The sequence below is a fragment of the Camponotus vicinus genome, unplaced genomic scaffold, assembly GCF_025532165.1.
Source record: "Camponotus vicinus isolate PSW18456_S1 unplaced genomic scaffold, iyCamVici1.0 SCAF_2, whole genome shotgun sequence".
NCBI classification, from domain to species: Eukaryota; Metazoa; Arthropoda; class Insecta; order Hymenoptera; family Formicidae; genus Camponotus; species Camponotus vicinus.
Window position 1 is genome coordinate 14,127,929 of NW_028141956.1, and position 144,179 is coordinate 14,272,107.

Genomic DNA, 144,179 nt, shown 5'->3' on the forward strand with positions numbered 1-144,179 from the left:
CTAACTCAATAACATTCACTTAACTATACTTGCTTCGTATCATCAGAGCAAACATACATTATCTTTAAATATGTTTTAAATCTATTAAATTAATAAATCTCACAAATAAAGATATGAATAATTATTACTCATCCCGTTCACGATGTATGAATTATTCCCGAACTGTCATCGAATTCATAACATTCATGTCAACCACCAATCACATATAGAAAAGGGGCAATAATATGTGCGATATACTTTTTGTGTCTACATTTTTTATTAGGGACTTTTTTTATTAGGGACTATTTGCTGACTAGCATTTGTACGATATTATATAGGTATCTTAATACATTATAATTATATTTAACATTTGCTATTGAAACCTATATTGCACGAGTATACTATTTTTTTCTGTTTTCAATATTTATTTCTCCATTTTATGGTGCATGTAACAACTATTTCCACATAAATAATTAGATTAACAATAGATTGAATTTTTTTAAAATCGAAAAATAAATAATAATATTCTCTATATATCTTGCTTTTACCTCTGTTCTATATGATATACGTACATGTTATTCATGCATCAGAGAAATGCAAACATGTGCCATGTAAATCAAATTACGTTTGCTTGATCGTTTTCGACTTCCAATCCAAAATTGCGCCACGGTACAATAATAACAATTGTATATAGTAACAATTCGTTTGTTTAAAAATCTGATCAATCGAACTGAGATCTATGGATTTGCTCAGTATTTGCTCAGTATCTTGAATGTATTTTATTTTATTTTACATATACCATTATATATATATATATATATATATATATATTTATATCTGTTTAAAAAGATATGTTATAAAAAGTTATATGTAATAAGTATATTCTTATATAATAAATTTCACTAATACCTACGAAAGCAATAAGTTTTAACAGCAATTAATATGTAATATATAATATGAACAAATCAGTAACTGCTATAGATAAATAAGATTTTTCCGATTTATTCAGGAAATACTACTATCAATATTTTGATGATTATCTTGTCGGAACTCCACAGCGATGTTGATATTCTCCAATTAATCGCCTCAAGGGTTGATCTGAGCATCGTTTCAGCATTCATTCATAATCATGATGAGAAAACTGATTCAGCCAAAAGACATTCTTGTGATGCTGTGGAAATTGAAAATCTTGTTAAAATTGACAGCGCATTTTTGTCTCATATAGAATCGATATGTGATTCTGATGTAAAAAATGATAATAAAATTCTCCTAAAGCTTTTGTTGAAAGTTATCATATATTTCAGCCATTTATTATGATTTATATGCACTTTTTATATGCACTTATTAATCATTATTTTTTTAACAATTTAATAAAAAGAGATTATCGTTTTTTCAATATATTAATAAAGCAAACTAAAATTATGCTATTAAAAATGTTTGTCTCTCGAAACTTTACTTATAACTTTACTAGCTGTCATAGCTTAAACTTATATAAAATTATTTATTGAAAATAACGCGGTTCATAAAAAATTTATTGTTGTAGTTAAATCCATGTTTAGATTAATTTGTATCTAGATTAATTTTATAAAAATTATTGTCTTAATATTAAGCACCTATTCCACAAATCAAAATTTTTGTGTACATAATAGACAGCTGCAATTAATAATAAATTAATTAATAAAATTTAAAAAATTTTAAAATTAATAAAGTTTTTAAAACTTTGATCGTATGATGATATACATGGATGGTATGCGAACGTATGATTGTATGAAAATATGTGTACAAGTTTTCTTAGAATACCTTTTTAATTGCACAATTTTCATTCAGCATTTTAAATGCTCCAATGCGCCACAGGATTTTCTCCGAGTTCAAAATATTTCATAAAATGATCAATTAATCAATATTAATTTTCGATTCAAGCTTTTTCGAGTTTTCTTCGGGACGAAATTAAATTAATAGACCCGTAGATCGTAGGTAGAGACGATAGTCGAGAAATGACCGCTGTCCTCGATTGAAGAGGAAGCGATGAAATAAAAAATCGAACAGTTACCCGAGACCGAGGCCTAATTTAGTCAGGCCAACGAAGGCGAGTTTTGCTCCGGGGGCCTTTGCAAATTGCCGCCTATACCTGCTTGCTTGTCCTGGTAACATCGATGACGGAAGCATAGTAATTCAATTATAAAGCTGTTTGAAAGCTTCGTCCTATCTCTTCTCTAGATGTACTGATGTTGCTTGCGTTCTATTTTGCGACGAGCAATTATGTATATACATGTATATACATAATTGCACGTCGCAAAACATGTATATACGTGTATATACATAATGTACATATGTGTAGCATGTAAATCGGTTGATATCTCAATATTGTTTGTTAATCTGATATTTTAATTTGCTAGATACCCAATTAACATCGTTAAAAATATTTGCTATTTTGAAGAGGATATTTGTGAAATCTTTGTATAGTGACATGTCAATTGTAATAAATTACAAAAAAACAATATGTTTCTTTCGAATTATATTTTGATTATATTATGTTAAAGTTATATATTAACTCATATTAAGTTGATCAATTCGCAATGTTTGGCATATAAAAATCAATCCAAGAAATCTTGCAAATATTTATTAATAAATAATTAAATCCGATTTGATAATGTCATTATTTGAATAATATTTGAATAATATAATATTTGATTTATAATATAGAGTAGAGAAGGAAATTTACCGCTCGGAATTGTTGAGTGCACGTTCATGCGATATCATGGTTGCTCGAGCGCTTGGCTTTTTAGCGTACTAATCGAATTGTTTGTGCAGCGTATAGTTTGTTATGAAACGTATTTATAATTTTGAACGTCATTGGAGAATTACTAAGTTTCTTTTATAAAATAAAAAGAAATAAAAAAATTGTTTACATTTTATTTCTTTGCTTATTTTAACTATATATAGCATGTCTCTTGTCTTTATATCATACTCTAATATAATGCACAATTTTTTAAATCTCTATTATATTACAAATTTTAATATTTTATAATATACATTATGATTATTATATATATTAATATTTATATATATTAATATATATTAATTTTATAATATATATTATGATTATTATATATATTAATATTAATGTTGATTTTTTACGTATTACAGTTTTAATTCTTAATAATAAAGGATTTACGTGTTCGTATCTTCGAATTACGAATTAAAAGCTAAAAGTAGTTGGTAAATTATATATTTTCTTTAAATTGATTAAATTATTTATTATTTATGCATTCCTGATCTTTTGAAAAGATGTTTACTAAAAATGTTACTAGAAAGTAGAAGGAATCGAGTTGACCTAAAACTGCAGCTCTCAATGCTGTATATGATCATATTTGATTTCTCTGAATAAAATGCATTTGTATCGAGGCAGATATTCTTGTAAAATCTAATTTACATTGAAAGGCATGATATTTATAGAGATATAAGAAAAAAGATTGCTTTATTAATATACGCCATCGCTGATAAGTTAATTTTATAACATATCTGTTGCATGTTTAAAAAATTTTCAGAGTACTGTTTTAAATATTTAATTTAATACATATAATAGAAAGAGTCAATAAGAATTTCTTTTCGTATGCAATAATCTCATCCAGATTTCATTAAAATAAAAGAAATTTTTATTTCGTCATATACTTTTCTACGTTATTTATATTGTAATTACATTTAAAAATAAAAATAAAATATACATTTTACTTAAAAATAAATAAAGATAATAGCAGTCGGTTTAATTAAACGCTAAGCGACTTCGATGTTGATTTTAGCGAGTCATGATTCTCCCGAAAGTCACGTCAAGAATATTGCCGGTGTTGTAAGCGGAGTTAAGTACGGCTGTTGTGAACTACTTCCGTGTATCTTTATTAATGCCTAGAAATGCGACAGAAGGGAGATCGTTCTTTAGATGACCAGGGTGGTTTTTGTGTCTGCACGGGTAAATATTAGCGGAGGATGATGAGAGTATCACCGTTCGTTCTTTCTTCCATTCTCCTTCTTCTTTTCAACGACGCGTCGCACACCCACCTTCTTCGTCGCTCGGGGGGGATTCGTTCATTCCATCATTCTGGAAAGGAGGCTTTTACCTGTCCTCTTCAAACTGACGGATTTCACCGAAAATTTACTCTAATATTGTCTCCATTCAAGTATATACTCATGGCGCCTTCTCTTCCGCATGATAGACATCGTCGATTGAAAACTGCGTACTCGTTATGAGAATCGAATCTAATCTCTGCTGTTTCAATGTAAATTTTTGTCGATAATTGAATACTTATAAGCTCATACACTGACTTATATGCTGCTAATCAATGTATTGTATCATTGTATCAGAGAAAACAAGAAAACTTAAGCCATTTCACAAAGTTTCTATAGGCATCTAATTTTTGGTCTGTAAATTTACGTTTATAAAAATTTCTTCTCCTTATTTGTATATTGATTTTTTGTTATTTTTAGTTAGTTTGTTGATTTTTAAAAGGAGGTTTGTTTATTTTCGCAAAGTATTTTTGTGTGTAGAGATTGCCTTTCTGTTGACAAAAGCTCTGTAACATTAATAACATTAAGGTTGTCTTTACCCACATATACTGTTTTGCTCAATAAAGTGCATGATACATGTCTAGGCCTGTCCCCACGGGTACACCTGTCTCATGAATAGCGTTCAACATCGATGAAGATCGTGCGATTGAGTACTGTAGTCCAAAATTAACTCCGATGTACGGAAAGTACGGAATACAGTGTAGTGACGTCACAAACGACGTAGAACCTGGTTTAGTGTGGTTCCTCATTTCCAGATAGATCGAATAGAAGTACATCCGCACCTTAATGCACATACTAACACATTATTATTCACACAGTCTGCCATTCAAGGACAACTCGGTTTGATCGTAACGTTTCGATAGATAGAATAATTTTCCATAAAGGGATATATGCATCTATTATACATGTAAAAATATTTATTATTAGCATATTTTATACCTCCTTTTAAATACTTTTTCATTCCGTTATATTTTTTCTTAAACATTAATCGCATATTTTAGAAAAGTCCGAGAAAAATTACTTTATAAAATTCTAAATACATATATATATATATATATATATATATATAATATAATTCCGTTATATAGATAAATTCCAAACATCTGCTCAGATAACAAAGGTACAAATTTAGCAGCAGTGTCTTGGCTTGCATTTGATCTCAATTAGTCTTTTGATGTTCATGACATCGCGATATTCCACTCATTACTTCGTGTAATGGGGTTAATTTTGGGGCTAAGGTCTGTCGCACATTCACGTCAAAGCGAAGGAAAGGACACGCTAACAGAAGCTTTGTGTGCAGTGACTGTTGTCAGGTACGATTGCTGCGATTGCACTGGATACGTGAAACGCATTTTCTAAAATCGTCCATCAGCTAGATCGATATACAGTCAAACTAATCCAACGAAATTTTCATGTTTAGAAAATGCATGCTCAGCATATCAATTGCATAATCTCAAGAGAGAGCAATAGTTAATAAAAATTATAATAATAACAATTATTTAAATGTGTAGAATGTTATCACTTTGATTTCATTACTCTAGCAGATTATTATATAAATTTATTTATTATTATTTTTTTGTTTAATGCAAAAATTAATCATGTAATATCATAATGTACAATTACGTTAAAACGTTTCAATAATACGAGTACACAGATAATCATGGATAATGCTGCAATTTAGGCAAATAAATTCGGATTGATCTATTTTAATGATAGTTCCCGGGACTTATCTAATCGCTAGTTCACTCTCGTTGTTCTTCCGTTCTGTATTCACGAAGTTGGTTGGTTGCCGCTCATCTGTAACAGAAGTTTCCCAGCGCAAACTTGCCTTTGACAAACTATGAAGTGTCAACGGATTAGCGAGCAGCCGATATGCCGCATAATTCAAAAGAGAAGACACAGCTGCGAGGAATATAAGTTTGCGCGGCAAGCATGTAAGGCTATTTGCGGTTATTACACCCGCTTTTAATAAAAAAAACTCATATTATATAACTTGATAATGGTTCTATAAGGAAACTTACGCTGTTGCAAATAGTTGCCCGATTCTCACAATTTCGTACTGCCCCCACGAACAATATTCTTACGTAGAAAACTTCATCTACGTCCCGCCTGCAACAAAGTTATTATTAGCAAAACACGTGTACAATCTCAAGTTTAAAAAAAACTCGTCCCAAAGATATAAATATGTTATAAACTTAATCGTGTTTTTTTTGTATGAGATAATATCTTTCGTTTCTTAAAATATCTTTCTATTTATTATTACCTGAGGTCTAAATAAAACAGAAGACATTTCAAAACACGTGCATATAAGATAACGGTATCCGAGACAGAAATGTTTCGTAGCAAATAATTAATGTAATCGATATGTCTTCTTGTTTCGTATATAACCGCAAGCTTTAATCAAACCTTGGGTATCAAATTGGTTTACAAATAGTTTTAATCGCATATGTCATTGATTACTTTTATATGTTACATTTTTCCAGTCGATTATATTTTAGATATTATTTTTAGAAAAGAGAGAAGAGAGAAAATTAAATATAATTGAACCTTACATTATAATACGAAATTAATTTGCGCAATGAAATATTTGAATTGGAACATATTTGGATAATTGAAAATCGGTATTAATAATCCTGAAAAATCGCGGAGATTAATATATAATATAAAGATTACATTTTGAAAATAATATAAATTTAATACAAGAAAGTGAACAACATGATTCGTAGGATTCATCGCATTTTTTTCCTCAATCAGCATATAAATATGTATTCTGCAATGCATTGTGGCGATTAAACTCATCAAAATTACAATAGATTTCAAATCTTTCACTCGCGATCTATCACGCAGATCCATCGCAATCGAGTAGCTCCCTGTTAATCGGGGTACTTTAGCGGCGCCGCGAGTCGCCGATGATTATAATGATAGGAAAGTAGGTGAATTGATAATGATTCCATGAGAAACGATTCATCCCCCTGCACGAAGAGTGCTCCTGCGCACGCGTGCGTCGAGAATGGGGTTGACGACGGTGCACGGCGTCGCGACGCTCACCGGCGCTCACTTGAATCCTCGCCGCGTGTTCGTCGGGCGATTCGCCTTGAAAGATCGCGTCCGAGAACGACGGCGGTAGGAAGTCCGCACCTGGACCGGAAGTAGGCAGAGGCTCGCGGCACGGACACATCGATCGTAAATCGATGCTTCGTGAAATACAATTGTCGTCGCAACGATCAGTCGCAGAAACATTGTCGCACGTGACTTGTCAATACAACAAAAATAACTTTTTTGTCGCGATCGTCCGAATGTGTCTCGCGCGAATACGTAATGCGGCGCACGAATGAGAGCGAAGGAGAGCAGCGCAGTGAAAGCGGACCGACCGGGGTCAGCCGTAGGGATATCGCGCGCGAAAATGTCCCGGTGGATCGTGTGTCCGATGTGATTTAATTCAACAAGGTCAACCCCTCAGATTCTGACATTTCCGTCGGACAACATCGAGTCGATCGCGACTTATCGTCAAGGACTATCGCGAGATCGTTGAACGCAGATTACGGTCTAGGACGATCGAATCGATTGAAGTGTACGCGGCGATCCTGCGACGGAATTACGATATTCAACGAGTATAGATGCGGAATCGCTCGAGGACGATCGAGGGTAAATATCAAGGTTCAGGATTCCTCCTAAACTCCTTGCGAACGTTGAGTGTCGATTGACTCTGTTGAATAATCGATGTACCAATGCCGCGAAACAATCCACGGCGGCCGTCGGTCGTCGCGCTGTCAGGTGACAGTCGTCGCGTGCCGATCGGAGAACTTGGTGCCGACGCGTGCACGGAAGATGGAAGTAAGAACTCGCGTTCGTGCGTCCACGTGGAGTACTAAGGACTGAAGTTTCGGAGTTCCGGTGGCCTACTTCGGCACTGTCCTCCAGACGGAGGGCGCGCGAGGTGAGACTATCACTTGGTTACTTGTTGCCGTGCGTTTCGAGGGTAAATTTGATTGATCGATTATAGAGGAATTTCGTCTGCATATCCATGTCTTATCGTCAAAGAGAAAATATTAACGTCCATTATAGCCTCCTTAATCTTTTTTTCTTTTCCTTTTTCTCTGTATTGAAATATATTATCCTGAAACTTATCATATATCATTTTCACGCGTAAATAGTTACACAACAAAATTAACATCAAATACTTTTAATATAAGTTTAAGATAAAAGAAATGCGAGCAATTCAACCAAGCACATTTAAAATTCTTTCTAATTTTATATATGTATATATATTGCATTTATATATATCTTGAAGAATGAAAAATATAAATCTTAATTTATATTTTGCTTTTGAGGACGATAAATTGAATACAAGCATTTTTTCTTGTTATAAGCATTTTTTTTAGAAAGTGTATTGTGTGGATTGCATCATATATATGAACTTATCATTCAGAATTAATAAATAAATTACTCAAAAGTTTTTATTTTGGTTGGGTACATATTTATGTTATGCAATACTAAAGGAAAAGTAGAAGTTATAAATTATATTTTCAACAATTATTTGAAATGCTTACAATACGAGTTAGCCGTTAGAAATGTATATAATATTTAATCCAGAATTTAATAAATGCCATGTCCAATCATTATTCGCAATTGAGTTTCCAGTTTGTCGCTACTCTATAATTCATCGTGTTGTTCCGTTTCATATTTTGCTCGTACTGCAAGTCACGTTATAAAAAATATAAATTAGCTATCGATGTAATATGACAATCATACTTTAATTGAGTTCATCTTACAAATATGCAACGCAACAAATAAATATATGCGCAGTCGAAAGAATATTTATTTGAAGCACTTTTCTCAAAACACAAATATCTCTTTCTCTTTCATTGAGGATTTTTTCTATTAAAATATTTAAGTAATATATAATCTTACGATAATAAAATAAATATATTATATTATATAAATATAAATATAAATAAATATAATAAATAAATAAGGAATCATAAGATGATTATATCTTTTTAACTCTTTCTTAAAATTAAAAAAGAGCTAGAAAGATATAATAATCTTATAGATCTAGAAAAAATTTAGATTATTCTATTAAAAATGAAAATAATTAATTGCTATATGGTATAAATTGCATATGGTTTATTGTGTGCATCTATATATTTTTTTTTATTTTCTATTTTAATTTAAATTTTTTGTATTATTTGTTACTCCTTACTATTGAATATTCATTATATTTGTCTGATTTGTTATTCCTTACTATTGAATGCTGCATTATATTTGTCTGATCTGTGGTACATTCAATATCAACGGAGGAAGCGAATTATATAGACTAACGCTAAATGTGTGATGAAATTGTGTGACGGTTCGTTTTTAACTATCTGCAAGAATTGCAGTCTCACACGATCTCGCAGCAGCCCTCGATGTAAACGAACTCTAGATCGCTTTATTCTGCTCGGCCAGGCGGCATCGAGGTCGTGAGTGACAGGTCGAGCGAGTTTCGAACGGGAAAAAAGAGAATCTCTGGCAAAATATGGCTGTCGCGATTGTCCTATGAAGAGACATTATCGGATCTTTTTTCCTTTTCTTTTTTTTATTCGATGCAATTGGCCCTGACCTATGATTGACTGATCGATAGAACCAGAAAAATGCGATGATAATCGGCATGTCATTCAATTGTTGTGTCGCCTATTATTATTTATGCGAAGTCATTTCCAGAACAACGAAATCTAATTTGTATGTTTGTCATATTTTAATTTTGCTTTTCACTAACGTTTTATAATCGGCACCAGATAGATTCGTTTTTCGTGATTTCATGGATTTATTGTATAGATAGAAGTGATATTATGACAGTGATTGAGACATTAAATATGACTCTTATTTTTACAAATATATTAATATATGTGTGTAATAGATATGACATGTGTAGATATGACGTTTAATTATATAATTTCATGATATTAGATTCGCAAATAAATATACAAATATAAATATACAAATATGTGTTGCATTAGACGATATTCTTCTTCATCTCTCTCAAGTATTATATTCTTTGCTTTATTTAATCAACAACTATCAATAAACGAAAGGTACATGTATGAGGGTTTATCGAAGAGTGATTGAGTGTGTCGAAGGATTCTTGTTAGCGTGTCCTTTGCTCGCCTTTGGTAGGACGATCGATAAATATCGATTAGCTTGTACTTTGTGGATACATAAACCTACACCTATATTTTCTTGTCACGGCCATTTCGCACGACGAGTGCTCATGATTCGAGAGAGAAGAAAAGCTATTTTTCTGATAATATAATAAGATTATGAATAAAATCAATAACATTGTATTCAGCAGTATCTATAAAAAAAACACAGAGATATTTTTAGAAAAATATATGTATTAAAATATTATTTTATATTCTTTCTATTTTGAACTTAAATTTTTGAACTTAATTTTTTTAAATAAGATGTATTATATTTTAAATAAGATACATATATTATTAAAAATAGATTGAGAGAATATGTTAATGTAACTTTTAAATTGTGACAAATTTTCAATTTTTTTGAAAATTTTTTTTAGATAATAATTTGTTTTATTTTAAAGTTTTTTATTTCTTTTTTGAAAAATGTCATGTCGATTTAATCATTTAATTGGATTTGATTGTACACATAGTGCAAAAATCGGAATACGATTAATCTTTTATTCATGTTGCGTACGTGTCGCGAAATATATTAAGAACAAAAAATTCATATCTCTAGAAACATTTACACACCCTTGCGTATAGATGATTCAATAAAATCCGTTATCAAATTGTTTCATTGACTATTCTGTATTTCAAATATTTCAACGTTTATGATGCTGAAAATTTTTATCCGATATATATGATAGCAATATATGATTTATGGTAATAATATGACTTTGCATGTACAACACGTACAACATGTAGCTAGCAAAATATTAAAACGCTTCTATACTTCTATAATGTATTAATATCTAGATATTTACAATCAAATTAAATTGCGTATTTTATATACAAAAACAACTTTATAATATTTATTGAACGAGTTTTTGTAATAACAAATTTATATAATTAAAGAAGTTAATTGTAATTAGGCTTAATATATTAGGATTAATTGTCTCACTTTAATATTTGGCTCTTTGCCTTAATAAAGAAATATACTTTTATTAAAACTGTCAGGATATGTAATATTGAAAATGTCAATAATTTCTCAAAAGCGATGATTATCCACCAAATTTTCATTAATCGAAATTTATTGCAAAATTAACAAGTAAAACGGATAGAGCAATTTACAAACACCTTATCTATGTTTATTATTAAATACCAGTGCATTTATCACGCCACTTATGTACATACGTACGGTATTCTCATCCTCATCGTGTCATTAAAATATAACGAGCATTGTAGAGGAATCCGAATTCATTTGAAACATTCCTCATACTGTATATCCTCATAGCTTATTCTTGGCAATAATTATACCGGAGATACGTATATACTCGAAGTGATTTGATTTTAAATAAGTATTTCTTACGGACGATATGTTTGTAGAATGATTACCGATGTTGTTAACGTGCTATGTGTGTGAAATATTAAAACATTATTTACATTTCAGTTTAATCGGATCGCGCACTGACAGAGTTATTAATATTATATGTGATGGTTAACTGGCGGTTTAAATATTCATCGATAATCGCACAGTACAAAGTGCTCGCAGTGCCGTGAGGAATACAAGGATGAGTATCTTTGTGCGGAAATATATGAATATAGAGGACAAGCAACCGCGAGCTGTTAATTTCGCGAATTCCGCGTTTAACGTGGCGTATTTCTCGTACGAGATGAGAATGATGAATAAATGCTGTAGCAACTCCAGGCCAGAGATGCCAGATTCTGGCCTTTCGGTAGCATGCGGTAGCATGGAGGGGATAATAGAAAGAGACAAAACATGATTCTCTCTCGCTCTTTTCTCACAGAGAAGAGCGAGAGAGAATCATGTTTTGTCTTTCTATTATCCCCTCCATGCTACCGCATGCTACCAAAAGGCCGGAATCTGGCATCTCTGCTCCAGGCTAGGGATATAAATTAAATAGTAATGAGGTCAGTAGTACATCTTCCTTTGTTGTGTATGTTTAACTTATTGGTGCTAAATATACATAAAAAGCATTTTGTGTCATGAAATAAATATGTAAATCACGAGTATGTTTTGAATTATATTATATAAGATATTATACACATATAAAATTAAAATTTTTTTTACAGTGATTTGATATTTTTTTATAAACATAAACATAATTTTGCATTCTTGTTAAGATGATGATATTAATTAAAATTTTAAAAAATATATAATTTTTATTGCAAAAACTTAGTTATTTAATCTCCAAAAATGGATGCATTAGAAAAAATTGGATTTCAATGTGTAAACTAAATTCCTGATATTAATGTTATTATACAATTAGTTTCTACTTCCTCTTACAAATGTTTAAATATCCTTTTAATTTTTTTACGATATTTTTTACGATAAATTATTTTTTTAACGTTCAATTTTTTATCAATACAAGTGAAATAAAAAGAAGAAGAGATGGAAAAGGAGAAAATGAAAAATATTTCAAATCTATCACTGACTCCGAATATTAAAGTGAGACTCTGAATATACCTTTCTATATTTACTTATATTTTCGCGAGTATTCAATGCTCTCAATTGAATCGAAGTTTTTCTCACTAGGATTAACAATTGGTATAGCTGACGAGCAACGTAAGGGAAAAATCGATGTACACGAGCAAAAATTTTCGTGTCTTGGCCGTAATCCCTGCGATTATTCCAACGTAAAAAAAAAACATTGACGAGAAGCTGAATAAAAGATTGACGGATTTTCGAAATATAATTACGAGCGGCTCTATCGAGCGTATCGCCCGAATTTGTTTCGCGCGGGTACATTTGCCGTGAAAAAAATCGAAGGAAATAATTACGATTACCTCGATACGCGAGGGCACATTTCGCGAACTGGACGATAACGAGCACGAGAGGCGCCGGCGTACACGCCACCCTTCGTGAATCGCGTTTAATCCAATACGGGAAAAGCGCGTCACGAATGGTCTCAGGTATAACAAGCGCAGAGAACGTGTCCTGGAAAGAAAGAATGTTGCGAACGTTGTTTCTTTCTTTCTCTTTCTCACTCCTTTCCTCTCAAAGCCTCGCAAAAAATATCTTATAAAAACGTCTGTAATATTCGTGGAAGATATTCTGTACACGTATCGCCATATTTCGCATATCAAGGGTGAAAACGAAATTTTTGTGATGTTTTAAAGAAATGTCATACACATGTCGTACAGGATATATATATATATATATATATATATATATATATATATATATATAATGTGTTTAGCACGCATAGCTATCTTAACATATAAAATACTTTATCGCTGATGAAAAATCGACATCTTGAATATGTAAACCAGCACAGAAATTACGTTAAGTATTATTTCACTGCGATCATGCACCTTGTGATTCTTGAACGATCTGGAAAATTTATATCTATGATTCAAAGATTTAAAAGAATTATATATACGAAATTTCTCATTCGCAAATGGTTACAAATTATAAATCAACAATCTTGGCTTTAAACTCTGTCGTTTTCTCTCTTTCTCTCTCTCATAAGTATGGTTATGGTACAGATCTGCATACCGTAAGCTATTATATTACACATTGCTATGGTATACACATTTTACTATTAATAACATCGATTTATGGCTAGTTCAATAAAGGAGAATTCATGTAATTAGTATCGCTAACGCATGTTCTTTGACTTCAAAGCAGTGTTGTATCATGGCATACCATGATATTCCTGACATACTGTGGCGATTTATCGAGTTTCCGGAAGCATCAAATTCAATATTTCTATCTCACGTTTTGTTATTGCAAAATTTTTTTCGTTTAAACGCAGATTTATTTCTCTTCGTTTTTTAGCAATAATTTTCAAATAAATTTATAACAATCGAAGTTAAAAGCACCATGTTTCATGCGTATCAAAAGAATGCTCAGCATAAAGTTTCACTGTGGCATATGGTAATTAACCTAATTATATTTATATGACGTTATATACAAAATAATAAAACCCGCGTTATATATAGTTATGGCCAAGTTGTTATAGCAAATATTTTTTTATCACGCAGCGAAAAATGAGAAGCTGGTCAATTAGGGGAATTGTTTCACAGTAACCACGCGAAAACGCGGTTACCTCGCAAACGCTCGTGAATTATTAAAATATACCAACTAGCCACTTGCGTGGGTGTCCAAGACACACGGTAATTGTTCACATAATTAATTTTGTTGTGACTCACACAAGTAGGACATTTTGAATTGTAGAAATATCATGCGGTTGGCCAATTCAAACGCACGCAGACCCGCAAAACGATTTTGGACCGATTAATTGAGGGATTCGCGTTCGCTTCGCATTGTCTATGATGAGAGCTAGAAACGTCGGATTAACGGTCTAACACGCGGTCGACGCATTGTTTCGCTATACTATCGTGTTTACTTGATTTCCATTGGCTATGTAACACTCATAGAAATTCAATACTGGTCGTAATACGAAAACGCATGTAGCGTGAATCTGCGAGTGGCAGCGAAACTGATTTGCAAGTACAACTATGGATTAATACAATGCTTTTATTATAAGATAAATGTCATCACGTTATTCGTTTATTCGATTGGCGCTTCGCATAATCGACACATAGTTCGTCTGAATCAACCATCCTCATTTAGTAGCGATATTAGACGAATATTGCAAGTTCATTTCTTTGTTCTTGTATAAAATCACGTTTAGAAATGAAAAATTTATTATTCTTTTTTCTCAATCTTTTATATAAAGTATGCTTTTATAATATAAATTAAATATTTAATTTGTCATGGTATTATTTAAATGGTGCGTATTGACACAAAGTGCAAGAGATGATTTGCTCGAAATGATAAGCAATCAAGGGAAATTGGAATTATCATTAAAAATTTTTGAACCAAATAAAAATAAAAAAATAAAAATAAAAATTTTCTTTAAAATATTTTTTTTCTTATAAATATTAAGATTAATTGTACGAAGATTTCTAAATATAAATTTTAGATATGTCCGCGAATCTAGTAAATGTTAAAAGAAACAGATCTTACTATGTATTTATTCATTTAACTTGATAAATGTAAAAGGATTGAAAATAATGCAAGCTTTTATAAAAATTCAAGAGCTTTCCTAAAGAAAAGTCAATTGCTTCGCAAAGGAAAAATGGTTCTGAGAATATTTTTCAGTATTGCGTAGTAAAATTTGAAGTTTCATAGATATTGCGCAAAACGGCTATAATCTCTAATAATTAAGTTTTATGTTTAAACGATGAGTTTGGCATGCGGTCCAACACGCCAATTACTGAAATGAACACCCAATTGATTGATCGAAATACGCGGATATATGTGTCGACATTGTTCTCCAACGTCCAACTCAGCAATCTATGTGAGCCGCTCGAAGGGTGTTTGGACTGTGATTTCTATCGAGTTCAAGTGAGTTGAAACCATTTCCTCGTTCGTTGATATCATTTCACGAGTTTCCATCAGAAAAGCAGCTTCTATAGAGAAAATGATTTTCTCTCTCTACATTGTTAATCCATTCGGATATTGAATCTTACGAATTCGTATAATATAGTTTGATTTATTTACATGTATAAAGTATATACATATTTATATGTATAAAGCATTTCTTTTCCATATTTTTATATTTATTAGTAATACCATTTTTCTCATATATAACTTCTTTGAATAATTTCTACTTAATTTAAGTTCTAAGAAGGGGGGGAGGGCGAATTTTCGTAGAATTTTTCTATAATTTTTCAATGTTTAATTTTGCACTATAATTTAATTAAACTGAATCAACTAAGCCCATAGTCATAATTTAAGAAATATTCATTATTTGTTATTAAATTACAATTACTATTTTATTATATTCAATTTATTTTTTGAAGAGCACAAATTATAATTTTGCAAATGTAATAAATATTTTTACATGTCTATTGATTAACGGGAACCTTTTCATTATGATTGCAGTAACCGCATTTTTTGCGATCGGATATATTTGTTGAACGTTCTAAATAGATGAATTATTCACTAAAACGCTGTGTGTTGTTTGATAAATACGCGGATTTCTCTTATTGGAAATCAATCAACTTAATATCGACTTAATATCCACTAAAATTTTTCTTTTGCGACGAGAGAGAGAGAGAGAGAGAGATTTGTTTGTTTATATATAAATAGACCAAATCTCAATCTCAAGCAAATGGGGTTTCATCTCCGCCTCTGGTGGATATTCAATCAACTGACAAGCGACGACAGCTTCCGTCATTGAAACTATATAGAAAGTTCTAGTCTCTTGTAGAGACGAATTATTTCGGAGAACTGAGGAAACCGGCATGCAAAGATGATTCACCATCGGAAATCTACATCGGTCTGGCGTAAATTGTCGATTAGTGAACACCATCTTCCAATAATCGAGAATTAACTTCCTCAACCGCAATGATATTGGCTGTACGCACTCGTGCACGTTATATTGCACGTTGATCGGCGGTTTACCACGTGATACTTGATAGGTGCGTTTAATCGCAAGCTATCATGTATATCGCATGATGTATAATACTTGAGATAAAAATTATATATTATAGAATGTAATAATTAAATTATGTAATAACTAAATTAAATTACTTTTCATCTCTCTTTCTCAATTATATAAATAATTTAGAGTTTCTCTTAGCGAAAATATTGCGCGTTCCGAATATTATTATAAACTTATTTGAAAAATTGAATTAAGAATATAAGATTTTTACTATTTAATAAGAATATAAGATTTTTACTATTTTGTAAAATCTTATATTACATTTGTAAAATTTAATTTCTCAGGATTTCTTATTCATAATTGTTTATTTAAATTTAAAGACTATATTAATTCTTATTCATAATTGCTTATTTAAGTTTAAAGACTGATCGTTCTTTGGAGAAACGGATTAATATTTCTGTTGAAGAAATATTAATTCCGAATTGTGATCAGAGAGAATTTATATAGATAGAAACATTGTAGAGAGGTAGAAACATAGTCAGATTTAAGATAATCTCTATATTTCTCGTTATTGATTTTCGTTATTTAAAAGTATTACCGATAAAAATGTGTACCGAATGATATAATTGTTTTGTACGGTAAATTGCATTTTAAGATTCGATTGTTTCTATGTCGAGGAAATACAATTTCGCGCATGATTTTCCAAGAACTTTTATGAGTTAATCGTGCAACTATAATAAATAAGTTAACTTACTAATCGCTTTATAGCACGAATCTTTGAAATATTATTCTAGTATTAAAGTCGCAATGCACAGTAGTACTTACTATTAGTACTTTTTTTTACAAAGGGAGAATGCACCTAATCGGTGGGATAGTGTTGGGTTCTTCTGGCCATCAAAAGGCAATGACCGGGCCTACCAATTAAAAACTTCTTGCGGTCATCCTCTGACCGTTAAACGCCCGGGCCCTGGGTAAAGGTCCCTGGGTAAAAGTCCCCGTTTGCACATTCACTCATCAACTACTAGTACTTATTAATCACTATCAAATCATGATTCTTATTGTTTTTTTATAGATTATCTAGAATATCACAGAATATAAAAAAAGAATGTACATAAAAAATTTGTTTTCTAGATAAATATTTTGTTATACTAAAAAATTTTTTGTAACTATGTATGTCGCTCAAAATAAAAATTTCGTTGAAATCTTGTCGATGAATATAAAATCATTATAAATATTGTTGTGATCGAATAACTTGTTACTGTTGCAAACTTCTACCAACATAAATTGTTACTTGTTAACGTGAAAAAATAGCCGTTCATTAAGAAATTTAAGAATCTAGATATCAAACACATAAATCTAAATATCACTCACATACACACACACACACACACACACACACACACAAATCTTTGGCATGGAAAGATTAATATGCACATTTATTAAAAAATATTACATAAATGTCTGAAAATATTATAATATTTTTTAATAAATATATATTATAAGATTATATTTTAATATGTATTTCTGGTATGAATCATTAACCAATCATGCGCAACTGGGTCTCGCGCGTTGACTAAAATTGATTAATAAGCTATTTCACGTGAACGTTAACTTTATATTTTTCGACGCCTGATGAATTATTCGCGGAGATACTTCGGATGATGAATCACGCTACATTTTTTGTTTCTGCAACTTGTATACCCAGATACACGAAATAAATAAATGAATGTTAATTGCACTGTATCAATAAGCATGATTGATAGTACTAAGTTTCTGCGTAAATTGTCGGACCAACAGTGTACAAATCAATAGCTTAAATAAGCTCTCCATAAAAAAACCAAAAAAAAAAGAAAAAAGAAATTTAAATATATACATGCTTAAATACATTCTGTAGTTAACATTTGAATAGAAAATTTTACCCATTTCTGGATTATGTGCATATAATTAGAAGATATAGATATGCTTCTACCACAAAATATTCGAATAATCAATGTTTTATTTAGTATCTCGTATTGAGAAATTTATAATTTGTAGAGATAATTTTTAGAGAAATGTAATAATCATTGTTTTAATGAATGAAAGCTTTAGCTTAAGTGGCTTAGAACTAAAGTCATTAATGCCTTAAATTATTCCAAGATAGTAATCTGGGAATCTACATAATACGACAAAATATATACTGCAAAATCAGAATTCTAAAATTAGAGAGAGAAAGGATAATTTTAGATGTTTTAAGGAAGAGGCCGTAGATTTTATGACATCATAAATGAATATATCTCATATAGATAAAAAATGCATTTGAAATATATGCGCATCTTTTTATTGTGAAAATAAATAATAAGTTATTAGAGATAATAAATTAGTAGAATTCTTATATTATCGATTGCTCTCTTAAAAATAAATATAATGAAAATACCATGAAAGTTATTTACATCTAAAAATTGTCCGCTTTAATATTCAAAATGTTTTTAGATTGAAATTTTTCAAACGATATTGCAGAAGAGACTATTTGAGCAAATGTCAGTTGCGTGATGTCCCGTCACGCGCACTTCTTCCTCCTTAATTGAGATGGCTGATAATTTTCTCTCAGATTTGGCACTATGAAACATTCGACGGGAAAATATACGCTACAATCCACTCGTCTCGTTTTCATTATTTTCTGTTTCGTGAGCCACATATTTCCTACGCTTCCTGTTGCGTGCGCAAGTCGTTTTGCCCGACGTTGTGAATCCGGTGGAAAGAAACTACCAGCGAAATCTATGCGGTTGGAAAAAATATAGGTATCTCTGATTCCCATCCGAGTGAAAATAAATGCGCGACTCGAAGGCGATAAGCACAGAGAAACAGGATTGACGTAAAAGTTTCGCGATATTTCTCCCCGCGTAAATCGCAGAAAGTGAGGAGTAGGCGGAAACAAAGCGCTCACGTTGTAAAATGAAAGAAAGGGAAGCTGCCGAGGATTGCATAAATTTGCAGACTGATAAAGCTTAAAGTACCGCGTTATACTCGTCCTCGTCCAAATTTATCCCCATTTCGAGGAGAACAAGCATTAAGCAAGGCAAAAATCCGGAGATGAAAATGATAAAATGTATCAAATATGCTGATTTTCAGTTTTAAGCGTGACATTAATTATACTCATAAGCACTTATTGAAAAAAATATTTTTGGAATAATGCATATTTGAAATTCAGTTACTATTTACTGTTTGCTGTTAGATAAGCACATACATGATTATAATAGTATTAAATCAAATCACAATCTATTTGTATTGCACATTTTATTTATTTAATATTTTATATATTATATAATGTGTTACACACAATTTGTTTAACAAATAAAAGGTTTTTATTTAAAATTAAAATTAAATTAAAATAAAAAATTAGCTCAAATAATAACATTTCATAGCTTTTATTTAATACAGCAAATCATCAATATCTAATAAAAATAACAATTGTTATGTCAATTTATAAATTAATAATATTAGTACGGTATTTATTTAGATATAAATAATAAAAGAGTTACATATTATATTTATATATAATCACTAAACTAGTTAATTTACTCAAGGGCGAGATTAAGTACATTTTCTACGTCTTGATTTAAAATTAGTGAACAAGGAAGTATGATCTGTGCGATTTCCATGTCAGGTACAAATGGCTGACAGTGTCGTCCTCTAAAAAATGTGCTTTGTGCACGCAATCCTTTAATTATTTTAACTATCTAGAATCTAGAGATACTGATTATGTTAAGGTTACATCTAAATTTGGGATATATTTCACTTGTAAATAGGCTTTTGACAGATTGTAATATGTAATTTCAACATAAAATTCTATCTTTTCATTACTTTGTAATAATACAAATTTATACTTTATAATTTACATTAAATGAAAACTGTATGTGTATGTTGCAATTACAGTGTAATAGTATTAATTGAAAAGTTATGAAGCATTTATTTCGAAAGTATACAAGAAATCTGATATTCTTGGATAATAATAGCCGATGCTAATTGGGGTCTCGTTAAGAGGCCGAGATGAATCCTTTTCTTTTGTGCAATTGCATTTAATTTGCAAATCAATTTTGTTTATGGATTATGCTATTTTTCAAAATTACATAAAGGCTTTAACGTTTTTTATTAAAAGATAGTAAGTATTTCTAGAACGTTTTAATTTATCACATCATTGACAGATAACAATATCATCATGTAGCCGTGTTATCGTAAATCGGGAATAAAGAAAATAATGTGCTGAAAGAAGCTTTGTCAATCTGATAAATATTGCGTGTCACTCTACTGAACTTATAAATATGCATTAAGTTGCGCATAATGTATACTTCTTTGAATTGCGTCAGTATATGGAAAATATGTTATCGATCGTATTACAAATGAATGCCACATTTTGTTGAAGAATCGGGAAAGATAGTTATATAATAAATTTTTGTAGCATAACAATGCGGTTTATTATTCGCTTTCAATTATGTAAATAATAGGCTAGCAAAGAAGAAAATTACTACGTATAAAATGTAATTGTAACGTCACAGCTCTTTGACGAAAACTATGTTCGGTTAATTTCACCGACGTATTACGGCGCAACCATATTGAATATTATGCATCCATTTCAAGCGCGTTTGATCTCTAGATTAAAATTAATTCGATAATCGTGCGCAACAGTTTCTCTCATAAATAATGCATATTTGAAGAACATATAAAGAGCATATATGTATCATTATTGTACTACATAAATTTATGTGTGCATTTAGTTAATTAAATATTATGAAGTAAGCTTATAATATATCTCAAATGCAGTTTTCGGTTTAACGCAATAATATAAGTCATACGCTTCCTTTTGTATCGCGTTTTAATATGTATATTAATGTTTATCATATTATGTGCAATAATATAAATTATATGCTTCCTTTTGTATCGCGTTTTAATATGTATATTAATGTTTATCATATTATGACGCGCACATACATCTTTCTAAATATGAATATAAAAAATAGAATATGTATAAGTAAAATTACACCACTTTTCGTTATTATTACCACTAATAATCTACTTATAATTAATTATTGCTGTTAATGAACGATTCGAATTGCGCGGTTGGAGAACGTGTTGGTATGAATGGGTCAGGTTAACCAATGTGCTAAAAAATAATAAAAAATGGCTCTCTCTGTATCTTAAGGTAATATAAGGGCTCTCTCTGTACATTAAAGTAATAAAGCATTATTACGAAGAAAGGTACCATTTTTTTTACACGTAAAGAAACTAAAGGCCTTTGAAGCCCGTTAGTAATAGCTGTGACAAGAGCGGCTAAAACAATTGCATAAAAGCAAAATTAGGTACATATATCTTCAAATAAATACAAATTATAGAAATCGTTATATTCTTATTCTTTTCTTTTGATTTCAATAATTCAATTATCATATTACTTTATATCAATTTTTCAAGGAAATATGTTTGTTTAGAAATGATGCCTTTTATTGTTACATTTTAAATAAAACAAGCAAGTTCTTTGGCGACTCACTCATTGGGATCAAAAATTTTCATCTAATTTTCATCTCCTAGATTTCTATGAGAAAAGATTCGCAAATTTATAAAAAAACATCACAAACATAGTAATATTAATGTTTGCTACTTAGAAAACGTTTTGATAGCATTAAGTTATTGGTCCAGTGCGACACATTGCAGTGTAGTACTATTGACGTTGAAGTACTATTAATCGAGTACGAGGCATGACTGGTAAAAATTAAATTTCTTATGTGAGGTCTTAATATGTAGCACGAAGTATATTTTAGAATGAGACTTTAGTAGTAGTTATCGGATCATATCTATACATAACGATATCTGTATGTACTGCAATTTTAGTTGTATTTTATTATATCCACAATTGTGAAGAAAACAATATATTTCATATTGTAATTTACTATAAAAAACTCACAATTAATTTTATTAAACAAGTTTATGTTATATATACAGCATATAACTTGAAATAAAAAAATAAATAAATACATATAAAATACTCGGTATATAAATTATAAGCATAAAATTCTCTTTTAAATTAAATACAAGCAATTAAATGAAAAATAACGCTTTCTATCCATAATATTTACATATTACTAGTATTATACATATACTTATGTTTCCATAATGACCATATTTTCTAGGACATAATCACAAATATAAGAACCCGTCCGTCGTGCTACACGCGAAGGGAGATTTTTACGTTTCATTTGCTTGACCTTGACAGTTCTATCGCAGCCATTTGTAGATATTTATTATCGACAGTAGAGCTTGGATTAATCTTAATACCAATAAGTCTTAAGCTTGTGATATAATGATAACGATTTCAATCTTTTTATTATCATAGAAAATTCCATTACTTGCATGTGTGTGAGAGAGAGACAAAATTTATGTTTCTATAAATTAATAAATTCTATAAATTAATAAGAAAATTTATAGAATTACGAATGTTCACATTTCTTTATTAAAATGCAAATTTTAATGTCTAAAGTATTAAAACACAAAATAATAGTCTTTAAATCAAATTTTTGCCATTAGAAATATATGCTTTGTGTAGAAATTCATTGCCTGAATATATTCAAAAAAAAAAAAAAATGCAATGTTCCCAATCTCTAACGGCATTTGAAATATATTCTATGTTTTTATCATAGCTCGTGTTTCTAGGATGTCCGAGAGATGACTGGGTATTGAGGAGGAGAGGGCGCAGTGACTTTGAAGTTGCTGCCACCTCGGTTTGATGGGAATGGAGATGAACGGCACCGAAAGCAGCCTGAATGGCACTGAGGTCAACCGCACTTCTGCGCCAATCTTCACCATTGGCACGGATTTTATCACACAATGGTAAGCGCAGGTATCTTTTATTCAAAATGGATAGATTAGCATTCGGATAGAATGGAATACGAGACTGCGAATGAATGTGACTTTTCGTACCGTTAGTGGTCTCTTGGGTTTTGCAAATTTTAGTATATAGACTATTGTTTTATTATATAGTTTTTATTGTCTACGCATATAAAAACTGTCACGCAATTAATGTGAATACAATATACATGCATCGATTATTTTACCTATGTTATTATAACTCTGACAGTTTATTATAACTTTGACATATTATTACAACTTTGGATCTCGAATTAAAAGTTTCTATGGAATTGCTAATTTTTAGGTAGTATAATTACATTTATTTATCTCTTGGGAGAGATTGTAAACTGCAAATAAAAGTTGCGTTCTAGAATCGCATGACGCATATCTGCAAGAAAAAAAAGATAAAGATTCAAAATTAATATGAAAATTTATAAAATTAATTATATAGATATATATTTTTTATATAAAAATATTATATTTAAGTTAGTTTTAAGAGTGACGATTTTTTATATTTTGTTGCACTATTTTTTTTCATGGTTACAATATATTGCTTTTAAATTCTTCCCGCTGACATACACACTATGTAACGCTATTCGTTCTATCAAGTCCCAACAGCTTTAAAAGATTTGTTTATGTGCTAGAGAACTTGGAATAGACATCGATGACGCAAAGTCATATTAATAAAATGACATAATTGATATTAATGGATAATATTAATTAGCTTATTGCGTAATATCATATAATTTATATACAAAATATTCTCTTCACGCAATTAATTAGTCACATATGATTAATTTCTTAATCAAAATTTTACACATATTTTTTTTAATCAAACACATTATTTACTAAATGTTTTTATTTGGCGTGTGTGTAAACTACATTTAAGGAAATTTATGAAAATTAATCTTTATGCCAAATTTAATTTTGACAACATATTTACTTGTAGTATGTGCAAACACTTTGCAAGTGAATTTTATTTATGATATAAAATGTAATTGTACGATTATATTTATAGCTTGCAACAATTAAATTATAAGCCAAATAAATTACATTTATTTTTTTTTTACTGAGAATGTAGCTTTTTTATTTTATATCTGTAGCATACGTATTGCTCATTCATCACTCTAATCAAAACTCGCAAAATAGCGTTTTATATACAAGGTCGTTTGATTAATCTTGCGAGAATGTACTTGCAATCTGCGATGGGAGGAGAGTGAGGTTGTCGCTTAAACGCGTTTAGATAAGCGATTTGTCATTTGGCAGAATGACCCTCTTGAATTCCAAGCAACCTCGCCAAGTTGTCGTTACCACTGGGGACTGCTCATTATCGAGAGGTAATAACATCACGCGGCGCGTCTTATACAATCAACGTTCTCCGTTTGTGTTCCCTACTTCACTGAGAATATCAAGGCTAAAGGAAATGAACTTTCATCGGGGACAAAATTGAAGTAAAAAAAATTCCCTCGGGAAACTGTTCTCTCTTCAAGACAAGACTTTTTCTCAACCTTTTTCTTTCACCTTAATCCAGCCGAATGGCAAAATGTACGATTGCTGCGAATTCCCTTTGGGAATTGTTATAATTATTTTTCCACACGATTTATACGATAATTCAAATTTGTTTAGCATTTGTAACATAATCAATTAGTTTCAATCAATTTAAAATAAAGTTAAAGATTTTCCTTAATATATACCATAATATAGAATATTTTTAAATATATTGCAAATAATTATCTATTTCTAATTCAAAATTATAATGCGAACTTACGCATTAAATACCACGAGAAAACATCATGTAAGTCTACAATTAGATTTTTTATTTGATAAATCTATGTTTCCTATGAAAGATTATAAGAGAACTATGATAGACTTGTTACTGAATATACTTCGTTGGAAATTATTCAAATACTATATCTACTGTTATTACATAACTGCTGATTTGCTTGCATTTTTGAATATGTTTAATGCATAATGCATAATGATATTCAAGAGAAACAACATTGTATATAGTCATTTGCATATATCATAATCGACATTTTACGCAAAAAGATTTACATGATCGAACTTTCGTTACGTTGGTAATTATATTGTTTGCACATATTTTGAAATAATCTATAGTCACTGCGTACATAAGTCATAGCAGAGATTTATATGAAATGCCGACATATATAAAATTCATGCAAATCAATTTGGACTAAATCGCATCCTTGACCTAGCAGGATCATGATAATCTGACAATACGACGTGAAACATATGCTTTAGTTGGTTGATGGACTAGCTCAGTCAAATATGTTAAGCCTGGGCATATAAATACTGGTCGTTATTTAATAACAAAAGAAAAAGCCGATGTCGTGCAATGACGCGGAATCACGCGAGCGACGTCGAACGAGCTGTCGGAGTGCACGCGATTGAGGTGAAAATTTCGAATATTGCGTGAGTCAACAACGCGACGAAAGTCGTCCACTGGAACACATCGATGTATGTCACAACGTACGTAAAATTTTCATATTTGTTGAAAGGCTATATTATGCTTAAGAAAAAGAAACGTGATGGATAAAATGAAATTAATATATGCACAACACATAATGCGCATAGACCTTGTAAAAAATTGATAAAAAACAATTTATTTCAATGATTGAATAATATTTATAATTTTGCAATAAATATATTTTGTGTGTGTATAGCGTCCTGTATACAGATATTAGTATATGTCGGTATGAATTATATTTTTATGTTATTAAGATATTTTACGCGCTATGCCCATATTAGTTCGTTTTGTCAACTATGTAATATAATCCGAAAAAAAGAATATATATATATATATATATATATATATATATATATATATATACAGGGTGTCCCAGGTATCTTCCGTCCAAAAAAAAAAGGCAGATTCTCTGGCCAATTTAAAAACGATTTTTCCTCAGCGAAAATGTCCCGGCACTAATAGTTTTCGAGTTATAAACGATTGAAATTAAAGGGTTTTTCGCAAACTAAGGCTTATGGGAATAAAATATTAATAAAGTCACATTCTTTAGTTAATTTTAGGTAGAGTTTACTTTAATAGAATTAATTTAAGGCTTAGTTAGAAAGATACATGATGACAAAAATTGGGAATATGCAAAAAATAATGATCTCCCTCGACATTTTCGCTGAGGAAAAATCGTTTTTAAATTGGCCAGAGAATCTGCCTTTTTTTTTGGACGGAAGATACCTGGGACACCCTGTATATATATAATTATGTACGTAAATATACATAATATGTTTATGTATATTTATATACACATATATGCAGAGAAAAAAGAAAATGATGAATATATGTTATGAAGTTATGTGACACGATAGGTTACATTTCCCGGATATATTGATTTCCATCGTAATCGTTTGAAGTGACAGACTGATATTTTGTATCGTTTATAACACAAAGTCTAATACAATCAAGAACAATTCTCCTGTATTGATATATGTACATTTATTAATATATTTTTACGATAAAATTTAACTATGATTGAGCGTCGACATAAAATATATATTTTATTTTAAAATGATAAAATAATAATATAAAATAATCAATGTTTTTTCTATGATTTTCTTTTTCTCTTTTGAAGATTTTTTTAAAGGTTTTTTTAAAGGTTTTACTGCATGAATAATAAAAGATTACTAAATTTAAAAAATAATTAGATAATTAGATAGTAAATAATTAAATTATATATAAAAATAAAAAAAATATATAGACCTTGATTTAAAATAAGTATTATTTTAAACAAACGATATAATTATAGTACAATATTTTGTTGATATGATCAGTGCCACGATGAAAATACGTTAAATATGTATTTAAATTAGTAATAATATTAGTATTTGAGAGAAAATAATCCAAAAGAGTCTGCAAACAATCTGTAGAAAAAATTTGGCGAAAATATAAAGAGAGCAAAGTCGCTTTTGAAAAACATAATAGATAAAATGCAGTTTCTACATTTGATATTCACATCTTTAGCTCGACGACGTTACATGTTAAAATGGGAGCAGAGCCATTAAATGGATCGACTGTTGCATCCAATACGAAGCGGCTACTATTGTTTCGTGTAACTACGAACGACACTCTATAAAAGCGCGAATGGTAGCGTTACCGTCTAGCTAGGTGATGCGTGCGATTAGCACAGCGCTATTATAATGCGCCGATCAATTGTCATATTATTTTCTGCTTGCTAAGGAATTCTCGTTATATTCTGGTTGTGTCGTTTATCATACATCTATTTTTATTTTGTAATTCTACATTTTATATACTCTGGAATCTATGGAAAAGCGATATTAAAGAATACGATATATAAATATATTTGCAACATTACTAAAAAAAAAGTTCTCTGAACTTTATTTTACAAAAATTGTTTTCTTATTCTTTCTTTTTCCATCTTTCTCTTATATAAAATCTTCTCGGTGCATTAAATCTTGGCTAAAAAGAAGTTTTCTTTTCGCTACTACTTGTTGGCACTTTTGGATTAAGATATACGAGTTTGAGTTTAACTCTGTAGTTGTATAATAATAAGATAAAAATGTTTAGTTTGATTGACTTAACAATATAAATCGCAAAATTGCGTGCATTGCTTTAATTGTTTTATATGGTCGTTCTCTCACATATTTCCACTTCCCGAGTTACGCCAACATGCAACGAAATTATCTCTGTCGTTCTCCGGTTTTGTGTACCAGAACCGACGCACGATTGTAGCGCATATATGCAGAGAAAAAATAAAATAGACCGAGCAACGGGAACGACACTGGGGTACATTGTGATGACACACGGTGAATATTGATTCGCGAATTTTCATTGCTCTGTTGAGAGAAAAGTGCATTCTCCACATGCTGCAGCGATGCATTTGACTTTTATATCGCATATATTCTTACTTTCCCTAGAGAATATGAATGTACAACATCCAAAATCATAGGATATATTTAATTTATCTATGAACTCTTTTACGGTTATGTAGGCGATGACAGTTTCCGGAAAATGCACAAGAGATAGCAATTTTTGCGCATAATGCTCGACGTTTCAGCGGACTGTGAAATGATGTTATTCGTTCTCAATTTTTTTAAACGATGTATAAATATTTTTCACTCAAGAGACTCGAGAGAAAATTGTTTATTTTTATCGCGAATACATTGAAAGCTCGCGATTCATAAACACTCTGTACCATAATATCATGCACGATATTAGATATGTACAATATATGGTACATATCTGCGGAATGTAATGGGAAATCGATAGCATGTCCGACCTGTGTGAAAAACTGTGTATGTGTGTTCAAAGGTAACCTTTTATAATATTTTTAGAGATAGGGATATATACACTCGCCAATATATTTAGTCGAGTCTGTTGAGCAAACAATCGATGAAGGACAGAGATTGTATCTTAATATGAAGAAAACGATTAATCATGCATATAAATTGCATGCATAATTTTTACTAAAATGACTTGCAAATTTTTATATGACGCATTAGGAGTGTATATAAATGAAATCAGTATCTTTATAGTATTCCATATTAGAATATTAAAAAGATGAAGTATTCAAAAAGATATCATCTTAAGTCTGACGTATGTATATTAAGAGATTCATTATTTTATAACTATTACATTTTAGTAAAACGGTAATCTAGTATCTAAAACAGTTTTACGTTATAAGATTGTGAGTCTCTTTTCAAGTTTCGTAGCAAATGAACAAATTTTACACAAACTGTTGATATTTTTTACAATCGACTTAATTTAACTTTTTTATGAATATGAAAAAACTAGGTAAAAAATATATATAAATAATCTTAATTATTTTTTAAATATTTGAATTCTATTAAAACAAAAAATATTTTCCGAAAAAGCATTTTATTGTTATTGTTAATATATAAAAGATTAAATAAATTTGTCGGACAAAGAATGTGTTATATTGTCTCGTATCATTTCTCATTAATTTAATTAACTAGCATTCCATTCTTGTTTTCATATTTTCATATTTTCATATCGCTCAAATATAGTTTCACATTTTTTCACAAAATTAAATCTAAACAAAATTAAATCTAAGCTTTATTTACTATGCCTACAATTAATTACTATAGAATAATTTATAATTTCATATTTTGTATAAGTTTCTGTGACGAATATTACATATATACAATAGAAATATGCGTATATATATTCAAAATTAAGTACACTTAATTTTTAATGCATGCTTTTAATACACGTTTTTAATACATGTTTTTAAACTTAATAAGGCAGAGATCATTAGCAAGGGCACAGCAAAAAATCAATCGTATTTAATTACAATAACTGTGTAAAACAATAGAAGTATTCGTGTTTTAAGTTTTGGTATTTCCGATTAGATTTCAAGTGTCAGTTAAAGAAACCTCTCTTTTATCGATATGAAGTTTAAATATAACTTGAACTATACGTATAATATGAACACGATAAATATTTTGTGATCATTTTGCACACAGAACTAATTCTGTCTCCCATCAACCTTATCAATCACATTGAAGAGCTGAAAATGTCGAATGCACGTTCAGCGGCCTGATGTCACTTGATTTTTTCATGTATTTCACAAGCTGATCATTTCTCCTCTCATCATGTTCTGAAAATGTACATCGCGTCAACAATGATGTATTAACTCACCTATAAGTTGTCACATTTCTGCAGATCTCATCGAAATAGAAAGCATAATTCTTTCTTGTATAATAAATCGCATTAAAAAATCAGATAACTCGTTATTTAAAGATTTTATCTAAAAGGAAAAATTCTGTTAGTTATTAGAAATTTTAAAATATTAGAATGCATAATAAAAAATCAAAGATTAATAATGTGAAGCAATTTCAAAGTAGTCATTAGATGATTTTTTTATATTATTCCTATGTTTTCAAATAATATATCCCTTTGTTATTTTTATACTAAAAATAAATTTAATATAAAGTGCAATATGTGTAAAATTGCCGTCAATATTCTTTATATGTATAATCTTTATTTTGACTATGTGTATTCTATCTATATACAATTATTTTGATTATGTGTATTCTATCTATATACTTATTTTGACTATGTGTATTCTATCTATATACAATATAGAATAAACTATCTAATGAGATATTTTATCGTATGAGATTTTTTTTGGACAATTTCGCAGAAATTTTTTGCTTCTAATATAAATATCTTATGAATATCTGATAATGTATAATTTTTTTTATATTTGTTATTTTAATGAACTTTACATAAAATTCTAAAATTAAAAGAAATATTGCAGATATGCCAACTTAAGATATAGAACAATTTGTGTATACAATGATGTCAAAGACAATTTAAAAATTCTGATAACACGTCCTAACGATGACGTACAGTATGTATCGAATGCTCCTGCAATTTCCAACTGAAAGGACGAGACTAGGTTGGGTGACGTGTAATTGGTGGAAATTGATACATATTCCCTTGTTCGTCGCGTTGGACCCCTGGGCGTGTAGTTTCGCGACACAGAACACTTTATCTTGACAATGTCACCATAATATCTCTTGTCAGAATAATTATTTCAATTGTACTTTGTATTGCAATAAAACATAAAGAGTGAATCTAAAAGATTTATTTTTTTATGTTCACGAGCATTTTTTAAATTTTTTATGCGAAAGAGAAAGAGAAATATCTATAGAATATAAATGTTTTCAAAGAGACAAACAATAAAAGTAGGATATACAATCAACATTGGTAATTCATGTGTCTCATAATCTTCCATTAAATAATATGCAGTATTATTTGACTTATAATTAAAATAATTATGCAATAATTATATTGCATATATACATAACATTTTAATTAAAAAAATATTTTTACAGATGTATTTATGATTCTTATGTCAGAAAAGAATTGTGATATACTGGAAATATTTTTCATATATTCTAGTATATTCTCTAGTATACTTCTTTATACATATTCTCTATACTTCTTTATACAGGGTGTCCCGAAACTAACGCTTGATATTTTAAAGGTAGATTCTCTGGCCAATTTAAAAACGATTTTTCCTCAGCGAAAATGTCGAGGGAAATCATTATTTTTTGCATATTCCCAATTTTTGTCATCATGTATCTTTCTAACTAAGCCTTAAATTAAAATTCTATTAAAGTAAACTCTACCTAAAATTAACTAAAGAATGTGATTTTATTAATATTTTATTCCCATAAGCCTTAATTTGCGAAAAACCCTTCATTTTCAATCGTTTATAACTCGAAAATTATTAGTGCCGCGACATTTTCGCTCAGGAAAAATCGTTTTTAAATTGGCCAGAGAATCTGCCTTTAAAATATCAAGCATTAGTTTCAGGACACCCTGTATAAGTCTGATTTTTTATTTTAGTCTATTCCCACATATATGTGTTGACATTTTCATATCATGTCATATTATGTCGCAATCAAAGTACAAAAACGCGATTAATATATCTGTGCAATGATTATATCCAGATTTATGAGATGGCTCTAAATATATCTCTCAGTCAGTCTAGATATCGTTTTCAAAAACTGGTCCAAGGTTATGTCTACTTAAGTCCACGGCCTTCTTTTATTAATCCAACGTTCGTTCTCTCACAATTTTAGACCGCCGTCATCTATATTTTACAGATCCCGGTAGTTCATAATACTAGCCCATTAAAGTTCTTATGAGAATCCTATTATGTAGATAATAGCGTCCTTTGTTTATCTAGCCGGTATAAGGCGATACTTATCGAGAAAGCAGCCGATTATAAACTACCAGCATTTCCGAAGATAAACTGCCCCTTTGAAAATCAGCAATATATCTTATATGTTTTTCATACAACTATTATTAAAAATAAAATGGAATTCATGCAAGTCAAAAAATCAGAGCATCAAAATTAATGCTATTATAAATAGTATATGCGATATAAATAGCGCATTACGATGGAAAATTGTTGGAAAATTTTGTCTATTCACAATCTGTAGCATAGATTCGTCATTGCTGCGATGAAGTTGCATAAGTATGATATTTTTACCATGTCGTCATCGATATAACCGCCGTAGGGATTGCGATTTGCTTTCGAGCACTGTTGGGTCGGGTTATCCGGTGGTTTCAGTGTCACGCCGAGGGCGATCGCATACGTCAGCGAGAGTTATTAAATAGGTTCGTTCAATTCCCCCCGGGCGACCGAGATTCCTCCCTTCTCAGTCTGCTACATTACCGCAGCAACGCTATCATCCCCGGCGCGCCGTAACATATTCTGTTGATATTTATGGAGTCGCGTTTGCCCTCCGCCCTAAAGTGTAAATCCGATTTGATCACTACCCTGTATTAAGCTCCCGCAAACCCTTGACGATAATCACGTAGAACACGAGGTATAAAGCGTTTCTTATTTGCATTATTATGAGGGCGGAGAAATGTCGCATATGACACATTACAAGCAAATGTTCAGATAAAGAAATAAGACTTATTAAGGGCTTTTACTAAGAAAGTTTCTTAGTTTCTTTTTTTTTAAAAATAATAAAAAATTTATTCTATGTAAAATCTCGATATAAGTATTTAATTAGATTTTGATTTTTTATACTATCCCGTAATAAATTGTATCAAGTCTAAACATTTTACAAAGTTTATTACAAACTTTTGTAGAAAATACTTTTGCAAAGTTAAAAAATATCTGGCAACTCGTAAAGATTTGTTCCTCTTACCGCTGTAAAGTGTAATTTCACAAAAGCTGTGCTCAAGTTCTGCTACTTTAATCTTACGAACTTACATGCTATATCTTCTGTTACAGTCGGAAAATAGTAAACAAAAATAAAACAGAGATACAAAAAAAATTCATATGTTGAAAATTCATGAGAAAGAAATATAACATTACCTTTGTTTTTACAAAGAAAATTATAAATCACGTATAAAATATTTTCTAAAAATTGTTAATACAATAAGTACACACACACACACACACACACACACACACACACACACACACACACACACACACACACACACACACATATATATATATATATATGTCAAATAGATTAATTTAATAACATAATATGTACATAGAATTGTAGAATTAATTTAATTACATAAATATATCTAATTAATTCGACTAATTAAAAATATTTTATAACAATCTAAATATTAGAGTGTAATATAACACTTGTTCTATAAATTTAACTCACAATGTACATATATATATATATTTACATTGTGAGTTAAATTTATAGAACAAGTATTATATATATATATGTACAGGGTGTTTCGTCAACATACAGCTCAATACGACGGGTTGCCTGCTCATAGGAGCGCAAGTCCGATAATGCAGGGATAGGTAATACAGATCACTCGCGTACATTTTCGACGAAGTATACTAGCTGTCACTATTCTGTACAATTTAATTTTTTCTTCTAACAGCTTATTACGCGTTGATAGCGTGAGAGCTAGTATACTTCGTCGAAAATGTACGCGAGTGATCTATATTCCCTGCATTACCGGACTTGCGCTCCTATGAGCAGGCAACCCGTCGTATTGAGCTGTATGTTGACGAAACACCCTGTACACAATACATATACAATAGGATGCTGTTATGTAATAAAAATAATAGAAAATACGATCTATGCATTGTTTATCTACATAAAAAGTGTTAAAGAATAAAGAACTTTATCTTTTTATGATTTATTTTATGAATTTTTATTTTTATTTTTATAATTATACTTCCATCTTCTCATACTTTTTATATCTTATTTAATATTATCTGACATATGTAATATAAATAGCAATTCGAAAAATATCTATTATTAGAAGAGTATTATACAAAGATTGTAGTTTCTAACATAAAAGAGAGAATTGTTTTTCGAAGAAAAAAAGACTAAAAATAAAAAGTAGAATCCTTTTTAAATGCATTTTATGATTTCTTTTACATCAGACTCTTGATTCACGCTAACATCTGTTTGCTTTCTTCGAAAATCGATTTTGAGTTGCTTCGGCTTTGAACAGGATATACAGAGGGATTTGAAGGAAACCATGTCACTTGAAGATGCCCCGTTGAGAAGAAACGATACTAGCTGTCCTGATATCAGCCTGCAGCTATGGGTTACGTATTTCGTATCTGGCAAGGAAAGTGGCAGCCTTTTGAGATTCCATCCAATAACTGGGCTAGAAAATAAAAGTAAGGTTTTCCCGAAGAGAATTGCGAATGTACTACAAGAAAAAGATACAAGCGTGACATTACAAATCGGAATGCTTTTGTCGATCTTAAGAGTAAATTGTCAGTAATCAATTAAAAATCTTAAATCTCGTATTAGTAAAAACAAGCAATAATATTGTTAACTAAAACAAAACGTAACTTTCAAAAAATTATTAATTATAAAACATTACACATAATATTTTTATGCAATATATAAACATAAATGTATCCCTTTTTATCGCGCAGAGAGATTCTTTAATCAATTTGAAGTTCATAACTAAGGTTAATAAAAATCTCTTCAAATCGTTATCTTGCTTTTAGTAATTTTGTAAATTGACTATATGTATATAATATTTTGTTGCAATAAAGTTTCATTTAAAATAGCTGAATATATATAATTTTCGTATGTATTTTTTCTTGAATCTCAAATTACTTAACATAAGGAGTCTGTCATCATTTGTACATTTTTATATTTACTTTGACTTGACAAGCGACTAGTTTAGCATCTTTCATTGAATCGAGCTTCTTGTTTGCTGGTATTTACACTGTATTTACAACGAATGATGTCGAACAGGTACTTGTTGCCGTCATCCCGTATTCCTGCTTCGCCATATTCTTCCTCGCAATTTTTCCCCGTTTACAACGCGGTCCAACTTTTTATTCACTCCTCTCTTTCAGCCGTCCTCTCAGCCTTTCTCTCTCCAGCGGCCCTTCCATCCGTCCGTATGATCATGCCATTCCACGGCGATGATCCTCTGCTCACCAGGGCTTATATAGCTTCCACCCCTTTTGCCACCCTCTCTTGGCACATATACACCGACGAAATGCGCTCGCGCACACCTTAAAAGGGACGTGCACACAACACATTCTGCTACTGAACGTTATTGCGCCACGGTGTTAACGAATGTCCACGCGATTCGATACACCGATTCCGTGTCCATTCGACTGGCAAGATATTGGCGTGTAGCTGGCACCTATGGGCTGACAAGTCGCGTTCAACGAATGTAGCAAGGATAATGGATTATATGAATAAAAAGACAGAAAAATGCTCTTATGCTTTATAAATATGATATTTTTTAAAATATTTGCTTATATTCGAAAGTGCTTTTGAAATTTGTATGTATGTATTATAGTTCTATGAAATATGAAATATACAATTCTTGTAGTGTTTATAATATAAAACAAGCAGAAACAATAAGAGTTGTATATTTTATATTTCATCAAAGTTTTTGGAATTTTGGAAAAACTTCCGAATTAAAATCCATGAAAAATGTTCTACCGTAAATATTGAAATTTGTGAAGATTCTTTAATTCTTTTAATATGAAACAATCGAATCTTTATCGGCGATACAGATTTTATATTTGTTGTTTGTATTTTTTTCTTTTTATAAAATTTGAAAATCTACAATAAATTTTAAATAAATTTAAAAATTTACATGTTTATTTCTTAAGGATTATTGGCAGTACGTTATATGTATGAATAGGAAATTTTTAAAACAATATCAGATACATACTATTGTCTGTTTGACGTATAATAGATATTTTTAGCATTAATAAAGCGGAGCTTTATGCGTGAAGCTTCAGAAAAGATATTTTTCTGACGAGCTGGTTTCTCCCCGTATATCTTATGATACACTTGCATGTATCTCATCTTGATGCTCAACATAACGCCCTTTGCTTTTTTCTTACTGCTTCATTTCTCTCTCTCTCTCTCTCTCTCTCTCTTCTGTAATAAAATGACTTTTTAAAATGTTGACTTCGTTGTTGTACTTCGTGTTTACATAAAGGATAGGAAGTAGCTGCTGTAGTTTATAACATTTTATAACAGATCTTGTGGAAAGGGTGCGAATATCGCAAATATTGAATTACAAATTTTTTTCATTATATTATAAAATTTAAACTGGAAATTAGTCAATAATCTCATTTCATAAAATAGGTAAATACTTTTTTAAATTGTTAAATAATTAAAGAAACGTTTTTACAAAATAAGGAACTTAATTGTATATCTGTGTATTACTTTGTGATATGTAAAAATAACAATTTATTTTTAAATAAAAGTTATATATAAAGCAAATATTATATAGATTTTTGAATATATAATTAAAATTATTAATTATTAATAGAATACTAATTTTTGAGAATTAATTAAACAAGTGAAATTAATGTTTTTAACAAGTCTGTTGTTATATATATATATATATATATATATATATATATATATATATATATATATATATATATATATATATAATGACTAACGAAAAATATTTATTATGATATTCTGTAGTAAACTTTTATTTTCATGTAAAGATTTCACTTCCTGTTATTTTAATATCGCTAGTTTCTCGATTTTTTTCATTCAAATGAAACAGCTGAATTTTCAGATAATTACAGGTGGTCGGTTTTTTTTACGGACGGTTTCACAATAGCTTCGTAAAATAGAAGTACAGCAATAACGAGGACAAGTATTTACGAATGATTTCATGGTAGCTCTACACAAGGAGGATACTCACGAATAACGAGGACAAGTATTTATTCTGGGGTATATTGAAACAAAGGATCTCATACCACATTCTTTATTCTCGCAGTTTTTTTAGATACTTGCTCTGGGGACTTGCTGTCGCAATAACGTTAACATAGGATTCATCAATTTGTAAAATTTGCTCGAAATGGAGTTAACGTACAATGGGAAAAGAGAGTTAGTCTCTTTTAAATTTTAATATGCATGGAAATAAAAATATTCAGGCTTAGATAGAATTAAAAAATTGCACAATGTATAGACAAAATTAGTAAAGCACAAATATTTAATTAATGACAGATATTTAATTTCCATAAATGATGAAAAAATAATTTTAATTTATCTGTTATATTCCAATTTTGAAAAATATGAATTCATATATAATTAAATTTTATAAACTTGCAATTTTCGTATTATTATTCTATGCTAATTTAATAGAAATCAATTATACATACATAAGTGTATATATACATATATATATATATATATATATATATATGTATAAATTAGAAAATATTTACACATTTGTAAATAAATAATAATAATGATTTTATAATTCTATTATATTATATGATTCTACAACTCTATTATAATGTACAGCTACGAATATGTGCATTATTCCGATTGTCATAGATTATTCACAAAGAAGAATATTGCTCGTGCATTATAATATCTTTTAATTATCTTTTATAATTATATAATATTTGTTGAGGTTTTGAATAAGAGAATCTCTTTGACATGGAAGAAAGCACGATAATCACAGATCATATACTTAAACGATTTTATTTTTTTCGAGGACTTCAGTTCACAATCAGTCGAACTCCAAACGCAATAATCTATAACTTGTTTTCTACACTGAAACGACTTGCTAAGCTAGCGTTGGAGTTTTTATTCAATAATATGACATGGGGTTTGCAAGTATCCGGAACTACATTGGCAGCTCATGCATGGAGTGTTTGTATTATTTTACTTTCAGATATCAGATTGAATCTCTATTTTTATACGAGAAATATATACTTATGAATATTATATTATATATCAGATTGTGATGAAAGTTATATTATTAGATTTATAACTTAGAGCTGCAAAATAGAATTTTATTTCGTATCAATATTAAATGGTAAATATTAATTGGTTTTGTTTTATGTACTAAAATCGTATTGATTAAATGTTTATATGTTTGCTATATGCTCTTTTGTGATGTTTTATTTTTTTATATATCTCATATGTTTAAATCGAAAAATCTGTAATATCGCACTATATGTCATATATATATATACAATATAGAACATACATATTAAAATATAAATACACATAAAATATACATATTAAGAATTCACGAAGCAATTAATTACATTAAAATATTAAATAAAATTGTCGAGAGAAAAACAATGATAAAATTATAAATATGAAATTATGTAAAGTCTAAAATCATATAAAAGATGGTTATTCTTTAATAAGCAATTGAAACAGTTTTAACGAATAGATAAGTTTTTACATTTTTTTACATTTCTTTGATCTGCTAAAAGAATAAACAAAAGAATAAATTTGATAACTAGAATAACAAAATAAGTAAAAAGAATGATATAAAATTAAATGTATCCTAAAAATAAGAAAACAAAAATATATAAGCTTATATATTGTTTGTCAATAAAAAAATAATTTTCTTTCAATATTTTTTCAAGATCTTTAATTTATTAAAAAAAATGCATGTGAATGATTAAAGGATAGCGTACGCTTTAAAGTAGTAAAATATCGACAAGAAGTTTGATAGCTCTCAAATCAAATTTTTGTTATAAATTATAAAGAAGGAAATCGTCATGCGCAATTTCAGACTATGTGAGGTTTTGATCGACTGCTTGAATGATTTAAAAACGGGCTCACCCTCTTTAAGCGTACCCTGTCGCTTTTTGCCTACCGGCGATGAGACTGGTGCGGGGGTTGAATGTGGTTCCATTCATGCTTATTTCAAGCTCATTGTGAGCCTGGTGTATTCAGCCTTTGACTCGCTTCTCGTGTTACTGCTGCAGCGACGCTCCGGAGAGTATAGGACCGTATATGTCGCTCTGTGTAGAGAATCAGGAAATACCGGTGTCACATTTTCTTCGATGGTAACAACAAACATGCAGCCACGACGAAGGAATAGGAACATTGTGATTCATCGAACTATCGAACTTCTCTTTATGTGTAAAACGTATGAATTTACACGTGTGAATAGAAATAGCTATATCGAGCTTAAATGGAATTATTCTCCATACTTTCCTCTTGATCTGTATAATTACGTAAATGCGGTGATTCTTTATTTGGACGTATATCGTTAGCCTAGATTTAGTCCTGCTGTTACAATGAATTATGTAGAAAAATTTAAAAGTTACTATATCTTATGCGAGCGTTATCTGTTTCTATAAAAGCTGCGATATTTGATTTTATTAATGACAATAACTGATGAAACAATTTTTCTGTTGTAATGGATTTTTCGTTCATTTTCTATGTCGGTACTCATACATCCGATATTCTATTTTTCTCGTTTCACAACTAATGATAAAAATTCTTCATTGTTTATATTCTTAGGAAACTGAAGAGACAACGGGAGCGTCTATGTCGGTACGTGTACAACCAGATTTTGACAGCAGAATGTACCCAGTTAAATAGAACATGGCCTGACCCGGATGACCCGCGCTGGAACAGCGGTGAATACGCGGAACTTCTACCCGACTGGTTCCCGACAAACGCAACGAATGCCTCGGCATTTGGAAATGCAACGACTTCGTCGACGTTGGGTAATGTAATTGAGATTAAGTTACATCATGCGACTTGCGCAGGATGTATCCTCATAAGCTATGTAGAAAGGATTCACAGCAAAGATTTTCTTTTACGAAAGTACGACCTTTTTTCCATGTTAAAATTTTTATGCAAATGCGCCCATTAATATCATTTTGTCATAGACATATCATATTAATATCACGCATTGATTAACAATTTACATGTTGCTCTCTGATAAAGCTTTACATCTGTTAAACAGAATCTCTGACGCCCGTTTTGCCACCATTCACGCTCTGGCAAACAGTTCTGATTGCTATCTGTCTGGCAATATGCATACTGCTAACTATTGGCGGCAATATCCTCGTTCTTCTGGCATTCATCGTAGATAGAGCTATCAGGCAACCGAGTAATTATTTCATCGCATCACTAGCTGCCACTGATATGCTTATCGGTAAGTTTTGCGGTACTTCCGTATTTCATTTTCCACTCCCCTTAGTAAACGTTGCGTCGTTTTATAAAAACGATATCGTATCTGAGTTTGAATGTATCCTGAGATATCTAAATTACATGTTATATCAAGCTGTATCAAGAGCGAATATTGTAAATGTCTTGAAAAAAGAAAATAATAAAGATATATGCATTATTTTTACATATGCATAGATATGCGCATATATTTTTTTGGAATATCAATAATTAATTTTTTGAAAAGATGGTTTCCAAAGATTGTGTGAAACTTAATATTATTAATAAATCCGTATGAGATCCATATAAGATCCAGTATAATTTCTCTTACATCTAATATGATTTTCACGGAAGTTATGTTGTAGCATCGCTTATTATGAAAAATAATTAATGTTGTTGAAAATATGCATTTTTATGTCAAAATTTTTTCTGATTTCGTTCTGATTTGCGATACTAAATGTAATTGCTATTTACATGCAGATGGGCTCGCTACGTTCCAATTTAAATTCTTTGAAATTTAATGCGATGCTCTAGCAACGCGATCATTTGATAGAATTTCTAATGCAAATCCGTCAATTATGCGCGAACGCCCATATATTCATCATGCTGAGAATCATAGAGATGTAATTTCGTTATCGTGAGACCTCTGTTCGGTTGTACAATATACGTAATCAGATACACGCAGCAACAGGAACTAACTATATAGGTAACGACGTAATTGTTGTACAGGCACCGTGTCGATGCCATTCTACACAGTCTACGTGCTGATGGGATATTGGAATTTGGGACCTCTTCTCTGCGATCTATGGCTGTCAGTGGATTATACGGTATGTTTGGTGTCTCAGTACACCGTTCTGCTAATCACGATCGATCGATTCTGCTCGGTAAAGATAGCTGCGCAATACCGTGGCTGGCGGACGAAGCAGCGCGTGATTTGGATGGTAACCATCACCTGGATCATACCGGCGTTACTATTTTTCATTAGCATTTTCGGCTGGGAGCATTTTATCGGTTACAGAGATTTAAACCCGGGCCAATGCGCCGTACAGTTCCTTAAGGATCCGGTGTTCAACACCGCACTAATAATCGGATATTATTGGACAACATTAATCGTCCTGTTCATTCTTTATGGCGGCATATACAAGACCGCTTATGACATGCAGAAGAAGAGCGAGGCTAAGCAGCGCAAGATGCAATCAATGGTCGCGTTGAGCGCCGGTGCAATGTCCGGTATGGCCGGTCGTGCCGCTGGTATAGGTATTTCCAAGACTCAGAGCACCTTGTTGAGCCAAGACAAGCCGAAGATTGGTGTCACATCAGTGGGTGATGGTGCTGTTGGTACGGATGCGACGGTTACGCAGAAAACGGTCACGAAGACTACCGACGCCGTCGGATGTGCACCAGATGCTGCAAATAAAAATATCACTGCGAACATCGCAGTGACGGAAACCGAGAAATCCGATCGCTCCAGCAGCCCCGTATTTGATTCTGACGAGGAGAGCACCGCAGGCACTGCTCAGCAGCTCAACACTATCAAAAAACGATCCTCGTTGGCAGGTTTGGTAGCCCAATCCGGCGCTCTTCAGGTTTTCGCCGCTAACGGACGCTTAAACGGTATTATGCCGGTCAAGGTTGAGCTAAGTGTGCCAACGGCGAGGAGATTGTTGCCGACGAGTCCTACACGTGACGTGGCGACACAGAAAGCTCAAACACTGCCCAAGATACAGGAGCTCAATCTCCTGGATACCGACAATCCCGCTGAGCCCGACAAATCCAGCAGTTGTACGCTGACGCCTGAGCAATCCTTAAAATCGAACGATGCCGACGGCAATCAACAATCGATTCCCTCAGTCGAGGCGACGCCGCCCGCTCAACTTAAACGTGCGTCGATCAATAGCGTTCAGCAAAACATCATACCGCCGCCTACGCAGTTTCAGAGCAGCCCGCCCGTGTCGGATAGCCCGACGACGTCCTCGTCAACCGACAGACCCAAGTCGTTGATCGTAAGATCCCACGGTCAAGGTACATATGATATCCTCACCGGTCTTGACGGTGGTGATTTGCGATACATGGATGAGAGTTCTATCATTCTGCCCAGTCCTTCTTACGAGAGTCCACCGTCTTCCTTCTCTTGCAGTTTGGCAAATCCGCTGTCGACGGCACCTCCGTCGCCCATTCTGGGTAGTGCTATGATAGCCGGTGCGAGCACTAATTTATTGCAAACCGCTCTTATCAGAGCGACAGCGCAACAAGCTGGTACCGGTCAACTAATACAGATTGTGCAAAGTAAACAGCATCATCAACCAACGATGTCGAATGCATCGAGTCAAACGCATCCGCCGCGCGTGTTCATCACACATCAAACCAATGTCGCGTCGCAGACGTCGCCCACCGTCAGCAAAGTACACACGGAGGTCTCTGTCAATGCCGACAAAACGAAGCGTCAACCTGTTACAACAGTAATCACAACCGCCGTGACTGTGCCGTTAGATTTGTCCAATAGTCCGACGGATCGATTCTCGAATCAGCCTACTAAAGCGAGTAGTAATCCACCACAAAACTCGTCATCCAGCAGTATAATGCCAACGGCCTCGGCTACAAACAGTCAGGAAACGAAGACCCAATCTAAGAAGAAAGAAACCACGGACACGGAGCAAAGCGGCTCCAGACGGGACTTTGTCAAGTCTATCGGAAAACGATTGAAGGCTAAAACGCAGAAGAAGGATCTCACGATAGGTCGACAGAAATCACGAACGGAGAATAGGGCACGCAAAGCTTTTCGTACGATATCCTTTATCTTGGGCGCGTTTGTTGCTTGCTGGACTCCTTATCACATATTAGCACTGGTAGAGGGATTCTGCGCAAATCCGCCGTGCACGAACGAACATCTCTTCATGTTTTCATACTTTCTGTGCTATGCCAATAGTCCCATGAATCCATTTTGCTATGCCTTGGCGAATCAGCAGTTTAAGAAAACTTTCACCAGGATACTGAGAGGTGATCTGCATATGACATAAGGCAGCGCGAATCGTTCGAGGATATTCTCGGATCTTCGATAATGTAACTAATAATTGTAGGCAACACGAACTCTTTTTGCACAGAAGATGGCCTTCCATACTTGATACCGAATTATATTCACATGTCTGTAAAACTGTGTTGAACTCCGGACAATAATAAAATGAGAATAATATATTAAGACTCGCCGGGAAATCAGATTACCCGCCTTTTGTACATAATGTATCGTTAACACACACGAGCTGATCGAAAATCATACTCTTATGTATTGTATATATGCTGTACACATGTGTGAATATATTTGTTACTGTGTATAATATATAGTGTGCTGAGAATGTACGTAGATGTCATGTACACGTAGTATTAAGCAAACATATATATTGTATTATGATAAACATGTTGCTAAATCGAATGCATTCCTAATACTTGCGATTCAAACGGAATAACGATCCGTTATGCTAATATCGCAAGAACTTGCGAAATTTAACGCTACGTAGGACGCACGTTACGTAATTAAAATAATATAATAATGGAGTTAATAATAAGTTCTAAATACAGTCGAACGAAAATATCGTTCATCACGAAAGACGAAAAGTGATGATATTAAGTAAATAAAACATTACCCGACTAAATATTGTAAAACAACCCGCCGTTTTGAATGGAGAACCAGTAATTGCGCAGTAATCGTTTTTACGTTATGTTATATATATGTATATGTATATATATTAATTTTCATCTCAAATATTTCACGTATTATTTAGCATGTTGCATTTTTTTTACGAATGAATCAGCTCGAGGTAGCTTGTCTCGTAGAAATACCGAGTAATTGAAGATTTTCTTATGGCTCTCGATCATAGATCGGAATATACACTGCCTTGAGATGGCCTAATACGCAGGCCTTTTCTCTTCGAATTTTGTGACATTTGGTATTCTTCATACAAACGAGCTTCCATCGATGTCTGATTAATGTTTTGTGGCATTATGTTTGTATCTGTTATGATGACGTAGAAAAAATGTCTTAATGGATATTTAAAATTGATTATTTAATTAACATGTTGATTAATTATTTCTGTCGGAACAATTAACGTTCTTTATTACTTTATTATAAATCATTTGTATAATTAATTATTAATATTATATACATTCAATATTATATACATTCAATATTATTACATTCAAATTAAAAAATTAAAAACTTTATTGTGCAGATTTATTGTGAATAATTAAATAGAAATTACTAGCAGACTGCGATTATAGCTTGCAGCATGATTTTCGTTTCAATATTGTTTATGTTTAAAAAAACAATATTTAATTTTTATTCCAAGCGCATATGTATTTTTATGATTACTGCAAATTGTTAAAAGAAATTGATAAATTGTAGCAATTAATTCATATCAATGTACCTTATCATATTTTAATAATATTCGCATAAACATTACTTTTCTACATTATCTTTGAATATCAACGCGAATGAATCAAATACATACAAAATTTTAGAAAATCAAAATTATAACTTTTGTTAATTAGTAGAAATGAGATGTATAAAAAATGTATATGATATATATTAAAATAGTTGCAATATAATGCTTATACAAATAGTATAAAAACTAAGTTGATAAATTTTACATATTGTATCAGATTTTTTTTACAAAATTAATTGAAAAAATAAGTGGCTAAAGTTAATTTGCATATTTTTACATTTACATTACACTAGAATCATATACTTTTATAAAAAAGTTTAATTATTAATAAATTATTAATTCGGCAAATATATTATTAATTCCTATTTCATCATCTTTATTATTAATTTATTAGTTTAATAGCAAAGTGCAGTTAATGATCTATGTGCAATATTTAATACAAAATTAAAATTACTGACTATCAATCAAACTCTAATGTCGAAAATTTTTAAACGAATAAATAACATATTTTCTTTATCTAATTTTTCATCTTCATATTCTATTTTCATCTTCATATTCTAATTTTTCATCTTCATATCAATGTATATTTTGAAAAAGGACAATATATTATTATAAATTAGATATATCACCGACATATCTTAAAAATAGCTTTCAATTAATCGTTGTTTAAATAAAAGTCTGACAAAGTTAGACTTTTATTTATTGTCAATCTTAATAATTTAACCTTAGAATTATAAACTCTCTTGTTACATATGCTATAAAATTGCAAATAGAGAAGGTATTTAATGAGGGTATCATGTTGACTTTGAGCTCACGTTGATCCTCGTGAGAGATGCACTGTTTTTCTGTATTTCTACGTCTCATAGATTTAACGTATCCAATAAACCAATATTATATTTTTAGTTGTTGATCGACTAGAAATAATCACAGATAGTTTTTTTACTATATTGTAAACCCTATTGTATATAGTTTTCTATCTTTATATAATTTGATATATATACGTATATGCAATATTATTTCGCTTGTAATTATCATTAATATTTCTGCTGCAGTATCTTATCGCTAAAAGCGCGTCATGTTCTTCCATAAAAAGTACGAAGTGTCCCAAAATAATGAGATTTTATATTTACATTATACGAATATGATCTGACACTTTGGAACTGCAGGGACATTTTGGCACTTTGGATATCTTCCGAAATTCACTGCCAATAGTAAGAGTTATTGTTTTCTCATTACGCTATACCTATCAGCTATAAATGTACATGATATGTATTGAAGTCGATTTAACATAAAACCATGACAGATCTATAATCAAAATGTCTTATTTATCTGCAAATACATAATAGGACATCTCAATCTAATTTGATGCTCCCGACATATAAATTGTTCATTCGCGTAAGATACATTTTGCATAAATTAATGATATGTTTATATTATGCTTTTCTAGAATTAAAAAGTTTTTTAATACGCTTCTTGCTACACGCACCTTTAATTTTTGCAACAATAGCATGATGATACGTGCAAACAACAAGATAATAATTTCTCGTAAAAAAAACCCATTATGATAATAATTAATATGGAAAATTTCGCGGCATCTATTATATTTGCTATTTTAGAGCGCAATTGTTGGGCGCTACTATGATTAGTAATAGAAGATAGTATAAATAATTATTATGCATGCGTATGTAAATATATATATGTGTGTGTGTGTGTGTGTGTGTGTGTGTGTGTGTGGGTGGGTGTGTGTGTGTGTGTGTGTGTGTAATTTATCAATAAAAGATCAATTTGTATCGAAATATTTCTCTGAAAGAGTCAGATTTTTCGATATGATCAATGCAATGATGTAAATGATATTTCGCTGTTCAAAGGCTTAAGTCCAAAGATCAGCTTAACTGGTTGAGAAGGAAGCGATGCGTCGTAGATATATAAACATTTCTGTATGATATGTAGTCTACATTTAAATAAATGATGAACGTGTGGACACAAACGTAGGGTGCGCTTATATTATGTACAGAGATAACAGACTTTGTAGAAAAATAAAAAATCAAGTTAAAAGTGAGCGCTATTGTGTGTAGCATGTATACATATATACGTAACATGATGATGAATAGACAGTAAAGGCTGTAGCATTAAAAAGAGGAGGAAAACCGGTAGACGGTGCAATATCTAGCGAAGAAATATAATTAGCTCTAGGCATTAGCACGATTAAAAAAGAAGCGCAAATAATAAAAATAACCGTATAAAGCCTATGAAACCGCATAAAAAGCGTAATATTGTCTAGATATTGCAGAGAAAATATATATTTGTGCATTATATTTCACAGCCAAGCTTTTGTTGTAGATTGTTCGTTGTAGATCCGTGAAACGGATGATCATCAAAATTGTGTGCGATTAATCGGAAAATATATGATTAATGTATATTTTATGCTCGATCAATTTCAATTTAATTCCATCGTAGAAAATTTAAATAGTAAATTCTTCATCTGTAAACAATTTATTTATACTGGGAATAAGTCTTATTAATTTTCATAGCTGTTTCATTTGCCTAGATTATATCGAAATGTGCCTCAGATTTCTCTTGCGCGTTTTATAAAAATAATTTTACTAAAATTAAAAAAAACATATGTGGATACCAAAATATTGATAGAGAATTAATACAATTAAATAATAGATTGAATATTTGTGGAACATTTGTTTTTAGTATATCACAATTATAATATCTTGTAATATACATGATAATATAAGTACAAAATTAATTTGATATAATTATATAGTATTTTATTTCATAAACTATTTTTCAATTAAAAAAACAGCGCAAGATCAAATTAAAAATATGCTTACTACAAATTATAGACAATACATCTTGCTTGCCTTGATTTTAAGAATCCTTTAAATGCTAATATATATATATATATATATATATATATATATATATATTTTAATTAATAATATTTTAATAATATTTAGTTCTCGTTTATTCTTTATTATTCTTGTTATCCTTTTCATTTCTTATGCATAAATATGTATGTATAGTTTATAAACAATATAATGTATGTTGTGCTAATCACGTAAAAATGCTTTATAATCTACTTTTAGAATAATGCGGTATATGTAGGTTTTTTCTGATTGTGAAATGTGATCGATATTTAGAGATTTAGCTGTCACGCATAATATCTATACTGCAAATTGGCAATTTTAATTAAAGTATATGTAAAAATTGAGATCGAATGAAGTCGTGACATAGATGTTATCGAATAGTAATCGATTTTTATTTGTATTAGATTTATGTGCAAGCCATGCACAAAAATGCAAATAAATATAATGATGCTCTGAAGTATAAATGATAATTATTGAATCTGTAAGTAAAAATGACTACGTAATAAAATGAGACTATGCGATGTAATTCTGAACCTTTTTCCTTGCATCAATTTGTTTTTTTGGAAAAATAACTATATATTAATAAATAATATAAACATAATCTAATAATATTTATCACTCAATTGATAATGACAATATAATAGTAGTTCAAAATGTGTATAAAACTGAGATATTAATAATATAATAATAAAGTTTATTTCATAAATACTTAATATAATATCATTGCATATGTTATATCATGTGCAGTAACATATTATCAGTGTGTTCAAGTTTTATCTATAGTTTAATTTTAATTAAAAATTTGAAGCGATAAAGATAATAATTGTTTATGTATGATAAGAATCTAAAATAAGTGTAAACAAGAATGGTAAAAGTGGTGACATCTGTCTGGAACTGAATCAACTTACTTAAATATTTATTTATCTGATTTTTAATAATTTAATATGTTAAAAAAAATGTTGGTTAAAAACTATTAATAAAATAAATACATATATTATTGTAATTATGGCACAAATATTTATCGAAACAGAATGCAAGGCTTTATTCGCAGTTCAATACCACTATGTGGTATCCCATTCTTTTTGATGATTGGTATATACATAGAACTGATTGGATGTCAAATTCGGATGTTAGTGCAAAGTTCGTGAAAAGGATTTCTATTGACAAGCAGGTGAGTGCAGTTCTAAATAAAACCATAGTGTTATAAATCAATAAAAATTTTCTATATCTATACGTATGTTTTATATTTCTGTAAGAAAAATTTTAATTTAAGAAGAATGAAATATACATGTATGTAAGAGTTTTTATCCTTAAGATGATTATATCTGACTCAAATACCGCTGAGATTATTGTAGCAATTCTAAATTTATAAAAACTTGTTATATTAAAAGCATGATTTGTTCAACAGATGATAACCTGTTTATAATATAGTTAAAACCTGTCAATAATATAGTTAAAATATTAAGGTATATGTATTAAGATATACAAATATTTACATCCATCTCATGCATTATCATGTTTAAATTATTACAATTACAATATATAATAAATTTGCTAAACAATTTTTTTTTTAATTTTCAATAATTTAGAATGTTCGATCGGTAACAATAATAGAACAAGCTTACACTAAATGTTGGAAAAGAATATTTAGATTTATAAGCTATTGTTTGTAAATCAATACATGTTTTGCTAAATGTTAAATTCTAATCAATAATTTTAAGGCATTAGGAAGGAAGTTTTCTAATACAATATAAAATCATTAATTAAAATTAAAATTAATTAATTTATTAATTAATTCTCTAATCAATTTTATATTATTTTATCTTTTTAAAGTTATTATATATTGTATATATTATATGATTTATAGAAATTTAGTACAATTGCAGAAATAATATCAGATGTGATATTATAAAGAATTTTGAAAACTTTATAATAATGATGTAGTAAAGACAATAATGATATATATTATTTTATTATCATCGTTTAACACAGGTTTAATTACTTAGCACGTATCATACTAAATTTTATTATATTAATAACGAAATTATTCATATCCCATTATTAATTATATGCATTTTTAATGGATTGTTTTAAATGTGCAACATTAATTTCCTTCACACTATTACAACTTAGTTTCCTGTTTGTAACTATGACATTTGTACGGGAAAATTCGTAACTAAAATCAATGATAAATAATTTAGTTACATACTAGTTTAATTATACCTAGTGCAGAACATACTACGTGTATTGAAATGAATAGAAACCGGAAACCACAAGATGTGTAAAATGGCATTCACGAAAAGGATCGAATTTAGGTAAAATTCCATATAGAGACATCGCAAATTGTTCAACGCAATAATTTGATATATGTATTAGCAACCATGAAAATTGTTGAAATATTAATAATAATTTGAAATCTATTATAAATAATTTTCTTATTGTTTTGTAAAATTATCTAAAAAATCTCAGCATTAAAAAATTATTATTTAAGATAATTTTTATTTAGAGAATTTTTTAAATAAATAATAAACTTGTTAATTTCTATTTTCCATTTATTAAGATTAAAATAATTATATATTATAATTATAAAATATATAAAATATTTATATAAAAAATGATAAATAAATAATATTTGCTATTGATTATGCAAATTCCCAAACTAACTAGATTTGCTTATATCACTACTTGTTTAAATTATAAGAAAGAATTTTAAAACATTCTTTGTATGTGTAAAAATTGATTATAGTAAGTAGATTTAAATTTACATTCTCTCTGAGACAAATGTTAGATTAAAATTGTATTTAATCTAACTTTATTTCCTATAAACTTTACTTAAACAAAATTCTTGTTTCAACTTTATTTAAATATACTTTACTTCTATAGATAATTTTACTTGGCTAAAACCATAATGTATACAATAAAATTTTATCTTCTTGATATAGCAAAGCTTCAAATATATCATAAAATTAAATAAAAAATATGCTATATAAATCATACAACTTTATACACAGTTTTTTAAAGTAATTTTTAAACTTTTGCATTAAAAATTAATTGTGTGTCATATTTATCACAATTTATTCGAAAATTTCTTTGTGACAACATTAACAAACAACTTATCTTTGTTTCGAATCATGCCTATATTCATCTAGAATTTATATTTATTTCTACTTCGTTTTCGTCATATTTATAAAATAGAATGTACAATATATATGAATGGTCTAAACATTTTATAAAAATAAATGTAATGGAATGTTTTATGTTTTACATTCACTGTAATAGTATTCTGTCGCGAGTGATTAATTTCCAAAATAAGTTTTTTTACCGCTTATAACATGTTTCTCTTTGCATATCAAAGATCCATGCAAAATATTTCGGGAGTTGTGAACTCAATTTCAAACGAGAAACGTCAATAACACAGGCGACTTTCAACAAACATTCTCCAAAGGGAGAAAACTGAATGCTTGGCGCGAATAGTAATATATTATACATAGGATGACATATAGAACCTACATATGATGTTCTAACTACTGAAAGTGTGTATTAAATGTTTTTCTAATGGCATTTAAAAATCTATGTACTTGATAAAAAAGCTATGCACTTGATAAAAAATAGATAATAAATAAATAAATAAATCTAATTCTATAAAAAAACCTTTATTAAATATTATATATATATGGCACAGAAAGGTGATTAAAACTGTAAAGATAATGCATAAACACATAAATAAATCTCTTAAAAGCTTATATAATTAACAAATAAATATCAAATATTTTGTCATTTTATTCTAATATAAATGTTATGGAAAATATGAAAAAGAATATGATTGTATTGGACTCTAGAATCTCTCTCGCAGAAATCTCTAAAATAATTTTGTCAGCAGAATTTCGATCTCTGAAATTTATATTCATTTAAATTAATAAATTATTCGTAAATAAATTACGAATGAGATTTGCTTGAAGTATAGTCCAAAAATATGATTTTATCTATATTTTATGTATATAAAATAGCACAAGAAATTACATTTTAAAAATTAAAAATCTATAATTGGAGATTATAAATTATAATTTTATTATTAAACATAGATGCAAATAAAAATATTTTTGCATTCTCTTTGCATACTTACATATTTAATCACATACGTATTTAATTAAAAATATTTATAATATATAAGTAACAATCTCTAGATTTTATAGATCAAAGATTACTCGTGTTCTTATAAAGTGACATTATTTATACATATAGATGGTTTAATATTTAAGTGTGTTGATATATGTATTGTGTGGATATAGTATGTAACGTCAGAATAAGTAAAATTTTTATTGAATAAGTTTTAGACACACAATTTTTTTCATTTTTTCAAATCCCACGTTCATTCACATCTAAGTAATGAGATTTGAGTTGTGCTTATAAGTTTATAACTGACAAGCTTCTAAGAGATTCTCTTCTTCTGTAACTTATGTATATTATAAATTTTCTGAAAAAATGATCATATCTTCTTCACGTGCGTGACACATGTGTTGAAGGAGGTTTTCGTGTGTGTAGGAGATGTTATTTTGGGTTCATAAAGTAATGTATCTGTCAATTTATATATATATATAAAATTAATCAGGATATTCTTTTTTTCTTTTTTCCTCTTCTCTTAAAGAAAATTATTAAATGTGATAGATAGTTCACCTAACTTTTTAAAACAGTACAAATTGAAAGATATATAAAATAGAATTATTTTTTTTTAATATATATAGTTTTAGAAGAAAAGAAAAAAAACTATTCTGATTAATGATTAAAACGTTAATGCATAATTTCAATCGTTATCGATCGATGTTTGTGATGTTTCCCAAGTGAGAGCGACTTATTGAATTTATTTATCTTTCTGCTAAAATATGAAAGCTAAATATGATTTTATTTATCTTTCTGTTTTAACCTGAAAAATTGATAGCATGTCTCCATTTATCACCAATATTCTTAGAAATATTGATTATTTTTCTAGATTTGAATAAGTAGTCAATGTCTGCTGCTTTCGCGCGAATTTGTTTTTTCAAGATATCTATGAAAGTTTTTCGAAGATTTTTATATTTTCTGTGGTAAGATATTTGAAGTCAGTTGTACGTGTGCAGAATACGTTTTCATTCTTTCATTTGAGTTGGAACGTCCAGATATACACTTTGTGAACTGACAAGAAGTGTATCCCTTTTTTTATTCATCTAAAGCTGCAAACTTTCAGTTTTATACAGATGCTATAAACTTGACTTACACTTGCTTTTAATTATCTATGATTATAGATAACTGGAATGAGTTTTAAAAAATATCATTTCCATTTTTCTTCACAAATCTTAATTACGAATTACGAACGTATTTTTTAAAAAAGATTATGTATTATAAGCTATTATGTAATAGCTTATCTTAAACAAGTCATAAAAAATATATAATAAAATATTTAAAAATATAATTTGGATTAAGTTAATTAAAAATATAATTTAGATTAAATTATTATCTTAAATTAAATTAATTAAAACGTATATGATTAAATATATTCAATGTGTTTATAAATTTAATATTATTAAAAACATTAATAAAGTTCATTTTCTTATTTGTAAAGCATTTCTAATAATTTTCAAATTAAAAAACATTTATTATAAATAGTGCGTAATAATGCGTTATTGTAGTTGCAACTAGTATGCAATAAGTTATTATTACTTTACAATAATGATTTTTATTACTTTATGCGTGACAGATAACGAAGTTAAATTTGAACATGATCGTAGAGTTGACTTGCATCACGCAGTTAGACGCGGGTTCTGTTTATTTTGTTATAACAAGCGTGGGTATATAACTCTATAACTCGATCGTTTTCGAAGAAATACGGTTGCGATTACTATCATATTTATTCATCCGGATAAGTAAAGTGACATTTTCCACAATAAATTGTCAGCGCGGAGATCGTTCGGATATCAAACAGATGCGGGAGATAAAGTTCTACCAACGTCACGACACAGTTCTGCAAAAACATCATGAAAAGTCTTACGTTATATACGTAAAAAGTAGCAAAAGAAAAGTTTTTCGACGAAATTACATAACTTACTGTGTAACAATTTTTTTCGCACACAAAGCATTTTTTTTCAGCTTATGCGTTAACAGTTATTATCGTCATCCAAACCGAAAAATATATTCCTCCCTTTATGCTTCACGACCTCGCTATGAAAAGCTTTGTTGGCAAGGCAAATATTCGTGTACTTTCTAAAAGTAGCTTCTGAATGATGTTTAACACGCATAGATGTTCAACGCAAATTTTTTTAAGAGTGGATATATATTACGTATAATGTTACTAGAATAAATATATATATATATATATATATATGTATATATAATGTATATTATTACTCTTTATGTTTGCATGTGATCATAATGTTTAAATTTATGAATGTTTGCTTTTGAAATAATTGTTAATAAGTATTCGATGTAATATATACAGGGTGTCCCAGACCACCCGTATACCCCTTTTAAAATGTGTGTGTGTATGTTATACATATATAATTATATATAATTATAGATAAATAAAAGGTAGAAAAATGAATTAAATGAATTAATTAATTATTCTATTAATAGATTATATAGTATATAATCTTATAAATATAATTCTGTAAAATATAAAATGTAATATATTGTAGAACATTTTTATATTAAAAATAATATCAGTTTTAATATTTTTATCTTACTATACTTAAACTGCGAATAATTTTTTAAAATATAAAATATAAGATTATATTTTTTATAACAAAATAATATGAAGTAAATTAAAAAAATAATTTGAGTAACAATAAAACGTAGTAGCTTTTAGTAACAATTCGAAATAAGGGTCTACTAAAGCTTACAGAAAATCCTAGATCTCTTGCATTTTTGCATGCAAAACATCTGTTGAGTCTGAAAAATGTCTCACTGCACGGTGGCGTGAATCTCTCAGCTTTTATCCTGAGGAACAGCTATCATAAATCGACGTGCTGATATCTAGCTCAAATCGACGCAGACACTCGTGTATTTTCCCATCAGCTGACACTTGTGCCCAAGTGGAAAGTCTCGCCCGGGTAGGGTAGGTGATAAAGGAAAGGGATGCGAGAGTGCGCATGGTGCGCACGCATCTCTGAATGAACATGCTTTGGAGGCGTTCAGTTTCGCCGACGAGGTTCTTCGATACGATACCGTTACCGATTGTCTCTCTCGTTCTCTTCAGTTTGATCTATCAGAAGAGTGATGTAGATCGTGACATACACACACATGCACGCAAATGTTTCTCTAATAATAATGTGTAGTGATAATTAACAGCTTAATTAATAATTCGCGAGCCAATAAATGACGGGGATCGATCAACAATCAATATTTGACAAACATGCGGAAATGTGCCATCAAAATCTCGGAGGCAACATGATAAACTTTGTTTATTGTCTTCAATAACAATGACTTTGAAATGATTATGTCGTCAACAATTTACGGCTTTCATCGACCAATTACGAAGAGAGAAAAATACACCAGTTAATAATACTGCGCTAAAATATATAATAAATGCAAAACACAATTTTAACGGGATGAGAAAAAAATCTTACGAAAAAATTGTAGTTCGTAGCTATATAATGCTTGTTTTGTAAAAAGTGTTTCAAAGTTTAATTGGTGTAATATTTATTTAAAGTCTTAACAATAAATGTCAAATATTTATAATATAGAATTAAAAAAACTATATATGAATAACACAATATATAATTAATTTGATATAATTAAATCGGTGAAATTAAAAAAGTGAAAAAAGTGTAAGATTTTTATTTGAATAAAAAGATTCTTAAAAAACACAATATAATTTAACAATATAGTATACTCTACATTAATTTACACAATGATAAAATTTATGTGAAGCTGAAACAAATCATTGAGTTTCGATTTATATAAAATGGATTTTCAGTTGGCTTTATGAACTAGTTATCCGAAGTTTCTGTAGGATAAAGTGATAAAATACGATTATTGCAAACAGCATTTATTCTGAAAAGACAATCTCATTATTATATTTCTAAATGGAGATAATAAGTTTAAAAGAATATTTGATAAAAAGTAAAACATAAATTAAAGAAACACCAATAAGAAATGTATGCTTGGTAAACTTCACAAATTTTATATATTGGAAAACCATTAATGTCGGTCGCATTGATTAAACAACGAATAGTGTGAGATTATATTTCGATCAAGTGCCGTAAATTCGTATTTAGCCGTGTAAAGCCGTGCACGTTTCTCTGATAAGGGTGAGCCACTTTAAACCACAATAATGATGGTCAAACGTACATCAATTCATTACACATAACGGGAGAAATTGATAACAATTGATAAAATTAATTCGATGTGCTATTCAAAGGAAACTTCAATATAGAGTGATATTGTAAAGTTTTCCGGGATACACTCTAAATATTGAAAACAATCCTTACAAATATGAATAACGTGACTTTGCAACGTGTATTGTACAATTGTAGTGCGTGGATTTTGGAGCTTAATATTACCTTACTTTTAAAAGGAAATCGTAGCGAATTTCGTCACTATGTCGAGGAAGCATTGAATAAATCAACTCGACCTAATATCCTTCGAGAGGCGCTCTCGGATTGTATTTTCGTCAATCAGGAACGGCCATTTGATTTACCATGGTGGCAGAAGCTCTTCTGGTCGCTGATATTCGCAGTGATACTGCTGATCGCAACTGGTGGCAATATCATCGTTATGTGGATCGTACTTGGTAAGAAAATACAAATTGTGCAAACATAGTGCAACATACCCACACAGCAATCTATATCTCAGACGTAAATCAGATATCATTTCGTCAATAAATTTTTGTTGTATTTGAGATATCTTGATATCTGATATATCTTGAATATCTTCAGAATATCTGATATCTTAATTATCAAAATATTCTAATAATATTTTTACGAAAATATAATCTTTTCTATCTGATTTGTTGCAAGATCAGATATCATATCTCAGATGAAAAAATCATACATTTTTGCAGTCTGGAAGATATCTTATAGATATCCCAGTCATATCTGAGTAGCATTATTTAAATCAGATATTCTGATATTTAGATATCTCTTAGATCTCTCTATGATATATTTTGCTGTGTGGGTATATATGAGAAGTTTCCGTCTCGTTAATATTTATAAGCTTTGCGTTTCTATAATTATAACTTATTTCAAAATAAAACTCAAATTTATCACAAATAGGGATTGTATATATTTTGTTTTCGTAATTAATAATTTAATTCATATTCGTAATAAATCAGTTTTCAAAGACAGAAAGCAAATTAAATAAAGCAAATTAAATAAAACTAAGTACATTAAGATTTTTATTTAAGATTGATTACATCTGAGAGTTAGACAGTTTCGATCTTGTTATAAATTTTTAATAGATAATATTATGCCATGATCCTAATTTGATAACTTAAATTTTCTATATGATGGATGCATGATCGAAAAGTTCTCGTTTCATCTTGTTTAAATATTAGATATTGATAAGGATTTTAATAAACTGAGTGTTACATATGTTTTAAGAATATTACGATATTATTATATGTAAAAATACAATGTAATTAGTAATTTATCAGTAATTTTAAGGAAATTATGATATTAGCAAGAATATATGTTTATCACTTACATGCTATCATTGAGAAAACATTAAATATATTGAAAATATATTTAATTAAATTAAAAATATTAATAAATGATTTAATTAAAATAATAAAAAGTATAATTGCATTTTTTATTATTTGAATTAATCAATTTTGAAAATATGAATGTAAATTAGATCAGTATATTAAAAATTTGTTCATCGCATTTAATAAAAGCTTTTACTTCGGAATCCAACATAATTTGTAAAATACATATCTCATATCTCAAAATATATCGTATTATAATATAAATAAAGAATGCTTCAAATCAAGAGAGAAGATCTTTATTTCAATGCAAGTACAAATTATTTGAATTTTATGTTTATATCATATATATATATATATATATATATATATATATATATATATATATATATATATATATAAAATAAAGCTTGGTAAAACTTTAGTACTGCATATATTATGAAATATTGAATATTATTAATTTTAGTTACAAAAAATGTTCCTTTGTGAATGTATTTTCTTTTTTTTATTTTCTTTCTTTCTTTTTTTTATATTATTCCCATTCCTCTTTCAATTTCTAAATACAGATTGATTACATCTGAGAGTTGGACAGTTTCGATCTTGTTACAAATCATTATATAGTAGATCTACTTACTACACTTTCCTCCTCCTCCTCCTTCTCCTCCTTCTCCTCCTCCTCTCTCTCTCTCTCTCTCTCTCTCTCTCTCTCTAACTCTAATCTGATAATTTAAATATTCTAAATGATAGATGCATGATCAAAAAGTTCGTTTTATCTTGTTTAAATATTAAATAACAATAAAGATTTTTAATAGAAACTAAGATACATATGTTGTAAGAGTATATTTTTACGATATTTTTATATAATGTATATATTATGATACACATTATATAAAAGATGAAATTTTTACAATACATACAATACTAAAGTTTATAATTTTTTAAAAATTAAAGTTTCTATAACCAAGCTTCATTTTTTACACATTATATAAATATACAATTCAAATAATTTATGCAACTTGTATTGAAAAAAACATCAGTATTCTTGAGTTATATTATAATACGATATTTTGAGACATGAGATATGCATTTTACAAATTATGTTGAAATCCAATAAAAGCTTTTTCCATATTGAAAAAATTAAAAATGAATCTACATTAATATCTATGCTCAGAATGATCGTATATTATCTTTTTTAAATGATATTACTCATCTTTGTCGTAGTCAAGAGATGGTTAATCAAGAGATAAATTAAATTCAATTGAATTCTTAGGCTGAGCACATGTTTGTAGTTTAAGTGTATATTAAAGAGAAGTTGCTATTCTATTGATAAAAAAATAAAAACACATGCGTGTTGAGAAATATAAATGTTGTAATAACAGAAATTTATTTTCTTTCAATATAAATTATTTTGTTAAGTATATAAGAGGAAGATTTACAATTATACGCTGTCATACAAATATATAAATTTATATTTTATAATTAATATTGCGTTTGTCTAATGTTACATAAACATTGTTATTTTTTATTTTTAATTAACAGATATATATATTTTTAAATTCATGTTTTTGCAATGATATTAATGAAAATATATATTACTTAAAAATATATTAATAAAGTAAATTTATCTCATTTTTTATTTTTGATAGTATTAAAAATATTAAAAATCACATATTTATCAATGTTTGTAGGTAATAAATTATTATGCGTGTACACATAGATACACACGCGCGCGTTGTACATATATATAACACATAAATATATGATATCTGGCTATATATGTATAAAATGTCAATATATGTCTCTACCATATTATACATATATGCTATGAAAGAAGAAAATGACTGAATATATTCATTATATACGGTTATAGCATTCAAACAAACATATATGTTTATGTGAAATAATTTATTCGAAAAATAACCGCTTGAATTATTTCTTATAATTATTATTACCATTTTCTTTATAACATTGTATTATGAATACTACATAGAAAATGTGAAATGTTTAGTCACACATGTACAATTAAATATTTTATTTTTCTCATTTATTCTATGTTGAGAACTGTTTTTCTTCGATACATGAAATAAACATACGATAAGAATAAATAGGATAAAAAATAGAGTAAATTATCGTATGATAAAACATGTGTCAATTTTTACGTTCAATAAAATATACTCTATTCACATAAAGAAAGTCCTTTTATGGCTATAACATTACTTTATATAAGTTTTATATAAGATTGTGCGCGAAGTTTTTTCTACCAAATATTCCACCAAGTACGATGCCAAAATGTTATAAACAATCCAATTGGTATCAATATCAATGTTATATTATACATTTTATGATAAATAAAAATTATTGAATTATTTCTTTCTTTCGAAAATACATATATACATACATATCTATACACATATGTATACAGTAATATGTTTATTACAATGATTGATAAATTGATAAAATTAATTTTTCGATAGAAATACTAAATAATAAGTATTGCTTTTAATAAGAAAGTAAGGATAAGTAATAAAATAAAGATATATTTAAATTATTTTGTAAGAAATCGATATTTCAAAATTTTTTTACTCGCGATTAGTAGTTTTTATAATAAATTGAAAAAATTATAGATACTTATAATAAAATTATATATATATTTATTATTAATTAATGATGTTTATTATTAATTATTACTATTTTTTTACTTTTTCATTACATGTATATGCGTTTGTTTTGATATGACCATGCGACAAGCGTTTTTAATCAAAAGCAATTCGTTCCAGTTGTCCGAATCGATAACAAGATCTGATATCTTATGCAATCCACGTTTCGCATTTATATTCTTTATGTAGAAACTAATCATATGAATAAATATCTTAATGAATACCTATATTGAAATCTGTCAGTTAGTTTGATCTCGACTTATTTTGATTACTCGTAATTTTACAATCACATAATTTTTAAAAATATCAAATATTTCAATAAGTTGATATATTGACTAATAAAATATTGACATTTATAATGGAAATAAAATCAGTAAAGATAAATATTTTAGTTTAATGTTGATAATTAATAGGAATAATATTTTAAATATAAATTTATATTTTTTAAGTGTTTAAATATGTATGAGATTCAACTTTACATTAACATATCACTGCACGCTATTTACTACAATATATCGTATATATAAACTTTAAATTAGATTTAATTACATTATTTATATAAGAACGGTACTTAAATTTCCCTCTTATAAGTACAGTTTTTATATAAATAAAATGATACGCAATTTATTGAGTTTATTTTTTTCAGTTTATTCATTTTATTTTTATCCTCTATAAAAGCGGGGATAGTTGTAAAATCCTATATAAAGTATCCTACAAATAAATCGCGTTTTAATGATATGTTCTTTTTTAAATTTTTGTTATTTATATTGTACAATGTAAATCAATAATTAAATTAAATTGCATTATTTTGTGATACATTGGATAAACTTATGTATTATAATTATATATTAAATTTTCTAGCACGTACTAATTATAGTAGTCTCCGTATAATTAAAATTCACTTTCTGTTGCTTTGAAATTGGATGACGCAAAGAGGGAATTGCATTATATAAACGTTTGTGAGCATTTATCATTTACACGTATATCGTACATCTGTTTAGCATTTGAATAAACGAAAGCATTATACTCCTTTTGATTGAACATACTTGTTTTTTTGTTTGTTCTATTTTCGCAATCTTTAGAAGCTGTACCGAATCTATATAAAAATCTTATATATAAAGATCTTTCGCATTTATAAAGTACGTGCAGCGTTTCAATACAATTGTAATTATAATAATAAAAATATATGTATTATAAAGTCTTGAATATACATGAGAATATATATATATATATGTATCATTATGCAATGTTACATAAATATTGTTTGTGCAAAATTTATCATCGTAAAACTTTATCTTAAAGTATTGTAATGCTTGTAGTTAAAGCAATAATGTACTAAAGCATAAGTATTGTAGAACGCGCTTACATTTATTTATTCTTTTCTTTTTTGTTCTCTCCCTTTATTCTTTTTTTAAATTTTATCCACATATAAATAATAAAAATAAATACTGCTAGATATAATACGTGCGTACATGTGTATATGTGTGTAAAATATCCCAATTATCAGATGTTATTTTAATAGTAAATTCTCTAGGGATTTGAAGCCAATTTTTCTTTAGCAAAAATGTCAAATAGAAACATTTTTTGAAAGTTTGCAAACTTTTCTGTCAGATATCCTTGCAACTTGTAAGTTTTAAATTAAAATCTTATTATAGTAAACTATATATGAAATTAAGAAGAAGAGAGAATAGTTTTTCAATTTCTTAATGCCTGTCAGGACAATGATACCCCTCTTTTGAAGAGCGCGCGCAGTGGCTCTAGGGAATTACATGCAAGTGCGCATTAGCGCCAGGGAGCGCACGTTTTTGTTAGAATAGAGTTGGCAACAGTGTGTGTGCAATACCTTCTTCGTTTTCTTAAAATATATATCTTGTATCGCTCAAAGGAAAATAAAAGAATTTTCAATATTTCCTGCACAAGTACTTTAACCATAAGGCACGTCATAATCACATCAACAATGCCTAATTTCTTAAAGTTTAATTTGCGGATAATTTCCTTTTTTTATGTTTGTAAAAAAAGTAATTACACAGGACCACAAAATAAAATCGATGGAAGGTTCCATGGACCAGACCTAGTGCATAATATGTTTTTGGGGTCGCTGAAACCGAATCTGCAACCTATTTTTCTCTATCACGTCAGCATTTTTCCTAACCTCAAAAAATAGCTAAAAATGGTAAAATCCAACCTTATCAACCATGAAACCTCATTTAACCTTATAACTTTATACCCTTGTAACCCTTTAACTGTAAAAACGATAACTAATAACCCTAAATCTCATAACCTAAAAGTCCATAACCTCAAAACCCTAATTCTCAAACCCCAATAACCCAATAAACGCATGAAACAGCAGATATGTGAGATTCCAACCTAAATCTTGGATAATATTAACCTTAAAACCCCACAACCCTTTAACCCCTTAAAACCTCATAACCCTATAACCTCACAATGCAGCATCAAAAGGACTTACAGATAAAACTTTAATCTTCGATCTAAAAGATGTTAGTTTATGGAGTTTGAACTCTGTAACATTCAGAATCAAAATCTTACGTATAAATTTTTCCGAAGTTGCGTTTCAGGCTCGTAGGGTTATGGGGTTATAGGGTTGTGGGGTTTTAAGGTTAATATTATCCAAGATTTAGGTTGGAATCTCACATGTCTGCTGTTTCATGCGTTTATTGGGTTATTGGGGTTTGAGAATTAGGGTTTTGAGGTTATGGACTTTTAGGTTATGAGATTTAGGGTTATTAGTTATCGTTTTTACAGTTAAAGGGTTACAAGGGTATAAAGTTATAAGGTTAAATGAGGTTTCATGGTTGATAAGGTTGGATTTTACCATTTTTAGCTATTTTTTGAGGTTAGGAAAAATGCTGACGTGATAGAGAAAAATAGGTTGCAGATTCGGTTTCAGCAACCCCAAAAACATATTATGCACTAGGTCTGGTCCATGGAACCTTCCATCGATTTTATTTTGTGGTCCTGTGTTATCTAAAAAATTTATTAAGAAAACGTTTATTTTATATATATTTCAATTTATTAAATATATAATTATTAATTAATAAATTAAATAGTAAAAGTAAAAATCATAAAAATAATATTATTAAAAAAATTATAATATAGGAATAGATATGACACCGCAGTATTTCTTAATTAATAATATTTACTATTATTTCTGAATGATTTTGTGATAGTTTGATTATTTTTGTTCATATATAAACAATAAATTTTAATTTCATTATCTGTTCAATACTACCAAATTTTGATAATATTCATATATATTTGTAGTTCAGAAAAATATATAATTTATTCTAAACATATTATACAATATTCTAAGAATCATATTGAAAAAGCTTTGTATAGAAAGAGAGAGAGACTAAAAAAATATAATACTTTTTTTTTAAATTATCAGTTAAACTTTCTTTGAGCCAAGTATTCCTCTAATAAAATTTATAAAGTTTGATCGATGTTGATTAGCGGAATGTTGCATAGAACGATTTTTTCTCGCCATGTAATGAAAACGAATATAAAAATTATAGTTTATCTGTCTTGTAGTAATCTTATGTTTATAGCACATGAAACATCTGAGCATAAATCTTTATATGACATCACATCATCATAAAAAAAATCTCAAATGTTTTATCTTTCAAAACTTTAATAAATATTGTATATTGCAACAATATAGGCTCGTCTTTTGTTTAAATATTTGAATCATTTTATCATTTCGATTAGTTAACATGTTATATTAATAAAGTATGTAACTTTATATAACAGCTATTACATAATCTTATATTGCTAAAATAAGAATATACAGTAAAATTAAAAAATATATATATATATATATATATAAAATATTAATATTGATAAGAGAATAAAGAGAAATCGTTCCTATACATGTGATATTTTCTTTTTTGCTCATAATAGTGCTTAACTTCGTATCAGATAACGAATTAGAGTCGAAGTAGAATTTTGTGATAACAAACCGCAGAAAATTTAAAACTTCTTGACGTATGTGATTACAATATTATGTATTATGAAATTAACATAAGAAATTTAAATTTTAAATTTTAAATTTGATCTCTCAAGTTGCAATTCTCTATTGTAAAGCATTAACAATTTACACGTTACGCATCGTATGACAAAAACAGGAAAATAAGCCGTATTAGAATATACGACACAATGATATTGTATAAAAGTAATTTTTTGTACAAAAGTAATATACTTTCAAACGCGGAACAAGAAAAACAATATTTATGAACGAAAGTTTTGTCACACTAAAGAAATTGCGATGTTTTGCGTTGGTTTTCGAGTGATAGCTTCTTGATTTCTTAGCAGATTTTTGTGAAAAACTTTTGTCGTGCATCATCTGCAAATGCGGTCAAGAAATTTCTATCGATCAGAAGTAAGAAAACTTCTAGTAGATTAAAGATACGGACATAAAATTTCGTGGAAATCTGGCTTTATTACGAGTGATCGTATTTTTTCCCTAGAGACGTTGATCCTAGATTGTGTTCATGCCGAAAGGTAGGATTTATAATGACAAGATTGTGCTTTGTCCTGACAAATAATGACCAGAAGGGTTGCCATGAGAGAGGAGAAGCTTTATACGCCATGACATTTTACCTTCTAAAAAATATTTTCTGTTGCAAATCAATTTTACTTACATCTTTCGTTAAACTTATCATTTATAAAGCTTTTACTCATTTATAAAGCTGTTACATTATGCAAGCTTTTATTAATATTGTACGATATTGCAATGTGTGCTTATTATTCGAAATTGAAAGCGTTCAGTATCAGTTAATAAGTTTTGTTGATAGAAATAATTTCTTCATCTATTTTTCTTAAATTTAGAACATATCAATACAATTTTAATATGTATCATACAATTTTAATTGTATTTAATTGTTTTTTTTATTATTTTATTGATCATTTATATTAAATCGGTTATTTTTTATTTGTAACAATTTTTTCTCTCTAATCAGAATATTAAAGCACAATTAAAAAGTTATCAAATAATTTATAAAATTCTATACATAACGAATGATTATTTAATAGAAAGAAAGAATAATTCAATTAATTTTAAAGCCGCTTTAGACGATCTATAAATCACAATAAAATTTGCAAGACAGAATTCCATTTATAAATTTTAATTTTTCATATAATGCAGGAAACATTTAAACACGTAAAATACATACAAATCAAAATATATATATATTAGAAGACATGTATATGTATTAAAATGTGTGTGTGTGTGTGTGTGTGTGTGTGTGTGTGTGATGTATAAAATTATAAGTAAAATTCTATCTTAAATTTTATCACGAATTTATAAAGCGTCTAAAGAAGCCTATCGTTGTGCTTTTATTATAATGGAATCATATATTTTAAGCTTCTAATAAATATTTTCTCAACACTAAATAATTCTCAAACTAAATTTATTTGTATAATTGCAAGCAACACGTGAAATATTTTTCTCTTTATATGAATTAAATATATATATAATATATGAATTTAATATATTTTCCAATTATACGTTATGAAATTTTTGAGATATTCTAGGGAGGTTAGACTGAAATTCATTTTGATATTAATTTCCGCAACGAAACTCTTGTGATTTATAAGTAAAGGCCTTTATTAAAGACACGAGGAAAATAAAACCGGATACTTTTATTATCGTAAGTAGTACTCTTAGCACGTTTTTGAAAATAATATATTGCTAATAATTCTTTGAACTGTATGTATTTTATCTTTCTCGAGTAGTGCAAATAGTCATGTACAGATCTTGTCTTTGATAGAATTTCAGAATAGGGTCATATTACTTATAGAATTTCAAATTGGATGTGATATTACAGCAGCAATCCTTCTTGATTTAATCCAGTGTCGTGGTCGAAGAAAGTGATTACATAGATGAGAGACATCGAGTTAATGAAATTTTATCCGTTGAGTGACATGCCAAAATTTCAGGAAAAAGAAAACGATGACGATGAACATTGTCGCATCTACTATTTGAAAAATTTTATTTAATTCAGTATAAGTATGCACAACCTTGTGATAATTTAAATCATATTGATAAATAATTCACCTACTTCAAGTACTTTATGAGATTTTCTATATAAAACTTGCAATAATAATAAAATAAAGATGGCAAAAACGTAATAATAAAATAAAAGAGTTTTACAAATTTATGCATAGTTTCCACTTAAAGTGCGTTTCCATTTACCTAATGCAAGTTAAATGTTCCAGTTGATTTATCCACACACATGCGTCATAATCTAATTCCTACAATCAAATGCACTTAATGCATTTAATGAAACTTCTAATAAATAAGAATTTAAAATATTATTAAAAGATTTGTATATATATGTTGTATATATATGTATATATATGTATACATAAGTTTTATATAGATTTTTGAAAACCAAAAATATAAAAATATAAATTATTTGTTCATCAATTGTTTAAGATAATTTTACACTGCTTATTTTTAAAACCTAGGCAGGCAATGTGGAATTTTCCTGAATATTCATAAAAGATGTCGGACTTAAATCTCTTAAAGTTCTTCGTGCGTGTATATACATATATGATGTGTACAACGGATATTAATATCCATTTTAATTGATTATGTCAAAAGCGTATCAAATTTTATCAAGTAATTATGTTTGTTGAAATTTCCATTTTGAGATTATTAATGCAAAATATTTATAATTATTGATATAGAAGGCATAATAGATTTTGTTAAGAGCAACATTTCATTAAATAAAAGATAAAGTTGATTATATAATACTATTATATTAATCTTATTTTAAAGACTAGTTGTACAATTTTTATTTATTATGTTTTATCACATTTATATTTTTAATTTCATATTACTTGTAAAATTTATAATTAAAGTTTATATTTTAATACAGTTTCCGAACATGTTGACTAGAGTTTATTCTTTATGGCTTCGTGTAATTCAATCCATATCGTGCTGTCGTACGAGATTATACGAGGGTCGTTCATTAAGTCCTTAGAAAAAGATAGAAAAACAAATTATTTTAGGTAGATTTTTTTTTATTTTTCAACATAATCCCCTTTTAGCTTGATGCACTTATCCCAGCGTTTCTTCAAGTTTTTTAAGCCGTCCAAAAAGTAGGATTTCGGAAGGTCGTCAAAATAGGCATCTGTTTGGGCGATGACCTCCTCGTTCGACGTGAATCGTTTTCCGCCGAGCCATTTTTTCAAGTTTGGAAATAAAAAAAAGTCACTGGGGGCCAAATCTGGTGAGTATTGGCCTCTAGTGACTTTTTTTTATTTCCAAACTTGAAAAAATGATTTAATGAACGACCCTCGTATAACTAGACACTTTATTGTCTGCTTGCAGACAATAATAGATATTCTATTTCTTGAATGCGCAATTTCTTGCGTGCGCAAAATTTTATCTTATTAGAAAAATTCTATTTAAAAAATCTTTATATTAGTAAATATAATTTTGTTATCTCTAAAATATATAAAAGTATGAAATAGTATAAAAGCTGCATTTCTTTTATTATTAAACTAAATTTCGTTATTAATTTTATTCTTTTAATGATAGCTTATTTTCATCGGTAGTTATTTTCATTAGTTGCAATTAATATGAGGTGCGCTGCGTATTTCAAGTTTATTCTATATTAATGCAGAATTAAAATACATATAACTGTTCCTGTCTACAAAGTACATCTGATGCATTCAACAGTTAGTTCTATAAATACCGCCATCGTGATATCTCACGGGATTTTGTTCACAAATTTACATTCGCGTTATTCGATTATCATAAATTCGACTTTGTGCTCAATTTTCTACAAGTAAGACAATCATTAAAACAGAAGAGTCTTGAACAGAATGTATAGAATGCTATTCCTCTAGAGAATTTTGCGAGCCTCAACTTGCATCTAGGCAACGAGTAAAACGTTATTTTACCTTTACCATGAGAAGAAAATTCTTTTATTTTTACTTATAAATTTGCAGCTTTGATAAATATAAATCATTCAATATTGAAACTAATATTTGTGCATTATCGAACTTAATTTTATACTTTTCTTTGTGTTCAAATCGCAATTCAATAAAGCACGTTCGATCAATAAGTGAGCTTGGCATTTCATATGTAGATCCGAAATGTATTATACTCATGATACCTATAACATTAAGCCTTGAAACACATGCGTTATATCCATTAAGATTTATTTATAGTCCATTAGTTCATATTTATGAAGATTATGATTAGTTTCATCAATATTGCTTAAAACGTAATCATCAGTTTAACTATTTCTGTGTTTCTTTTATAATCAGAACTTAATATATCAAATTGTACTTCTTTATTTGTTTTTATTTTAGTAAAGAAATTTGTCCATTTATATATAAAAATGCGAAATAAAAATTTTGAAAAAATAGTGAATAATCCGGTGTTTGTCAAAACGTGATATTGCAAAATATTTGCCATGACTAGTTTCTTTCAGCAATATTTTGAAAGAAATCGAAAAAAACATTTTGAAATGTTTATGTTGTATTTTTTCTCTTACTCTTTTTTAATATGTTCCAAAAATATATTCCCGAAGTTTTAATGAATAATTCAGTAACATTTTGTATATGTGTAATTTAATTTTTTTAAAGTTACTTTAGAGCATTTGAATAAAGGTATGTAATGTATAACAAGATCAATTTAAAGAAGTGGAATTAAAAACTGCATCAGATAGAAGTTAAATGAAAGAAATATATTATGTTCGATTTTAGATGTTTATACGAATATGTTAATATAATTAATGTATATACGAATGTGTCAATATAATCAATTATTTTCATATTATTTCAAAATTTGCCTGTTCTACTAATTGTCAATTTATTCGTTCTATAAAATATAAAGAAGGTTTAATAAAACTTGCGAAAAAAAAACATTTGGAAAGTTATTCGCGTTTTGTATATAAATATACATATAGCTATACGTATTTTCTTACGCACGCATATTTATTGTAATATAATTTTAATTATTGTAAACATTTAATTTTTTAAATTTATATATTTCAAAGTAGAATGTATACTGAGTAAAATAATAAAATTTCAATAAGTTTTTTTTATTCAGAAAATGACATAAATAAAATTAAAAAAAATATTATTATAGAAAATATAAGAACAAAATTTTGCTTGCGTATTAACATTAAATTGAAGTAAATCGACGAATAGAACACATTAAAACATTTAAATGTTTCATGCTAACGTTTCATGTAATAACATTATAATCGTGTACTCTATGTTCTCAAAGAGAATGTTAATGGACTGATTGCAGAAGATTTCTATCTTGACAAGATATGTTTGATGAGTGACATTAGAGATATCTATGGTGGACAACATATGCAAGATTAATATACATTTGTAATAGTTTGCACTTTGTACTTATGCGTATATATAATATAAAATGAATTTTTATACATTATTTCTAATATATGATATTAGAAATAATGTAAAATGAAATAAAAAGATACAAATTACATTAACTATTATTTAGATTAAATTAAAATGTAGGATTCTACACTAAATATTTGTAATATTTCATTATACTTAATATTGCGTATATACTAAAATCCGAGAGTTATACAAAAGTGCTTAATTGATGTTTCTACATATACCTACATCTAAAACAGAGATGCTTAATTATTTTACTCATGACCGCTTAACTGAAATATTATACACTGGGAATATTTCAAAAAATTAAATAACACATACTTTAAATTTTATCACTTATTATTATATTTTAAAGGGATGCGAAATGGCAAAAATATATAAATATTTTAGTGGAAAGTAATACATAAAGGTATTCTGCTGATAAAAGATAACTAACACAATTCTTATACAATAAAATTGCAACATGTGGTCTCAACGCGCGCGCGCACACACACACACACACACACACACACACACACACACACACACATTTTATATTACGTATAATATGTTACGGATATTGTGTTATATATTAATACTTTTGACGCATATACAACATTTTAAAGCACTTACATAAACTATTCTTTCTCTAAAGCTTAATCTTTTACTTTTTTTTCTGAAGAAAAAAAAATTAAAAATAAATCAATTTTTAAATAATTGTTGTTTTTTTGTTTCTTTTCTTGATATTATAGAATTTTATATATATATATATATATATATATATATATATATATTAATACTAAAAATTGTAATTTTATGATTCATTATAAACGTACATAATTGTTTGCAATGTTACTACCATATAATATATTATTGAATATAATTAAAAAATAAATAAAAATATAGAAGACAAATCAGAAGAAATAAATATTTTTTAAGAGAGAAAGAATACCATATACATATTTGATTTCCAAAATCTATGTTTCTATAGCTTTAGTTTATAATTTAACTTAGATTTTAGAGTTTTCAATTTCAACGCTGTTGTTTACTATTTTCAGTGTGCTGAGTTTTAAGACAAGAAAGCTTACAATTAGTTGCAGCTGCTACTTCTCTCGTTGTTTTTTTCTTGTTATCATCTAAACATTAAATTGTCTCTTGTCTCTTATACATGTCGTAAATTATATTAAATTATATATACGAATGAAAATTTGTATAAAGTCACATACGTAAATCATTATCATTTAATTTACTATTATAACCATTATCTTTAAGATTAAATGCATTTTGCTATTTTTAATGTTATATGTTAATATGTTATATAATTATTTATTATTGGTTAGAGTTATTAATGTCATTGCATAAATATTTATTATTGAATTATTATTATCTGGGAATAAGGATCAAGCAAATAGTTCATGTGTAATTCAAATATAAATATATATAATTATATGCAAAATACATTTTCATATACATTTTTTCCTCTTATAAACTCTTGCCATATATATACAGAAAAATGTAGAATAAAAAAGGATAATTGAAAAATACTTAGAACTCATTTTTACATTGTTTTTCCTTCGAAAAATATTTTTTATTAATTATTAAATATCTAGCCTCTTGATCAATCTATTAATGCAATTATCGTTGATCTGTATTACACTGCAAATTTTCATAATCATGATTTCTGCATAGATAAATTTTCAATTTATTTACGCTGCAAGCAATCAGTTTTCATCATTTGTGAACAGTGTAAATTAAGGTATCTATTTCGAGAAGTTATCATGAGAAACGTAGTCTTTCATGAACAGATTCTAATTACTTTCTAACAAGTCGTCGACTATGATTATGGCATCTTCATTAAATTCTGCGTCAGTGATTGGAATGTTTATGAAAGTCATTTCATATTACATTTATTTGACAAACATACATATGTAATAAAAATGTGCATAATTCAAACTCAAATTCATGTATTAATAAATACTACATAAAAGAATAAAGATTAATAATAATATATCTTAATAATTATAGTATATCTATGTTTTTGTTTGCAGAGATTTAACCAATAAATTAAGTATTGAAACATATAACAGTTCTTTATATAACATTTTTTCAAAAACTTTTTTGCAAAAATTTATATTTATTATATTTAATATTTTTTATTTTTAAATTAAAAATATTATTTTTAATCTATTAACACATATATATAAGAAAAAATATTTGACAAATTTTTTTTACATATATAAATTTCCAGCACGAACAATTTAATTTAATGAGAAAAGTAATTAAGTTTATGAAAGAGATTCTTTGCCGAAGATTTTTAGAAGCGAAAATATTGAATGACGGTAATTTGTACATATAAATAATCTACTTGTAAAAATATTTTGTACGATAAGTATTTTGATTTTTACACAATTTTTTCTACAATTCTACAATTAATTTACAATTAAATGTGATTCTATTATAATTTGAAATAAGTAGATTTTCTACAGACATTGATAATATATTTGTCCGCATACACACAATATACAAAATGTTTCTATTGAAGCAAAATCCAATCTTGTGAATTAAAAAATAATAAATTTTACTTCTATATTCTTGTTTTCTTTTCGAAATATTGTGCAAGATTGCTATCAGAGAGAGTGGTCTTAGTAGATTCAAAATAATTCCTTAAAAATAAAATAAAACTCTACTATATTTATGTAAACATAATTGGACTTACAATGTGTAATATACAACTTTCACATCAATTGCAAACAATGCAATTACTTGCATATTGAAATATATTGCGCATTAATCTTAAGTTTTTGTTCTTATTTATGATTGCACGGAGCATATTGCATTGAAGCCAGTAGCCTAATTTACGTTCATGAAAAATGCACAAGTTTAGTTATGGCTTTTGTAAGACTTTAATGACCTATAAATCTTATATACATCTTACAAACAGGAAAATAATCAATCTAATCAATCTTATTTAAACAATTCATTTCACTATTATCTTTATGTGCTCAATATAAATATTTAATATGCAATTGCTGCGAAAATAATTAGTGATTTTATTATTATATATTCTTATTTATATCGATAATTGTATAGAAAAATTTTCTAACAAATTTATTAATAAATTGTGAGAATCCTGAATACGTTATAAAATCGTGCGCGTAACTGTTAATGGTAACATTATATATGTATTAGCATAAATTTAATATTAGACAACTTGTAAATGTCTATTGCGAAAGACGAAGTTTCTCTAGTATAGTAGTATAATAAATTTTATTTTAACAAGAGGAAAATATATATGTTCTTGTTACACGCAATAAATGCCTCCTCAAGTATCACTATTGATGTAACTAGAATCCTGCTGTATATACGATTTCTCGTCAAAAAGAAGACATTGTTAAATCAAATATATATATATATATATATATATATATATATATATATATATATACTGGGTGTTAAAAAAGTCTGGACACGGTCGAATATCTCGATAAGGAAGAGTTTTACTAGAAAGTGTTTCAGACAAAAGTTGTATGGCTTCGAGGGAGACATAAGATGGTACCATTAATTTGACCTTGAAGAGTCAGCTGAAGGTCACGTGAAGGTCACCTCCAACTTTCTAAATCGGACACCCTATATGCTTTTACATATTCTTATAGCTCATCTCAAGAGCTTTCCAAAACACTATAATTAAGTTAGTTTTCATTAAGTACTTTTCGAGTTATGAAGTTATCTTACCTTAATACTTTTATGTACAAAAGATTGTGCGATAAAAGGTTATTCAAGTGTGATAAATGATATAGAAGTTATTATACATATGACAAGACTGTCAGTCAATTTATGCTCGCTATTATCCAGATCGTAAATCAGCAAATACCGTAAATCAAGTTTATATGTGACAGAGACAAATTGTATTTTGAAAATATGACTTGATATGTAAATGTGATGAGAGAGAAGATTTCTTTCTAATATAATAAATGTCGATATGCTATTTATCGGGGATAATTACAACTTTTATCAAATTTTTGTTATTAAAATAGAAAAATACGTTATACAAAGAAAATTTTTATTTTAAGAAAAAACAATTATTATAACAAGTTAACATATTATATAACATTATTATATTATATTTTATTATTATTATTCCGATGATCTTATCTCAAAATAACCGTTTTTTTTTTATAATTGTACAAATTTTTACTTTGCAATTAGTATTATAATTAGAGTTAACAAACTTTACAATTTATTATTTTGTTGCTTTATGTGTTTTTTATGTATCTAAAGTATCAGATTTTGTTAATAAAAAAAATAGTTTATTCTGCATTTATAAAGTTTTGATCGCAGACAAAAAATAAAATTGTAAATCTTTTGTTTTCCGTATTTAAATTTAAATTTAATTGAATTTATATATATATATATATATATATATATATATATATATATATATACAGGGTGTCCCGAAACTATTGCTTAATATTTTAAAGGCAGATTCTCTGGCCAATTTAAAAACGATTTTTCCTCAGCGAAAATGTCGAGGGAGATCATTATTTTTTGCATATTCCCAATTTTTGTCATCATGTATCTTTCTAACTAAGCCTTAAATTAAAATTCTATTAAAGTAAACTCTACCTAAAATTAACTAAAGAATGTGACTTTATTAATATTTTATTTCTATAAGCCTTAGTTTGCGAAAACCCTTTATTTTCAATCGTTTACAACTCGAAAACTATTAGTGCTGCGACATTTTCGCTGAGGAAAAATCGTTTTTAAATTGGCCAGAGAATCTGCCTTTAAAATATTAAACAGTAGTTTCGGGACACCCTGTATATATATATATATATATATATATATATATATATATATGTACAGGGTCTTCCAACAGGAGTCCTCCAAAGTATTTTTTACTTGATTATTTTTGTATATATATAGGGGGGGGTATATGTTATATATATATATATATATAAAATATATACCCCCCCTATATATATACAAAAATAATCAAGTAAAAAATACTTTGGAGGACTCCTGTTGGAAGACCCTGTACATATATATATATATATATATATATATATATATATATATATATATATATATATATATATATATATACAGGATGTCCCGAAACTACCGCTTAATACCGCTTAATAATATATATATATATATATATATATATATATATATATATATATATATATATAGGGTCCTCCAAAAGTATTTTTCGAGCTATGAGGCTTGAAATAATTTTTTAATTTTACATAAATTATAAAATATCTCGTAAAATATTCATTTTCTGATCATCTTACCTCAATATTTTTACGTATAAAATGATGAGAGGAATCAATTGATGTAAAAAAAACACAGTTGTTTTTAAGAAAAAATATGTAATTTGCAATTAACAGTTACATACTTTTTTTTTTTTTAAGAACAACTATGTGTTTTCTTTGCATCAATTTCTTTCTTATTTTTATTTTATACATAAAAGTATAGATGTAAGATAATCGAAAAATTAATATTTTACAAGATAATTTATGTAAAATTAAGAAATCATTTCAAGTTTCATAACTCGGAAAATATTTAATGAAAAGATACTTTATTATAATATCTTGTAGAGCTCTCGAGGTAAGCTACAAGAATATGCAATGAAAAATAGGAAATCCCATTAAAAAAAAATAAAATAGAACTCCATATGACCTTTACCCCTCCACTCAAAGTTAAACGAATATGACTATTCAATAGAACTTTTAAAACCTTATTATTTTTATTTAAAAAAATGTTAAATGATTAGAAGATTATTTTTTGCAAAAATTTATTTTTTATTTAGAAGAAACCTGACGCTAAAACACATTATAAAATTGTAGTTCGATAAGAACACATGTTCTTACATATTTTAAATATGCATTAACGAATATATATTAGGAATGTAAAATATTATTATACACACACACAAATATAAGAAATAAATTTAAACAATGTAAAGAACATAATGATTTGACTTTATCCAGTTAATTAAGAACATTTCTCTATGTAATTAATTCCAATTCATCTAATTTTAATAAATAATAAACTTTTTTATAAAAAGTATAAATATCTATAAATATATATTTCTCTAATATTGTAGAAATATTCTGTAATTTTATTTTATTTTTTTATTACATATCATACATTATATTATTGTTCTTTATGAAACATATTTTCTTAATTTTTTTTTTTATTTTTTCTTCATAACAGGCATACTATAAATAATACAGATACGTTTATATGTTATTTACCAATATCTATGTATCAAGGTATTGCATACATTAATATATAAATACATACGCGATAAGCGTAATAACGATTTTCTTTGAGATACAAGATGATTACTCATGTTCTAAGCGAACGATATATGATATTAGAAATTTAGCATATGATACGTTGTTATGTGTATAATAATGTAATCATGTATACATTATAGATTTTATATAATAATCATAATAACGTAATATTTGACACTCTCTATATCTTAAAGAAAATTGTTAACATGCGCTCATTATAAATCAAGATTATAATAATATGGTTATAAGCAAAATAAGTTTTAAAAACATCTTTCTATACAAACAAATTATTTAGAAATAGAATTATATTAAAAATAATTGTTTGGAATAATAAACTCATTAAATTAAACAAAATATAAAACATTTATATTTGTACAGAAGAAAGTTTTAGCTCTTTGAAGCAAAATAATTTAATTCGCTCCAATTCTTAGTTTGCTATTCTTTCAATAAAATATTATCATAGCATTATAAATTCTACAAGCAAAATAACAAAGATATCAAGTACAGATACATTATTTTTAAAGATATTTAAGCGAATGGATTTCTTGCGACAACAGGTATTCAGAATTTTAATATCAGCGGAAGGCACGCTATGTGCGCGGAAACTTAAATGTAGCCTATTAAATGGCGCAGAAATCATGATAATACTTTTGTGGAATGTTTGTAATTTGCAGAGGAAAAAATAAAAATCAAAGTTAAAAGCAGAAAAGTATTAAAGTGTTTTCACACATTCAAATATATGTATTATAAAAGTTTTCTTTAGATTTCCTTTTTTTACTTTTTACAGCTCATCGGCGAATGCGTACCGTCACTAATTACTTCTTGGTGAATCTCTCCGTGGCAGATCTTATGATGTCATTGCTCAACTGCGCCTTCAACTTTATCTTCCTCCTCAACTCTAATTGGCCCTTCGGAGTAGTATATTGCACTATCAACAACTTTGTAGCACATGTGACTGTCGCTTCTAGCATTTTTACTCTCGTTGTAATTTCATTTGACAGGTAAGTTTTTATCGGGAAATTTTACATATATATCTACTCTTGTATCATATTATTTCTGACAGTGATCATCTAAGAATATTAGTACAATTTCATATGAAAGGTCTTAATTTATGGAGACTATTTATTCATTTTAATTCCTTTATTTCCAAATAAATAATTTTATTTGAGATTCTATTTTTTGAAGTTATTTTTGTAATTATATTGAAAAATATTTACTTTAGAGATTATCGCAAAAAGTTATTCAATTAATTGGTTACTTATGAAAAAGATTTGATGATATTTACATTAGTCAAAATTGAACAAAATTTTTTACGATTATGTTTTATTTTGTACAATATTATTTGATTCCATTTTTTGTGAAATGCAATTAATAATTTACATGTACAAAAATATATACACACATGTACTTGTATATTTACTGTAGTTAAATTATTCGTCCTTATGCGTTCAAAATTTATGGAACTTATTTTCTCACGTTACGACAGTGAGGCTTAATTTTTCTTTTCTTCATCGATTTCTTTTATCTAAAATAAAACAATCGTTTTTCCGTCGACATGCACAGCTGTACGCTTAATTCTGAAATACGTCGAGAGAATGGATATACATGAACACTTGCTTCCATAGATCCTTTTTAATAGTGACACGAGGTGGAAGAGCTACTAGTGCATTGAAATCACTTAATCATGAAGGAAATGCTCAAATCGCGATTGGGATATCGCGATTTGATTTTGGCGTCGTTTATATTCAATCGATATCCAGTACAATTTCTGGTAGAGATAGTCAAATGTATTAGATCGCATCATTTTACATATTTGTTTGGAAAGCGAATAAAGTATTCCATAAATGCATAAGAATATGTTCCAGTAAAAAACTTCTTCTTTACTTCACAACGTTCTATTGTTATTAATATTCATTATATGTATTTTTTTCAGAGATAATATATGTGTAACACACAATTTATTTCATTGATATATCTTAATTATATGTCATATGTACATATGTACTTAATATTATATGGCATACATAAAACCAGTATAATAATATTTTTTTGATTATTGAATATTTATTATAATATTTAATTTGTATATTGCACACATACACAAGTAATAAAATTATAGAATATAAAACACTTCGAAATAAAAATGTCTCGTAGTTATATCAAAAGTAATATTTATTTTAAGCTTTTCTCTCTCTATATTAGAATAGAAATAAATAAAGTGTAGAAACAATATGTTATTTGTCACACGTAAAAAAATTCAATGACATAAGCACATTATTTTACTTTGCTTCGATTCATATATTCTATTTCTTACATATTTAAATTATTTCTCATAACTATATTTTACAATATATTAGTCTTTATTTTTTTGCATAGCAACAAATATTTAATATTCTTTTTTTATATATTTGTAATCATTAGCTAAAGTGTTATCAATTCTTATCGTTTTGATTAATGTATATTGGTTTCTCTATATTTTACTTTTTATGATATTGTTCTCACATATCATGAGACTAAATCCTAAAATCTTTCGAAAATATGTTTGTGCACATCGTTATAAATTTTCTAAAGTTATAAAATTTCTAAACTAAGTTATCGACCTATTTTTAGCAAACCTTAGTTGGACCATATCATGGATATTAAATCTGTTTAATATTATTGATATGTTATTCTCTTTAATAATATTGATATCTGATTTGTTATATGTCTTCTTCATTTATTGGCCATAGCATATACTCCATTTAATTGGGTGTAATACTTAATATTTAATAATATTTAATACTTAATATTTAATAGTATTTAATAACCGTTTATAATAATATTATTTATACATTATGATATTTTGTTTTTTATATACATATATATACATATATATAGATAGGTAGATAGATATACATTGATGATATCTGAATATTCTAATCTATTCCAATATTCAGATAAAAATATTAAAAAATTGAAAAAATTATTCACATTAAATTTAAAAATTATATTACATATTAAATTATAACATATATGTGCGAATTGAATCTTTCCTAGATATTTTTGATGTCTATTTTGATGCAAATGTTATGCATTTCAATCACAAAGATTATTGAATGTATTTTATATACACATATCACTAATTCTAGAAAACTTTTTAGTTAGTGTAGTTTAATTATGAATATACATATGTGTATAAGTCTGAATTATGAGACTTTTGAGAATTGCATATGTAGTTAAGTTACAAATATACATCTCTGGATGCTGATGCGTATCTAGACAACAGTACTTAACATTATTAATCAATGTCTGTGGTGCGCCCTATGCGATGGATAGCGTTTATTCCCAGCGCAATTGAATTAATTAACATCCCAGGAAAATTTTTATTAATAAAAATGCTCTATCAGTGCAATAATAGTACCCACTTACCGTAAAAGTAAAAATTACAAGTGTAAAAGATAATCTCTCTTTTTCTATATTATTAAAAAACATGCTACAGTGATTTTTTATTTAACATAAAATAAACTAAAAAAATAATTCTCTTTTTAATAAAAATTATAACTATATACATGTATACGTATATACATATACCATATAAATTATGCATTATACATATATTATATTTTTGGTGATAATATATACATATAATATTATTAATAAATTTTAATATTATTATTTGTAATTTAAGGAAGCATTGTTTACGAATAGTACATCTTATTACTAATTAATATTACATAGAAATTATACTATTTAATATTATATAAAAATATTTATAAGTTTGCATACATACACACATCATATATTAAAAAATTGAAAATTTAATTTAAAAAAATATTATATTTAATTCTGTTTCTGTTAAACAATATTTTTGATAAATTAAAAAGAACATCTACCAAAAATTCGCATTTTGTTTTATTATTATGTCAAAATATATTATTATATTTAGTTTACATGCAATATTGTACGCAAAAGAAATATAAGAAATGTAGCATATACAAAAATCTTATTCTCTTTTTGTTTTAAATCCAAAAGTTACATGATTCTCAGCTCGAGAAACAAGTTCATACATAGAAATTCTATACATCTCCTAAAAAAACCTTATAAAGGTAAAAAAATACGCCAAGTACATAAAAAAAAATCAAAAAATCTAAAAGAGTGATAAAAATAAAATATTTAAAAACCGTTATGAGATCAATACTATTAGCCAAGTACAATAAATTATGTGATATTAATTCGTAATCGATATTAAATGAGTTAAGATTACTTTAATTCCTAAAGCATTTTTTATATGATGTATATATATATAATTTAAAAAAGTTTTATACAAATTCTAAATCGCATAAATGACCTTCTGGTCGAAGTAAGATATGAAAACTTGGCGTGCCCCGTATTTAAATCATTTAAAACAGGAAAAAGCTAGATTTTTTATGGGCCCAATGTAAAATTTGAAATTACACTACGGACCGCGCACGCGCGTAGCTAAATTTCGAACTTATATATCTTGTCTCCTCTGTATTACCTGGAAATCACCACATAGAGATTAGGCAAAGTGAAATCTCTTTTTTTATGAGTTTTTTTATTTTCTCTGCAAGTAAAGTTTGATTGTTGTAAGCCGGATTGAAAAGCTTCGCAGGTCGTTTCTGGTCCACAGGCTGTCTGTTGCATATTCGTAGTCTAAAGCTTATTTTATAAAAATGTAAATTGTACTTACTAAATGAAAGGATTAACAAATATATATTGTATATAATCAAATTTTTTATTTTATTCAAGATATGTAAACGACGGGGCGGGGGGGGGGGGGCACGCCAAGTTTTCATATCTTACTTCGACCTGAAGGTCATTTTTGCGATTTAGAATTTGTACATCATATAAAAAATGCTTTAGGAATTAAAATAATCTTAAGTCATTTAGTATCGATTACGAATTAATATCACATAATTTATTGTACTTGGCTAATAGTATTGATCTCATATCGGTTTTTAAATATTTTATTTTTATCACTCTTTTAGATTTTTAGATTTTTTTTTATGTACTTGGCGTATTTTTTTATCTGTATAAGGTTTTTTTTAGGGGATCTCACTGCTTTTTGTAAAAATTTATATTATTTCTACAGAAAATATATGTTAGATTTTTTAAAGATATTTTTTTATGTACTTGACGTATTTTATTTTACCGTTATAAGGTTGTTTCTAGAGGGATATCACTACCTTTTTTTGTAAAAATTTATATTATTTCTGCAAAAAATATATACGCATTTTTAAACATCTTTACTAAAGGTAAGTCGCGTATTTTTACAAGGTTTCATTTTCTAGATATTAGAGTTCACTCCCAAGGGGTGGTTTTTGAATATTGTTATAATACGATAAATTAGTCTCCTTAGAAGTCTTATCTAACGGCACAGTTTTTATATTTTTGTGATACCGTTTTCGAGATAGATTAGATTTTACCCCCAAGAGGTTTTTGAAAATTGTTATTCGATAAATTAATCTCTCACACGTATACACACACATATACACATATCACACGTATGCACACACATGTATATAAATGGTTTTGTTTCTTAAAACATTTTTGCACACTAAAGCGAATAATCATATATGCGCGGTATGAACGCAGCTTGAGGGACAAAATCGCTTTGAATGTGTGCGTGCGAAGATACGTTCATGAGTCTGAACCTTATTATGAAGGAAAATGAAAATTGTCACAATTCTGACATGCGATTATCATTTCTCGGGATTGACTGCACTGATTTTATTCAAACTGGTCGCAATCGAAAGCTTGTATTCACATTATATGAGAAAAATGCCGTTAGATTTTTAATTACGGCTTTAGTTTCTGAAATATTTCAATCGAAAGTTTATGTGACGTAAAATTCCGGATAAGCTACTTGGTAGCGCCGCGTCGAGAACAGTGACTCTCAATGCTCGGATCCAATTTTTTATCAATTTTTTATGTACTTGGCGTCGCGACGCTACCGCATCGCTTGATTAGTCTAATTTTATTTCTCGAAAATTAAGCATAAAAGCATTTTATGCACAAATATTTTTTATGATATGAGGAATTTGATTCTCTTTTATGCAATGTACAAAGTTAATTTTGCGCAATATACGAAGTAAATTGAATAAAAATTTGATAAGCTTTAGATGTAAATACTATAAAAAGATACTATAAAATAGATACCATAAAAAGTGAGAATGATTGAAACAATCGCGTTTTCCCAGTAAGAAAGTATATAGAGTAGTAGCTCAGAAAGAAATGTACAAGATACTTTAGAATTCCTTATTCAAATATGTAAGGGGTGGCTGTTGGATAAAGGGCGCGCAGACATCGGCGACCGGCCGAGAAACCGTCTCGCTCGAGAGCTAACGAAAGACTCTGCCCTTACGGCTGCATAACGACTGCATAAGGCATAAGACAGCTCGAGACGTATCAGGTTCAAGTACCGGCGACGTGTTCGCCTGGCGTCAAAGCCTTACAAATAGTAAAATTTTTTAATAACAAGTATTTTGTATAAAATGTTCTTTAAATAATTTTAATTTTTAATAGAGAGAGAGAGAGAGGGAGAATGAGTTATTAATTTATTATTATTAAAGCATCTCTTTCTTATGTGTGAATTTTTTAGTCATTTCATATAACAATCCAAAAGGAAAATAACCAAATTAATAGCGACTAAATCAATCAATATTTGAACACTATATCTGATTTATAATAAATTTATTAAAATTAAATTATATTTTGTACAACACCCTATTTTGTAAAATACTAACTATTATATTATTTAATTTTATATAATTTTATATTTTATATTATATTTTATTAAATTTTTTATTTTATTTAATTATATATTTTTAATAATATATAAAACTACTAATAATTTATGAACATAATAATTAATGTGTATGTGTTTTAAAATTTTTACACAGATTATCTTATAAAAATTTATCAGTAAAAAACATAAATAGTATTGTAATAAGATTATCATATGTTTTTAAGAGTATGTGATATATATATATATATATATATATGTATAAACTGAGAAATAAATATATATAATAATAATATTTATTATTTATTATTGCATATTCTTTTCTGAGTCCTATTATGTATAATTATGAAATGTATTTATCTATTTTTTTAAGAAGTTTTAATGCTATAATTTATTCAATTCACCTTTCATAAACAATCAAAATTCAAATTTATAATGTAAACGTTTAGCTTCAACGTAAAGAACATCAATTATTATATCTTGTAATAAAACTTTTGTCATTCAATAAAAAATGATTACATACATATTAAATTTCAGTGGTGTGTGTGTGTGTGTGTGTGTGTGTGTGTGTGTGTGTGTGTGTAATATATAATTGTTTACTTATTTATGGTAAGATGTAACATGATGCGAAAAGAATTCTAAAGTTTCGTAGATAAATTATTTAATGATAAATTGCGCACTGTGGAAATTGAAGCAGAAGTTGCACAGAACTTCAGGAATAGAAACGGGCAAACGAATGGATATAACGAACGCTAATTGATGTAAGAGAATCAGGATTGGCGTAAGGTAACTATTATTAGGGTGAACAGTAGTTCAGATAGTCGAAAAAATAGAAGAATTAGGAAATGCATACATTACATTTGCATTAGCTTAGGTAAGAAATTATTGTACTTCTTATTGCGACTGAATTTGATTTTTAATTTATTCATCTATATTCATATTATATATATCATTATATATGTATATTTATATATATGATGTTAAATATAAATTTTAACATTAAAAAATATCATTTAAAGTATGATACATTTATAACTGGCATTTAGAAAGATAGGATGATGGTTTAAATTATCTTCTTCTGACATGCAGACGAACATAATTAATTCAGCCGACAGTTCGTTTCATTCGCTTTAAGATTGCTTGCATTTGGAATAAAATGAACTTTAGTAACGTAAAGCGAACTTAATGTTAATTATCCGACTAAAATTAGATAAGTAACCTTCCTTACATTAGTAAACAGATGAAATTAAAATAAATATTTGATCAAGTAAGAGAACTGTGAATCTTGTGTGTGGAGGAAAAGATTTATGCACGAATATTACATCAGAATGGTATAAAAGAGAATATGTCCAGATCCATAATAGTTAAGTATATCTATATTTCAAAAATTTTTGTTAATAAATTTCCAATCAACAATCAATCAATTAATAACAGTTCACTGAAAATAGGAGTGATTTAATAATCAATCAACGCCAACAGCTATTAATCTGTTTCCCAGATTGAGTAAAACATTCAGATATTACGATGTTTTACTGCATTTTAAGTTATGTCTTATCCGCGAAAGAACAATACTTTTCGAAATAAGAACATATATATATATATATATATATATATATATATATATATATATAGTTAATTTTTAGATTATATTTACCATTTTAGAAATATCCTTCGATATAATGAGAGGCGTAATTGGATAAAAATACATTATTTGAAATGTTTCAAAACAAATTCTAATGCATTTCCGTGTTAAGCATGCTAATCGCGAAAGAGAAATCGAAGTTCGAAAGGTTCTGCATAGCTATGCTTCCCACGTATTGCGGTTTGTGCATGTCGGATCGTCGACGCTACCGGAAATTAGATTGGGTATCCATTGAACATTTATTAGATACTATTCTATAGCTTTTATAACTTCGTGTCACACTTATATATCTTTCGTTATGTTCAATTGACTTATAAATAACTAAATAATAAATATAAAAGACAAAGTTAACTGCGGCTTTTAATATAAGAAAAATTATATTATATTAAATTTAATTACTGTGAGAGACAACAAAGTAACAAACAATCAGAATTCATCTTTTGTTCTATATTGTTGTTCTAATTAAAAATTCTTTTTAATTCATAATTAATATTATTTGACTTTTTACTCTTTATCTTCTTGTGATAAACGTAGTAGCATTTTCCTTCTCGTAATATAATTCAAAAATAAAATAATGTAATTCAATTTTATAATTAAAAATAAAAATTATAGAAATTAATCTTTCCATATGTCATTTTATTATAAAATAATATTAATTTGTGAAATATTAAATATTTTATAGAATAATCAGCTAAACTAATTTGTATTAAAAATTTTGATAAAAAAGTTTATTATTAAACATAATGTAAATTGTGAACATAATGTAAATTGTATTTATAATATTGCTTTATAAAGTACGAAAGGATAATATATGTTATAATCCTAATGCCTTATAAAGTACGAAAGGATAATATATGAATATTTTTCAAATTCAATAAAATTCCCTGTACTATTACACTAATAATACTGCTATTATACTAGTTTAGGATATATGTACAATATATTATGCATAAGTAATGCCTGTAAATGACACACTGTTTGCATAATTGCCAAAGTATTCTCTCTAAATAAATAAAGCATATATAGTTAATATTAAATATACAAATATTAAATAATTACATTAATAAAATTAAAAAAATAATTACGTTAATAATTAAATAGCTAAGCTTTTGTAAAGTAAAAGTTTCAATAATATTGAACAGAGAGTATAATAACTAATAGAAAGATCGCTTCGTTTTCGAAATACACTTATATTCAGATTTACACATGCTCGCGTGTATTTCGACCTAATATGATAAATGACTTAATACGTTTTCGCAGACAACGCGTCAGTGTAGCCGTTTGCAAACTTGTTTCGGAATGATAGTTCTTACCACGCACATAGAATGTTATGTGTTTCTGCGACGCGAAATGTCGCTATGGTTTCGAACAATGCTTTTGAAATAGCTTACGATAGTAGTTTTCTATGCGTATATTCGAAAAATTCACGTAGAAAACAATGCAGCTATTTTGTCTACGTTGCTTATTGTTCCAACGTACAATGACGGAATAACGGCTGAATTTTTATGCGATTAAAAGATGAGGACAAACATTTCGATTCTCGATTCCCGATTTTGCCCCAATATTTTTCTCGCCTATACTTCTTCAGAGAAATAAAGAGAAGTTTTTTAAAAAAATTTCAAAATCATTGAAATTTATTTATACTTGGCATGTGAAACAAGAAATACTCAGTGCTGTATGCACATTAATCAGTTTTAGAAAAAAAATAATTTTCTATGAAACTGACTACCATCTGCGTTTGATTCTTAATAATCGCGAAATTCAAATTTGTGTTTTTGTGTTAAGATGAGAGTCATAGAGTGAAAATGCACACACACACACACACACACACACACACACACACACAAATTAATGAGAAATGTTCTAATAAATATAATATAAAAACAAGGAGAAAAGGAGCTAATAAGAATCAAGTGCAAATAACAGGACACGATAAATTACCTTTAGAAAAATCTCTTTAGTTATCTATAAATAAACGCGCGCGCACGCGCGCTTTGGTCTTTTTCGGACCATCTTCAATATTTAATATATTAAAAATCGTGTGCGTGTTCCGATTTGCCAAGAAAATAAACATAGTAAATCTTTTATCGATTCTGGCCGCTAGAAACAAAACTTCACAAGGCGCAACAATACATTGTAAAAATGCCATCATGCATAAAAATTCAAGAGAGACGCAAAAGGATAGAAAGCATAACTATAAAAATGTTTTAATAATTTATATATTAATATATTAATTATATTTATTTCTATATTATTTTAATAATCGGTAATTGTTTTAATCGCGAAACATTTATCTAAATAATTAAAAGAAATTTTTAAAGATAATTTATTAGCTCTGTTTTCCGCGCTTGGATCAGCCAATTTTTTCTTGTTTTTATATGAAAATATATATTTTCACATTTTCATTGAGATATATATTCAGACTATATCAATTATCGCAGTTTGTATCAATTTGTAGTATTAGATAAAGATTGATAATATTACTGAATTTTAATTAAAAAATAAGGTTCTTATTAAATTAATCAATAAATAAGATTTGTTCATTTATATTATTGTCTTATGAATTTAGAAAAAATATTAGTTAATTGCATTTAAATTTTGATAGAAACTAAAACTTAATTAATTAAATTAAAATTTTATTGAAAAGCAGTTTTAATGATATTATTTTTTTTATAAATCGTAGTATTCATACACGCACACATAATTATTTATTAAATATAATAAATATATATTATTTACTAATTAAGAAAATTAATTCGTATTTGGTTTTATATATTAAATTTATTGTCGATCTCGCACACAATATTATCATTAATACTTGTTATAACGTAATAAAATGTTATTTAGCATAAAATGCAAGATTTCGTTAAATAGCAAACTGTTAACATATTTCAAAGGATGAGAAGTTCTAATTATTAGTACACATGTATAAAATTAATAGACGAAATGTGCAAGCTATTTGACACGCACATGTGATGATGAGTATTCATGAGATGAAACTTTCTATTATTAAAAATGTACTCGATAAAATTCTCGAATATTCTTTATTATTTACTTTAAATTTTTGTGAAATCTTTTTTAATTTAATTTTTTCTTTTATTATATCTGTTGATATAGAAATATACATTGTCTAGATATTTATGTGCGAGGATTCTATTATAAACTTGTAAGTTCTAGCTTTTCTCGATCTCGAAGAGAAGAGCATAAAGTAAAAGTAATTGTCAAGTTTAGTTTCTCTCTGGAAACTCGCAGTATGCTTTATAGCATGCTGAATGAGTAGGATTCGTATTTCAAACGTAAAATGTTTATTGTCCTGCTTAAACTAAATCAGTGCGACCTTAAAACTATGTACCATGATACATGCAATTAAATACATGAACTTCCGTCAGGAACAATTTACTGTCGAAGTGTTTTCTACGTTGTTTTCTCATTTTAACATTTAATTAATCAATGAAAGATGTTAAATTCATTGTCAGATAAATCCGTGTCCAATAACATTATCAACATAGTACTCGAATAGCAATAAATTTAATTTAAAAAGACTCATGTAAAATAAACCTTTTATTCAATTTAATATTATTTGTTTTTTTATAAAATATGGATGTGTGTGAGAAGAAATAATTTCTTTTGTACTTGAAAGAAATTAAAATCTTGATTAAAATTCAATCATATGAGATGGTTCAATTATACGAGACGCTTTATCTACAAATTTGATGTGATAAAAATAAATTGTAATCACTATATTGTGATTGAACTTGATAAATTGTTGTTGCGTATGTTAATGTATAATTAGTTAAGAGCTAATGTCGAAACAAGGGACTAGTTTGTAATCTAATGAATGTTCGCAGAAACACATGTTAATTTATATATGTTTAAATGTATTACGTTAATTTGCGTTTATTTGACAGCTTCAATTAACATTGATAATTATATAATTTCGTTATTATGTTCGATTATTTTATAATCTGGTCTTTTGTTATATGTCAAATAATTATAAATCATATATTTTGCTATGTAAATATATTATAAATATATTTATAAAATGTATATAATTAGATTACGCACATATTCAAAATTTATTAAGAATTATTCATTGGTATAATATTTTATTTATAACATTTATGTGTTATTACAAGAGCTACAAATCATATATTATTGATCATAAAATGTGAGTTTATTATTATACAATATTATGTACTGTGTAATAATATACAGGAATAAGTTCGAATAGAGTTACGCTACATGTAGTACAATGTTACTGTGCGAGGAATATTTTCAATCTAAAATGCCATTACAATTTGCAACAGCAATTTACACTTTTACTACACGCAAATGTAGTAGCATAAAATTGCGTTAATTAACACGATTGCATTTGGTATCATATTGGATTATACGTGAAACAACTATTGCAAAGCATTCGTATGAAGCTGTTATGTATAAATCGTATGCATAACAAATAAAGTTTTGAAAAAATATACATGGAAAAATCTGTGACAAAATTTTTTATAATTTGTGAATAGTCATTAAAAGAAACAATATTAAAACGATAATATAAAGTGTTTAAATAATAAAATTGTACTTATAAAATAGCAAAAATACTATATAATTAGTATTTAAAATTATTTTCCATAATTATCAAAATTTTTAAAACAAAACAGTACATTCCAAATTTTCTCTTAAATCATATTTAATAGTAATAAATAGAAATATCTACAGTTCTTATTAGATAAATAGAAATGTCTTACAGTTCAACGGATTAATTGTCATAAATCTCATAGTCAGTAATTTGCTGAAATTTGGAGGAGAATATTAAGTAGCTATGTCATGCCGTTTGTTGCAGATACATGGCCATTATGTATCCTCTTAAACACCATATGTCTCGCAAGAGAACGGTGATTACTTTAATTTTAATCTGGGGCATTTCATCTGCATTAGCGATCCCGTGCCTTTTATATTCCACAACGTCATCACGCAGGCAAGTATAATTTCCAAAAGATAATTTTTGTTATTTACAATAACATCAATATCCAGTTGTAATATATTTTTTATTATATCTCTTTTTTATATTAATTATATTAATAATATGAATTTTTATTCTTTTTAAAATTAAGAATGTAAATGAGATAAAAGTGATAGAACAAATGATTTCTATATTTTAATGATATATTTCAATTGCTGAATTTCAATAATAGTATTAATTCTGCGCTTTCGTGTCTTTTATTTCACATGTCATTTCTTATAATATAACAGATTATGTTAAGAGAAAAAAAAATATATATATATTCTTTAAAGAACGCATTTGTTTTATTATATTTTTATCAATCACTTTCAATAATACTGAATCTGCATCACGTTGCAAATGTAAAATTTCAGTCACGTCTACAAGAATATATTGCATGAAAGCATGGAATATGCTAAATCGTTTACAAAGCAACTTAAAAAAAAAGATAGAAAATCTGTGTAAAATAACTTTTTGGTATATAATGTATACTTCTTTTTTTATTCTTATTTTTATTTCTTGTATTTTTAATTTTGTATTTCAAGTAAATATATTTATATATAAATTATCTATATATATATATTATATATACAGGGTGTCCTAGACCCGTACACCCCTTTTCTTTCAAAAACTAAGCATTTTAGAGAAAAACGTTTTCGACAAAAATTGTATGGTTTTGAGGGGAACATAAGATGGTGTCATTGGTTTGACCTTGGATGGCATCGTTAAGGTGAGGTCAAGGACACCTTTAATTTCTTAAATGGAACCACCTATTTTTTATTGCATATTCTTATAGCTTATGTCGAGAGCTTTCCAAAACACTATAATAAAGTATTTTTTCATCAAGTACTTTTCGAGTTATAAGGCTTGAAATAATTTCTTAATTTTATATAAACCATAAAATATCTAGTAAAATATTCATTTTTCGATTATCTTACTTTAATACTTTTATGTACAAAATAATGAGAGGAATCGATAATATATATATATATATATATATATATATATATATATATATATTATCTATAGTTGAACAATTTTCAATATTAAATTTCGACATTAATAAGTTTTCTTATAAACAAAATATTCAAACTTCCTTAGACATTAAGTAAAAAAATGTATCTCACATTAAATCATAAAATTATTTTATTACATTGTCTTGTCTCCAGAATCTTACTTTTTGCATAAAGTTATATCAAACTTTTTATTTAATTTTCCTAATATACATTTTTTAAATATATGTATTTTATGGAGAAAAAGAGTTTATAATATCTGGTTTTAGATATACTTATAATTTTAATTATATACAATTTCAAAGTTATATTTATGTTGTATGTTAAAAATCAGTACAGAAATATTCAAGAAAAAGTGCTTCATTAAAAATATCTTTTACTTTAAATGATATGAAAATACGGCTATAATTGTTATCAAAACATAGCAATGGATTATATGGTTTTTTTCTCTATGTAGCAGCTCAATATAGTGCCTCAATATAGTGCCTTAAATTGTAAGGTATCTCGCCACATAATGTTATCTGCATCGATATTTTTATAAGTATTTATTAGCTTTTGTGTGTGTATATCCGTGCGTGTGTATGTGTGCGCATATGCATAGAAGATTTGATTTTTATAAGCCATTTCATGTAAATTTATGCAGTATTTTAACGTTGAATGTTGTAAAATAATTCGCAGAGTATGTATTGATTCAATACATAATCCGCTTGTAGTCAGGCAATGCTTTAAGTTTCTTATTATTCTAAATACACACACAAATAGAAAAGTTAATTATTTTCTCGTCTTTAGATTTTTTCCTTGTTTATAACTTTTCTTTATATTCTTTTACAATTTACCCTGATTATTTTAAACATTATTATTTATAATAGGAAAACAACAAAAATTGTAAAATTTCTAAAATACTCAAAATTTCTCTAAAATTTTGTTTTTCCATAAATAACCGAAATAAACTAATTTTAAGAATCTTCTTATCTTAAACATATAATATTTGCTTCACTTTGAATGCTAAAGCTAATTTTATCTTTTAAAGCTGACCGCATGTTTTTAAAGTAGTAGTAGCACAATTTTAACGTTAGCTATAATAAATAGCTTTTTATGAATTTTAACAAGTTAGAAACAACTTTTTATAATAGAAAATAAATTATGTATATACCGTATTGCAAATTACGCTAAATATCGATTAAAATACGCAAATTATTGCATGTTCTTAGAGTAAAACGAACAGTGAATGTTTTAGAATCGTGTTTCATGAAAATTAAATAATATATGCACGCGAGCACACACAAACTTGATATCTTTATTATCATTCAATTTCATTAAATTTTTTGTAATAAATGTGATTTATACGCACAAACATTCCTTAGCAATTTCAAAATCTATTTTACATAACCACATTTAATGTTCCCATTCGAATAGCATTACACTGTTTCCTTTCTTTATATCTATGTTGCTAAACCTTTTTCTCATTCCCTGCTATAAAGGAGCAAAAAACTTTCAACTTTTATTGACGGATATTCGAAAATGCAAAGCATATGTATTTTAATAATAATTTAAAAATATTTAATGAGTCTTTTCTATCGTTCTGGATAATACTTATTACATTAACCGCTATTTATATTTATTTTAATATGTTTAGAGAAATTAATATACAGCCAATTGCAGATATTCTCATGGAACAACCAGAATTTCGTGTTATCTTTTATGGCCTGATGGAGGTTATTTACATAGTAAAACAGAATATTGGTAAGTAATAAGCTCTATTCTATCGATTTTTTTTATGTCGAATTTACTCCAACTCCGAATGTAATGAACTTTATGTATTTATATATATATATATATATATATATATACATGTATGCATGTACGTATATATGTACATATACGTATGAATAAATGTATGTATGTATGTATGTATGTATGTATGAGAGAAATTGGGATTATTAGACGTTGTCTGATAGAAAAAGCGTGCATGTGAAATCGCGTGCGGAAAGAAATTCCTGTAAACTGTGTCCGTAGCTACGATCCGAATGCAAAAAAGATTGAATCAACGATTATCCTAAGAAAGTAGAATAGGAGATTAGTGTATGTCTACTATCAACATATCACTGGGGAATGATAAGAATAGTTCGACCTAATTAGAGTAGTTACATCTGATCCATTGAATTGCGTCAATTGAGAGATATTGTGTTATCAATCATTAGAGAGGAAACTTCGCTGTTTAGAATTCATTTTCACTTGGAAAAAGAAAAAATATATTAAAATTACAAAACATTGTTGATTAACGTAGATAACGGAAAATATTTAACATTGTTCTACAATTAGTTTCTTTTTATTTCAGAATTTAATAAAATTACACTTTAGTTTAATGACTATCTAATGTAGGATAATTTAAAAAAAATTGTTATAAAAGAAAGAAATACAATTGAATATTTCCTAGTATAAAATCAGCTTTCAACTATGAAATTTGAAAGAGTATACACAATACAAATTCTACCCATTATGTAATAATACAAAATTTAGATTTTTCTAAATGTGAATTTAGATTGAAAGTGACAGAGAGGACGAGAGAGAGAGAGAGAGAGAGAGAGAGAGAGAGAGAGAATATTTAAATTAAAAGAGTTAAGCTACTTTTAAGATAAACATTTATAGTTTCACCTTATTTCTAAAACTCACAAATAAAATCGATTTAAAGTCCGGCGAAAAGAGAAAAGCTGGAAAAAATAAACTGATATAGGGCGTAGAATCTCGATATTGAATGTAACAGTTTTCCTTTTCTATATAAATAAGTTTAAAAAATACAAACAAAATTTTCAAATATTTTTTAGTAAAAATGTTATATAAGAAATATAATATAAAAAAATAAAAAATATTTAATCCAGAAAGAATATATAACTGTATATCTATAATCTATAAGCCAAATATGAATATATAGATTTATTTTTTATCATTTGCATTATATAGCTTCTTTTCTCTTAATAAGTTTACGAAATTTTGAAACTAAAGAATTTAATTATCAAATTTTCAAATTTAAAAAATTAAAAAATTAGAAAAAACAATGATTATATTCAAATTTTTGATAAAAAAGTGTTAATTTCTAATTAAACATTCTTGCAAATTTTGATTATACCTTATTCGTTTCAATAGATAGGGAAATACATATAACATCTAACAATAAGTAAAACTTTAGATATATGTATCTCCGAAGTTTTCATTTATTGGATAGTTTGCAAACTTAAAGTCGTTAGTGCAATAATCTTCTCTTTCAAAGAACATCATTGAAGTTTACGTAGAGAATACCTCTACATATCTATGAGAATGTCTCTGCATATCTATGAGATGTTTCCAAGTTAGTTTATTTAACAACAATTCTGCTGGAATAACGCATAATAGGATAATTTAAAACACTTCAGTAGGAAGTGGCAGAGTTCTATATATATATATCAAAATAGTATCCAAGTTCTGCACAATTTCTATCTATGTCAAGTTCCAAGTAATCTCGCAGAATGTTTCTCTTATGTGTAATTTGAGTTATCAAGCGATCATGATTTTCGCATATACTCTTGATTGAAATTCCAAACGAAAGTGTTTGCAAGGACATGATCGAAATATACTATCTGTCTGTGCTAGAAAATAATTATCAAAATATCTCGAGCAAATAATAAAAAATAAAAATAATTAAAGTGATATTAATTATATATCTCAAATAATTTTACTTCCAACGATGATTACAAAAAAACATGCAAAAATTTTTTCAATAGAACTCTTTTTACACATAATCTGAAACTCTCTACATCATAATTGAAACGAATGAGAAACATTCTTGAAGTTATGTCTAGCACATTTTAACTAAATAGAAAACTTTATTTTATGTAATTATTTTGTTCATTTTTGTGGATCAAAATATTTTGCATAATATATTTTATAATTCGCAAACAATAAATTAAATATGTAAAATAAATTTTATTTTCTATTATCGTATTTAACGTATAAATTTTTTTCATTAAAATTAATAACTATTATATATTAACTCTCTCACTCTCTCTCTCTCTCTCTCTCTCTCTCTCTCTCTCTCTCTCTCTAATAAATAATTTATTTAGTTTTTAAATATGATTAAATTGACTTAATTTTGACTTTTATATACAAGTTCTGTATTATCATGACAATAATATGAAATTACGTGATTTGAATTTTCTATTTGAATATTTTTTTAACATATTCTTAAATATATGATAACCATTCAGAGTTAAAGATTGTTAATTTATTTGATATTATTGTTATATTGGATTTAAATATATCTCAATTATCAAAACAAATTCTCTACAATTTTTTTTAATAATATACGTTGCTAATCACATATATTTTATGAAATGAATTACGGTTTTAATAAAATGTATTATAATAGCAGTGTAGGTTCTTTATAATGATTATATATACATCATTTATTCTACAGCTACAATCTCCTATTCCTCACTGTAACATATCTAGTTCCTATGACAGTGATGGCTGTCTGTTATGCGTGTATGGGACGAAAATTATGGGGTTCAAAATCTATCGGCGAACTTACACACTATCAAAAAGAGTCGATGAAATCTAAACGTAAGGTATGTTATTGATTCCATTGATCATCATTTAAATAACATTCCGCGTTAATATAAGTAATGTACAAAATATGTCGACTGTCAGGTTGTGAAATCTAAAAATAAATATTTTCTCTCGTTATATTCTGTATATTGTATTTTGATAGTTTCCCAACTTTAAAAAAACAAAGATGCGTCAAAAAGTTTGAAAAATAATCACAAATACATGATGAATATATATGATATATAAATAGAAATATGGAATATTTTCGCGTTTCACCCAAAAATTTCAAAATGCACTTTTATGAACTAGATCACCGTCGCATTACTGTTATAAAGCGATTTGCAATTTTATTTACACAAATTCGCATGCAAATCAAAAGTTTTTACACTTATCTGTTTAAACATCAAAAATTTTAAACAGATTTTTAACGATATAAGTTAATTTCTGTGTTTTACATTAAACTTTAAATTGCTCTTGATATAATATCAAATTAATAACTTGAAAATGCAAGATGAACGTTGAAACTGTAAACTTGAAGACAATAGGTTTCTATTAAGCTCTCCTCTTAATACCATTGCCCAACGGCATGTATAAATTTTGGAATTAGGTATAACTAAGCATTGTCATAAATATCGTCTTTATGCAATCGCAAAAATGTAATGATAAAATGCAGCAATAAAAATATTTGTTAAATTTTGTAAAAAATTTTTAACAAATTCAGTTGGGTGCGCTAAAAAATGTGCACTAAAAGTGATGGTGTATATATTAAAAAGTCACATACAAATTTACAATAATAGAATAATATAATTAACAGTAATTAAAAAACAGTAAGATAAGTAATACCATGATACACACACACACACACACACAGATATATATTGTTATTTAACATGAATAATGATAATAATAACTCGTAGAATTAATTCAACTACCCAATAATTTCAAAATCTTATTATTTTATTTATGCTTTTAAATTTTTATGCAATAGCCTTTAATATGCATTAATGCACACGATCCAGTTAAGAATTCGCTATTACTAATAATATATCCGACATATATAACAAGGAATGGATTACCCAATAAATTTCGTGTGGTCAAAAAATAAATTTATAATAATTTGAAAAAAGTGCATATTTAACCGATCTCAAATTCAAAATATCCATAATTAAAGAAATATAATAATTTAAAGCAAAATGTATTAAAAAATTCTTTTAATATTTTTTATATGTTGCAGGTTGTAAAAATGTTTATCATTGTAGTGACAATATTTGCGGTGTGCTGGCTGCCATATCAAGGGTTCTTCATTTTTGTGTATCATTATCGTCATTTCACAGAAAGCAGTTATGTACAACACGTATATTTAGGTTTCTATTGGTTGGCCATGTCTAACTCTATGGTTAATCCGATAATTTATTACTGGATGAATAGCAGGTATTGCATTGTTTTTCTTGCATAGTATAAAGAAAAGTTTGAAATTAATATCATCAAAAATAAGTTTGCAATAAATTGACATAACTACAATGAGATTAACAGCATGACATATAATATAAAAGTATATATCTGATGAATTTACGTTAATATTAAACTGATTGAGTCTGAGTCTTATACAGTAATATAGTATGAGATTTACGTAAATCCTAATGACATCCAATCAAATATAATACCTTGAAAAACCTTGGACAATTGTTGGAATTACGTTGGAAGATTTTTTCGATAATTTAAAGAGATAAACACGAAACTCAGAATTAATATTGTCACAAATATAATTTCTCATCTCGAAACTTCATCGGGATCTTTTACATAAAATTATATGATTCCACTGTTTTCATATAATTAAAATTGCTTTAAAGTAAATATAAATTATAAATTAATCGTTCTTAAAAAAATATTTATCTTAATAATAATAATCTTAATAATCTCTGTTAATAATCACTTTTTTAAAAAATAGTGAGAAATTATATATAAAAAGTCTTTCATAAAAGTATAATTATCTTCATATACTCTACACTCGAGATAATTAATAATGATTATAAGTTTAATAAAATTTTTGAACATTTATGAATCATTCGGCAGTTTCCTGACCGCATCATTTAATCAATATAACGCGAATAACATCGATCCCTCGGTTAACCACAGAGCTTCTATTTACATTCTAATTATACATTTCCTCACGCATATTGATTTAGAATAGTTTATTTCATCGGTAATCCATCCGTTAAGTTTCTTCATTTTGAAATCTGATCATATCTGACAAACGCAATATGATCATCACCATCAGATACATTTTCTTTTCATTGCACTTCGCAGAAATCTTGTTATTAAGGCTTGCTATATAATTTATAACCTTAGACGTTTTTATTAGAATCTTCTGAAGTTTTTGTCTAATAATTATCCATACTACATCTGATGAAATATAATTGTGAACGATCAAAAAAGAAATAAGTAAAAAAAATTAATTTCTTAAAATTTTTTATGATTCTTTATTTATCCACTATTATTTTCTGAAATATATATATACAATATATAATGTAAGACATATTTAAAAACATTTTAGTATAATATGCAATAATGAAAAACAAAAACAGGCTATATATTCTCATGAACATTTTTTTAATATTAAATAAATATGTTATTAAAAATGTTAAGCAAAATTAAAAACTATTTTTTAGAGGAGGAGATTTACAATATAAAAAAATTAATTAACAATATATCTCTCTTTCGCAGCATTTTTATCATTAATTTCATTTAATGCGCAATTAAATTAAACTAAATTTATATTAAAAAAACAAAGTTTGATTAAAACTTAAAATTTTGTTATTTTAAGAAATACATAATATCCAGATTATCATATTTATGGTAAATTTATCTTGACAATTTTGAATCCTGTTTCATTAAATTGCACATATAAATGCATTATAATTTTAAACCTTACTGTATTATGTTGCAAATAGATTAAATTTGAAGTTTGACATCTTCCACTGTGAAAGCGCCGCAATATTTGCATTCTCTCCACCATTGTCTATTCAACGACCACTTCATGCCCGCGATAAACTATGAATTCAATTATCATTCTATTAAAATGATATCGCTCAATAGCATAACAATCACAAGTAATATCTTTAGTATTGATATCATAAAACAGTTACATAATAAAGTATAGTTACATGCTTCTGATCTCTCTTTTATTGCTACTGCGATTAACTCACAATCTATTAGATTCTAAATAATAAACGCACGTGTTCTAAAATAGCAGTGTTTGATGATATTATTTAAAAATTGAAAAAAAAACATGGAAATAAAGTGCTGTATTTATAACAGCTTATGTTACATAATATTTTTAAAGCTTTAAATTCATTTTTTGATAAATTTATTTTATGTAGTATGTATCTTATGTTTTAATAAAAATAATTTAAATTTTTTAAACTTTAAATGTAATATGCACGTGTGTTTTAACGTCAATTTGACATTTTTTTATACAACGAATAATTAATCTGCTAAAGCGAATGTGAGACTAATTATTAAATAATAGCAACATTATAACAATAGATGTATAATATACAATATTATACAATATTAAATTCTGTTCTAAATAATTAATTTTACATAATAAAAAATATAATTAATAATTATATATATATATATATATATATATATATATATATATATATATATATATATATAGGGTGTATCTGAAATGATGCACTAAACTTTAGGAGCGTATTCTAGAGGTCAAAATAAGATTTTTTTTCCTATGAACATGGGTCCGCAAATGAACCTCCCTCCGAGCTAGAGGCCCCTAAAGTTTGGGGAAAAAATTAAAAATTGGCTGTATTTCAGAAAAAAAAAGGTTTTGACATTACCTATCACCCTCTCTTGAGAGATAAATAAATTTGCGTTGCGGGTATTTGGTCAATTTCACACATTTTCGAATTTTAGCTCGGAGGGAGGTTCATTTGCGGACCCATGTTCAAGAAAAAGAAGTCTTATTTTGACCTCTAGAATACGCTCCTAAAGTTTAGTGCATCATTTCAGATACACCCTGTATATATATATATATATATGTGTGTGTGTATATATATATATATATATATATATATATATATATATATATGATGTATATACAGGGTGTCCGATTCGTGAGGGACCAAACGAAAAGTGATGATAGATTGGATGAAACTAAGAAGAAAAGTCCTCTACCATTTTGCAAAATTCGCAATAATTATTAAGTAATAAGCAAAAATGAAGGTTACCTTTAATTTTTTAAATGGAACCCCCTATTTTTTATCATGTATTCTTATAGCTTATCTCGAGTGCTTTCCAAAACACTATAATAAAGTATTTCTTCATTGAGTACTTTTCGAGTTATGAGGCTTGAAATAATTTCTTAATTTTACATAAACCATAAAATATCTAGTAAAACATTCATTTTTCGATTATCTTGCCTTAATACTTTTATATGCAAAATAATAAGAGGAATCAATTGGTGTAAAAAAAAAACATAGTTGTTTTTAATAAAAAATATGTAATTGGTAATTGCAAATTACATATTTTTTTTTAAAAACAACTATGTTTTTTCTTTACACCAATTGATTCCTCTCATTGTTTTGTATATAAAAGTATTAAGGTAAGATAATCGAAAAATGAATATTTTACTAGATATTTTATGGTTTATGTAAAATTAAGAAATTATTTCAAGCCTCATAACTCGAAAAGTACTCAATGAAGAAATACTTTATTATAGTGTTTTGGAAAGCTCTCGAGATAAGCTATAAGAATACATAATAAAAAATAGGGGGTTCCATTTAAAAAATTAAAGGTAACCTTCATTTTTGCTTATTACTTAATAATTATTGCGAATTTTTCAAAATGGTAAAGGACTTTTCTTCTTAGTTTGATCCAATCTATCATCACTTTTCGTTTGGTCCCTCACGAATCGGACACACTGTATATGTGAAAGAAAGAATACCTGTGATTACTTCTTATATATATTATAATACATAAAAATTGTATGAAATCTGTATAGAATCGGAATCATGTCCACATATAATTTTAGAGGAAAACTTTTCTATATTTTTCTGAGAAGTATCATAAATGTCAAGAATCAATAATTTAAATAAGGAAATTTCTTATTAGAATATACTTATAATTATACTTATGACAATCAATATATTCTATAAATTTATATATTTTACATTATATCATATATATGTCATGTTAATAATTCCAATTAAAAGAATTGTTCATAATTATTTTTTAATGGGAAAAAGAATTAAAACAACTTATTTTAAAAAATTAATTTTGAGAATCTTAATTTGATACGCATATGCGTACAATTGTAATTATCTCATTGGCAGTACAGATATATAAATATTAATATTTATTATAAATAGAGTAGTATATTTTAATAATATAAAAGTATAAAGTATTTTTAACAAAATAAAATTTATATAATCGTTTATCTATTATATGTATTTATTTATCTATTATATATTAAAAATAGGAAATATAAAAAATGCGAAAATATGCTATATGTATATTAAACATAAGATATGAGTATAAAAGTATGGATTTCTTATATGGTTGTCTTGGAAGTTTTAATTAATAATTTTTATTCTTTAGATATATAATATAAATATAAGGGTATTATTATCTGATCTGAACTCACACAAAGCATTAATATGCTTGATTGTAATATAATGTAATATATTTGATTGTAACATAACATAACTATCTCTTCAATTCATTTGAAATTTCATTCATGTATATCAGTGCATAAACTGCATTATCTTATACAACAATCCTTTACATCGAATACACTTCGATTTGGGTGAACAGAGAATTGTTTATACATGCAGCATATGAGTCATAGCACGCAATAATTGTTTCAGATTTCGAGTTTACTTTGATCTAGTAATCTGCAAATGTTGCTGTGTAGTGGATCGGACAAATGTGCAACGTCGTGAAACGCAAGAATTGACAGGATTTCAACGCTCAGAATTAGTACCATGCAATTCAGGTAATTACCTATCATCCCAATTTGATTATAAATGACATTGAATCGATGATATTTTATAGTCGTAAATATTTTCTATTTAACGATTTACACGTTTGGCGATTATAGTGTATCTGCTGTTTCGAACAAATATGATCATATTTTTATAATATTATATAAAAGAAAAAGACATTAGCAATATTATTTTAAAAATCTATTCAAAATTTTTATATATTTGCGCTTATTTCTTTTCAATAAAATATATGTATATTATTTCACATCTTTTTACCTCTTTTGTATTTTATATCTGCTGCATAGACAGAAAAATGTCAAAACTGAACTATTTTCCATTGACAATGCTACATTGCCACTAACGAATCGAAGAGAGTGTCAAATCGCCGAATTATATCGTTTGAAGCGTCAGATAGACAGTATCGACGCATCCAATATCTCGTTCAAAGGGGTCGGATATTGTGATGTAGATATCGCGTGGCTGCACAGCCTGTAAATCGTCTATTTTTAAAGATAGAATCTTTTATACGAGAACTTATATATTTTTATAGGAGAAGAGTAGACACACACACACAGTTCCCATTTAACACTTCTTATACATTCTTTACCAGGCAATACCGCTGACGTGAACTTATCAATGCGTATGAAACTTGATATATAAAATAGTTAAGATATGAATAAAACGATATCTTTTATCCGTGTTCATATGCATGAAGAAATGCATTCAAACTTAGCCAAAAGGATATTTTCTTGTGTACTTTTAAAATATAATAGAAAAAGTAACGTATCTGCTATAAAACGATTAAAATGTTTAAAAAGTTTTAAGAACATGTAATTATATATTTTTTTTTATTTTTATTACATAATTTGACAGCAATAAAATTAATATTTAATTTATAATTTAGATACTATTTTCATATTTATTATTAGCTTTTTTCATATACTACTTTTCATATGCTACTTTTTTCATATTTATTATTAGCTTATAAATTATACAACAAAGCAATATATATTGTGGCTTTAAAATTTGATGTATATTCGATTTCAACAACAATTAAAAGACCTCATTTATTTTAAGAGCAAATAAAATATATCATGTTCATATTTAAGTCATCTATAAATATTAATATATTAATATTAAGTTTTAAAATTCATAAATTTGTAAATAAAATAAACTATATAAATAACAAGAAATGTCTAAATTTATTACTTTCTACATATTTTTAAATATTATATTTTTTATCATGTTCTAAAGAAAGTACCACATATTTTTCAAATTATATATTTTGATAAATCAGAGCACAAGAAAGCGTTTATTATAATTTATTCATATGATTTCTTTTTCTCTTTCTTCCTTATATTTAAAGCATTTTCATTATATAATAGAAGTGCGCATTCTTTTTCACGTTACACAACAGACATACCTGCATGCAAGTATTTCACATATTTTATTTAACACACGATGCGACAAGTATACGTTGAAAAATGTTATTGTAAGATCTCAGAGAGTAAGTTTTATTTAGGTCGCCACACATATTTTTATATTAACCACTTTCGGAATAGCATCCTTTAGATTCTTGCTAATATCAGTTCAAACAGATATTTTTGTATGTATGTATGTGTGTATGTGTGATTCAATATATATTTAGCATCATTCTTACAACAAAATCATTCTTAGAGATTATACCAAGCAATGATATGTTTAGCTATCTAAAGAAACATCAATAACTTCACAATATATAAATTCCAAAAATATCTCATGTCATATAAATATAAATATAAATTTATATATATATATATATATATATATATATATATAAATATATATATATATATATATATATATATATAAAATTAAAAATATATATTTTTTAATTATAAAGATATTAGATACTAGAAATCATAAATGATTTTTTGAAAATATTAAGTATTTTAAGTTAAAAATAGTTTAAGATAGCAGAAAAGAGATGTGAAGCAATTTGTGTACTAATTCGTCATGTCTGACTTTGAATATCTGCAATAGTAACAATTTATGGCATGGCTTAGTTTATGATAGACAGAGAAACGTTCTATTCTCCAATATTGCAAACGAAAATACTCTTCTCTAATATTGCAAACGTTTCTATCAAAAATATATAATGTATATAAAAAAATGCAAATTTATCTCTATTAGACAGAAAAAGTAATAAGTAAATTCGAGCAATGTACTTAAAATCCAAATTTAAATAATACATGTTCATACATACATATATATATATATATATATATATATATATATATATATATATACACAACGCATGATCGCATTATACAAAAATGTGCAATTTCTGCAAAATTCTCCAATATTCTGGATTACTTCTTAGATAGAAGAAAATAACTTTAGCAAATATTTGATCTCGTTTGCGCTTTGCTTTGTTTTCAGGTCGTTTCAAATCGACCTCCATCAGATGGCGACAGAGCATGGCAGAGAGCCAGGTACAAACGTTTAAAACGAATAGAACAATGTGTAATAGTCTTCAGCTTAAAGAGGATGTTGCTATAATTTGAATCGAGTATTAATTTAATTTCACATTACAAAAATGCATTCACTAAAGATGATATTCTAATATTACCTAGTATTTTCTTGTGCTTCACACAATGAGCTTTATCAAAAACAATTCTGGAACTTATAATACAATATTTTGATTACTTTATACTACTCCAATTGCACAATTATTGAATAACTGATGAATAATTATCGAATAGTTATTGTAATAAATTAATTATTTCATCAGCACTTGTTAAAAGATATTATTTTTTCACTTAAATGAGGCTGAAATTACAATAAAGTTCGATGTTATTTATAATACTCGATATACTAATACATAATAGTATAATATATAAACATGTGTCTTGTATATTCATGATAATCATTTATTATTCTTAAAACTATTATCATAATGTGATAACAAGATTCTGTAAATACTATGAAATAAACGTAATTTGTTCAATTATATATAAACATAGCTGTTTTGCTTTCAAATTTTATTTCCAGCATACTTTATTAATATAATAATTTTATAAGACGACGTATTTTATTTATTAGTATTTCGCGGATATGTTATATATTTTACAAAAATATATATTATACTTGGCATCTGACTCCATTTTTTTTTACAATAAATTTTAAATAAATCTTATAATTACTTGTAGATAAACATTTTATACACACACACACACACACACACACACACACACACACACACACACACACACACACACACACACACACACACACACATATATATATATATCGTAATGAATATTACTTTATTACAATACTTTAATTGAATGACATTGTCATATCCATTGTCTTTTTCTTGTCATTTTTCTCAACCGCTAAATCAGCATTTTATATATTGTACTACGTATATGCAAAATTATTACTCTCATTAGCGCGCGTGAAGGGTCGTTATAAACTTCAAAATTTTAGGATAACGCGCTAAAATATAATTCTCGAGAAAAAAATAATTTGTTTGGGTATTTATTTATAATAAATGTATATGTTTATTTATAATAAATTAATATTTATTATTGTTTCTGTATCGCAACTTTGATTTATAACGGATTGAATCGAAATGAGTTGAATAAAAAGTGGAAGATATTTAAATGTAATTATATCATTATATATAATATAATATAAATGAATATACACAAATATATTAATAGTGGTGCAATTTTTTAATTTAATTGTAATTTTTTAATTTATTATTATACAATTATCAACATCATTAATTTGAAAGTAAATAAAGAAAATATTTTCAAAATCATTAATTATTTAATTAACTTTTTTAATTATTAATTGTCTGTATAGTTGGTGTGTGAAGATTAAATCGAGAATATGCGGCAAAATATGGATGTTGAAAAATTTGACGAGAAGAACAGGTAATTTCACGATGCATACCTATAAAACAATGGTTCTAAGTACTTCGTAAGGTTTGAATGCGTTAGCTATTCATTTAACGCGGCAAGAAATAATGTGCAAACTATTATATTAAACTTGATTTTCTCATTACTCTCTACTAGAAATGTTCTATTATAAGAAGATTATATGAAGAATATATTCACATTTTAATAGTGAATTTAATATCAAAAATTCAAATTAAAAAAATATATATATTGTATATTGTTACGTAAGTTATGTAGTAAAGAGAAAAATTAATTATATTTAAATTAATTTAAAATTAATATATATCAATTTAATAATATAAATCAATTTTAAATTAATATTTTTAATAAAAATAAAAACTGTCATTATAGTATCAATTATTAAAGAATATTTGAAATAAAGGGTCCATACGAAAAACATGTTTATAAATGTTATATAAATAGATTACATTTTTTAATGTCAGTAAGCAGACCAATTTGTTTACTCTTTAATTTAAAAAAATAAACATGTATAATTTACAAGAATTATATAATTATGAATATAGAAAATTAATCAGACAAATTTAATGCTTAAAAATAATTTGGTGATGTGAATTTGAATATTTTATATATTTGTACACACACGCACATTTCAGTTTTAAACTTCAAAGCATACGCTATAATTTTTAAAAATATACTTATTATTATTTTTAAAAATATACTTGTTTAGTAACAAATACAAATGTTCTATTATTTATTAAGAATGATTTAAATTCTGAGTATCTGAGATCTGCGTTTGATACTGCTGCATCAATATCAATTTGTTTTGCAACCTATTTTTTTATCGATCGCAAACCAGTGCATTATTTGCTTATGCAAATAGCATTCCAAAGCAATCTGTCTACCGCTTCTTATACTCTGAGACATTTTTGCCTATAACTTAATAATTATTGCGAATTTTGCAATATGGTAGAGAACTTTTCTTTTCAGTTTGACCCAATCTATCACCATTTTTCGTTTGATTACTTAATAATCACACACTACAAGCAGTTTACCGCTTCTCATGCGCCGGGACATTTTTGCTTATTACTTAATAATTATTGCGAATTTTGCAAAATGGTAGAGGACTTTTCTTCTTAGTTCTTTGACCCAATCTATCATCACTTTTCGTTTGGTCCCTCACGAATCGGACACCCTGTATATATATATGTATATATACACACACACACACACACACACACACACACACACACACACACATATATATATATACCTTAAAATTGTATATCTTTCAATAAAATGATAAATTACACATTAGAATTTTTTAAATTACATTTTTATATATTATTTTTCATTGATTGATAAATACAAGATATGCACTCTATAATAATCTACAGTCATTCATTTAACAGAATCGGAGAAAATATCAGAAAATATCTATTTCAATTTTTTTGTAAAGTTTCAATCAAATGTCTTAAAGTGCATAGACTCTTATATCTTTTAAAACATGAATTAATATTTTTGCTCTTATACAACTATGCGTATCACATGCGTCTTATACAACATGCGTCTCTCTTGTTAACATGTAACATTATCTATTCTTTTATAAAATTTTCCAGGAATTTTTTATTTAGATTACTTTATTTTTGTTGCAAGATTACGAGATGCTTACATTGTTATTTTATAAATATATATACATATAAAACATATATTCAACTATTTGCAAATGACACAATAATTGTTCAATAATAAAGATAGATGAATTACTCATATTAAAAATTTAATTTAAATGAAAATTCATATCTTGGAAATGTAGCATAGCAATCGAACGACGATATTGTCGATATTTTCCATTTCTTCTATGTTGGCGCACGAAATTATGATGGAATTATCAAATGATCATCATGTTGAACGAACATCGAATTGAAAGGAATGTTAAAAAATTATAATAAGCTCATGTTACGCATTCAGAAATTATATTATACAAGGATGTATGCTCGGGTTAGGGAGAAAGAATAAATTTCTCGTCCATATTTCCTCTATTTTTCATATGCATAATGAATGAAAAACCACACATCTATCATCCATATATAATGTTGAATTGTTAGAAAATTTAATGTAAAAGACGTAAATTGCACAATGTTTCATAATGCTCTAAAAAATTTTATAAATTTAACGAGTACAGTGGTTAAAGAAAAAAATGTTTGCCTCTGTTATACGAAGTCGAGTGCAAGTGACAAATATGATGGAGGCAAATTGCTCGCACAAAAAATACTATATTTTATAAAATATCTTGGATTAAATCAGGCTGAGTCATCGTGAGTTTTTTTATGTAACATTTGTTCTCCATATATATTAAGAACCGTATATTATTATATATGATATATTATAACATATTGCATATAAATACTACATGAAAGTTGTATACAAAAGAATTAAATTATATAAAGATCTCTCAAAATGTACGTTCGGGGTTTGAAATTGGACGAAACAGAGAAATAATATGGAACATGCTATTAACAAAATTACTTCTGCAAAGACTATTTGGCTGCAGGAAATATATAGTAATATAAGACTTGGCAATAAAAAATTTTCAACCAAAATAATGAGTACAAATAATAAAAAACTTAAATCTTAAATCTTCAAAGCATAGCGTGGTTCATGTTACTAAGACCGTCAATTAAACGAAAATAGTTTATGAAATGCAGGTTGCGCTTTAAGCGATTTATTTCCTTCAAGTTTGTCGTTTGCATGGCTTCGCACAAGAGAGGCGAATACTATCTTTTCTATTCTTTCATCTGGAATTGTTACAATATGCATATTTGAGACGATGTAAAAGCTAGCATGAAAAGAGGAAAATGGTGACATTTCGATTTCTAGGATTGAGGGCTCTTTTGCCTGCTAAAGCAGCATTTCATCATTTTATTGTTTGACGGACTCATTGATATATCGAGATTTAAGTCTACTTTATTGATAAATGGATATTAGTGAGTATGAATGGATTTATTTAATGGATCTGTAAGACGTTTTATATTAATAAATCAGTTATGTTAATTGCGATAAATACGTTCATATAAATATGCATAGTAATAAAAAAGTTAAATAAATATATTTTCAGTTTTATCTAAGATCAATCACACGCTCATCTATGTGTGTGTGATTGATTTTACAATTAGATAAAACTGAAAATATATTTATTTAACTTTTTTATTACTATGCTTTCTGTATGCTTGTATTGTATGCTTTTTAATGCCATAGTTTATGAAAGATAATAATTAATTAGATACATAGTATATGAGTTATGGTATATTGCTTTTACAGCAACGAACTCATTTATAAGAATAAAAATGAAGCAAATACTCTTTGTAAAAATTAAAAGTATAAACACACTTTTATTTTTTTTAAATGTAATTATGAATATACATTCTACATCTCTTATGAATAATCCCTTGCTTTATTACAAAGCATTTGCTTTTAACTATTTCTTCATAAACTTTATCCAGTCATTATATTGTAGTACCCAGTTTGTATTTTTTATTCATTTTATATTTTACAGTAAGAAGCTTTTATACTTTTTTTTATAGAAAAGCAAATTCTTTTACTTTAAATATACGAATCCTCTAATACTTTTTTCTTATTTTTTTTATAATTTGTTTTATACGCGGCTTTTTTTTAACATGATCTTTAGTTCATTTTTCATGAAAAGTTTGTCTGTGATTAATTTTTTATAACTCCATAATACATACTAAATATTTTATTTATTTTACTATTAGATAAAATGAATTTATTTTTCGATATTATATCAATTTATCAAGTCATGTCATGACAGTTTATTGGTATATGCCACATGATGTACAATAAGTACACAGAATAGCAATGTTTTGAATATAATATTGCCTCCTTATAACAAGAGTAAACTGCCTAACATAATCTTGACGATACGAATCACATAGTACAGATACATGGCTGAAAAAACCATATTGTACCGAGTTTCGCAAATGTAAGGAACAACACATTTTGTCCAACATTTGCGAATAAATCACTGGTACCCACGTACATCCGCCTTCCACCTCCGTTTTATAAAACACCGGCCGGTAAACCAGACAAATGAAATTATTGCAAGTCGTATCTACATATATACATGCATGTTGGGCGAGAGGAAAAAGGAAAAAAAACCGATGTAGTTTTAAGAAAATGCCACACGCATACCGAAACTGACTTGTGTCAAGTGATATAATTCAACATTACAATTACAATTTTTCAGTTTGAAAGTAGACGCATGTAACAGCAAATGACGGTAAAACTCATTCAAATTTAAGTGCGATAAATGAAAAATGATCAGAAAGAAACATTATCTTATTAGATTGTTATTATACATATTTATAATGCTATAAGCGATTTCTCAAGATCAATATTTCTTTGAATGTACTAATCGTAATAATTTTTATTTGTTGATAAAACACTTGCTAATAATATATTACTTTATTACTAGTAATAGTTAATAATTTCTATTCAAAATATATTTTTATACATTATACATAGTATAATCTGTCCTTTTCGTTACGTTATATTTTTCATTTTATATGTAAATATTTTTTTATTACACAAAATCTTATACTATATATACATATATAAAATATATGTAATTGATTAATAGAAAAAAAAAGTTTACAAAAAAAACATTTAAATTATCTTATTTGAAAGTTCAAGTAAAATTAACGTTAAATTTTTAATAATATTTATTATAGATATTTATTTTAATAATTTTTATAATATTTATTATAGATAAAATAAATAAAATAAAAAAAAAAGATTATATTATATATAAAATGTAAGAAAATATACAAAAAAGAATGAATCATTAAAGAGAATAGATCGTACATCGTTTTCTATGAATCTGCCCATTTGCAATGTTCCATGTTGATTATATTGCACACTCGGGATGCAAATTTCGCGAAAACTTTAGCAAATATAATAATTCGCGAATTTACTATCTAATATATTTATCACAAAATGAGATATGCAGATTTAATTAAAGAGTTTTACATGTCCATTGTTCTTCATTTTATACCACTTGACTTCATACATAATCCATTTACGGTTCGAAATCCACTAATTAATTTGCACGAATTTATTTAAAATATATTTATAAGCCATCAAAATTAATAAAATAATTTTAATTATTTTATATAAATAGATAAAAATAAAAGCAGATTTTTTTAATTGCAAATAAAAAGTATAAAATAATAGAGAGTTTTGCGATATATATTAATTATTGAAATAAAATATATATAGTAATAACTTTGATAACAAGATATGCATATTATAAATGTGTAAAATTTTTACCTTTTAGACCGTTTCAGCCCAAACAATTTCGGTTACAGCTGCTAATTCTATAGAAAATAGAATCACAATATATCTGGAATAACAAATAATCACATTAATGAAAAATGCTGATTTAACAAGATATCAATTAAAACCAAATATTAGAATATGCGATTTTTATATAATTAACCATGCTTATCGAAACATAATGTGCATCATTCAAAAAATATTTTATCTTTTAATATCAAAGATTTTTAATATGAAAGATTTAAAAAATCTTATAGCAAATGTTAGAATTCAGACTAAATTTTAAAAAGAGAAGTACCTAATTTTTTAGAATTTTAGATAATTTGAAGATTCTATGATCTTCACAGATATGTGTGTGTGTGTGTGTGTGTGTGTGTGTGTGTGTGTGTGTTGTGTGTATTAAACCAATAGACTGTAAAGATTTAAAGGAAGCAGGCTTTGTGAAAGCTTATTTTTCTTTCTTACCAGATCCAAATCAGATTTTCTACATTCGTAAAAAGCATAATCTATATATTATATAAAAAAGTATACTCTGTATACTATATACATTGTATATATTTTAATATATTCAATCGTGATTCACGTTTAAATCATTATTTTTTACTGATAATGTATCAATTAAACATTAATACAACTTACAGCGTATTATTCATTAATATTACGATATGTTAAGATAATACTGTATACTACATATTGTGTACTAATAATGGGAACATATAATATAGAGAAATAAGATTGTAATTGAAAATCTATATATCTAAACATATATATAGATTTGCATACATACATATACATTTATATATATATATATATATATATATATATATATATATATATATCACAATAAATATTGTTCTAGTTTATGAATTGTTGTCCGCACATATTTTTTCTTAAATATTATTAATATTACAAATATTGCGTACGTATAATTGTTAGATATCATGCTCGTCTAGTGAGAACGCGTAGTAGCATGTAAACAGCATTTGATCTTGAGCGGATTTAACTTCGATGCGTCTTGGCGATGTAAACTCGTACCTGACTGGTTATGAATGAAGATGATTTACTGTGTTTACTGATCTTTTACGCACTAAACTGCCTCCCGTACTCTTCTTCTCATTCGCATCTTAAATATTATTAATGTTATAAATATATTGCATACATATAAATGTTGTGGCTCGTCTCTGACGAGAACGCGTAGTATCATGTGCGCAGCATTCGACCTTGAGCAATTTTAACTTACGTCTTGGCGACAGAGTGTTCGACCCGTACGCCTGACTGGTTTTGAATGAATACAACTTACGACTATGTTTACCTTCTATGCTCTACATCCTACCACTATTTCTCCTATTACTCTTCCTTTCATATGTAAAGATCGATGTGTACTGTATGCATGTATATAACGTTATCATTACGTCAATGGAATGACAAATAGAGCAATATATATTGATTGTGTGGGTGTGTGTATGTGGTCACATTGAATTATTCTACCGATATTTAAAACTTCTATCAGAATATTTGATGTTACAGAGACGTGACAAATAACTATAACTTTTATGCTTTTAAATATATTAATTATAAGAAATGTAGATTTATTGCAAAAACTTTGCCAATATAATAAAAAAAGGTCTAGATCATTTTATACATACACACACACACGCACACATTTACGTTATCTAAAATATTGTGTTTATGTAATGGGTAATATTCTTGGTAACATATGTTAATATTCGCATTTCTTGTAACTATATTTTTTTGAAAATACAAATAATTTGGATAAAAACAGCTGCAATTATATCGCTACATAATGATTATAAACTTAACTGCTTAACGTGAAATATTTTATGTCTCTCTAATCTATTATTCAAAAATATGAAAAAGTAAACAATTTTATATTATCATAAGAAACCCAGTACTTTGCTCAGTATATTAAATAAGAGTTATATAATACGTTATATACAAAAATTCTTAATCACATGCATATTGTTCATACAATACAGTAGTCGCACAATTATTTGAATATAAATGATTCAAGTAGAGAACGCTGAAAAACATAGGATGCAAGAATCGATCATAGAATCCTGTGATTCTTTATTCTTCATTGTTAAAATCCTCTTTTACGTGGACATTAAGATCTATTAAGAATTTAAAATTAAAGTAAAGAAGAAATCGGATCAGTCGCCTTGATTTTTTTATGATTGGTTTCTTTTTACTAGAAAATTATTTATTGATAAATATATAATAAATTTTACAGGATAAATAGTAAAATTTATCTTAATTGCTTATTGATAATTATTTTAATTTCACAAATAATTGTACTAATAAAATTTTAATTTTAATTTTAGATATTAATTTTTATACTTATAAAATCAAATAACTGATCTTGGCTTGTAAAAAAATATAAATTTCATATAGATTTTGTTTCTTAATAAAAGACGTGAAATCCAACCTGAACTTCAATGTAAAATAAATAATATGAAATTTTTAAAAATGTTGACGCTGTGATAACTTTTAAATGACACTGTTAAAGTTGGAGAATTGGGATGTCAAAAGTTTGCTTAGGTATATAATATACTTTAACCTTTACTATATATTTGTGCGCATAAACTTTTAATATGCCAATTTTCCTGGTTTAAAAGTTATTACAATTTAAAAATCATATACTAACATTTTAAATATAAATATATTTGAAAATCAATAAGAAATAAATATAAAAAGTTTAAATTTATCTTAAATACATTTTTTATAATCATTTTTTAAAGAATATATTAGTTTTAAACATAATAATATTTATGATTTTTAATAATTTTTAAAAAAATAATAGCGGATATAAAGAAACAGAAGAATCAAAAGAAGAATCAAAGATGATATAGTCGTTTAATTATGATTCTAATTATCTCCTGAATTTGACCTATTTCTTTTAATATGTTTTTAGAATTTCAACGAAACGTGTTTTTGATGGTACCACAAGAGATTGCCATTTCTTTGGTATTCTTCGACCCTTGTTTTCTATTGTTTGTCCTTTATTACTTTATTGTTCATTACAACAAAGATATAAACAACAGATAATAATGCATAAGCAAAAATCTCTGTCGCTTCTATATTTTAGTATAAATATTTTTGCTATTTATTATTAGACGTATCTAATAATAATAAAACAGACACATATTAAGGTCTTGCAAAAAATCACAAAAGAGTAGTCTCATATTAAAATATGTATGATATAATATTAATTTTAATATTAAAAAAAAACACAAATATTTTATTATGTAAGATAATACTTAAAAAATTTGTAAAGAAAAATATTGTAAAGTAGCATTTAATCTATATACAAATAAATACGACCAATGGAGATGAGATATTATATTCAATAATATGAGATATATTCAATATTACAATAAGTGCAAATTAAAAAAAATGCGACTTTCGAAACAACATCATGTTTAAAGATTTAGATGCATAATGTGTGCATGTAGATATTGTTTATAATAGTCAAACACAACTGAATCGTTAATTATAATTTAATATGTACTTATGTCAAATAAAGAAAAAAAAAGATAAAAAAATTTCTGGGAAGCTGCGGATATAATTGTAGATTGCTTTTAGTTAAAATGTTACAATTATTTTATCTTTTTCTAGAAGTAAAAATGTGCATCGAATAATTTAATTGCTGTTTAAAAGATTGAACAAAGGCGTCAAAGATTACATCATTTGTGCATTAATGCTTTTGAAACGTTGGAGCTCATAATAAATCTATTGAAACGTGATATACATATATCTATATTAAATCTATTCATTGGATTTTGCTTACTATTAATTAGTCTGCTTGAATATGCAGCTTGCATAGATATCAATGTATAATTTTCTATATGTGTTAACACATCTTAGTTATATTTTTATATTACAATAATTCTCTCTATATATGTACTGACATCTTAGTTATATTCATCAAAAACGATATTTTAAGTAAGTGTAATTTTTTTAAGTAATAAAGGGTTACTATAAATAAGTGTGTAAAAATATTAAATCTATATTATATGTATATGGTTACTATAAATAATTGTGTAAAAATATTAAATCTATAGTATACGTATATATATTTAATAAATTTATATCCGTATATTATGTATAAAATGCTTTCGTTATAATCTTGACAAAATAATTTAATAAGAGAAAAAAGAAAATAACCCTAACAATTAAAATTAATAACATATGAAATTAAAAAAATTAAAAATTGTTCATTTTAAATTTGCGATTGCATTAAAATCATTGATATTCTATTTCTTTTTAAAACCAAGAAAAAAATTTTTAAATAATAAGATTAACTGCTTCGTTCTATAAATCCCTACGGAGTCAGCGAAGTGATATTGTTTCTATAAAAGCAAAAAAAACATTTTTCATGAGAAGCACTTAACTTTGTACACAGCTGTGAGATTTAAATAAGAAACTCATTGAATAATTTCAACATAATTTTTTCAGATTCAAGTTTGCGCATAAATTTAAGTAGCAAAGTATATATAATTACTTTTCTAATTGATATCACGATAATTGATATTTCTTCGAAATATTTAGGCGTTAAGAATTCAAATATTAAAAAAATACATAAATTATTATTCAATAAATTCAGATTGAGATTTTTTCTTAATTAAACAAAGATTAATTAATTAAAAAAATGTTATAAAATGTATACTAATAATATATTCTTATTGAAATACTTTTGTATGCTACGGAAAAATATTATTCAACAAATTTTTAATAATTTTAAAAATTTTTAAACTAATTTGATAAAAAATTTGATATAATGATTAATAAACGGGATTAATATTATATAATATTATTATATAATATTTTTTCCCCACGATTTCCGCATGATTTATCATCGGATATTAATTAAAAATAAATCTTTATATTACTATCTGAAATAATTAATAAAGCAGTCTTGTTACAATTATATTTTAATAAAAATTTTCAAAAAGATAAAATAATAAACGGAATAAAATATTCAGTAATATTTTTTAATGATATTGAACAGTTTATTAATTTACTTTTGAAACAATTGTTTTTTTCTAATTCGGATTTTACTTGGATTTTATTTTCAGATATGTGGATAAGATGTGTGAAACATGATATTTATGACATTCTTTAAAGCTTTTTGAAAGATTTGAATTGAATAACTTATACGTGCATAAAACACATATAAGTTATTCGATCTATTGTGATTCGGTTCATTTCATACCTCTGTTAGTTATTCAAATTATAATTTATCTCAGCAAAGAATAAATGAAAATTCTCTCTCTCTCTCTCTTTCATTAATTTTTCATATTGTTGATTTTTCACGCAGATAGTTTAAAAGTTCAATGTTCTATCTATTCTATATGATATTAATATGTTCTATATAATATTGATATGTTTGGTCTAATATGAACACGTCTCATATATTTTTCTCATGTCGCAGTATTTTTCATAGATTTTGAGAATGCATGGTACAATTATAAAAATCTTATTTTATTAATCGCTGAAAGCTTGGATCTATATTTTGATATGTATTTGGAAAAACCATTTAATTTGATATTTATTTATATTATAATCAATAGCAGAAACACAATTGGTAATTCGTTAATTCATTTTCAATATTTTGCTATATTATTGCTTATTAAATATAAATAATTTCTTTACTTGACTTTATAACTATTTTAATTTAATGTATGTGTGTGTATATTTTATTCCACATAGTCAACTTTTATCTGTTTATCTGTTTCACCTTTATAATATACATATGTCTTATTATAGATAAATAAAAAAATAATAAAATACAAATTCCAAAGTGATTGTCTACTTGAAATAACTTGAAATAACTCTACTATATGCAAATATTGATATTATACTTTCATTAACATTCATTAAGTGATGAGTATAATAATACCATTTTTACAAAATATTATTCAATGTTATTACATCGAAGATCTCGAAACTTGCAATTATTATTGCAATATAATGAGAAAGTGAAACTTGTACTAAAATACTATATTGCTAAAAAGTTACAAAACATACAAAGTTATAAAGCGTATAGTACTAAAATATTACATTTCCTTAAAATTATGCATTCAAATTTTCACTTTACAGTTTCATGTGAGCATCATTTTTCTTCTACATATTTTAATATAATTAAAATATGTAGAAGATATAATTTAATATAATTAAAATATGTAGAATATCGATCAGTTACTTTTCAGTTTCAATATGATCGATATCGAGTAATCTATTATATACTCATTCATATATACAGTAAAAAATATATTATAACATTATACATTATACATTATCAAAATTCGTATATCTACAATTATATTTTAGCTTCTATTAGCCTTTAATTTCATTAAAATTCTAATTAAAGAATATGAACTAAGCAAATTCTCCTTTATTATGTTTTTATTATCAAATTTTTTGATGACAAAATTGAAATAGAATTAGGATATACATATAAAACATGAAAGAAAAAAAAGTTCATTATTAAAAGATAAGAATATGCGTTTTATCACTATTCATGTGCAAGCTGAGATATTTTTATCATACGTTTTAATTACACTGGTGGGAAAAATTATTGCCGCTATAAATCTAATTTTGCTAAAAACGTAACGCGTTTCACTTCCCTTTTAATTGCATTAAATAATAATTTATAGCAAGGGTATAAATACACACAAGAAACTCTACAATTATATCTTATTTACTTCTAATTTCAGTTTGAATTGATGCGTATTGTATGCAAATTACATAGAATCTAACTCTTATTTTTACTTAATAAATTTGGATGATTTAAAAAGGTAAGAGAATTTAGTATTTTTTGCAATTTAATATAAATATTTAATTTTGCATTATTTATAATATTTATGCAACATTTGTATTTCATCTTTAATGATTTTGACAAATTCAAACAAAAGATTTGTTTCAAAAAACATGATTCTGAAAACTAGTTTTTTAATATCTTTTTTTGGTTAATATAATTTTTTTTATTTAAAATACGCAAAAATTGTTGCAAAAATAAACTTTAAACAATATACTTTTAATTGCTCATTTTTTTGTTGATTATATATATCAATCTTCTTGATTATACATATAAATCTTAATAAATAAATAAAATAAATAAATCACAAAAATATTGTATATCAATTTATATTAATTGCGTATATATATTGCTTATTATTTAAATTTTTTATTTATGATGCTACAAAAATTACTATTGCGCTACATATATTTATACTTCATATTAGATACGTTCAACTAAAATAACAGACTGATTTGTGAGACTTTTATAAAATAACGACGTATCAGTTATAAATATCTCTAATCTATTGTATTTTACCTTATAGGTTATTTTGTTTAAACTTTTGCTCAATTTTTTTATTTATAGATAAACATTCCTATTTTATTTCCTATTTATTATATAGAACAAGTGTTTAATATATATATATTTGAGAAAACATTTGAATTTATTTTATTTTTTAGATCTAAAGTTCAAGAGATCCACGTGGAGGACATAAAAAATTGCAAACAAATTAAGCTCTGGAATCTCATTTGCAAGTATATTATATTTAATTATGACATCTCTGAAAAGAAATTTTATTATTCACTATATAATTTTTTAAAAAAGAAAAAAAGACATTTATCAGATAAAAAAATAGAATATCGATATTATAAAACTATATATAACTCGTGCCCGTACATGTAATTTAATCCAGTTGGATGTTATTAAAGAGCATCTCAAATACGTATGGTTTTCAGTCAATGCAATTAGAAATATTTGTGTTAAAAAATTACTTTACATTATAAATTTCATTAAAATTTTTTCTTATTTAATATAAAATATTTTTATTTATTAATTAAAGATTATTAATATGTATATCTATTAATATAATACACGTTAAACATATTTGCTGGTTTAAAATGAAATAATGATCTCATATTGACCTTTTAATTTAACCTCCAGCTGTAGATAAAATAGTCAACAATATTTTCACGAAGGATAAGGTATCGACATAATATATAATAATTATCAACATAATATAAAATCGACATGAAATATAAAATATCAATAATTTTGCATAATTCTTCTATGCATAATTACACCATTTTCTGTTCATTTACTTTATAATAATAAATTATAATAATAAATTTATCATGGAAACAGTTATTAGATATTATTAGAAATCTTTAATCTTATCCTGGCAACAACACAAAAATGGCAAAAAACATCTAAGGATTTTAAGGATTGTAAAAGTTAATATGAAGCCTTTAAATCGTTTCTTAGACATTTTTTTAGGAACATGTGTTACCTGGATAATTTAAATGTAGTTTGAATGTAATTTAAACGTATTTTAAACAACTTACGGTATTGTATCTGCAGAGCGAGGCCCGCTTTTAAGATCTCTGAAAGCCCTCTGTGGACATTAAAAACGTGGACATGAACTACGAAGCCAATGTCCACGAATGTTCTCAGAGGGTAACGTACAATGTGCACAATTTCTGGTTTTATTCCGTGCTATGTATACGAAATGCCAGTAGCACCAGTGCTGTATAACACAAGACGCTTAATAAATTTTTAATATAAATTTAATATAAATGAATTTTATGGTCTTCTCTCTCTCTCTTTATATATACACACACACACACACACACACACATATATATATACAGGGTGTCCCAGACCACCCGTACACTTCTTTTAAAATGAAAATAAATGGCTTTTGTCAAAAATTGCGAACAATTTTTAAGTAAATCGGGTACGCTCTATCAAATAGTGATATTTTCAACTTTTGATTCCGACCGGATACGCCATCCGGATCGGAAGTTGAATTTTTTTAGGAGAACAGGGTACTTTCTATTACAGATTCGTATTGTACTTGAAAAAATAAGAAACTTTTGTATCAAATGTTTTTTCTAAAAGTGCCTCTGTCAATCTTAAAATTGACCTTGAAAGTAACTGTGGTGAACTTTCAATAATTAATATTTCTATTATTATTACAAAAATCGTTACATGGAATAGGATTTCTTTATTTAATTTACTGCGCTCTACCTCCTCATAAGTGCGTGAGCTCATGCTCAGAGACACCCTGTATATATATATATATATATATACATGTATACATAAATGTTTTGTGGTCACGGTAAATCTTGTAAAATCATCGATTTTTAATAGTATCAGTGGATATGCTTTCGAATGTTCCACTTTATATAGCAAATTTTTTATATTTTTATTATAGTTTTCATAACAGCAAAATATTTAATGCTTGATGCTTTATATGTATATATAATACACAATAATACATAATACATAAAAAATTGTTATGTAGAATATATACATAAAATATTTTATTATATTACACGAGAATATCAGAAATGTGTACAATGTAAAATTTATTAGAAATTTTTAGATTGGCGTAGCGCTGATGATTATTAGCGATAGATTTATCGCAACCAAAAGAATCATTAATAAGTTTATCGATTATATCTTTTGATAAGAAAGAGTACCCGTAATTTTAATGCATTTTCTAAGGTTTTCTAAAAGAAATATCATTTAAAAGAAATATTATCGCGAATAGATAAACTAAGCTTCGATGTTACCCAACCATTAAATGAGAAAAAATCGCGATTTAAATTTCATGAATATACATGACAAATAAATAAATTGACAGTAATAGTAATATTTAATTATAATCCACGTAATTTTTATAATAATCGCGACACAACGTGCGCACACGCAATATAATTATTATTGTTTTATGTGATGATAAAAATATTGCAACATTAAAGGCGCATTTCATATGATCTGCAATTATAATATACGTAAAAAATCAAAAGCGGATACAAAATTTAATGCATGATTTATTTTCAAATATACAATTTTATGTAAAAAAATTTTGCGATCAAAAGTAAAATATACAATCTTGTTTCACGGACAATTGCAAACAGGCTAAACTCTAATAATTCTTAAAATAATCGCGTTATCACCACGTTCAATAAAGGATAACTGGCCAACGATTAAACCAGATCAAAATTCCTCTGCCGAGTGACACGCTGGTTAATATCTGACAGAGAGAAGAACGATCCTAAAAGTGGAAAGCGACTTCAACAATCTTATTTCTTCTATTTCGGATTTCGCGAAATCAATCCACAACGAAAAGTTAAGTGATTCATTAAACACCAAAAGTCCCGCTACAGGAAGGAACGAATCCCCGATCTTCCTGATTGCTCCCGATAACAGATTTCGGCAGCGAATTAACGACTGTTACCCGTATTATCATTTTCAATATATGAGATTAAAATTCGCGTGAAAAAAAAAACATGTTCTTCCATTTTAAGAAATATCTTTTTTTACTAAAAAAATGACTGAATATAATGATTTTTATATACATGTTACAATCGAGTATATTTAGGAAAAATGAAATACATGCGCTTTTATTGTTGCTTGATTAAATGTGTGAATAGTAATAACTTTAGGGTACCAAATGTGCTCGAGACAAACCAAATCCGATAACAGCGAGATTTGAAAAAAAAAATCAATTTGAATATTATTTAGCAACATCAAATGAAAGATTATCAAGAAATTAATTTTACTGTTGCATTTAACAGTTAACACGTAACAATAATTTGCAGGCATCTTACTGATATCAGAGTATCTATTCGATTTGTCTCAAATTTTTTAATTACTCACACATTTTATATTATATCATGCATCATCCTAATATATTATTAAGAATAAGTCAAAAAAAGGGTTTTTGCAAATATATCACAATTTGCACACATGTATTTTATTATATATACATATCGTCTTATCTAAAATAAACGTAATATACTGAGATAGTGAAACGTCCAGTGCCTGTAAGTAGTTTCTTAAAAGAAACCAAAAATAAAATTAATTCAAAATTAATTAATAAAATATACTTGTTTGTAACCATAATTTTTTAAATAATAAAAATTTTGCACAAAAAAGTTTGCGCAAAAACTTATTAAATTAAATTTATATTTGAAAAAATGAATTTTATCTATTATATCCATTTTTTAATTATTATTAAATATTTTCATTATTAAAATAATATTGATATTAATAGAAGGATATTAATGGAAGAACATTTTTAACAAAAAGAGAAAATATATCTTCTCTCAAAGTATATTTAATGAATTTTGTGATTCGATTTCAAACAATGTACGGTGATTGTCGTTAAATCACTGCCAAAAACATTGTTTCCAGGAATCGCCAAGAAAACCTGGGTTTAATTCCTACTCTGTAACGGAAACTTCCAATTTTCAATGAGGCACCGAACTAAGCGTTGTGGATAGATCCCACAAAAATCGACGAAAAATAACTCTCCGCAATGAAGATCGTTTCGACACTCCGCCAGTACAAACCGCGCATTTGCTAGCGTCCACCTGACATGAGGAACAGCGATAAGGCTTCTTCGCCGAGACAGCGATCACGTCCAAAAATGTGAAAAGAACGCAATTGTTTGCAATATAATTTATTATAAAATCGTAAATCAATAAATCGTAATCAATAAATATTTAACGCGATACGAAATTCTCGAAATACATTTAATTAAAAACGATAATCAAAGAAAATTATTTTGTTTTACAGATTTTAATTTCCGCGTGATCGATAATGTTTAATATTTCGCAATATTTTATTTTCGAATATACTTGCGTTTCTATAATATTAAAAGCGCGACAAATTTTACGAATTTTTTTACGATATTTGCGCGAAAGTTTCTCGAATTTATTAATAATTTTTTAGTATAAAAAATAAGCTATCCAAATATTTGAATAAATTTGCAATAAAAATATTCAAATAAAATATATCAAATGTGTTAATTAAACAAATTTTGTTATTGTACGTATTCATCTAATTTCGTGTAATGTACAATAGATTTCTTTTACATTATTACAACTAGATTATAATTTATATACAATTGCAAAGAAAATTATGAAAAATAAAAAATAATATAATTACAATTTATAGATATAATTATAATGTTAGATACAATATAATAATTGATGCTATTAGTATCAATATTCTCAACATAAGAAAATTGCAAAATTTTTATTATTTGAAATGATTAATCAATGATAATCAATGTATATGGATTCAAATAAGTTAGAAAAAAAAATTATTTAGGTTGAATTACTTTTTTCTCAATATTTTATCGAATCAATATTATTATATTAGATACTAATAACATTCACATTTGAATTTAAAATTGTATAATTTTTAAGAAAATACAATTTTTAAGTGATAAAATAAAATATTAATACAATTCATAAAAAATAAAATATTAAATTTAATACATGTTATACGTATAATAAAATGCAACTTAAATGCACATTATGTATTTAAGAGTTACATTTTTTACATTTCCCATACATTAATTTTTTATTTTTATTTATAATTTTTTTATAATCAATTTTAATTCTTTATATATAATTTATTTAATTTTACACAAAATAAATTATATGAAAATACCCCTAAAAATAATATATTTTTATGTTTTTTTTCCTGAAAATAAATTTAATTTTTATATGCCCTAATAGCCCTGACAGCCCTAACAGACCTAACAGATCTAGCCGCCCTAACAGACCTAGCCGCCCTACTTATGCTGGCTTACACCAGCAGAAATTCGCGATAAGGTGAAATTTGGGGAAATTCCCTAATTAATTCCCTAATTAGGAATCCGCGATAATGAGGAATTTAAGGAGCCTTAATCGGAAATTCGCGTAGTATTTAGGAAGCCTTAGCCGCGCAACATATCTTTTGACCAGTATTGACCATGTATTTTTCAAGCCAGTTATCTCTACTTCTGGCCATTTCATTCTGACGACTAATAATTCGTCTACGATCGTGCGATATTACGATCGTATTTTAACGCACGTCATTCAGTCGTCGAAAATCGCAAAATATAAATTATCATGCATATATAAAATATAATTAGCATGCATTAACTCTCAGTCGGCGGGTTACTTATAAATATCTTCATCTTATAGATTAAGTATTTACAGATTAAAAATCTATATTTTTAAAGTTGTTTTATAAAGACCGATATATATATATATATATATATATATATATATATATATATATATATATATAATGGAAGTAAATATTTCATGTATATCTATCATAAAATTGCAATAAAAATATCTATCTTTATTTGAAAAATATTTTTCCTTTTAGTTTAATTTTTACACGAGTATTGTCCCGCCAACCGAGAGTTAGAAGCAACGGATTTTTTCATGCATTTACAAATCCTTTGCTTCAAAATAAAAGGTTGTCACTCACCGGCACTGATGCGCAACAGCGGAGTTGATATTGAAGCTACGATGTCTGTAACATACAAATATAAAATCCAAATTATATCAATGTTTAAAATAATTAATATTTTAAGAAATTATTATTAGACTCATTGAATTTTATATCGGATGCACACAATTGTAAATAGATATATAAATATAAAATAATTTTATAAGTAATTAAAACTTTTTTTAAGTAGAAACTTTTATAGAGAAAGAATTATTACAAACATTTTCCCAATTTTTCTTGTTTAAATTATTCATATAAATCAAATTAATAAATTTATTTATTTATTTATATACAATTAATATTTTTTACAATTAATATTTATATACAAATAATACTCACCATCAGGTTGTTCCGCCGGTGCAGGATGCCTTTCCTAGGCCTGCTCCTCCTTTCAGATCATCTGGATTGTTGCGTCGATCTATAACATACAAATAGAAGATCTAAATTGTAATAATGTTCAAAATAATTAATATTTCAAAAATTATTGTATACATTGAATTTTATATTCGACGCATATAATAATAGCAGATTAATAAAATAATTCTATAAATTAAAAAAAAACATTACTAATAATTCTTTAATAACTTTATAAAAGCTTATATCTTTATAAGATTATAGATTTTATATAAAAATCTTTTCCTTCAAAATTCTCTCGTATTTAAACCATATGAATAAAAAATCAAATTAATTGTTGCGATTAATTGTTTAATTTTTTAATTATAATAAATATATTTAATATTTAATATATAATTACAAATAAATAAATTGCTTACCAGAAGGTTGCTCTGCCGGAGCCTGATGCCTCTCCTAGGCCTCCTCCTCCTCTCAGTTTTAAACGCGCGATACTTAACGACACTCCCGTACTCACGAGCGATATTTTTATCGCTATTTTCGCACTTTTACGCGCGATACTGAGCGGTTCCCGCACTATTTCGATACGATAAAAAATTTTCTATTTGGTCGCGCGATGTATATACTTAATATGTATATACTTTTAACGGCACTCCCGGTTTCGGTACGAGCGAAAATCCCATTTCATTTACAGAGAGATCAGCTTCGAGCCAACAGGTCGGAAATGCAATGATACAACGAGCAAAGATTAAGCCCAAATCGGAAAGAAGACGAAACGATTGACGGAAATAGAGGAAAATGAAGTTCACTAACTCTTTTTCGCGCATAATTATCCTATCTCGTATCGAACCTGGACCCGCTAAGCACGATTTCAGGTGCTCCGCCCGGACATATTATGCCTCCCGCGGTTGCTATATGCTACACCAGGCTAGTAGACGGCAAAAGAAGAGGATACCCACATTTTTTAAATGCTAACATTCAGCAATTTAGAAAATGGGGAGGCAACCCCTTTTACCGAGCGAAAATCATGCCTAGGGGAATCCACTCGACTCCTCGACAGGGTTAACACACGCAGTGCGTGTGGCTGTAGACGAGCAAAGAAAAGGGACCCATTGACGACTATTCCGAGCAATCGATCGAGTTCTAACTAATTCGGACCGAATCACTTGACGAAGCACGAAGCACGAAGCGCGAGTTGCATAGCAACGTGTGCAAACTCGAAACATCCCAGTTAGTTGACATCGGAAGTAGAGACTCGTGACAATAATGAAATTGGGATTTTTATACGAAAAGTTCAACGCGGAAGCGCGAAAACACGATAACGCGAGAAAGCTAAACGCGAAAACGCGGTAACAAAACGCCGCCGTCCGCGACACGTTGACGGCATCGACGACGGAAAGTCGACGACGGAAAGTCGACGACGCAATGTCCAATGCGTCCAACGCATTAGATGCGCGTGCCACATATGAGTCATTGTGCGACTCGTGGCAATGCTGTGCTGGGTACTTAGCTTCCCCTTCAAGCTCCTTGAGATTTATCCTAAATAAAAAAATTTAAAATAAACGTCAAGGCACCATCCAAGTACTGAGCCACCCCACCGCGTCAAGGTGTACCCATAGAGGGGTGGATTATATTTATTTATAATATAATGTATAATTTGTGTGAAATTTATTTTATAATTGAAAAATTATTTATATAGCATCTCTCTTTTTTCTCGATTAAAAAAGAGAAAGATGCAGATATGTTTCTAAAAAACAAGCTTCAAGTCCCGATTAATTCGCCTTTTAATTAAAAAGTAAATTATAAAATATATATAAAATATATATAATAATTATAAAATATATATTATAAAATTATATAGTATATATGTCACACAATTCAAATTCATTTAAAATATTGTATCGGAAATTAATTATTAGTCATTTGATCTATTATTATTCGTGATGCGAGATTATATTTGAATATAAGAAATGTACATGAGAATCATAATAAAAATAATTATTGCTTGTAAATATATTACAATGAGGTATTAGTTAATAATTATCTATTTTCGTCGTTTTAATTTCTACTTTGAGAATGAATAAATTGTGTGTGAAATATTTAATTCAGTAAATAACTATTACACACTTTGACACATTTAATAAATCTTTAACCGTGAAATTAATTAATTATTCGAATTGTTTGATACCGCTAATTGTTTGTGAATAATGACTACAAGGAACATCACACAGAGCATCTCGATCAGCATAATCAAAGAACTTTGCTCATCAAGAATGTATACTAATCGATTTGTTATAATTATAATCCTATAGTATTACTTTTTGTTACACACATATTTCTCATTTTTTATAATATATAATTTCACACAGAATATTTCACTCCTTGCATTTCTAATTAATTATCAATAAACAGTACATCTGCTTTTAACAGTAGGGGAAACTGGGGACAAAAGTAACAGCGTCATGAAAGTAACAAGCCTCCTACTAAACTACACAATATGTTGAATAATTTGTACTATATAGTCAAACGCGTACGCCCCGATTCTCTTGCTTTTCAGCTAATTGTTGTAGAACGATCGCGCCGGTTGCACATGCAGGAGTGAAATTAGTGTATTTGCATTATTTACCTAAGTATTTCTTGTTTTAGTTTTTTTGTATCTATGCCTAATTAAAGTGTATATATTGACGTAATTATTTACCGGTATATTCTTCTAAAATGTATTCATAAGTTTTTATACTTGATTTGGCTAAGTCTTGCATCATATTTAGGTTATAATGCTTTTATTCTAAAAAATGTGTTTGGGAACGAAAGTAACACGACACTCTATGGACGAAAGTAACATGTTTCAATGCTTAAAGTATAAGGGTTGGTCCCATAATAACTGTACCAAAGGCGATTCTTATTACGTATATGCCATAATTGTGATTCGGAATAGATACCAATCTCTTTTGTATAAGTAGTTATCATACAATTTTTACACTATTATTTAGAATTAAACTATTATTTAGACTTAAAAAGGTACAAAATTGGTGTGATATTAAGTATAATTATTTTATGATATTATTATAATTATTTTGCTTAACGAAGATTATTTCTTTTAAGTTTTTTAAAGATGATAAAAATAAATTTTTATTTTATTTTTTATTTTAATATAATATAATACAAATTTATAATAAAAGTTATCTTGCTTAATAAAAGATTATAATAAAAGTTGCCTTAAATTGAAAAAAGGCATATTTATTTTATTAAAATAAGAACTAGTACTTTTATCTCCAGACTATGTTACTTTCGTCCCAGGCCAAAAGTAACAATCAACGTACTTGCGAAAAGCTATAATAGCTCTTTAAATATTTATCATTTGAGATTGAAAATAGGTATAATAAATGGAGAACAATAAATGGAGTTTTTTAACATATAATCTTTTTTGTTATATCTCTAACAATAATTAATTAGTGACCTATAATACAAAAAATGTTACTTTTGTCCCCGGTCTCCCCTATATCTATACTTTATAATTAATTTATTATTTATTACTTATAAAATAGATGTTTGAATATTCTTAATTGCGATAAATTATAATTTTTTTCCTTCTTTTACTGGAGTTAAAAAATAATTATAATATTAATCGATCTATTTTTATCTTCGCAATAGTGATAAATATATGGTTATATCTCACAAAATTTTAACTATATGACTTTATCATTCGATTATTTTAACACGCATTCTCAATTTGAATTGTATTTAGATTGTTAAAAAATTGAATGATAAAACATCGAATAAAATACACTTAATCTGTAGTATTGTTAAAGAAATAATTATATTCTTATAAAGATCACAATAAAACGATAATTTATTAGTTTTATAAAGAATAGATCTACAAGAATATTAATTGATTATATATAAATTTAATTTTTGACATATTGATTTAAAAATAAAAGTGTGTGACAAGAATTAAAATTAATAATAATTTGAATTGTATTTAGATTGTTAAAAAGTTGAATGATAAAACATTGAATAAAATACATTTAATCTTTAAATATCGTTAAAGAAATGATTATTCTTATAAAGATCACAATAAAACGATAATTTATTATTTTATAATATATATTTAAATAATTATATTATTTTAAAAATATTTTATAAAATATTAAAATATTTATATATAAAAGTATTAATTAATAACAAAGATATTAAATGCTTTATTATAGATACTTTAAATGTGTTAAAATCGCTGTTAATTCGCTCTAAAAATCACATAATATAATGCATGTATAAAACCTGCAATATTTTATACATGCATTATATTATGTGATTTTTAGAGCAAATTATATATATTATTGAGAAAATGAAAAAATAATAAGCAATATATTTATTTTGAAAATAATATATATAAATAGTAAGTAATTTTTATAAATTACTCACCGCATATCTCTCTGACTGCTTCAGGCTCTCTCACTGCTCTCTGACTGTCCGATACTTTTCCAGATATCCTTCTCTTTTCTTCTTCATCCTTTGCTGTCTCCTCATAGCACTCATATTCACTCGCGAACAAACAAATTAATTATATTTAATCATATATAGAAACGATCGCGAGACATTTTGCACGGCATTGCCGATCGTGGAATAATTACGAGAAACACACTTTAATATATCGTATAAGGGATAGAGAAATACGATTCGCTCGACGTTTTTATGAGATCAAATTAAATACTAATTCGTTACAAATGTTGTTTTCATTGAAATATATATGCAATACATGTATATTAATACGAATTATAGGATCGAAAGTTTAATATAATTGAAAGTCATGATACAATAATCGTTTAATTAATAATTAATTTAAGAATATACGACGTATTTCGCACTACTATCTTTACTGCTCGAGTGTTACCGTGTGAATGATATCAAGACCGTATAACTAGCGCGCTATTGTTTACATCGTCAAGGCTAAACACCGTGTTATTGTCCGTTCGTCATATCGAAATATATTGTATTATATTATATTATATTTTATATTATAATATAATATAATATAAATATGTTAAAGTACGTAAAATATTTCGATAACAAACAGACAATAATACCGACCTTGGCGTAAACAATACATATTTATATTATATTATATTATACTATATTATATTATATTTTACGCATTTTAATACAGCAAATAATTTTTCAATATTGATCGCGATCGCGTCTAGAAAAGGATTTAACGGAGCGTCTTGTACTACTACTTTACTCTTCGAGTGTCGTCGCGCGAATAATAGAGCCGAAAAAATTAGTCCGAAAAACCGTGTTATTATTATTTTTTTATCGAAACATTTTTCAAGACTATGGCATATAAATATTAGCGCGCTATTGTTTACGCCGGCAAGGTCGGTGTTATTGACTATTCGTCATCGAAATATTTTACGTACTTTAACATATATATATATATATATATATATATATATATATATATATATATATATATATATATATATATATATATATATATATATATATATATATATATACGTGAATATATTAAAGTATATAGAAGTACTTTAGATTATATAGATTTCTTAATTATATGATTATTTATTAAAAGATTGTATGATGTATCATACATGTATGTGATGGAGTCTTACATTATTATGTTAATTGTTTAGATCCACGATTCAATTATTTTACTGCGCATCCTCATAATCCGAATTATATTTCAATGATTGAAAAATAGAACGATAAAACGTCGCATATTATATTCGACTATATAAATATCTATAAATATTAAAGAAATAATTTCTGCTCGTAAAAATCGATTTCATATCGAAATAATAATTTATTATTTTAGATTTCTGTTATTATATATATATATATATATATATATATATATATATATATATATATAAAATTCTTAGTTGATTAAATGAATAAATTACGAAATATGCGATTCGAGAATTTTCCTCGCGATATGTATATAGATATTAATTATGTGTTATTTATAAATGTTAATTAATCATATTGTTATAATAAATAATTTTCGCGATCGTATTTAGAAAAGAAATTTAACGGCATATCATTATATTACTCATTAGAAAATATTAGACAATAACATATGAAATTATATAAATTGTTTCACAATCGACATGCAGATATTACAATGCTATCTGCATCTGATTTATATAATTTCATATGTTATTGTCTAATATTTTCTCTAACGTGTAATATTAATGTCACATTGAAGGTAGATTAAAAAGATGACCAAAACGTTCGTGTTTATTGCATGTATTGTGACGAGTAATTTGAAATATACTAATAATTAAATGTAAAATATATTAATATTGAAATATATTAATAATTAAAAGAAAGAGGAAGGTTTTTTCTCGTGCTCCAATTACTGCGCCTTTTACTGACTCTTAGTTGTCAATTGTCTAATTTTTAATTATTATTATTTGAGCCAATTTTTTATTTTAATTTTAATATTTATAGTATTTAATATTTAGAAATAAACTAGAATATTTTTTGTGTTATAATTTATTTTCAATGATAAATCGTAAATTGTAATAAAAATGTGATAAAAATTATACCAAATTATACGTAATGGCGATGGTGATGATGGATGATGATGTATGATTAATATATAATAAAATCGGATAATATAACTAATTTTTTTAATAACTAATTATACTTAATAGACAGAGAGAGAGAAACCACCCAAAACTTATTTATATTAAAAGTTTATTTAATATATACAAACGTTTTGCGTTAGAACATTTGTGCTGTCGACATTTCGTGCACGTAGCATGGAATACAATCCAAAATTGTATGTTACCCACTGAAAACATTCGTAGATATTGGCTTCGTAGTTCATATTCACGTTTTTATGTTTATAGAGGATGCATCGCTTTCAGGGATCACCTAAAATGGGACCATGACATCTCTCGTTCTTCTCTCTGTTAAGGGTAATTGTGAAGGAGAGTGGTATCTTCACGGATTTCGCTGAAATTTAACAATTAGCGTATTTTGGCGAGTTGCAATAATAAATAATATCAATGTATAATTTGTGCAAATTGTGTACGAGATATGTCTCTAAATGTACTCTTTAAGGAATCATTCAAATCTTCTTAAGAAATTTAAGCAATAACATTTTTTTTTCTTTAAAGATTGTAGAACAATAAAAATTTTGCAATTGCGGAAAATAAAATTAAATTTAATGTAACCTTTTTTGCAATTTTAATATAGAATATTACATTCGATATTATATTATTGACAAGCAATCGAAAGTTTATTATGCTTGGTATTCTGGTCTTGATATTCTGGTCAGAGAGTACAATGTGCACTCAATGTGTTTAAGATTATCAAATTTAAGATTTAAGATTATCATCATGACGATGAAGCTGAAACGAAAGCGTTAGAAATAACACGAGCTTTCTCATGTATGTGGTAAATAAAAAGATGAAAAATATATATACTATCACAATGTTTAAAACAACAAATTTTCGAAAACATCAATTTTAGAAATGAAATAAGACATTTAAAGAGATGAAATAAGGCAAGAACTAAAAGTCACAATACAATATAATTTTGCGACATTACAAAATGAAAGCAAAATTTTGATCAATTAGATTATTGCTGTATACATAAAAAATAAATAACATACGCTATTTATTATTTATTATAAACAGACGTAACGTTATGTCAGTGCATAAGAGTAAAGTAAAAGAGAAACAAATAAAATATAAAAAAATTATTTTTATGCAAACAATCAAAAGAAATCACACTTAATAAAATCATATATATAAATGCTGGTACAGATAAAATAATTTACATGAAATATTTAAATCATTTTTGCATTTATCAGTTGCAGCATTTAATATTGAATTATTATTAACTATATAATTAAATATCTAAAATTTTATAATTTTGTATAACTTTTAACATCAAATTAATTACTATTTAGCAAATTTTTAATATATTATAGAAGTAATAATTATAGAAGTATCTTCTTAGGCAAATATCATCATCTTATCGTACAATTAAAGTTTTATTTCAATAATTTATTCACATAAATAAGTGAAAATTACAAATAAAAGTACAAAACAGCAATTTCATGCAATCTAATTAAATTTCGTAATTAAAACGTGTATAATTACAATATAACAAATTAAAAATAAAAGATTTCAGCGATATATAGTTTTAAAGAATTAAATAAATAAATAAAAGAATTAAATAAATAGAATTAAGTAATTCAATGCGCTTTTGAAAAAAATTTGTATTGTAGAATAAGAATGTAATAAAGGTACATATATATATATATATAATGTATGTGTGTATGCGTATACGTACATACATACATACATATGTATATATATATATATATATATATATATATATATAGCACTGAACACACACAATAATCATCTTTTATATAATCTGTTTCTCTGATTGTTAGTTATAATAAATTTATCAGATCTAGGTAGATATTCTGTGTAGTTTCCAAGTTTGACACATTATGATTTCTCTCCACGTATATTCAATAAGCATTTTAATATATAGCACAATTTATTCATCTGTATAGTATAAAAAAATACATCGTTTATATATATCAAACTAACCATGAGATATTGTTATTTATAACTGTATAATTATTAAAACAGATAATTTTATAGTTATAATAGATCGACTTTTTAATTGTATAAAAACGGTCGATGATAACAACGTAGCGCAGCGTAAAGTTTAATGTTTAAGCATTACGTGTCATTACAAAGGTTTGTACATACGCAATGACTGTGATCGCTCGTTTATAAATCGTCATAAATCGTCATAAATCCATATATTATTACAAAATACAACTTAGCAAATTCTGAGATATTACGTCTGTTGGAAACTCTGATCAATATAAGGTTGTTTAATCGTACAGTGTAACAGCGCGCTGAATATGCATTTTGTCGAACATACACTAAACAATACATCACATATTATCTTTTGCACAAATCACCGTTCGTTTTTAATACAATATGAAAGTAATGTATATAAAAATTTCTTTACGGTTTACATTGACATTACTCATAACATAACTCATATGCAGGTTGACTTGCAATATGAAAGTGAAAGAGTTTTATTCTTTCTTATTAGTTATTAAAATTATTTTTGACGCAAAAGCTGTACAGGAATAATGAACAATGGCGATCTATTTAAACAACGCATAAACGCAATATGATATATTTATAAAGAATAAAAAAACACTTTCAATTATTTCTAGTCTTAAAATTATTGCAATATAATCCATAATCGAGAATGTAATATGAAAAAATACCGTTTTTTATTGGACATTTATCAGACACAATACACAATAATTTTAGCAGTTTCGTCTTCTTGAAAGCAATGTACGATTTTTATTTTCCAGCAATGACCATAGGGTTTTTTGCAATTGCCTACTATCAAATGTTGTTTAATATTATCGAACTAAATTTAAGAGAATGATTCTTCGACATTTTCTGCCACGTTTTTAATGTATTTTTCTAAAGTTTCTTTGTAAAGAAAAAAGGTTTGTAAAGAAGAATTTTGATATTAATATTTGCTCTAATAAAAGTTTTTTTAAATGTGTTCATAATTTGATTTAAGTCTATATGTGTCAAATCGTCATCAATTTTAAAATCCGCTAATATGGTAACTTGCTGATCATGTGGATATAATTTTTGACACATTTCCGCAAAGTCTGTGATCACTTCGGAATTTTTTAGTCTCAAATTCTCTAAAACAGTAAAGCTCGGATACAAACTTACACGTCCGTTACCGCTTCTCCTGGCAAATTTGTTTCTTATAATGTCTATTGTATATGATTTATCAACGCTTGCATTACTGATGAGAGCTATTACTTTTAAAAGAGGTGCATCTTGCTGAAGATAATCAGTCAAAACTCGTATGGTTTCATAATCTACTATCTTTTCTTCCAATTCGACAATAACAGAGGTAAAAGTACCAGGGGGCTCAAGCTTCTGACCTATTAAAGAAAGTCCAAGAGGAAACGGAAATAAATACAAGAACACAAGAAAATGCAGAACAAACAGAAGAAATGCGACCAAGCTTATTACACCTGAAACGAAAATAAAAAACGCTTTCAATAAAGAACAAATTATTTTTCTTGTATTTTGTATCCCATCTTGTTTGATTGCTCGCATTCTTCTGGATCTACAGGACGTTTCAATTGTTTATCCGTAGAATCCATAAGATGATTAAATTGCTCATTCGTAGAATCGATAGGAAACCTTAAATGCTTACCGATAGGACAGTTAGGAGACGATTCCATAGTCTCCGCTTGATTATCTGGTAACTCAGGATTTGTTATATCATCATCAGTATGTGTCGCTGAATGCGTACTTTGCTCTGCTTCGAAATTATTCGATTCATCATCCGCAGAGCTCTTAAAAAAGGGTAAGGATAACTTACAAAATTTTATATTATCTTCTTTTTTGGTAAATACTAAATATCTTTGGATTTATCGTTACTTACATTGTTCTCGTTCGTAGAATCTTTTGGAGTTTTCGTGGCTGCTTGTTTCGTAACAATACATTTTTGAGAGGATTGATAGTCTACGTTGAGGTCGGACTTTGATGTACTCGGTTTCTCGATTACATCCGATAATTCTGAAGTGATTGATTCCGTTGTAAGCGGTAAGCTGCTTCTTTCTTCGCGTTTATAAATCAATTTTAAATATGGTTCTCTTGTGAATACCTGTTTCATCCTTTTGAATAAAAAGGCGTTTAGTTAATATATGTGATATCTTTCTTAATTAATTGTGTTAGATCTCCAACCGTCGCGTTAAGTTAAATGAATGCGACGTACAAATTTTTTATTCTCTATTGGGAATATTTTTAAATTTTATTGTCGATGAAAATATTATTATTTATTTAAATAAAATTTTTATTTCGCATTTCTATATCTCAAATAATTTAAATTTTTGATCGAAATTGTATTAATTGCAAAAATAACTTTACTCGAAAATTATAATAAATAATACATAAAAATAAATATGCTCATATACAATGTTATTTTCAAAACAATTCTTAACCAATCGAAAAATTAAAAAAATTATAAAGGCAAGAAATATTTAATTACAGAAATAATAAATATCATAATCGCATATAATCAGATATTAAATTCAAAGTAATTCTTTCGAAGAACATAATACCTATTGTATTCTATCGGATTTGATACATACATCAATCTGAAGAATCTCAATTTTGCTTCCAAGTCCTGAATCGGTGGAGCAATCGGTCTCCATAAGACAAGAGATTTCTCATCTGACTCGGCAGAAGTATCAACGTTCAGAGACTTGTGCTTCTCTCCTTCCTTATCGAATTGGAAAAGTATTCTGCAAAGAAGACATAGATCTGTTAATAACAAAACAAGTTACATACGATACTATACGATTACATTTTAATCAGTCCATAACTGTTGTGCGAGTCAGAACATAAAGTTGAGAAACTCTTAGTTGAAGAATTAATGTGCTATTTATTCAACCTTGTAAGTGAATAATGTAAATTTTAGAATGAAACTTACAAATTAAGGTGTCAATGAAAAAAAAAATAAGTAATCGCGTTAAGATACGAGATATAAACGATTCTCAATTCGGTGATAAAAGCATACAAAGTTTCCAAATATTTTAACAACTTGGACATCATGTTCTAACCATCTATGGAAATATTAAGTTTTATTATCGCATAAAATACGATGTTATATTCGATACGATTCTAATCGATGAATATATAATACCCAGCGAAATTCTTTGACGTGGGAGGAGACGACGATTTCTCATCTGACTCGCCAGAAGTGTCGACATTGAGAAGCTCTTGCAGCGCTTCTTCTATAGTTCTTCCAATGCATTCTCTGCAAAGAAGACATAGATCTGTTAATAACAAAACAAGTTACATACAATACTATACGATTACATTTTATTGAGTCTGTAGCTGTTTTGCGAGTCAGAACATAAAGTCGAAAAACTCATAGTTGAAAAACTAATGTGCTACTTATACAACTTTGTAAATGAATAATGTAAATTTTAAAATGAAAGTTACAAATTAAGATATCAGTGAAAGAAGTAAATAAGTAATCGCGTTAAGATACGAGATATAAACGATTCTCAATTCGGTGATATAAGCATACAAAGTTTCCAAATATTTTAACAACTTGGACATCATGTTCTAACCATCTATGGAAATATTAAGTTTTATTATCACATAAAATACGATGTTATATTCGATACGATTCTAATCGAAGAATATATAATACCCAGCGAAATTCTTTGACGTGGGAGGAGACGACGATTTCTCATCTGACTCGCCAGAAGTGTCGACATTGAGAAGCTCTTGCAGCGCTTCTTCTATAGTTCTTCCAATGCATTCTCTGCAAAGAAGACATAGATCTGTTAATAACAAAACAAGTTACATACAATACTATACGATTACATTTTATTGAGTCTGTAGCTGTTTTGCGAGTCAGAACATAAAGTCGAAAAACTCATAGTTGAAAAACTAATGTGCTACTTATACAACTTTGTAAATGAATAATGTAAATTTTAAAATGAAAGTTACAAATTAAGATATCAGTGAAAGAAGTAAATAAGTAATCGCGTTAAGATACGAGATATAAACGATTCTCAATTCGGTGATATAAGCATACAAAGTTTCCAAATATTTTAACAACTTGGACATCATGTTCTAACCATCTATGGAAATATTAAGTTTTATTATCGCATAAAATACGATGTTATATTCGATACGGTTCTAATCGAGGAATATATAATACCCAGCGAAATTCTTTGACGTGGGAGGAGACGACGATTTCTCATCTGACTCGCCAGAAATGTCGACATTGAGAAGCTCTTGCTGCACTTCTTCCATAATTTTGGATTGAGAAGGTTCTCTGCAAAGAAGACATAGATCCGTTAATAACAAAACAAGTTACATACAATACTATACGATTACATTTTATTGAGTCTGTAGCTGTTTTGCGAGTCAGAACATAAAGTCGAAAAACTCATAGTTGAAAAACTAATGTGCTACTTATACAACTTTGTAAATGAATAATGTAAATTTTAAAATGAAAGTTACAAATTAAGATATCAGTGAAAGAAGTAAATAAGTAATCGCGTTAAGATACGAGATATAAACGATTCTCAATTCGGTGATATAAGCATACAAAGTTTCCAAATATTTTAACAACTTGGACATCATGTTCTAACCATCTATGGAAATATTAAGTTTTATTATCGCATAAAATACGATGTTATATTCGATGCGGTTCTAATCAAGGAATATATAATACCCAGCGAAATCCTTTGACGTGGGATGAGACGACGATTTCTCATCTGACTCGCCAAACATGCCATTGAGAAGATTTTGCAGCGCTTCTTCCATAGTTCTTGCAATGCATTCTCTGCAAAGAAGACATAGATCTGTTAATAACAAAACAAGTTACATACAATACTATACGATTACATTTTATTGAGTCTGTAGCTGTTTTGCGAGTCAGAATATAAAGTCGAGAAACTCATAGTTGAAAAACTAATGTGCTACTTATTCAACTTTGTAAATGAATAATGTAAATTTTAAAATGAAACTTACAAATTAAGATATCAGTGAAACAAGTAAATAAGTAATCGCGTTAAGATACAAGATAGTAATAAATGATTCTCAATTCGGCGATGTAAGGATATAAAGTTTCCAAATATTTTAACAACTTAGACATCATGTTCTAACCATCTATGGAAATATTAAGGTTTATTATCGTATAAAATACGATGTTATATTCGATGCAGTTCTAATCGAGGAATATATAATACCTAGCTGAACCCTTCAACGTGAGAGGAGACGACGATTTCTCATCTGACTCGCCAAAAGTGTCGACATTAAGAAACTCCCACTGGTTTTCTTCCATAATTTTGGATTAGGAAGTTTCTCTGCAAAGAAGACAGATCTGTTAATAACAAAACAAGTTACATTGATATACGATTATATTTTAATAAGTCTATAGCTGTTCTGTGTGTCGGAACATAAAGTTGAGAAACTCAGTCGACGAATTAATTTCATATTTATTCAATCTTGTAAGTAAATAATGTAAATTTTAGAATAATTCTTTCAAATTAAGATGTCAATAAAAGAAATAAATAAATAATCGCGTTAAGATGATACGAAACATAGTAATAAATGATTCTCAATTTAGCGATAAAAAGATACAGTTTCCAAATATTTTAACAACTTGAACATCATGTTTCAAACATCTTACAGAAATATTAAGGGGGGAACCTGGTTTACAGGGTCAAAAAAATCGATTTTTTTTGTCTTAATCGATAGTAGTACTCTTAGAGAATATACTCGTAAAGTTAGAGAGCGAAATTTGAAATATTTTTGTAGTTATAACTTGAAGAACAGGTAGTCGTTCGAGCGCGCGGCGGGAGCACGTATTGTGCTCCGCTTTTCGGTCCCTAATCGTTTTAAAGCGGTTAGTACCTAACGGTTAGTCTAACTCCGAATCTCGGCCTGTAAAGGGCTTTTAAAAACGAAAAAATGTATCCGAAAAGAAATAGCCAAGACACGAAAATTGTCCGATAGGAGCCGAGAGCTGGTGCGAGTGGCGTAAAGCTGAAGCCAGAGGTGAAGAAAAAAATTACGGCCATCCCTTTCGAGTTATTACACTAGATGTTGAAAAACATCTTATTCCTATTTATGAAGAGCTATCAAAAGAGGAACTTTTAACAAGATGCGATTAGGCGGACATACGCAAAACTCTAACGAGAGTTTTAATTCAACGATCTGGCGTCTCGTTCCGAAATATTTGAATTATGAAAATTATCGAAAATTATTGAAATCACCGCTTTTATTGCTGCAGGAATCTTTAATGAAGGATATTCCACTATATTGCAAACAATGATGTTGCTGGAAATAAACATTGGTCAACAATGTAAAATATTTGCCGACAAATACGACGAAGAACGAGTTACGAGACAAGAGCGGCGCCGACTAAGCAGCACAAAAGAGGCTCGTATAGCTCGTAGGCTTCACGAAATCCAACAAAACGAGTTTTATGAGGAAGCGAAAGGCTTGTTATATGAACCTGGTATAGCAGATTAATTGTAAATTACCAATAATTATTCTTTTTTAGTATCGCAAACTTTAAACGCGATCGCAAATCAAAAGTAAAGGCAACAGAACCAGAAACGCAGAACGTATTGCGTAGAAAAAATTTTTCACAATACCTGCCATTGCCTTTACTTTTGATTTGCGATTTTTATCATAAGAACCTCTTGATACCAATCTATTATTTTTTTAAACGCGATTTTCTCGAAATCACTTTTTCCAAAATTGGGAAAAATGGAGAAAAAACTATTCGACCAATCGACTTCTCCCAACATTTTTTAGTTACATAATTGTAAACCATTCTATATGAACTAAAAACATTTAAGAAAAAACTAGTTTAAATAATTTATTTTTGCATAAATAGGTCAAAATTTTAGGGTCGAAATCGCTATGTTTCACTAAAGTCCCATAATTTTTATAATTTTATATATTTTTCTTAATTTTTTTAGTTCATCGACGATAGAATTTTATGACAAGTAAAACCAGATCAATTTTTTTTGTTTCAAACAAGAAATGGAGGCTGCATTTTTCCCGCAAATTCGCAACTTCGGTCACGAGGCACAACCATAATCATTAAAAAACTCAATATAAATATCATTATTTTTTAAATAAAAAATATTTTTTATTCAAACATGTAATAAATTGTCCTTAAAGTTTTGAAAAGATCGATTTTATTGTTAGTTCTGAAAAAATTCGCAAAGTTTACCTTATTTTCAGCGTTCTAAACCAAGTTCCTCCCTTAAGGGCAGAGTGAAGACTGAGAGGTGTCATGGCTCGCTTTTATGTGATCCCTGAAAGCGATACTCCCTTTGCGGACATTAAAAACGTGGACATGAACTACAAAGCCAATGTCCACGAATATCCTCAGAGGGTAATATGTATATAATATGCACAATTTCTGGTTTTGTTCCGTGCTATGTGCACGAAATGCCGGTAGCACCAGTGCTGTATAACAAGATACTTATGTATGTAAATTGATAGTAAATAAATTATTCAATAGCGAAAGATACTGTAATATTCAAAGATGAAATAAATATTTTTCTATATTCATTGTCATATTTATATTTTTTTATTTACAAAACACAAAATGCCTGCCGTGAGTTAAAAACATTTTTAACCGTATTTCTATAAATCTTCTTAATTAGTAGTAAACTGATCTTTGATATTTATCAATCATTTTTTTAATTATATTTTTTTAATAATTTAAAAATTTAATTATTAATACATGTATAGAATTTGTCAAATTAATCACTGATTCTTCTGAAGTTTTTATAATTAAGACTCGAAAAATATAGATGTTGCAAAATATTTTAAGTCTCTTCCTTTATATAAAATATAAAAAATTCATACCCAGGTAGCAAGCACACGTCATTTTGACGTTTCAAATTGGTCATTCACCGTCTATTCTTGACGTCACGAATTGACGTTTTTATGACGTAAAAGTGACGGTCTAATGTCACAGATTCTTGATGTCATGACATGTACCATGCATTTTGACGTCATAAAATGTACCATATTTTGACGTCTTTTTCTTAGCATAATAATATATTTAATAGTGTTGTCGAATAAAGCACTCTCTAAAAGTGAATCAGTGTATTATCACTGAAAAACAGTAAATAGTCACTGATTACAGCAGTTATAAGTACAGCACTGTAAATCAGTGATATTTTATTGAGAGAATCAGTTAATAATTTTGACTATTTCAATCAGTAATATCTCAGTAATATGTCTCAATATCAGTAATATTTCTTTCGTTATTGCCAGTAATATTAAACTACAATTCATCTCTCTATCTATTTCATAAATATAATATAAATATAATAAATATAAAAATAAATAAATATATATAAATATAAATAAATATATATAAAGTTAAAAATTTTATTTATATTTAGTAAATATTTATTATATTAAAAATTTTATTTTATTTTTATTACATGTATATTGAACTTGTTATTTTAAATAGATAACGAACGAATAATTTTCATTAAGTAGTCAGACATTTATTTGTCCGACTTATAAAGATCGATTTAATATCTGAAGCCTCTCTATTGAGATAGTATCAGAAATTAAATCGAAGTAATATTTCTAATTTTATCTGCCACTCTTTGCAAACTTTATGTAATTCTATTATGACTAAAACTAAAAACGAGAGAGATAGCGATCATAGCGATAAACGAACGAACTAGCGATTACTGGTTTTACAGTGAAATTTACTGGTTTTACAGTGAATTTTACTTTAACAATTATTAAAGTCTGATCGCGAAAGTCATGTTATATAAAAAATTTTAAAAGATTTTTTTATGGGATCGATATACTAACTAATGACATTAATAATAAAATAATCGTCACTTCATGACTGAAAAATGACGTCAAAATAATGTTATATTAAGACGTCAATATAAAGTCATGTAACAAATCAGTTATTTTGACGACATATGACCAAAAATGACCAGTTTGGAACGTCAAAATGACGTGTGCTTGCTACCTGAGTATGCTCCATCCTAATATTCATTATAAAATTTAATATAATTACAAAATAGTATTATTATTAATAAATAGATTGTATGCACAATGTCTTTTAGTTTCTAATCATTTCCAATCGCTATGCATTTCTATCCAATATATTCTCTTCTTCGAGCTCTTGGATTATTATGGTTTATTGTATTCCTTTGTGTTAACATCATAAGGATTATCATTTGTCACGTTTATTCCTTCCTATGGAGTCCATCGGAATACTTTCTATGGACATTTGTTCTCAGCTAGATATTCAAATCACTGTAGTTGCCTTTTTCTATTTTCTCGATTATTGTCCCTTTTTCTTTCATTTTATTTAAAAATATTAATATAATTAATATAACAAATATTTATATAATCTTGGTATTTCTCTTAGTCTTCCCCTTCGACCTGTCCGGCATGAATAACCCTATCAGTAACTATACGGTCGGTATTCATAATTCACTTTTATATTTAAGATTATACTTAAAATTATCTTAAATATAAGAAAAGTCTATAATAAATATCGGCGTATGTTACCGCCGGCATAGCTCTCAGGTTCATTAGAGCACTCAAACCTCCTCACCCATCAAATGTCTTCGTTAAGGTGGAGATACCATCGAGGAGGAAAAATTTTTTATTTTCTTTCAATACAGAATTTAATACAAAAGTTAATGTAAAATATAATATAATTTGAAATGTAATACAAAATAATTTATAACATGGAATAATTTATTACACGAAAATGTCCAAAATATATGTATAATATTTTATAATATAAAATTTACTAAAAATTTTTATATAGTCCAGACAAGATTAGCGATGATTAATCCCTAAGATTATTGGAATTTTAATATATTTTCCTTAGCATTAAAGGAATATTAAAAAAATTTTAATGATCACCTAATAGCCCTAACAATCCTTTTTTTTTTTTTTTTTACGTGGGAAAAATTCTCCTTATGCACACCCCGGCGGGACCTATTTAGCGGTCCCGCCGGGGTAGTGTTGGGCTCTCACATACATAAAATTTCGTATTACATAAAAGTACATAAATTTCGTATTACATGAGTACATAAAATTTCGCAAAAAAATTCGTATTACTATAAAAATTATTGAGTGTTAACGATTTAATTTTCATCCTTATATAAATAAAATACCTATAAAAAAAACACTCAAAAAATATTGATCCCTTAAAAATTCTTAATATTAATAATATAATTATTGAAATATTAATCTGTTTTATATTATATTATGTTATATATTATGTTATATATTATTAATCTGTTTTCCCTAATATTATTTAAACCTACATTTCTTGATTCTTTAAAAGATACATAATATATTAATCACCTAAATTAATCACATAATAGCCCTAACAGTCCTCTACTTCTTGAAAGGAAAATTAAACAATTTTAACGATCACCTAATAGTCCTAACAATCCTATTTCTCGATTAAGTGAAATTATTCGAGGAAAGCCTATCTCTAATCACGTATATTTTAGTTACGTGCCCTAATTACATTCTCTAACCGCGTGTCCTAACCGCGTGAATAAATGTCCGACATTACGTACTATTGTACGTAAAGCTTTTCTTCAGGCCAGTTGAACCTACTTTTCGTTGATCCTGGCCACTTTCTCGCTCGATCTCTAATTAGAGATCGAAAAAGGAGATAAACACTCCTTCTTTTGCCGATTAATTACCGGCAAATGAGCGTAAATATTTCACGCTCATCGTAACGATCGCTCGATTTTACGATCGTTCTTTAAATATTTGAGTATAATTTTATTTTAACTCAAATAAAGCCAAATTACTACAAATTTCTGCATATTATATATTCTAATAAAATATAAAATTCATGTGTGTGTATAACTTTTAACATATTACAAATTATTTAATTAATTAATCATTTGGCTTTATATTAAGTTAAAGTAAAGTTTAAAAACAATATCTACAAACAAATTCTACGATGGATGAGCTATAAGAAATTAGAATAAAATAAGTGTGCGTTATAAAAATAAAGTAGCATCAAAAATTGATAAAATTGATAAAATTATTAATGCATGCTCTTTATTTAATAAATTAGACAAAATCATTACAAAAAAATTTTCTATTTCTGATTCTCTTTTTTTAATTAATACTTCAATATATTTTCGCAATAGATGCAAAGCATTTCGAAAGAACTTATTAAAAGTTATTTAATTTAATTTAATCTATCCTAGCTCATCCATTTTAAGGCAACAGATTTACTACAATCTACAATGTATGTACAATGTACAATCTACAATCTACAATCTACAATCTACAATCTACATCTACAATCTCTACGAATTCGTTACCTTAAAGTTAAATAAAAGTTTTTCTCACTCACCGGCACTGATGCGCAACAGCGGAGTTATTGAAGCTACGTCTATAACATACAAATATAAAATTCATTTATAATAATGTTCACAAAATGCAATCAATATTTCAAAAAATTTTTATCGTTCGGAATTTTATATCCGATGTGTAAAATAATAAGTAGAGATAAACACGTGTGGAAAAATTTTATAAATTTTTGAAACTGTTTTTTAAATAGAAAGTTTTATATGACTTTTATAAAAATCTTTTTCTCTAATTTTCTCTTTAATTCATTTAAATAATAAGACCGAATTATTATGCGTACAATTTATACCAATTAATATACAAATAATAAATATTTACCATTATACCAATTAATATACAAATAATAAATATTCACCATCAGGTTGCTTCGCCGATGCAAGATGCCTCTCCCAGGCCACCTTCTCCTCTCATGTTGTTGACGCACGATACTTTTAACGGCACTCCCGCACTCACGAGCGATATTTTTATATCGCTATTTCCGCTATTTTACGCGCGATACTAAACG

General features: G+C 27.3%; 3 protein-coding genes and 1 long non-coding RNA gene across 10 annotated transcripts; 3 read left to right on the forward strand and 1 right to left on the reverse strand.

Annotated features, from left to right (window-relative positions):
• The first annotated feature begins 7,117 nt into the window (after nt 1-7,117).
• On the forward strand, nt 7,118-44,617 carry Machr-b (muscarinic acetylcholine receptor). The gene is made up of 5 exons (XM_083091109.1): nt 7,118-7,978; nt 23,297-23,473; nt 39,758-39,966; nt 40,209-40,400; nt 41,141-44,617. Exons 2-5 carry the CDS (start codon nt 23,370-23,372, stop codon nt 43,426-43,428), a joined length of 2,793 nt encoding a protein of 930 aa, XP_082947235.1. The 5' UTR covers nt 7,118-7,978; nt 23,297-23,369; the 3' UTR covers nt 43,429-44,617.
• Nucleotides 44,618-55,508: 10,891 nt separating this feature from the next.
• LOC145966127 (tachykinin-like peptides receptor 86C) lies at nt 55,509-104,645 on the forward strand. Of its 3 annotated transcripts, XM_083089936.1 has the most exons (9): nt 55,509-56,484; nt 76,530-76,743; nt 88,970-89,104; nt 91,804-91,884; nt 94,592-94,742; nt 95,957-96,153; nt 100,611-100,738; nt 103,149-103,201; nt 104,580-104,645. In XM_083089936.1, the coding sequence occupies exons 1-9, from the start codon at nt 56,187-56,189 to the stop codon at nt 104,595-104,597; spliced, it is 1,275 nt and encodes a 424-aa protein (XP_082946062.1). In that variant the 5' UTR covers nt 55,509-56,186; the 3' UTR covers nt 104,598-104,645. The 3 variants fall into 3 exon arrangements, with proteins under 3 accessions (XP_082946062.1, XP_082946061.1, XP_082946063.1); XM_083089935.1 differs by lacking the exon at nt 104,580-104,645 and having other exon boundaries at nt 103,149-103,446; XM_083089937.1 differs by lacking the exons at nt 103,149-103,201; nt 104,580-104,645 and adding an exon at nt 101,278-101,393.
• A 27,600-nt stretch (nt 104,646-132,245) lies between these two features.
• Nucleotides 132,246-139,552, reverse strand: LOC145966460 (uncharacterized). 3 transcript variants are annotated; one of them, XM_083090525.1, is made up of 10 exons: nt 139,503-139,552; nt 137,503-137,619; nt 136,986-137,096; nt 136,467-136,583; nt 135,951-136,064; nt 135,435-135,548; nt 134,881-135,033; nt 134,172-134,403; nt 133,941-134,082; nt 132,246-133,662 (listed from the first exon to the last, which is right to left on the reverse strand). In XM_083090525.1, the coding sequence occupies exons 2-10, from the start codon at nt 137,595-137,597 to the stop codon at nt 133,181-133,183; spliced, it is 1,560 nt and encodes a 519-aa protein (XP_082946651.1). In that variant the 5' UTR covers nt 137,598-137,619; nt 139,503-139,552; the 3' UTR covers nt 132,246-133,180. The 3 variants fall into 3 exon arrangements, with proteins under 3 accessions (XP_082946651.1, XP_082946650.1, XP_082946652.1); XM_083090524.1 differs by having other exon boundaries at nt 132,246-133,755; XM_083090526.1 differs by lacking the exon at nt 132,246-133,662 and adding an exon at nt 133,756-133,850.
• On the forward strand, nt 138,553-139,574 carry LOC145966461 (uncharacterized). Of its 3 annotated transcripts, none has more exons than XR_014437049.1 (2): nt 138,553-138,776; nt 139,514-139,532. It is a non-coding gene; the product is annotated as an uncharacterized LOC145966461 (long non-coding RNA). The 3 variants fall into 3 exon arrangements; XR_014437051.1 differs by lacking the exon at nt 139,514-139,532 and adding an exon at nt 139,308-139,359 and having other exon boundaries at nt 138,720-138,776; XR_014437050.1 differs by having other exon boundaries at nt 138,754-138,792; nt 139,514-139,574.
• The last annotated feature ends 4,605 nt before the right edge of the window (nt 139,575-144,179 follow it).

Excerpts from the sequence above, each read along its gene's own strand:
- Machr-b (XM_083091109.1), top strand. The coding sequence starts at position 23,370 with ATGGGAATGGAGATGAACGGCACCGAAAGCAGCCTGAATGGCACTGAG. Across the intron at positions 23,474-39,757 it reads ACGGATTTTATCACACAATG|GAAACTGAAGAGACAACGGG; the intron begins GTAAGCGCAGGT and ends TTATATTCTTAG. Across the intron at positions 40,401-41,140 it reads TGCCACTGATATGCTTATCG|GCACCGTGTCGATGCCATTC; the intron begins GTAAGTTTTGCG and ends ATTGTTGTACAG.
- LOC145966127 (XM_083089935.1), top strand. The coding sequence starts at position 56,187 with ATGAATAACGTGACTTTGCAACGTGTATTGTACAATTGTAGTGCGTGG. Across the intron at positions 94,743-95,956 it reads CGATGAAATCTAAACGTAAG|GTTGTAAAAATGTTTATCAT; the intron begins GTATGTTATTGA and ends TATATGTTGCAG. Across the intron at positions 96,154-100,610 it reads TATTACTGGATGAATAGCAG|ATTTCGAGTTTACTTTGATC; the intron begins GTATTGCATTGT and ends TAATTGTTTCAG.
- LOC145966460 (XM_083090524.1), bottom strand. The coding sequence starts at position 137,597 with ATGGAAGAAAACCAGTGGGAGTTTCTTAATGTCGACACTTTTGGCGAG. Across the intron at positions 136,065-136,466 it reads ACGTCAAAGAATTTCGCTGG|AGAATGCATTGGAAGAACTA; the intron begins GTATTATATATT and ends TCTTCTTTGCAG. Across the intron at positions 133,756-133,940 it reads GTCTCCTAACTGTCCTATCG|GTGTAATAAGCTTGGTCGCA; the intron begins GTAAGCATTTAA and ends TTTTCGTTTCAG.